The 144,179-nt window shown below is 34.3% G+C and overlaps 4 protein-coding genes across 5 annotated transcripts; all 4 read left to right on the top strand.

The window, feature by feature from the left end:
* The first annotated feature begins 47,553 nt into the window (after positions 1 to 47,553).
* Positions 47,554 to 84,447, top strand: LOC134857058 (uncharacterized). Of its 2 annotated transcripts, none has more exons than XM_063873406.1 (14): positions 47,554 to 48,075; positions 50,864 to 51,759; positions 61,592 to 61,870; positions 70,101 to 70,262; positions 75,834 to 75,887; positions 77,057 to 77,195; positions 79,972 to 80,249; positions 80,504 to 80,782; positions 81,057 to 81,161; positions 81,931 to 82,142; positions 82,559 to 82,671; positions 83,075 to 83,234; positions 83,636 to 83,772; positions 84,266 to 84,447. In XM_063873406.1, the coding sequence occupies exons 2-14, from the start codon at positions 51,603 to 51,605 to the stop codon at positions 84,375 to 84,377; spliced, it is 2,187 nt and encodes a 728-aa protein (XP_063729476.1). In that variant the 5' UTR covers positions 47,554 to 48,075; positions 50,864 to 51,602; the 3' UTR covers positions 84,378 to 84,447. The 2 variants fall into 2 exon arrangements, with proteins under 2 accessions (XP_063729476.1, XP_063729475.1); XM_063873405.1 differs by having other exon boundaries at positions 50,413 to 51,759.
* A 20,135-nt stretch (positions 84,448 to 104,582) lies between these two features.
* LOC134857054 (DNA replication complex GINS protein PSF2-like) lies at positions 104,583 to 105,143 on the top strand. Its single transcript, XM_063873400.1, has one exon. The coding sequence runs from the start codon at positions 104,586 to 104,588 to the stop codon at positions 105,138 to 105,140; it is 555 nt and encodes a 184-aa protein (XP_063729470.1). The 5' UTR covers positions 104,583 to 104,585; the 3' UTR covers positions 105,141 to 105,143.
* Positions 105,144 to 105,247: 104 nt separating this feature from the next.
* On the top strand, positions 105,248 to 112,462 carry LOC134857053 (UDP-GlcNAc:betaGal beta-1,3-N-acetylglucosaminyltransferase-like protein 1). The gene is made up of 3 exons (XM_063873399.1): positions 105,248 to 105,657; positions 109,589 to 109,933; positions 112,005 to 112,462. The coding sequence occupies exons 1-3, from the start codon at positions 105,256 to 105,258 to the stop codon at positions 112,302 to 112,304; spliced, it is 1,047 nt and encodes a 348-aa protein (XP_063729469.1). The 5' UTR covers positions 105,248 to 105,255; the 3' UTR covers positions 112,305 to 112,462.
* A 177-nt stretch (positions 112,463 to 112,639) lies between these two features.
* On the top strand, positions 112,640 to 122,121 carry LOC134853866 (U3 small nucleolar RNA-associated protein 4 homolog). The gene is made up of 4 exons (XM_063869819.1): positions 112,640 to 112,792; positions 119,486 to 119,698; positions 120,026 to 120,312; positions 120,618 to 122,121. The coding sequence occupies exons 1-4, from the start codon at positions 112,643 to 112,645 to the stop codon at positions 122,098 to 122,100; spliced, it is 2,133 nt and encodes a 710-aa protein (XP_063725889.1). The 5' UTR covers positions 112,640 to 112,642; the 3' UTR covers positions 122,101 to 122,121.
* Positions 122,122 to 144,179: the final 22,058 nt, after the last annotated feature.

Genomic DNA, 144,179 nt, shown 5'->3' with positions numbered 1-144,179 from the left:
AGTTTGGTTTAGTATATAATTCCTTTCCAACCGGGTTAAAGGAAAGTTTGAAACTTGTTATCGTGTGTTAGAGTTGTTGAGTGTGAAAACTTGAAACTTAAAATCATTATTTAAACAATTCTTCGTGGGCGAGCTGTACGAAATTGGATAGAATTCCTGTGCGAGTGAATGAAAATATCAAAAGGTTAGTACTGCATTTTCATTTTATTAATTTATTTCATAGAATTTCAATTTTACTGCTAGTTTTGGGGGAAATTTAAAGTTATAAATTTTCATCATAATTAAATTAACTGCTTTATGGGGAAATAATTTATAAATTAATTTACTACATTTGGTATGAATTTTATCAGATTATCTTGTGTAAAATATTAATGAAGTTTAGAAGAATTTTAACAAGTTTATTTTTTATTTTTCTTTTCTGTTTTTTGCAGATGATTGTGGTATGAAGACTAAAAATGTAAAAGAAACATGAGTAAAGAATGGTTAGTACTAATTTAAATAAATTAGTTAAGAATATTTTTAAATTATACTTACCTGTTAACTGTCTGGGAAAAAGCCGTGGGGAAAAATGTTGTGTATTATGTCCGAATTTGTTAGTAATTTTGCTAGTATGCGAATGATGTTTTTAGTTTGGAGCAGTGGCCAAAGCAATTGAAGTGCTTTAATGGTTTTTAATTCTTCGGTGCCTACTGCCAACTCATAAGGTGTATTTTGAATGAGGTTATATATTTTGTGATTATATTTAGTATTGTGAATAAGTTCTAATATTGGGATTTCTATAGGTTGGATAAATTCATGTGGGATAAGGAAGGGTCTGGATTCTTCGGCATTAAAGGTCTTCGTGATGGGACAAAATATATACATTTGTGTTACTGGGTCATAATTGCGGAGGATGCCGTGGATGTTAGTGTCCTTGATGCAATAGGTGAAATTAAGAAAAAATGGTGAAGTGTGTTCGAGTTAAGAAACTGAAAACGATGGTGTGGTTGTCTTGATGAAGTATTTAAATCAATATGATTTCGTATGAAGCGATAGTATGTATATGTATGAGTCTGTTTAGTGCGTAACGTAATGTCGTGTGAACAGTGAAAATCGCGTTCATGTGGTGCAAGGAAGTGAAAGGTTAGTGAAAATAACTGAAATTTTTCTTTAAAACTTTCGTAAGCTTGAATATCAGTTAGTGCTTCAGAAATGATGTGACCATATTTTCTATCAAAAACATTAAGTGTGAATACATATGACGTTTTGATTAAGAATTTTTCTGTTAGTTGTGGGTTAGCGAAGCGGTCGTCATCTAGAAATTGGTCTTGATTAGTTCGGATGATATTATGGTCGTAATATTTTATTGTAAATTCGTTAGCTCGGGGTGCAGTGAATGTTTTTAGTGATTTTTTATATCCTATATAAGTAAATTGTCTAGGTGTTAGTGTTGCGGTGAGTCTATATAGCATATCTTTATTCTTTTCTATATCGTTATGAGTACTAGATAGTGGCAGGCAAAGGGGACTAGTAAAATGGTAATATGCTGTCCAGTGAAGTGTCGGCATTAAAATATGTTCATCTACAAAACTACGTGTGTCGTTAGTGTCGTTAGGTGTGTTTAAAGTATATTGTGGGAATGAGGGTAAGGTGATTGCTAGGAAATCTTTCGTGTTGGTGTGGTGTGGATGATTAATATATTCGCAGGCTGTTCCTGGTTTGGTCGGGAATGGATGGTTCGGGAATTTTCTTTTAAAAGTGCGATAAGCTCGTTGAGTGCTATTTGATGATTCGGTGGATGTGGATGATTGTGCTAATGATGCAGTGTAAGCTGAGGAGGGTGTAGGAGTAGCTGGGTTTGAGGATTCTATTGTGGATGAAATTTGATTTATATTGAGGGTGTTAGGGTGTATTAGCTGTTGTTGTAGGGTGATAAAATTATCGAGTTCCTGGGAGATTTGGGGGGTATCTGGAGAATTATTAGATGATCGGTCGGAATGAAATGGAGAATAGGTTGGGGTTACTTGCGAAGCATAAGAAGGAGTGGAAACGGATGGGAGTGGATTATTTGGTGGGATCGGTTGAAAAGGGGGTTTTGAAAAAAGTGAGGAGTTGGTTTGAAAATTACAAGTTTGCGTAAATTTTGGTCAATTGATTGTCTTTGTATAGTGTCCATTTGTGTTATTAATTCTTGGAATTGTTGTGTTCTAATGGGGTGTTGGATATCTGATTTTGAATATATTCCAATTGATTGTAAATCAATATTTGGATTACGAGCAATAGCTCTGATGCTTTCGGGTGAAAATTTTTTGAGTGATTGCATTAACGTGGGGTATGGAGTAAGTAGGTAGTATTTGTCTTCATCAGAGTTTAATTGTACGACATTGTGGCTATTTCTGACCCACATGGGACTGCGGTATCCCAAAAAAATTTTCGTCTTGAAAGTGTGTCAACAAAATGTACATATTTTTATTGAATATGGGGATTCTTTTATAACAACGTTTATCTTCGAAGACATATAATGGTGATACTTTTTTGGTGCAAGTATAAAACCATAAAATGTTTCCTTCGTAGTCTAGAAAGTTTGATCTATTTCCTGATAATAAATATCCTGCGTAGGGTGTTTTTAACACTGCTAGTGCGAGTGATTGTAGGATTTGTGTCCTTTCTAATTCGCATAGTTGGTGAAGTGTTTCTAATTCGGAGAGTGACATTTTTAAAAAAAATTCGACTAATCGTGTAGTCTAACTTCATATCTAAGTGGATATCGTAGTGGATATTATTAAAATAAGTATTTGAAACTTGTGATCAATGTACTTTCTTTTCGGAAAATGTTGTTGTAAATTTATATCCTGCAACTGTTGTTGCTCGGGCTTTTGAATACAGTGTCGCTATTACATTTGTAGTTTCTATAGCTTGTGGTTCCGTTTCGCATTGTGATACTTGATTTATTGCATATTTGTGTAGTGTTTTTTGTTCATTTTCTTCACAATCGTAGTGTGTTACAAATATTCCTGGGGTCCTGTGCGGGGAGAAGGATTTGTGTTCTGATCGGAAAATAGTAGAAAAAAGATTTGTTGAAGTATCAATATTTTTAGATTATACATGTGTATGATAATCCTGAGTATGGGTTATAAAATGTGATGTAACCAATTGTCTTTTTGGTATATCTGTCGTATTTATATATTACTTCAGTTGTTATATATGGTGCTGGTAGCGATTGAGCTGTTAAATTGGGTGGGTTTAATGGGTAAGGATGTTGAGCAATGTTGTTAAGTTTAACCGTGATTTCAAACTTTAATTGTAGACTATTTTGTTGGAGTATTTGGATGTTATGGTCACGAATGTTTTCGTGGATGTCTTGTCTATTTTGTAGTCTATGGAGTGCCCAATTGTGGAGTCAGTTACTTTCTGGATGTTGTCCAAATAATGGTGGGGGTGCTGTGAACGTCTTCCAATCTAATCTTAAAGGGATATTTGTTGATGATTGTTCTCCATATCTAGCGTCGAGGTTATTTGGAAAATTTAGGGGGAAAGGCGTCGGTGAAATCTGGCTTATTGATGGTGTTGATGGTAGTGATAATGTTTCTGGTAGTGATGATGATGTTGTTGTATCGGTAGAAATGGATCATTGGATCATTGGATCATTTATTAAATTGGGTTCACCTTGTGTGAATGATTGTGTTGTCCAATATGGTAGTCGTGATGTTTGGTTTGGGGGGTTAAAGGGATTTTCACGTATTTGTTCAGATGTTGGTGTTGAACCTAAGTAATCTGAGGGTAGGCTTGAGGTGCTACGTTGTGAAAGAACCGTAGGGGCTTCTGGTAATATACCAATTGGGTTTTCTGGAGTACTTTGTGATGGGGATTGGGGTATATCAAAATGAACTCGGGGGGTTTGAAAATTTCTATTTCGTCGTGGATGTATAATTTGTCTATTTATTTCAATTGTATTTTGGTTTTGACTAATTTTTCCTATTCTGCTTAATTCTTGTGGTAATGTTGGGTACAAGTTATATGTTGGTTCACTTAGGGGTGCCTGTCGCTGAACTGGTTCTAATGGTTCAGATAAGCGAGCGTGTCGTTCTTCAAAAGTGTATGGGTTATCTTGGAAAGAAATTCGTGTGGATGTTTGGGGGTTTTGGGTAGTTGTAGGTATTATCGGGTTTTCTTGGGATGATGTCGGTGAAGACTGACTGTGTGATTGTTGGTTAGCAATTTTTGAAGGTTGTCTGATTGATTTTTCTTAGTGAAAAAATTTATGTTTATCGTAGTATTCTTCAAGGAAAAGAATTAAAACGAAACTATGGTGGTATAAAAAAATATTGCAAAAAATGATCAAAATTATTATAAAAGCTTCAAAAGTATCAAAGATAAATATGAATAAAAGTTTAAGTATTGTTAAAAAATTTATGAAAATGTTGAAAATTGTGTTGACTGATCGAGAGAAAAGCATTTAGGAAATGGCTTCTTGGTCGAATATTTTTTGTTGTTTGGGTAATTTTCAAGTGTGGTAGAATTATTTATTGATTTTTTGACAAGTGGGTTGAGTTTTGTGAAAAATTGTTGGGGGCGAATTTTATGGTGTGCGGGAGGTCTTCTTTGCTTTATTTTTATTTGTCAGGTGATCTGGGGTATTTTTGAGATTTTTGTACTTTAGGCTAAATTAATATGGTCGTATTTTTACTTTAGGCTAATTTATCATTTTTGGTTGGGGGGTTTTTGAGGTCTTAGTTGGGAAAATATTGTTGATCTTTGCGTTATTAGATAAGGGAGGGTTATGATATTATGGTGGTATTTATTTTAGTTGTCAAGTTTGAGTGGTTTGCTTATTTTTGACCTGGAGGTTGTAAAGTTATAGTTAAAGATATGCCTGGAGTTTAATATCTTTCGTCTAATTGGTTTGTGTTATAGTTATAGAAGGTGACGGATTGAATGAATCCTATTGGCTAATTTTGAACTAGAATCTCTGCGTGTTTGTCAGCATGTTATTTTGAAAAATGAAAGTTCAAAATGTTTCAGAGGTGCAAAGATTATTAATTTTAAAATTAAAGCTGTTTTTGAAATTCAACTTTCCTTAATATTTTAGATTGTGGGATGAATGTTTTGTAGTTTTTACGTGGTTGATTTCTAAGTCGTGATGACTCTCTATGTTTTGATTTCTCGACTTGTTCTTGGGGTATAATTTTTTCTGTCATTCTTCTATTTTTTCTTTCTTTTTGAGGTATATTTTGATCTAGCTTTTTTGTATTGTTTTTGGTTGTAGTTGATTTTTTATTTTGTTTTTCGAGGTGAATGTCATTTTGTTCTTTTACCTCATTTTCCGTATGTGGGTGATTTTGAATAATTTTTAAACTTGTGAAAGAATATAATTGAATTAATTCGCGTAGTGCGTATTCTTTTGGGTAGTAAGGCAATAGATTGTTCCGATGTTGAACAATTTCTTTTTGGCCTGAATCGGTGATTTTATATGTTACGTCAGTGGGTTTGGCAATTATTTGGTATGGTCCTTTGCGAAGGGGTTGTAATTTTTTAGAAGTTCCTTTTTGTGTATTAAAATTAGGTATTAAGACAAATGTTCCAATTTATAAATCTGGGGCTGGTGTAAAGCGTGAATTATTTTGTTCGTTAATGTTTTGCCTTTGTAACAATTTTTTTGTTATTCTTTGGTAAATTTCATTGTGTTTTTTATCTCTATTTAAAATCCATTCGGTGTGTGTACCGGAGGTTAATTTAAGGATTTGTGGGTGATGAAAATGATCTTCATCATGCGTGTGTAAAAGTAGGTTATAACAAACTGAGTCTTTATTTGGTTGGCAATGACCTTGTGCATTTTTATGAGAGTTTGCTGTAAACTTAATTGGTTTACGTGGCTTTTGATTAAATACCATTTCGTATGGTGACATTCCTAGAGTTGTTGTAATTTGTGAAATATATGCTAAGGGAAACAATTTTACATTTGGTGACCATTCTGTGTATCTTGTATCATTTCCGTTTATGATACATCTAAGATATTCTTGTAGTGAACGGTTCATACCTTCGACTAAACCGTTTGTTCAAGGTGCATGAGATGTACGCGGTTTGTGTTTGATGTTATAAAAGTGACATAGTGTGATGATTTCATTATTTATGAATTCTGTACCGTTGGCTGTAACTAAGATTTCGGGTAATCCGAATTTAGCTATCCAGTGTTCATAAAGTGTTGTGTAAGCATAATAAGCGTTACAAGGTGGTACTGGGTTGAGTGCTACATAATGTGTAAATGCATCAACAATTACCATGATGTAGGAGTTTCCTTCAGAGGATGGTGAAATTGGTCCTTTTGTATCGAATGAAGTACGATGGTTAAAATATAAACTTTGTCCTTTAAAATCTTGTTTTTGTGCTATTTGTTTTTGATTTGGATAAGGTTTTTTTAGCTGACATTTTATACAATCATTGCATAGTACTTTTATCCAAATTGGTGCATTTGGGAAATAAAAATTTTGTGTAAAATTTGAATATGTTTTCTCTGATCCAGAGTTTCCTGCAGTGTTTTGTGTATGTGAAATGTTAAAAGCTATTAGAATCATATCATACTTAAAGGGAGACAGGGAACTGTAGAATCATTTAATTGATATTCTAGAAGGTCTGTGTTTTCATTAATTGTTGTATTATTAAATTTTCGGAAATATCGGAGGAGTGTTTTATTTCCTAAAATTGTGGTATCTGTCTTTACGGGCTTAGTTTTGTATTTGTGCCATGATTTTAGTTGTCTAATTACTGGGTCAAGATTTTGATATTGTTTCAAGATTTCAATTGTAATTTTATCTGTTGGAGGGAGAAAAAAATTTTCAATTTCTAATTTAGATAGGGGAATTGTGTCAAGTGGGTCATGGAGGTCAAAGACTTGATTTATTGTGTATTTTGAATCATTTGTTTGTGGTCCTGATAAATTTATTTTATCAATTAAATTTTTTTTTTCAATTAACGGAAAAAGGTCTTTTTTATGCGAGTGGTGTTTTATTCTTTTTTGTTGGGTGTTATTTTTTTATCCATTGTGAGTATGGAATTGGTTTGAAAGTTGATGTTCCTAGTGGATTAACTTCGTAGTGATTATTTTGGCAATCTAAGTAAAGTGGGAAATGTTTTAGGTTGTTTATTTGTGATTGTTCAATGTCAGTTTTTACTGCATATTTGCATTCTAGTCGGGGTGATGTTTCGTCTTTTGCAAGGTAAAATTTTTGGGTATTTCAACTGTAGTTTTTCGTGTAAATAATTCAGGTGGTGTATTTCGACTTAATGTATCGGGTAATGCAAGATTCTTTCCAGCTGTCCAAATTGTATGTAAGTTTGGAAATTTCATTAGAATTAATTGAAATCTATAAACTCGTTGATTGGGATTTGACTTTTGTGTAAAGATAAAAATGATTGGTTTATGATCTGTGAATTGAACTGTTGGATGTTTTGATCCAAGTATCAGAAATACATATTCTGTAAGTGTATAAATTATAGGTGTACATTCTCTCATTAGAGTTGAGAATCGTAGCTCTGCTTGAGTGAATAATCGGAAATTTGCTGATATAAGGTTCATTTTATTTGTACCACTATGTGATTGTAGTAATGCTGCGCCGATGCCAAAATTTGAAGCATTGCACATTGCATAGAATGGTTGATTTAGATCTGGAATTGTATTTGAAATTTGTTCAGTTAAAAGTTTTTTATTTTCTTCAAATCGTGTTTGATGTTCAGTGGTCCATTCAAAATTATTTTGTTGTCTGAGGATATTATAGAACGGTCTTAAATGAAATTGCATTTTTTAAACGTACTTGCTTAAGAAATTTAACGTTCCAAGGAATTCTTGGATTTTCTTTTCGTTTGTTGGTGGTTGAAGTTTTTGAAAAGCATCAATGCGTGATTTTAATGGAGTTATTGTGTTTCTTTCTATATTAGGTCCTAAAAATTTAACTTGTTAAAAAAAAGTGTGATTTATCGGGGGCGGCCTTCAGATTTTCGTTCTGAAGTATTTTATGATAGTGTTCTAAAACTGTAAATATTTCTTTTTTTGTCTGTGATTGCATAAAAACATCGTCTAAATAGGTGATTGCGTTTTTCTTGAGTATTAGTGGTCTAAAAATTTTGCTCATAAAAGCTGGAAAATGCTGCTGGTCCTATGGAAATTCCATAGAATAGGCGGTTGAATTCATATTGTTGATTTCCAATAACAAATTGTGTTAAACGTCGTGATTGTTCATCTAGTGGCATTTGATTGTATGCACTATTCATATCTGCGGTTGTAAAGTATTTTCCGTTTATTTTTGTTAAAATAACTTGTATTGGTTCAATAGGCCAATTGCATTTCGATTCGTCTATTAGTGAATTGAGGTATCTAGCGTCTAAAACTATTTTTAATGATTCTCCTTTTGCTAGGATGATAACAGGGTTAAAAACTGTGGTAACTTTTGGTTGTTCTTCTTTATTTACTGGTGAGATAAATTTGTATTGTTCTAAAATATCAAGTAATCTGTTTACTTTGTCATGTAAAAGAATTGGTACTTTACTACCTCTTTGTTTTTTGAAAACTGCGTCAGGTTTTAACGGGAGATGTAGTGATGAACTGATTTTCCCAACATCAAAATTTGATGTTGCGTAGACTGTTGAATATTTTAGTAGTTGTTTTGCTAGTTTGTCAAATTCGATTTGTGTAATTTGTGAGTGTTCAATGTTAAACATCGTTAAAAATTGTTGTTGTTTTTTTGTGTAATTTGTTATATTGAATGTTGGTTCAAAATATAGTGTTTTTGTGAAATAATCTGTGTTCTCTTTTCGTTGCTTATTATGTTATTTATGGATATTTCTTCGTTAAGAATTGTGGATTGGCAAATATCTAATAATTGGAGTATATTATTTACGCGGTATGCTATTTCATGTATGGGTGAGATTGTAGCGTTTGTTTCGCAATATCCTAAAAGTCCTAAGGGTAATGTTACTTGATACGGTGTATTGTTATACACGTGTAGCGAAATGATGTCGGAATTCGCGTTTTTCAAATATTTTATAGATGAAATCGTGATTTTGAAAAACTTGTGAATAGGTTTAAATTCAAAGTCTGACATAAAAAGTTGTTGTTTATTTTGACTTTTATCATACTGGTGAACTTGTTTTATTGAAAAGTTATATATATTTCCTGATAGTGGATTCAGGTGTTTCCGTTGTTGGTTATAAATTGGATAAAATTTTGAGAAGAATGGTGGTTGTTTATTTAATCTTTGAAAAAAAATGTTAGAGCTGTATTTTTTGTTTTTGTGTACTTATCTTTGAACAGTATTTTACTATTCAAGATGTTGATTGTTGGTATATATTTTGATATAAATGGTATGCCAATGATATTGTGTTTAAAATCACTAATATGAAATATTTGTTTAAATGGTTTATTTAGAATTTTATTTTGTTCCATTGTTCTTGTGGGGAGAAGGAATAATTGGATTTTTCCATAATTTACTAATGTTGATCCTTGTGCTGTTGCTAGTTTACTAGAGGTTGCAAGAGGCGTTAATTTTGGATGTAATATTTTGATTTCATTCCATGTGGGAATATTAATTATGTTTGATTCTGCTCCTGAATCAATTAAAAAATCAATTTCAAGATCTGTTGGTTGAAATTCTTTGTTTCTTGGACTTTCTAAGAGAATTGGTATTGTCCAAATTTTTCTCTGGGTTGTTCTTTTTGTATATTTTGATAAATATGATTTGTGTTTAATTATTTTGTTTTGTCTTTTTCATCGGGTTTATTTACCGTGTTAATTTCGTTTATTTCTTGTGCAGTTTGTGTAGTATCGATGGGTTCAAAATAAAAATTGTGAAGGAGTTCCAATTGATTTTTATATAAATGTGATGTAAAAGGTTGTTCATATATGATAGGTTCGTAGTCGTTTTCGACTGTTATCATATTTACGGAGATGGTATTTTCTGTATCACTTTCTGTATCTGATGATCGACAGTTTATTTGATTTAGTTGTAGTTCGTTACTTCCTGTGTCATCAATACCTGGGGGGTCTGATGTTGTTTCTTCATTTGACTGTACTTGATTAATATGTCTTTGATGTTTTGGTGTACTACTTCTGTATCGATGTTTAGAATTATTATAATGGTTATTATTCCTATGTGGTGACTGGGAATAATTTCTATATTGATTATTATAACTTGAATCTCGATTTTGTGAATTATTCCGTGATCTGTTTTGATAATTTTCATTTGATCTGTGATAGTTTGATCTATTATATGAGTTATGTTTTGATCGATTGTTCGGGTAATTCTGATTTCGATTGTTCGAATAACTTCTATTTCGATTATGTGAATAGTTTCTATTTCTGTTGTATGATGAGTTTCGTGATTGATTATTGGAATAGTGTTTATTTCTTGGGTTTGATTGGGAACTGGATTTAGAAACAAATTGTGTTGCATTGGAATTTGATCTCGAATAGTTATTTCGACTATTTGATCGATTATAATTATTTTGTGAAGAATTCTGTGTATTTCTTCTTTCTGGTGATCTTCCTCTATAACTTGAGTTATATGGTGATTGATTCCTTGTGTAATTGGTGTTGTTCGGAAGTGGTTTTCCTGAACTGTTGTTACTATATATATTTGTGTTTGGTAGATTTTGATCTTTTTTCATGTAATGATAGAACGATTTATTTGGTTCTTTATGCTTTTGAGGTTTGTTTTGGTTATCTTGTTGTTTTTGTCTTTATTCGGAAATACTATGTCCGTATCGTCGGCAATAATTACACCATTTTTTGAAAGATGGTTTGCCTTTAAAATTTGGGTGTTTTTCATAAATATTTAGTATTTCAGTGATTTTTTCAACTAGGTCTGTATCTGATTCCTGTATGTTATTTACATGTGTAGTGTTTGTTTCAATTCGATTAACATATTGTAGTTTTAGATTTTCTGTTTCTTCAAGTTTCATTGTGATTTCCGCTTGCTCTAGTTTGTCTACTAGTTTTCGAAAATCTAAATCTGGCTCTCGAATTGAGGAAGGATGAGATGCTCTCTTTTTTATTGCTATTTTCCTTAATTGAGGTGTTAAGGTCATCATTAAAGTTTCTGTCATTTTTGTGTTTTTATAGTCATGTGTGTTCAGTGAATATGCTTTTCGAACTAGTGTTTCGATACGTACTGCTAATTGTTTGATGGTTTCATTTGGTAATCTGCGAATTTCATTACATAAAACACTTTGGTGTTGTTTATTTCTTTCGGAGTCAAACATTTTTGAAAATTCTTGTGTAAATCTTTTCCAGTCTGATTTTATTTCTATAGGTATTAATGAAAACCATTTTGAGCTGCGCCATCTAAGGTTGTTTGTATCAATGCTGTGCGTCTATGTATCCAATTTTGATGTAATGGCGTATTAATTGGTTCAGGTCCTATATTTAAAATTAAATTTGCTGTTTCTGCATTTAAATAATTTTCTACAGAATATTCAGGATCAGTTCCTGTAAATACCATCAGTGGTTTATTTGATGTTATTGATGATCCACCCATGAGGTATGGATTCATTCTCATCTGTAGTGATTCTGCGGCGTTTGGCATTTGCGAAAAATTTGAAAGTTGATTTTTTGTTATTTCGTGTTGCTGAAGATAATATGGAAGTGTTATTTCATTTTGCATTTGAGTTGGTTGATACGAGTGCATAGTCATTGGGTTTTGTGGTTAAATCTGTTGAAAAGATTGTGTATTAGTTGGATTTGGCATATGTATTGGTTGTTGATTTCGTGTATCTGTTGGGTTTGGAGAAAAAATTCTATTATATGTTTGAGGTCGTCGCGATCCTTGTGTGCGATATTCTGGGGTATATGGTGCAAAAATGTCTGGTTGTAAATAATCATCATCAGATGATAAATAATCCGTATGATGAGGTGCTTGCTTTTTATTTGTATTTTGTTGAAAGAATGGGTAATTTTCACTATGATCCTGTGGAGGATGTGAATAAGTTCGAAAATTTACTGAGTTGGTTGTTGTCATTGGGTTATCCCAATAGTGAGAACATACATGATTATTATTTTTTCGTGGGGGGTAGTTTGTTTTTGACGAATGTGCATAATTATAATTGTGTTCTGCAAAAGTGTTTCTTGTGAACGTTTTTCGTGGTTTTGATGATACTGTCATGGGTCTATATGTTTGATAATCCATATGTGAATATTTCGGAGCAACCGAAGGTTTAACGGTTGATTGTAAGGTTACTTGTGCCAGTGAAGTGTTTGTATTTCTCGGTGTTGTTAAATTTGGATGTATTGGTGAAATACTTTGTTGTGTAGTTGTTGCTGTTTGGACAATTTCTTCATTTATGAAGTGTGATGGTGTTTGAATATCTTGTTGTGTAAGATTTCTAATTCCATTAAGGTTTTCATTGTGCAAGACGGTCGAATTTAAACTGTTATTTCGTGTATCAGGTAAAAATGTATTGTAGTTTAATGGTGTTGCATCAATGGTTAGTGGTACTACTTTTACATAATCTCTGTGGTAAGATATTGTACTTTTTGCTTGACTTGAGATAGATTGTGGGATATTTATAAATGTAGGATGAGACCATTCAGGGTCCCAAACGTAGTCTGATTGTTCTGTAATGGCAGTATCATCATTTGGATTTTGAGGTCTGAAATTTTTTCTTGCTTGTGAAATTAAGTCTAAATTATGTGTGAAATAATCTTTTAAAAACCATGCCAAAATTTTTTGTAAGTCATGTTTTGTGTGTTGTGAAACATCGTCTTTAGTGAATGTTTCTTTGATTATATGTAGAAAAAGTGAAAATAATGTGATTTCATGTCGTAATTTTGTATGTTTGGATGTTTCAGTTGGTGAGATACTTTGAAATTCTGTTTTTCCTAATATAGAAATATAGGTATATATTATTGCAAAAACTTTGTTAGTGAATATAGAGTTTGCTCTTTGTGAATTATGATATTGTATGCTTTTGATATATTCTAAGAATACTTTTGAAAATTCTAATTCAAGATCTTTCAAATAATGTTCAATAATTTGTCTTTTGATTTTTACATCTAGGAATTCTGCTTTGCATGGACTGATTCCGGGTTCAAACAAATTTACGAGTAAATTCTTGCAAAAATCATGTTGCCCTCCATTATCGGGTGCATCTATGAGGAAGGGGTAAACCTCTTCGTCATCTGGACTATCGTCACTTTGAGTGTGGCTCATTTTTTCGTTTGTTGACTGTTAATATATAACTATCGATGTGTCTAATTGGTTGATTCCATTTATACAAGTGTACTGGTTTGTGTTTGTATTGCTTTTTTATTCTTCTTTTTCCTCTTTTTGATGAATTTGAAGTTGTTTCTGAATCGGAAAAATATAATTGATCGTGAATGGGACAATTTTTGTCAATTGATTCTTTTAATTTGTAGAGTTCATCTAAATTGCTGGCTTCTGATTCTGAAAATGCGTTTCTATTTTTTGAAAATCTTTTTCGTTTGATTTGTCTTTGTTTGTTTATAATTTTTCTTTTTATTATTTGTCGTTTTGTTCTAATGTATCCAACTGTTTGTGTATGAGGTGTGATGACAAGATCGTATTTTTTGTTATCTATCTCACAGTTGTGTAAAACGATTGTTTGTTTATTTCCTAGATTTTTGAATGACATAAGGTTTAGGATGAGGGATGCAAAAATTTGTTAGGTATTTCTATTTTCTTAGACTGTTAGTCCTTACGATTTTTTGGTTAGCTTAACCTGGGTCTTTTAATTTAGGGTTGGAGAGAAAGGTATATCGATTCCGAAGAATGATTTTTTACTTTCTCGTGGCTAGTCTAAGCTACGGTGTTAACTTACTTAATCTTACTTAGGGGTAGTGATTGTGTTCAAGGGTTGGAGAATAGTAAATCGATCCACAAGGTTCAGGTATAATTAGAACGCAAGTAGTTCGTCAGATACTATTTTAAACTTACTAAGTCTAAGATCTATCCTGGGTCTGGTAAGAGGAGGGTTCAAGTGAAGGATGAATAACCGAAGTTTTTCACTGTTTATCCTAATTTGAATGGTTAGTTTTATTTAAAAATTTCTATTAGTCTTGGGTCTTTTGGAAGGGTTGGATAGTGAATCGACGTTTGAGGTCGTTAGACACTTGTTAAGTGGGTGGGGGAGAACAAAATTGTTCTTTTTGATCCAAGGATAGGCCTTGATGATCAGGTTTTAAATTTAGTGAAATAGAAAATTTATTGAGATCCAAGGATAAGCCTTGATGATCTAATTTTAAAATTAAGTGAATTTAAGTTTAATTTGTATTAAATTTAATTAAGAAAAAGATTTAGTTTTTTAATGATATTAGTGAGTTTATGATTGCTGTTATGTTTAGGTGATGAAGCTAGGACAACAGATGATTTTATGATTACTAACAATTTATTGTCATGCTACTAATTTTTATTTTCATTTTCAATAAATATTTTTCAAACATGTTTTATATAAGACTGCAGAAATTAAGAAAGCGATCTGAGATCTTTTTATCAATCGTTATTGTATATTAATAATTTTGTTTAGCGCCTAAAATGATCAAGAAGTTGACTTCAAAATTTTATGTTTGCAGGTGAAAATCTAAATTCATTGCCAATAAGATTCTAAATATAAAAGTTTGTGTTGGCTTTTGCCGTACGACCATAAAACTATTTGGTAAGTTTCTACTTTGTCGTATGTCGTCTCTTGTTCGAGGTCTTCTTCTAATTCCGGGTAGTTCTATTATTGTTCGGAATATCGGCTCTGATCTATTGAGTCGTAGAGACATTTCGATTAAATTATTATTGTATAACATTTTGAAAATGTTTTGTCTAAATTCTAATCTATTTTTGGTTAATTCTAAGCTATTAAGGTCTTATTCGAGCCTCACTGGTCGCACCAGATGAGTTAGGACCGATGTGGTTAACTCATAGAGTAATTTCGGATAGGGTACACCGTCTGCTCGTCACGCTATCTTATTTTCGGCCGTATAGATTCGTGCAACTTCTTAGTCTAATACCGATCCTAATCTTACTCTTATACTTTCTAGTCTCAGGGTGTTTAACTAGTCTCTGCTAGGCTCAATAGATCTAGGGTATACTGGTTTGTTGCGGCTGCTGAAGTTCTCTTGGAGAGACAACTAATTTCTAAGTTAAATTCAAATCTCTCTGGTGCTGAAATTACAAGTAATTTCAGCACTTACAAATAAGTGGGTTGTTAGTTAGATGGATCATGATTGGTTAATATTAAATACTTTACAGTGGTAAAATATCTAATTTATCCAATCATAAAATATAGTTTAGATCAGGTTCCACAAATTACACAGAAAAAAAACTAGATAATCTACCCCAAAAAACATGACGTAGAGTTTCACAGGAATCTCTTTAACTATCCCGGGCGTACCTAGTAACGCATTGCCCCCCCCCTATAGTGAACTAACTCAACAGTTAAGCTTGTGTGAATGTTGCACCTAGAAATGAATCTCCCCCCTTTTTGCAGGCACCAACCTAACCCGGGTCAAAATTGATCCCCAATTTTGTCTCTTTTTTCCATGGAGTTTGCTGAATTAGCCCAATTTTTAGAAACAAAAACGAGCTGAACGAGCATTTTTTTTTTTGGCAAAAGGAGCTGAATGAGTCCAGTTTAAACAAATTGGACCCAATTTTTGGTCTTTGGTCCTAACTTCTCAGTATGAGATTGAGTGAGTTCATTTTTTTTTTAAAAAAGGGGACGAATGAGACCAAAGTTGGGCAAAGTGGACTGATTCAGTTTCCTAATTTTAGTTTGAACTGACAGACATAATCAAACAGAATTTCTAACGATTGGTAGAAAAAAGGAGGCACAAAGAACGAACTTGGATCCTGAGTGAGTCGGTTCGATTCACTCGCTGAAATTGATTGTCGAAAGCAGGCTGAATGAGCTCAGTTGTGGTCCCCGATTTGCCATCTGGTAAACTACAAATAAGCCCAATTTACTACTTATTTACAATTTACTACTCTTTTGTTCCGTTCTAACTACTGGACCAATTGTACTAACTTGGCTCATTCAGCTCCTTTTCATGGAATGTTTTGTACAAACGTTTCGACCAGGGAAACAGAAGATACCTGAGAAGTTTTATGTTCAACAATTAGACCTCGCTTCTTAGGTGAACTGTAAGCAAAATGCTTTAGGGGTGTGATATTGGCCAGAATTTAGTTTTTAGCAAACAGACTGACTTCAATTTTATTTTAAATCATAATCATTCTGGGAAGACTCAAAAGTTTTGGGAAATTTAATTCCCCGCTAGTTACAAATAATTTGAATAGGTTTTGAAATATACCATTATTTCAACGATCAGCATAATTCAGAGATGGAATTTGAACAAAGAAAATTTTCAAATGACTCATTATATTGTAAAATTTCAGCATTGTTAAAAAATATACAATAATTGAAACGTGGATATAAAGTTCGATTTAAAAAAGGGTTGGTGACTTTTTCATTTTTTGTAGTTTTACTTTTTTATTTATTACTTTTCTGTTATTGAGTTTTTGAAGTTTGAATTATTTGAGATCAGATGATCCAAAAAAATTCTGCATCGCAAAGATTGATGCAATAAACAATCTGATTCGAAACAATCATTGTATGGATCATAGTCATTTTTTTCCAGGATTTATAAAACTTCAAGAATACCAATTCTATAAAACAAAGGTTTATAGCCCTAAAAATAAATTTTTGTATTTTTGTCAATATAACCCACTGTACGAATATATCAAGTTATATTGGATTCTTCGAGAGGATATTGATGTAAAATAACCTTACATTGAATTTTATTGATTATAAAATAACCTTAAAACCATCTCACTTACTGTTGCTATGTATTACGTTCCAACTTTTGAATTTCAAATTACATATTGTATATTTTTATTGTCTCGATTTTTGTTCCAATTTTCATAGTGAAAATAACGGAATATTTTGCTCGGTGTGGTTTTTTTCTTCAAACAAATTTCGAATTTTTAACTAGCCGTTTTTGACGTAGTTTTTTTTATATCATTCAAAAAATATTGATGTCCTGAGCTTAATATCAAAAAGATATTGCACCTCTGATTGTTTTTCTCAAAATTATGGAGGTTTGAAAGATTGCCATTTTGGCCAATTTGCGAAAATTGACGAGCGCTATATTTCATGCTATTATGCGTAAGAGGATATTTAATCCGTCTTAGAAACCGTTCCAGATTGGTTGAAGGAAGCTTATTGGCCCTAACTGATTTGTTGCTAGGAGCAAAATCTATCACTTTGTATTATAGATGCAGTGTGTTGGGATAATTTAAAAAAATCTTAATTTTCTCAAAAATCACAAAAAAAATTGAAACTTTAAATTTATTTATTTACATCAAATGTTTTCATGTTATTACTGCTCCATAGACCTTAAAAGGCAGTCGGAACATTTAGAGATTCGCCCTGATATGAGCAATCTTGTTTCTATTTCAATTCAGTTTAAAACTCCACTCAAATTTTTAACCACCATGGCTCTCCTCACATTTTGCTTACCCCCCAGAAATTGGCGCGGTAGTTTGTTGATAAATTGTCTGGAAATTGGGTGAACTTGAGGTGGAGAAATGTCGAGGTTGTTAATCGCGGGGATGTGAGTAGTCTTTTTTCTGAAATAATATATATATATAAATTCAAAACGATGCGATCTTTATTTCAAGTTTGGGTAAAACCGGTTTAAACAAAAATAAGTTAATTGTCTCAATTCAAGACTAGTTAAATGTCGAAGATTTTTGTCCCGCTATATTTTGTCCCGAGATGGTTGAACTTGTACCGAGAAAAATTGGGTAGCAAAATATCATCTTCATCCTCTATGAATGCCTTTACGCTCGCTCTTGATATGATTACACAATCCGCAAGAATTTGACAATTTTTTTTTTCTTCGTTCTCAAATGGCGTCTATATAGAGTTTCAAAAGTCGAAATACTCGTTTTCAAATTATTCGAGATTGTATTGTCCAGCCTAAACTCTGGTTGAAAACCTAAAAAGAACCTGGAAGAGACTTTACGAGAAAATATGGTTAACTTCTGCCCAGACATTTAGAGCTTCGCCCTGATTCGAGCAATCTTGTTTCCAAATTCAGTTTAAAACTCCACTCAAATTTTCAACCACCATCGCTCTCCTCACATTTTGCCTACAACCCAGAAATTGGCGCGGTAGTTTGTTGATAAATTATCTGGAAATTGGGTGATCGTGAGGTGGAGAAAGGTCGAGGTCGAGGTCGAGGTCGTTAATCGCGGGGATGTGAGTAGTTTTATTCTAAAATAATCAATGATAATGAATTATAACGACAAAAATGATCAATTTGTATATCAAATACCAAAGATTTTTTTGGCCTCAGAAACCTATTTTAATAGGTTATGATAAATGTTACTTAGATGCGGGGTAAAACCCCAAAAGCTTGAGAAGTTTTTTGTGATGATGTGAGAGAGAAATTAGCAAACTATTAAAATCAATCTTAAAGAAAAAAATTATATGAGTTTACCTAATCTGTTGAAGCGTAAAAAATTGGTTCAGAAGCGGTTCTAGTTATATTGTCTCAAGGTGTAAGTATTGATAACTCGCATGATTTTAATCATTACTATCCATAAATAGGATGCTCTATATGTCGAATGTGTTCCTGTGAACAGCAACAATGAAAACACATGAGCAAAAAAGTAATTTATTCTAAGACATATTTTGTTTTAAGTATATTTTCCCGCTGATAACTACATTTTGGACAAACTTTCACTTACATGGATCTCAGTAAAAGCTTTTTAACAAATCTCTTGCCTTGGAGTAATCCTAATCTGAGTTGCCCAGATTGGAAACTTGAAATGAATAACACTAATAACCTTCTGAGATCTTTCGAAACATGAAGAGCCGACAGCTTGGCTGGCTGTTTTTATTGAGAGAGCACTCTCAGAAAATTAAATCAATAGGGCTGCAGATGGAAACAACCCCGCAGAAATTGATGGGACGAATTTCTTCCTCGGCCAATGTAGAGTGCAATAAGCATGGAGTTGACGATTCTTGTTTTGCTAAAAAATATATATCAGCGAGATGATGATCAATGAGATCCACGCTGTAGTGGGACACTACTGCAGACCTAGAGATCATGCGGTTGGTGCTGAACGAGCTAATTTCCTATCAAGAGTTCAGAATCCACGAGAATTTGACGACAGCTTTCTTGGTAGACTTCATGAAGCTGTACGGCTTTATCAGTTTTGCGAACTCAAAAACACTACTCATGCGGAAGAAGAAACATCTCGGGATTAAAATAAGCAGACTCAAAATTCAAATAAATTGAGGCAAGTAGAAATAAATCAGGCATAACTCTAAGTTAAAGTTCATCTCGGGATTAAAATAAGCAGACTCAAAATTCAAATAAATTCAGGCAAGTAGAAATAAATCAGGCATAACTCTAACTGATTTCAAAAACTTTTTTTATAGTTTAGCAATCAAGCACAGCATTTGAAGCAATTAATTTTGAAGAAGAGAATAATGGCACACAATTATAAATCAACCATCAGAAAATCAGGAAATTTTTTTAAAAAAAGCCTTTAATGGTTTAAAATCCGAATGTCCAAATTGCGGGGGAAAACTGCACAGAGATAGGCCTTGTCCTTCAACGGGTAACAATGTAACCCCATCAGGTAAGAAAGGACATTTTGCTATAACGTGTAGATGTAGGTTAAGCAACAACATTACAGGTGATAGTAGGATTAAGAAGAGAGTAAACCGTCATGCTGATTGGGTCAGTTCTCAAAGGAGGAACTAAAAAACTTTGAAAACACAACAAAAGTAGGCATATTTTAGCCATATAACTCTGAGGTTCATCGGCATGGCTGCAACATGGAAATTGTCTTCAATGATGGCGTTCAGGTGAAAATGCCAGCATGGTCAAGCATCTGAGAGAGGCTTGGAAGAACTATTTTAGAGGAACATAAACTCTACGTGAAAGAAACGTTTGTGACCTGACATGGAATGATCGAGTCTAATCAAAGCTGTTTCTGCCAGTTGTGCGATCGAACAAAGTTTTTGGACACTTTGGATGCGATCTCTTACCAAACCAGTTCTCGATGCATGGGCTCTCAGGAACTATGCTGATAGTCAAAGGATGCAAGGCCTAGGCGATACTGAAGCCTAGAAATCAACACCTTTTCGGCAAAGCGCGCATCATTCCATTGCCCATGCAAGAAGTAGAAAAAGCAAAGTTACAGGACATGGTCAGACAGGGAATTCCCGAGCCTGTGCAGCCCCAAAGAGTTACCAATACATCACCAGTCGTGTGGCAGAGAAAAAAACGGCTTCAAGATTTGTGCCGACAACAAAATTCATCTACATCACGAAGTAAGGGAAGAAGACTACCCATTAAGCGACATGGAGACAATTTGGCTCAAATTTCACGGAGCCATGATCTTCGAAAAATTGAATTTTCAGACGCTTTTTATCAAATTGAAATTGATGATGAGGCAGAAAAATGTGCTCAATCAAAAACAAAAAGGGGCTGTTCAAGTTATGTCGACTACTTCAAGGATTGAAGAACTCTTCATTGACCTTTCAAAACTGCATCGAAAACTCACTAAAGGAATCAAAGGCGCAATCAACTTCTAAGACGGCGTATTTGTCAACGAAACCTCACTCGAGCATTACGAAAAGCGTTTAACGGCAGTCAACGGTAGACTCAGAGAAAAAAAATTTACCATCAACTAGACCAAATCAAACTCGAAAACGCTCACAGCTGACTAGTTTTCCAATTTTTCAGTTTCATTTGATAAAATCAGGCTTGATGATCGGTTTATTGAACTATTAGTTGCATCAAGATACCCGAGAATCACAAAGAACTTCGGTCATTTTATGAACCGGTAAGATTTTGCGGTCAAACGATTCCGAAATTTTCCACCGTGAAGCTTAAGCTCAATGACTTACTGAGTCAAGACTTCGAATGGACAGGCCAACCCATAGTATCAAAGAAGAAGAACTCTGCTCAAAACAAGTCATCCAACCATACTCCCAGGAAAAGGAATTGTCTGTGACCACCGGTGCTTCAGAGCTGGCTATTGGCAATGTTCTCCTGCAAAAAGGGCATCCAGTGATCCACGTTTCAGGGAATTGTCATCGACATTCCTTATCTCAACTATTTCAACATAGAACGAAAAGTTTTGGCAACCCGGTTTGTGTTCAACCGACTGAAACAGTTCTTCCGTAGCGCGAGTTAACGCTACAATCAGATCACAAACCCCAACAGTACTTCTTTGCGCCAGACCGGAAGATACCGAGAACATCATCGGCTAGAATAATCAGATGGGCTTTGCGCTGATGATATTCGACAAAAAGTTGCAATATGTGCCACGAGAGCAGATATACAGGCGGAAACTCTGAGCAGAATGCGTTTCGTCATAGAGACACAAGAAGAGGAGAAAACCTGTTTCTTTCAGAATGATATCTTCTTCGTATACACGCATACAAGCAAGCTAGACGACATCTAAACCGATCTTCAATGGAATCGAGTATTTCAAGACGTCTTCAAGCGCATACAAAGCAGTGATTGGAAACAACAGCTAGAAGCTGAATCACATTTCAAAAACAACTGAAACAATGACAACACGAGAAGGCGTCATCTTCAGGGGCATTGTACCTTTCATACTTCATACTGCCGAGATTCAGTAGAAAAATTGTGGACGACGCCCACAAGACGCATCCAGGCAGACAAAGAACAGAAACGGCGCTGAGATGGTTGCTCGGCGGTATGACATGTCATATGACGTGGAGCGAGTTGTCTCAGGTTGACAGATTTGTCAAAAGGACAAAACATTGCTTGGGAAAAGAGTTTCCAAGTGGCCAGAAGCAGACGCATGGGAACAAACCTATATGGAGTGAGCGCACATACAAAAGCAAGGGAACATTTTGGTTGTTGTTGGCGCAGGAGTGGCTAGATCGAAGCATTCCCGACGAATGAAAGAACTACTTTAACTGTCAAGAAAGGTTTGTCAGTAGTCTTTGCAAGATTTGGAGTATCTCTAGCAGCGGACGTGAATTTGTTAGCTATGGTTTCAACGCATGTTGCAAGTCTCAGGAAACTCATGAAGTGGAACCAACGATTTACCGCCCAAGAGCAAATGAATTGGCAGAGAGAGCAGTCCAGACAATTAACAAACAAGTGATTCCATTTTTTGCTGTTGTCATTTGAGTTTAACCATCTCTCACAATGTTTCAACCATGATATATTTTCTCATTATTTTAATCAATTTTATCCATGAATGCAATGCTATATATGTCAAAATTATGAAGAAAAATGGGAGTACGTGAATAAAAAATTTATTTACCCCAAGTGACATATCTTGTTTTATATAGATATATTTTTCCCACTAATAATAAATTTTAATATTGAGTAAATTTTACGTAAATTTCACTAACATCGATCTCAATATAAAATCTTCATAACAAATCCCTTGCCCTACAGCAATCCGCAACATAATAATTGAAAATGATGTTTGAACTTTAGTTTTTGATTATTATAATTTTACATTGCCGAAAAATAAGCTAGAAATGTTTTCCTTTTCAAAAAAGAGAAAAAATCACATCAACCATGTCATCGAGTTAAACAAATTTAAACCATAGGTAAACTAGATTCAATTTTGATCGATCAGTTTATATCATAGGTCGAGTGAATTGCATTCGAGCAGGAATAGAAGAAAATTTTTTTAAACCTTTTTGTACGTTCTCGAGTGTCGTCTTCAGCGCCCAAAGCTTTTTGTCTGTTTATTTTTTTTCATCCATTTAAACTTGACATATGCACGTATTCTCTGTTTAAGACCTGACATAGGTGTTATTTTATGCCTAAATTAAAGCCTAGACAGGATATTTTCTAACGAATTTTAAGTACTTAAGGCTTAGAGAAAAAAACAAGGAGTTCTGTAGTGGCCAGCTCTGTAGTTAAACACAACCATCGGGTTAGGCCTCTAACTGGCAAACTATAACAAAACACCATTTCTAGTTATTTCAACAATGAGGTTAATTTGCACAACACAGTCTTGCAAACTAATCAATAAAATGCACTCCTTCTCTCAAAATTGTATTTATATTCAAATATTGACATGGAAGCGCTTTTAGACAACTTTGAAGGTTAGTCAATCAAAAATAGCTGGGGCAAAACCACCCTTTGGAAAATTTTTGCGAACAGAATTGAGGGCTTGCACACTTTCCCCTCTTATCCTGAGTATATTTTCTAAGATTATGTCTCTATTGGCGTAATTCTCAAATTTCATATACTTTTTTTTGAAATTTCATTGAAAAAAATTTCGAGAGATAAACAATTCGAGTGAAAAACAATTGAGTGGTCAATTCAAATTTTGATTGAATTTTCAATTGGTAAAAGTTTCAGAATTCTAATCAATAGCATTAGTTTGCTGTTATTTATTAGTTTCTCGCGATCAATTTTTTCCGACATAGTTTTTGCTCAACTTTTTTTGGAAGCAATTAATTCCGCAGTTGATGGAAAGCGTGAAAACTTGAAATTTATACTATTGGTGAAAATTTTCATTGTGCCATTTGGGAATTATGCCAATTGTGATGTTAACTTTTCTTAAAAAGGAAATCCAATAATTATAATTATTTTTGCTCAAAACCTTTTGGTAAGTGTTTCAAAAGAATTGTGTTTTATCATACCTACATTACCAAAAAATATTTAAACTCAAACCAAAAAAAGCAAATTTGCTCAAGAAATTGTAGATTCATCCCTTAGATGCGAGTAGGAAATACAAAAAAGTAGTTTCTCAATCAATTTTGAACATTTTGCTTATAAATTACTGCCTTTAGAGTGGTTTGTTCGTAATGTGTTGAAATGTTTGCTCCTTTTTTGTTTCTGAACGCATTTTTTTGCACGATGAAGTTTCAAGGCTCCTTCAAAAAGTCTCTTGTGACCTTGAAATGCATAGTTGGCGAAAAAAACAATGTGAACAACTCTTGAACTGGGTTGGATAGTTGGAAGATTTACTTTGGGGTATAAAAGAATGAGCAGACCCGTTCAATTTGAATAAAAGCCCCCACTGTTGGCCATAAAGTGGCTTCCGCTAATTGGGTCTATATGTCATTGATTATATACCTTCCCACTTCATTTGAGAAACCCTATGTTTGTTCAGCTTTGTTCACCAACTGGGAATAAAATTCTCTTCTCATTTCCGCCTGAAAACATTTTATACCCTCCGACTATTTGGCGAAACAGAAGGAGTTGTAATAGACTCCCAAATTTTATTGTTTGTTTTCCATTACGAAATGCCATTCAGCCAGTAAATTATAACTAGAATGTTCTAACCTTAGATCTCGTTCCTTGTTATTATGATTTTCGCTTGATTTATTATTACCAGTCAGGAAACTTTATTGAAGCTATTTAAACTAAAAATAAGAGGCGGCATAATTTCATCTCTAAATCAAAGTAAGATTTTTTAACACTGGTTATGCACAATTGCGTTTTCATATTTGGCTTATGGAATAAAGTTTCAGTTGAACTTTTTTTTGCCTTACTATGATTTTTCAAAAGTGCTGTGATTTTTTAAGAAGTGTTTTGCTTTAGCAGTTAATTGCCTGATAATCGAAACAGAGAAGTTTGTGTTGTGTGTTCTTGGCCAAAAAACTGTCCTGAGCATGAAGTTTGAGTAGAGTTTTTTTTCAAATTATATTTTCATTTGAGGACAAATTGTAACAGAAAATTTTCTGCAGAGTGAAGCACTTAGCATAGTGGTAAGACATTTACTGTAAGATTGATAGATCGTGTATTCGGTCCCCTTCCATGGTGGTGATAGGGTGTGAAGACGTGTTCTCATTTGACCTCTAGCTTCCTAGCCTCAAGTCTGCCTCACCGTTCTAATTTTGGCGGCAATATTCGTATCACGTGGAAGATCTACACGTAAAAATTTGGCCCTGAGTCGCAAAAAAAATCATGCAACAAAATAATTCAGTCTGGAATGTGAGGAAATCATAGTAACTGATTGTGCTTAGACAGGAAGGAGGGACAGCCTTTTATATATCGTCTGTAAATCGCAGAAAGCAAAATTGTTCTTAACCAGCGACAGGCGACAATTCGTTTCAGGGGAAAATTCTTAAAAGACAACTTTTCATAATAAGCAAGTTTTGTTATATAATTAGTAGCAAAAAGTTCGGACAGACAAGATTATTTAAAATGAGCAATCACTGCTTTTCGCCGCTTTTTTGCATGCAAAAACTGAAGCCGAACAACCTTGAAATTTTTGTCAGACCAAATTCGAAATGCGAGATCGTCGATTACCCGATGATTATGATAGCCTAATTTTTAAATACTGCGATCAACAACCAGATTGTACTATAAAACAGTTCGACGCTTCGGATGCAATTGCCCGCCGTGGTTATAGGTTTTGAGCGAAACTCGGATCTACTTAACAATCTCCACCCCCCTTACTGTATCTACTAAAGAATCTCCACCCCTGTAAATCCGAATTTTGCTGCATTTTGATTGGTCGAAAGTACGCTGCAAGTAATCTTATTAGCAATCTCCGCCCTTTTCTTGAAAGAGGAGATTGTTAATTAGATCCCGAAACTCTGCTTTATGAACTTTCGACGTTATGTTCATTTCAGTTTTAATTTCCGTTGATGTCTAGACGGTTGCTCTTTTAAATTAATTTTGTCTGTCCGAACTTTTTGCAACTCTCTATATATAATGTATAAATTGAAATTACAAAATTGATATAAGTAAAATAGTAAACAACTGTTAATATATCTAGAGGCAACCTTTTATATTAGCAAATAATTATAACAAAGAAAACCACCCACCCTGTCATAAAAATCAGTTCCTTATACTCCAGACTACGTTTTTTTGTTGAGAAAAGTTCTATTTTTTCAATTCATGGCTGTCCTAGCGTCAAAAACTTTCACGTGGTACCATATCTAATGCCAAAAGTGGTCCGGCTGCTGTGGAATTATTTGAAACTAGAGGTCAATGGAGAGCTCTTCCTTGCATCAATTGCCATGACATGGGATCGGTATAACAACCTGATGCTCTCGAAGTTAACGCCTTTGTTCAAAATATTTGGTATTAAGACTAGATTGATAACAGCCAACGGGTGTTAACTTAATTTTATGCGACTATTAATTAGATGCCGTGAATTGTGTAACGGGCGATAGTTTGAAACGTTTATTCATAACAGGCAATAAATCGTAAATTGCGACAATTCGTAAACGGCGATAGCTGATAAATCTCTAATCATTGCTTGCTGGGTTTATTGATTGATTTTTTTAACATTCCTTTTAGATAATTTTACTACGTTCGGATAAAAATTCAAATTTTAAGGATTGTTTTAGAGGTCAGTGCAAAACAAAAAAGCTTCAAACTATCTTTTGAAGATTTCAACAATTTTAGGACAATGAAAACTCAGACAAACATTTTAAAACTGCTGAAAAAATTTTGAATGTGTTTGGATTATTTTCAGGTACCCTTTCAATTTTTTTCTTTGTTCATTGAAACATTTTCAGTTGTGGTTATGATAAAAGCGCTTCAAACAAAAGTTTTAACTTAATATTAGGAAAAAAGAAAGTTGCGTAGCGAACAACTAATGGCAATTGTAAGAATAACTAGAGGCGAATTTTCTATATAGCCGACATTTTTTTTAAAATAAGATTTTTTCGATTCTGTCGAAAGATATTCACACGTTATAACAATATTCAATCAACTTATTTTATATGCTTCCATTCCAGAATACGTAATCTTTGTTGAGCAAAGCTCTTTTTTGATCTCATGGCCGGTTGTTGCGTCTAGGTTTTTGACGTGGTACCAGTATTGCAGCCGAGATCAATCAGGCTGTGGCACAGTCCTCTGGCATAGAAATTACGATTTTTAGGTTTCAGGGGATGAAATGAACGATTTTTTGTAACAAAAAACTAAACAAAGTTTAAGGCGTCATGTGACCATTTAAGTAAAGGGCGTCACAGAAGTGTTGATAATGCCAAAAAATTCCCACCTAAACAACAAAAATATTTGAAGCTTAAAAGTACCCGTTGAAAAACTGAGGATCTAAGCTAGGCCCTCATTCAATTTCTATCTAAAAAAGAATACAGAGAACTGTTCAGCTACGAAGTAAAATCTGTCAAAGATTTCTGCAATTTTGTCAAATAAATAGCAGAATTTTTTTGTCAGTTTCTGTCTGAGAGCTGAAAAATGTGTTTAGTTCTTATTTACGTGAAAATAAACCAACCTATAAGATGGCCTAGCTTATATCCATAAATTTCTAACGAGTACTTTTAGGTTTAAAATTTCAATTTGCTTCTCCCTTTTACGGGAACTGGTTGAAACTAAGAACACTTCTTAAACGTCCTCTCTTGAAGTGGTCGAATTGCGCGATAAAACATATTTTTACGGTTGTTTAGGCAACTATAGTTTTTCATCCCTCATGTGTCAAAGTTTCACAGTGAATCTTTATCAGTTGTAGAGAAAATGGCACAAACGTGAGAAAGTTTTTTGTTCATTTCATCGCTTGATAACAAAAAATTGAAACGTTTTCGTCCCGTGGCTGTGAAATCACTAAACACTAGAGATCAAGTCAGAGCTCGTCCTTGCAGACTCACTATCATTGTCATGACATGGCATCGGTATTAAAATCAGATGCTCTGGAAGTGACCGCCGAACCACTATCCTACGCGACTCTGTTGGAAATAATTAGTCTTAAGCAGGGTTGATAACAGCCAACGTATGTTAATATTTAAGTGCAAATTTTGTGTAGAGGTTGTGATTTCTAACGGGCGATAGCTTCGAACTTTTGAACATATCGCTATTCCCAACACGCAATATAACATAAAAAGCGACAACTCGTAACCGGCGATAGCTGACCATTTTTCCTAAAGCTAATTTTGAAATTAATAATACAGTAATATTAGTTTAAAAAATCATAAGATGTCTTTTATGACATATGTTATGACCCACAAAAAATAACAAATCAGGGATTGGCTACCCAGGTTTACCAATCTACAAAAGCTTCCTCCATCCTAAAATTTCTTTGACAAGTTTTAAAAACAGAATTCAAAACAGGTTTGATGGTGACTTTTATTGATAGTTATTTGAAAAAAATGCCACTCAATTCTTGCTGGGTACTGATTGATAATCATTTCCTGACTTTCTTTTCAGTGTTCCTCTTTTACAATTTTCTTAAATTCAGAAAAATATTTTAAGTAAACAATTCATTTAACGGTGAGTGCTTTAAAAAAGGCATCAAAAGTTTTTTTTGAAATGCTTTTAACAAATTGAATCTGTTTTAATTAATAAAGAAAAAAATCAGCTTAAGAAAAATTGCAATTTCTTTATTTTGTTTTCTGGATTTTTTTTTAGTTATGGTTATATTATATGCGTTTCAAACAAAAGTCTTAAGATGAAAGTAAAACTGGTATTTAAAAAATGTTTTGTAGCAAACAAATAATGGATATTGATAATATATTTGGAAAGGAGTTTATTAATCGCCGAAAATTAAAATGAAATATTGATAAAAATTTGGTTTTTAATTAGAGTTTTATTAGAAAAAATTACGACGTTTTCTTGGAAATTTTTTGTTTGAAGTTATTATGTACTCAAAAACTAAAGGTTATTTTGGGGAAAAATAAATAACAATTTTGATCGTCAGATATAATTGTTAGTAAGGACTTGACACCTTGGTTTTTTTTCTTTTTCGTTAAAAATGGTACTCAGTACCAGACCAGTATAAAAATAAAACCTTTCAAAAAGTTTATCAAGAGTTGCCTTCATTTGGTCAAAATAGGATCTATACTGTGATTTAGGAGAGATCGGAAAATCAATTTGGTCGACCTCTAAAAAATTTCAGAAAGTGGTTTTAGCATGTATACAAAATCAGGTTTGCCTGACTTAAGTATTATAATTGCTTGATAATAGGCTGACTGCCTATTAACCAAGCGGTTATTTCGTATGAAAATGAGACGGTTTCTGGGTGCTTTTTTGATATTTTGATTTTTGTCTAAAAATACTTTTTTGTTTTATTGTTTATAGCCATAGATTCAGTTCCTGAAAAACCTTATTTAATCTATCTGTAAAACATAAGTTTATGCAGTTGTGGTGAAGAATCTTTAATTTTCTCTAACTTTAACATAGTGTACTCTATATTTCCCTGAAGCTCAATTAAAAATCTGAACAAAATAAGCAATTAAAATAACTTGTTGCTTAAAAGTGTAGATAGGAACCATGATAATTGTTTTTATCTGTAATCAAATAGTTCTCGTTTACTCTACTGATAGATTGCACATTTAAAGATGGTTGTTTTCCACTTCTGTTTGGTCAAAAAAAACCAACAACGAAGGATAAACAGTTTCTGCAGGAATCAAAAAAAAATATTTGGACAAAGTTGTTTTGAGAAAAGAACTTTTTTAATTATTTTGAAAAAAAAATCACGAAAAAAAGATAAAATTAGGAAATTTCATAAAAAGAATTGTAATTATGGCCAAACTAGCGTGAAAATTGTAGTAGAATTAACCTTGTGAGACCTATTTTTTGTCAAACGTCACCTAAGGTAGTTTGATTATCGAAAAAAAATCAGACTTGTTTTCTCGAAACTGAGAGTGTTTTTTGTTTTGAATGTCCTTTACCTAAAAAATCAATAGAGGATACCACGCTTGAGTAGCGACAGTTTACTATGAAAAAATTGAATTGACTGCAAAAAACTGACCCTATTACTCAGTTCTCTTTTTTTTCCACGCAAGCCAACGAAATAACAAAATATGAACTTAGTAATCAATTTCATGATGATTTACCAAAAAAAAATGAAATTTGATTGCAACTCAAATGCAGCAATGGAGGATTATTTTTCCTCAAAGAAATTTCGGAGCAAGCACAGAGAAACTCGAATCAAGTTAAGAAGAACCACTTATAGAAATTTTTTAATTACACATTAGATATAACCATTTAAAAGTTTTTTTGCGCTGTTAATAGAAAATATAGCATAGGGACTTTTGAAAAAGAGCAAAAAATTGTTGCTAAACCTCTAAAGTTTCCAAGTTTTGTTGGTCTATTTTTTATGGCGCCATATACCAATAAATGCTCAACAATTAATTACCACTTTTTTTAAGTGTTTCATGTGAAACGAAATGAAGCTTGATGTTTTCACGTTAATTTCGGAAAAAAAAGAAAAAATGTTGTTGCAAAACCTCCAAAGTAACCGGTTATCCATTTTCAAGTGTGTCATTAAAATGTTTTTGCTGCGCTAGCTCGAAAACAAAAAAGTTGGATTACTTAGGACTGGACTGTCGGAAAATATCCATTTCTATGCATTGTTTGTTTGGATGGAATTAAATGAGGATTATAACCCAATTCTTCTATTGCACCTAACTATCTTGAAAATTATGACAAAACCAACACAGCTCTAATCAATCATTTACACTTGCTAAAATCTAATTATTTCTCTTGTTTTCAACAGTTTGATTTGAAATTGCAGCTTTAAGATACTAATAGATTCATGTAATCTTTTACCCTAAATTTAAAATTATCCAAAACTGATAGTTCACTCAAATGGTTGCTAAAAATCCCGGTTGAAATCGCTGGTTGAAGGTTGTATGTAGATCATGAATGATATTAAAGCCAATTCAATGTGATTCAAATAGTTTTTCGCTATTTTCATCAACTAAATTGAGAAATTGAGCGTTATTGTTCCGACTATTTAAAAAATGTGGAGTGACTTTGTATTCATGTGTGTTTTTGTTTTTTTTCTGCTTTTTTCTTTAACTTTTGATTTTCTCTCAAAACTAGCTAACCACAAATAATAATCGGAGGGAGTTGATTGAATTATATATCATATTAAAGCCCTTACGGTCGTGACTCGAACAAGTTGTAAAAATTTCAAACAATTTTCCCATTGTTGGGAAAAACCGGTTTGAAATTTTTTGTTTTCGTCTTAATTCGAGCAAGTAAAGCGAGCGAGCGAGCAAGCTTACAATACTTTAATTTAATGGCTTAAAAGCTTACAATAACTACGTTTAAAACATAAACAACTACTTTTACTCGAGTAACGTTTGTTTTTCGAGCGTTCTAGCGTCTTTTTGGTATCAAAATTATCATAAATTTAAAATACTGCAAAATTTGAAAATGTTTTTTTTTTGTTTTCAAGTCTTTTTTTAGAGAAAAATTATTTTTCAAATTGCTTGCTTTACTACAATTTTCGAATATGCCCAATTTTTGAATATGCCTAGTTTTTTTTGTTCAGCTCATTTTAACAGACCACGCCGAAAAAAAAATTATTTGAAAAAACTTTTTTATGCTCTTTATTAAGTCTGTGGTTGGAACATTCTGTACTACTTGCACAGCAACCAGCTATCCTTGTTTTACTATTGATTTTGATTGAAGAAAAGTAAATTCTCCACAACACAAATTATTGGCTGCTGCGCAACTAACTGAGGAATATTTCGAAATCACCAAACCATGCTTTTGCCTTTGATTGAAACTCCATTTTTGTAGGTCTTTTTGGCATAGTTTTTCTTATATCTAGAGATAGGCATGAGTTCTGCAACGAGTAGATTACATCAGTCATTCATCTTAATTGTATTTGCTTCTCGAAAAAAAAATTGACAATTCAATGTTGATTCTTAATATTCAGAGAAAACAATGGAAAATAAAAATGCAATCACTTAGCTGAAATTACTTAAAATTCAAAAATAAAATTGACTACACGCAAAATTTGACACACCTTCTAGTTGCTAAAATTAAAATTATTACTGCATCAGTCTAAGAAAAAGCCGTGTCTCAAACGAACAAAAACCTTCTTGTAAAACAAAATATCAAAACCAAAAACTGCCTGAAAGTTTGCATAAAATATTTTTGTATAACTGCATATCATTTTTTTAAGAGAAAAAAATTTTTTTTTATTATTTTAACATCCATATTCAATTTTGAAACCAATGTATAGGCTTTTGTTGATTCAATGTTGATTTGTCGGTTAAATTCATCCTACGGAGATTAGCGGGCACATTTTGGCGCCCCACAAGGGACCGTTACTCTATTAACGAGGGGAGCCACGAAGCCGGTCCAGCAACACAAGAGATACGATTAATATTCGAGTCAAATAGCAGAGAACTCAGTGAACAGCGGATAAAATTGACTGCGTTTGATGGCATCCCGGTGATTTTATTTGACGAAGGTAAACAAATACGAATCTCTTCCCAGAATTCTCTGTCAGCGACCATAGAGAAATTCCATTCCCTGCACCCCACAATACAAAGTGTTCAAATTTCATAAACAGACGAGTGAGGACAGCGTTGTTCGATTCCAGTCGATAGCAATCACGAACGATATTATATCAGCCGATATAAATCACGAGCACCAAAATGGCGATGACAGCTAAGCTGGTTTAGGGAGCTGCTCAATTCCTCGCCCAACTTCAATGCAGCTATTGTTCACAAGAAAAGCGACTACCGCAGTCTGAGCTTTGAAACTGAGGCCTACATACAGTTATCTGGAATTGCTTGAACGGAGATCTTTTTTTTCTACAGGTATCCTGAATTGAGGAAACGGAGGCCTTTAAACAGGTGTCGTGTATTGAAAGTCGGTTTCTGCAGCTGCCGAATCAAAGCCAGATTTTTGGTCGTGTAAAGGGTTAAACAAAAGTACTGCCAATGACTGAAGTCCACCGGTGACCGCCCAATCTCCACCAAAACTGTAAAAAGGTTCCAAAACTTTTTCAAAAACCGTTCCATTCGTGCTATAAAATTATATACGATGTACTATATGCTAAAAAAAATTTCACCAAGCTAGCAACCGGTAATTTTTCTTAATACCCAAAATTTTTGGACAGTTCTGTTGAACTGAAATAACTTACAATCGATATTTAGTCAACTTACTTGGCATTTTTTCTCGATACCAAATTTTTTTTGGATATTTGTGAACAGAATATTAATCCATGAAATCGCATCAAAGACAAGGAGTACTAGACTAGTTTTTTGGATTGGTTTACGACTCGAACCTGCTGACCAAAATTGTCCGAAAAATTTTGGGAAAAAAGTAAAAAATTGCCAAAAATTCCTCAAAACGTCCCCATAATTCTGCAAAACTGTGCTGTAACTTGACACCAACCTTATGGTAAGTGGCCTGGTAGCGAAATATCAGGCAAATTAAGTTGATTTTTTTCATCCTCAGGTTTTTTCCGCGTGTGTTGTTGGAACTTAACCAATTTGCCTGATCCCCCACCCACATTGGTGAAACTGAAGGCCAGTACGCTTCAAGTAAATCTAAGCCGTTTCAGCCCGTCCGATTATTGACTTCGTAGCGCGACACTAATGTTAAGTGGTCAGGTACGGTGATATTAAGTGAGTTAAGTTGAATTCTTTCATCCTCAGGTTTACTCCGTGTGCGTTGTTGGAGTTCAACCGACCTACTTAATTTCCCCACCCCATTGGTACTTCAGCGTAACGTAGCCGTCTCATAGGTCTCTTAAGTGTATGGTATTCATTCTAGGAGCTAGTTCCTTGGATCACGCGCTCCGTATACTATCCGCACCGTCTCAAAAGCGCGTTAAAGAGACTTGTTTCACAAAGCCCGGTTTAAGCTTTAACTTTAACGCCAGGGATTCGCAGAAAACTATCCAATACTTTCTGCACCACTTTTTGTCGAATCGGAAAGATTTAGTTATTTGGCATGACGCCATAAATAACTCCATTAGTAAGCACCGCAGTAACAACAACCGTAGTTTGAGTACTGATCAACTTAAGAGGCTTCTTTTGAGATACAAGGAGAATATTACCGCTATTGTATACTGTCGCCGCAACGGTACGAGCAATATAGAAAAAGAATTGAAAAAGACAGGTATTCTCGTTCTTAACGTAGTTGAGGATTTTATCTCAAAGCGAAAGGCCAAAGACCAAATATTTATCGAAAAGTATAAAGAGCTGCACCAGCACCCTTCCCTTGAGTTGAAGACTCTGTTGTTACTTAGACGATACAGTGCTGACCTAAATACACTGAAAGCTAAGAAGAAGCGGAATCGATTGTCGCCTAAAAATTGTAGAGCGATTCACAACAGACTTAAAGCGTTAAAACTTCAAGTTACTCCCCCTTGTAAGTTATTGATGTATTAGAGTATTCTTTGGATTTACTTGAGTGAAAAAAAAAAAGTATTTCTGAGAGTCATTTATTTCCGAAATTATTAAGCATGGAGGTTAAATTTCAAAAAAAAATTAAGAAGTTGTTTGAGAAGTGTAGCAATCTCAAAAACGAACTTTATAAATGCCATGAAATAATTTTAGAATAAATAGAGAGTCAGATTCGTTGCTCAAAAAATGATCCTATATTGAAAAATGTAGGAACTATATGGAACCAGAGGTCGAGATAAATAATGAGTTGATTGATATGGCTGCAAAAAGTGCCAATCCCGACGAATTGATACTGGCACAGGATATGTGGCTTCATAAATTGACTCAAAGCAACGATAAAGTTTTACAGGAAGCTATCACATATAAAACAAGTTTTGAGGCAGTAACAGAGCCGGACAACATAGATAGCAGCTCAAAAGTTTCTCATCATTCTGAAAAAAGTGAAAAACCCCAGTCGCATAAAACAGATACCCGCTCTAAGGTGTCACACCGAAGCAGCCGACATCATCAACCGGGTTCTCAGAAATCTAGTCGTTATACCGCCGCTCCGTCGAAAACACTTTCTGAGAAAAAGCTCGACTTAATGATTTTAAAGAAACAACAAGAGGAACTTGAGAGGCAGGCAAAGTTATCATTAAGACTGAAAAAGCAGCAAAAACGTAGCCGTCTCATAGGTCTCTTAAGTGTATGGTATTCATTCTAGGAGCTAGTTCCTTGGATCACGCGCTCCGTATACTATCCGCACCGTCTCAAAAGCGCGTTAAAGAGACTTGTTTCACAAAGCCCGGTTTAAGCTTTAACTTTAACGCCAGGGATTCGCAGAAAACTATCCAATACTTTCTGCACCACTTTTTGTCGAATCGGAAAGATTTAGTTATTTGGCATGACGCCATAAATAACTCCATTAGTAAGCACCGCAAAAACAACAACCGTAGTTTGAGTACTGATCAACTTAAGAGCCTTCTTTTGAGATACAAGGAGAAAATTACCGCTAATGTATACTGTCGCCGCAACGGTACGAGCAATATAGAAAAAGAATTGAAAAAGACAGGTATTCTCGTTCTTAACGTAGTTGAGGATTTTATCTCAAAGCGAAAGGCCAAAGACCAAATATTTATCGAAAAGTATAAAGAGCTGCACCAGCCCCCTTCCCTTGAGTTGAAGACTCTGTTGTTACTTAGACGATACAGTGCTGACCTAAATACACTGAAAGCTAAGAAGAAGCGGAATCGATTGTCGCCTAAAAATCGTAGAGCGATTCACAACAGACTTAAAGCGTTAAAACTTCAAGTTACTCCCCCTTGTAAGTTATTGATGTATTAGAGTATTCTTTGGATTTACTTGAGTGAAAAAAAAAGTATTTCTGAGAGTCATTTATTTCCGAAATTATTAAGCATGGAGGTTAAATTTCAAAAAAAATTAAGAAGTTGTTTGAGAAGTGTAGCAATCTCAAAAACGAACTTTATAAATGCCATGAAATAATTTTAGAATAAATAGAGAGTCAGATTCGTTGCTCAAAAAATGATCCTATATTGAAAAATGTAGGAACTATATAGAACCAGAGGTCGAGATAAATAATGAGTTGATTGATATGGCTGCAAAAAGTGCCAATCCCGACGAATTGATACTGGCACAGGATATGTGGCTTCATAAATTGACTCAAAGCAACGATAAAGTTTTACAGGAAGCTATCACATATAAAACAAGTTTTGAGGCAGTAACAGAGCCGGACAACATAGATAGCAGCTCAAAAGTTTCTTATCATTCTGAAAAAAGTGAAAAACCCCAGTCGCATAAAACAGATACCCGCTCTAAGGTGTCACACCGAAGCAGCCGACATCATCAACCGGGTTCTCAGAAATCTAGTCGTTATACCGCCGCTCCGTCGAAAACACTTTCTGAGAAAAAGCTCGACTTAATGATTTTAAAGAAACAACAAGAGGAACTTGAGAGGCAGGCAAAGTTATCATTAAGACTGAAAAAGCAGCAAAAACGTAGCCGTCTCATAGGTCTCTTAAGTGTATGGTATTCATTCTAGGAGCTAGTTCCTTGGATCACGCGCTCCGTATACTATCCGCACCGTCTCAAACGCGCGTTAAAGAGACTTGTTTCACAAAGCCCGGTTTAAGCTTTAACTTTAACGCCAGGGATTCGCAGAAAACTATCCAATACTTTCTGCACCACTTTTTGTCGAATCGGAAAGATTTAGTTATTTGGCATGACGCCATAAATAACTCCATTAGTAAGCACCGCAAAAACAACAACCGTAGTTTGAGTACTGATCAACTTAAGAGCCTTCTTTTGAGATACAAGGAGAAAATTACCGCTAATGTATACTGTCGCCGCAACGGTACGAGCAATATAGAAAAAGAATTGAAAAAGACAGGTATTCTCGTTCTTAACGTAGTTGAGGATTTTATCTCAAAGCGAAAGGCCAAAGACCAAATATTTATCGAAAAGTATAAAGAGCTGCACCAGCCCCCTTCCCTTGAGTTGAAGACTCTGTTGTTACTTAGACGATACAGTGCTGACCTAAATACACTGAAAGCTAAGAAGAAGCGGAATCGATTGTCGCCTAAAAATCGTAGAGCGATTCACAACAGACTTAAAGCGTTAAAACTTCAAGTTACTCCCCCTTGTAAGTTATTGATGTATTAGAGTATTCTTTGGATTTACTTGAGTGAAAAAAAAAAGTATTTCTGAGAGTCATTTATTTCCGAAATTATTAAGCATGGAGGTTAAATTTCAAAAAAAAATTAAGAAGTTGTTTGAGAAGTGTAGCAATCTCAAAAACGAACTTTATAAATGCCATGAAATAATTTTAGAATAAATAGAGAGTCAGATTCGTTGCTCAAAAAATGATCCTATATTGAAAAATGTAGGAACTATATAGAACCAGAGGTCGAGATAAATAATGAGTTGATTGATATGGCTGCAAAAAGTGCCAATCCCGACGAATTGATACTGGCACAGGATATGTGGCTTCATAAATTGACTCAAAGCAACGATAAAGTTTTACAGGAAGCTATCACATATAAAACAAGTTTTGAGGCAGTAACAGAGCCGGACAACATAGATAGCAGCTCAAACGTTTCTCATCATTCTGAAAAAAGTGAAAAACCCCAGTCGCATAAAACAGATACCCGCTCTAAGGTGTCACACCGAAGCAGCCGACATCATCAACCGGGTTCTCAGAAATCTAGTCGTTATACCGCCGCTCCGTCGAAAACACTTTCTGAGAAAAAGCTCGACTTAATGATTTTAAAGAAACAACAAGAGGAACTTGAGAGGCAGGCAAAGTTATCATTAAGACTGAAAAAGCAGCAAAAACGTAGCCGTCTCATAGGTCTCTTAAGTGTATGGTATTCATTCTAGGAGCTAGTTCCTTGGATCACGCGCTCCGTATACTATCCGCACCGTCTCAAAAGCGCGTTAAAGAGACTTGTTTCACAAAGCCCGGTTTAAGCTTTAACTTTAACGCCAGGGATTCGCAGAAAACTATCCAATACTTTCTGCACCACTTTTTGTCGAATCAGAAAGATTTAGTTATTTGGCATGACGCCATAAATAACTCCATTAGTAAGCACCGCAAAAACAACAACCGTAGTTTGAGTACTGATCAACTTAAGAGCCTTCTTTTGAGATACAAGGAGAAAATTACCGCTAATGTATACTGTCGCCGCAACGGTACGAGCAATATAGAAAAAGAATTGAAAAAGACAGGTATTCTCGTTCTTAACGTAGTTGAGGATTTTATCTCAAAGCGAAAGGCCAAAGACCAAATATTTATCGAAAAGTATAAAGAGCTGCACCAGCCCCCTTCCCTTGAGTTGAAGACTCTGTTGTTACTTAGACGATACAGTGCTGACCTAAATACACTGAAAGCTAAGAAGAAGCGGAATCGATTGTCGCCTAAAAATCGTAGAGCGATTCACAACAGACTTAAAGCGTTAAAACTTCAAGTTACTCCCCCTTGTAAGTTATTGATGTATTAGAGTATTCTGTGGATTTACTTGAGTGAAAAAAAAAGTATTTCTGAGAGTCATTTATTTCCGAAATTATTAAGCATGAAAGTTAAATTTCAAAAAAAAATTAAGAAGTTGTTTGAGAAGTGTAGCAATCTCAAAAACGAACTTTATAAATGCCATGAAATAATTTTAGAATACATAGAGAGTCAGAGTCGTTGCTCAAAAATGATCCTATATTGAAAAATGTAGGAACTATATAGAACAAGCGGTCGAGATAAATAATGAGTTGATTGATATGGCTGCAAAAAGTGCCAATCCCGACGAATTGATACGGGCACAGGATATGTGGCTTCATAAATTGACTCAAAGCAACGATAAAGTTTTACAGGAAGCTATCACATATAAAACAAGTTTTGAGGCAGTAACAGAGCCGGACAACATAGATAGCAGCTCAAACGTTTCTCATCATTCTGAAAAAAGTGAAAAACCCCAGTCGCATAAAACAGATACCCGCTCTAAGGTGTCACACCGAAGCAGCCGACATCATCAACCGGGTTCTCAGAAATCTAGTCGTTATACCGCCGCTCCGTCGAAAACACTTTCTGAGAAAAAGCTCGACTTAATGATTTTAAAGAAACAACAAGAGGAACTTGAGAGGCAGGCAAAGGTATCATTAAGACTGAAAAATCAGCAAAACAAGATGAAACAATATGTTTTAGAACAACAAAGCAGTTTAGAGTTGGAAGAATTGGCTGAAGAACACAGGAAAAAACTGGCAGAAATTGAGTTGAAAGGGCTTGAGTTAGAAGATGAGTTGTCGGAAATCAGCAAGAATGCTGAGGAAAGTGGTTTAACTCGAATCTCTCCACAACTAGCAGTAGACGAAAAGGATAGTACGCGTCACTGGGTCGAATCTGTCGACCACAATCAGCCTGATGCTGTTGTAGTTCCCAATCAAGAGCAGCACGTACGTTCAACAGCTCCTGAGGCAACTTATCCTGCATCAACAAATTACTTGGTCTCATCAAGTTTTACAGGAGTGAATAATGGCCAGGCAGCTTCTAGTGATCCGGGATTGTACTACAGTAACCACATTCACGGACAACAACATAATTTGTCGAATTTGGCTCGATCGCAGGTTTCCGTTAACAATCCAGTAGGGTTACAGCAGGTCATGCAACCTGTTTCCAATAATTTGCCCCAGCAAATTTTTTGTCCACTCATCCGGTGCTAGGCAATCCAAACACAGGTTAAGTAGTCCCGGTAACTTCTGAAAACTATTTTGCTCCGCCAACATCTGCAGAAGTTCCTTCTGGTGTAGCACCTTTTGTTCCTGCATCAACAGCAATTAATCAGGTTTCTTTAAGTCATCACACTACAGAATCAGTAGTAGCTGGCTACCAAGCACCTGTAATCCCATCACAACAACATATGGGTGTTCCCGTTAGTAGTTATAACTTTTCAAGTGACCACTATAAACCTTATAGTAATTTGTGGAGACCAGCTGTTGCTGCCCCTTTAATGTCAGCTGAACAACACTACATTCCTTCGACAACTGTTTTTTCCGCAGTAACTCCAATTGTTCCTACGAATAATTTTGTTCCATACACAAGTGGAGGGACGGTGTTCTTTGCACAGCCTGAAATTTCTTTACATGCTAATCAACCGTTCGTTCCTGATTGTCACGGTAACTCTTCGAGTTACACAGAGCCAACTCCCGGTAATTCACCTGGTGCAGACGTCGAGCGTCCCCTTTCGACACGAGAGTTGGTTAATATACTCATGCACAGCCGAAAAGATCACCTCCCTGAGTGGAAGCTGACCCAGCTCGATGGCAACCCACTTAATTGGCATGAGTGGTTTGGGCAGTTCATATCGACGGTCGATTCAGCGTACCTCAGTGACGATGAAAAGCTTACCTATCTGAAAACGCTCGTAGTGGGTAAAGCAAAATCCGCAATCGCTGAGTATAGCTATAGCGGAGTACTATATAAAGACGCATTAGCAACTCTTCAAAGAAAGTTCGGGCAGCCGCATGCTGTAGTGGGGGCTCATCTAGATAAATTGAGTAATTTTCCGCCGCTGAAAATGCATAACTCGGAAAATGTATTGGATTTTCCTCTGCAATTTCTGGACTTGTTGCCGTATTCAAGTCTCTGTCTTTTAACGACGACCTGAAAAGTGTTAACTTACTGAATCAAGCTGTGAGTAAGCTTCCCCCGAACCTTAAGGAGGCATGGTCGATGCAAACCGTAAGAGGCCAATGGCATAGACCAACTCTGCTAGATTTCAGCGAATGGCTTAAAGAAAAGGCGGAGGGTCATGAGAGGCTAAAAACGATCAATTCTAAGGCTAAGTCTGAAGAACCAGCAAAGCAAAAAGTAGGTACGAAAGTGTTTGCTAGTAACGCAAATGTAAGTAATAAGACAAAGGAAAAACCAAAGTACCCTCCATGTTCTGTATGTAAAGGTCAACACGCTCTTTGGAATTGCGCCGTATTCAAAGAGAAAAACTCTACGCAGCGAGCGAAACATGTAGCCGAACAAAAACTTTGCTTTGCGTGTTTACAGAGCAATCACAGTTTTCGTAATTGTAGCAAGGCCAGAAAGTGCCCCAAGCCAAATTGTGAAAGCACGCACAACGTACTCTTACATGGAGCGGAGAAAATGTTTCCTCCTAAGGATGCTAAAAGTTCCCCGGCGTCAGGTAACGCAAACACTAAACATGTATCGACTAACGCTGCCGTCGGCGATATTCATAGCCAGGAGTCAACTAAAGGCCTCCTGCCAGTTGCATCACTCGCCGTCTCTTCGGATGCGACAATTACTAATGCCCTAGCTCTTTGCGATAGTGCTTCAACGCACTCATGGGTATCCGCCGATCTCGTAAAACGTCTCCATTTGGTTGGAACTCCCGTTAACCTCACCATAAATGGATTCAATTCCACGAGCGTGATGAAAACTCATCAAGTAAGTTTTCAAGTTTCCGCCGAAACGAATAATAGTGATTTTTCGTTTTCTTTTCGAGCTTATGTTAAGGATCATATTCGCATTGGATCGGATAGCATAAGTATTCCTGAATTACAGGAAAAATACCCGCAGTTGGCTCCGATGAAACCTATACATTATAAGTATGAGGAAGTCGAAATAATTATTGGACAGGATTTCTACCATGCCATAAGACCCGTCGAGTACCTTCTGGGGGAGGACTCTATTTCACCGTGCGCCGTACGCCTTCCGATAGGTTGGGTTTTAAGTGGTCCGTTACCGCCGTCCTTTAAGTCGAACTCGTCTTGCTTTAAGTGTGTTGTCGAAGACATGTCTCTTGCGGACCAAATTAAAACTTGGTATGAGTTGGAGTCATATGGAGCCTTCAAGCTGGTAGATGCCCGTTCCGCCGCCGACAAACGCGCTTTGTCCGTTTTGAAAAATGACACCTTTCACGATGGTGAGAGGTTCATTGTACCAATGCTTTGGAACGATAAGGAAAGTACTTTACCGAATAACTATTTTTCCTCCTTAGCTCAATTAAAGTCTTTGGAAAAGAGCCTAGATAAGGCTCCGTCGCTCCGTGGAAAAAATGCCGAAACAATAAGAGAAGATATACAAAAAGGATATGTCATAACCGTTAAGGCACACGATCCCAAATCACGAACCGATCGTGAGTGGTATCTCCCGCATCACCCGGTGTTGAACCCGAATAAACCCGGTAAGGTGCGCCGAGTCCTCAATGGGGCATCGAACGGTCATGGCGCTTCCTTGAACAAATCTCTGTTGGTTGGCCCGGATCTCCTTCAAAACCTCATTTTTGTACTTTTAAGATTCCGTCAGCATAAATACGCCGTTTCAGCTGACAGTGAAGGGATGTTTTTACAGGTTGGAGTCTGTGAAGAAGATCAACCTTCTCTTCGTTTTTTGTGGCGGGAGGACCCCACATCAAGTGTGGTAGTTCACCAATATACGCGTCACATTGTTGGTGCTCGTGACTCGCCGACTTGTGCGAATTTTGCTTTGCAGAAGACTGCATCGGATAATCAAGCTGAGTACCCTGAAGCTGCTTTGGCTGTTGTCCAGAAATTTTATATGGATGATTATCTGGATTCTTTTCAAAACAGGGATGACGCCTTGAAATTAGGTAGGGATTTAATCTAAAATTTGTCAGCAACGTGCCCGACGTAACAACCGCTCTTGATCTGGACAACCGTGAGTCCAATTCCTCTGTTAAAGATATTTGTGCGAGTCCAGACCAGTCGTCGCATGTTCTCGGTCTTAAGTGGGATCACGTAAAAGATACCTTAGTCGTTAGTAGAGGGGTTGATCGTCCACTAGACAAAGCAATCACTCAGCGTACCGTGTTGAGTTTTGTTTCCTCTGTTTTTGATCCAATTGGGTTAGTGGCTCCGTAAACCGTGAAGGCTTGCCTCCTTTTAAAAGATATCTGGCGAATCAGTGGCCAAAATTGGGACGATGATCTGCCGGAGGAAATCAAAAAGCAATTCCTTAAGTGGCACTCAGGTCTTCATTTGTTAGGTTCTCTGACAATACCTCGCAGCTATTTCACTGAACCTTTCGACCGAATAGAACTTCACATGTTCGGTGATAGTTCGCAGGATGTTTTCTGTGCCGTCGCTTTGCTTCTTGCGCGACTTGTTAGCTCCCATCAGACCGAATTAGCCTTTGTGTTTGGCAAAGCCCGCGTCGCGCCTATGAAAGCACTTTCTATTCCAAAGTTAGAGCTTCAAGTGGCTCTTCTTGCAACCCGCTTAAAAGAAGAAATTTTGAAAGGTCTCACTTTCAAAGTTACGGATATTTTCATGTGGACAGATTGTACCACTGTTCTCCAGTGGCTTCACTCTTGTAGTAAACTACCCGTTTTTGTTGGTAATCGCACTGGTGAGATTCTGGAGTCTACCACCACTGATCAGTGGCATTACATACTTAGCGGTGATAACCCAGCTGATACCGGTACACGAGGGATTTCTTCGGAAGCCCTCAAGGAAAGCAGCTGGGTTAATGGCCCTAGTATTTTGAGAACAACTGATTGGCCGTTCAACCCCGGTACAAGGGTTATTGATAAAATAATACTCAAAGGACCATCATGTGATATCGACATTTGTCTGGAAAATTCGTCAAATTTTGTCGTCGATGTTTTGACAGAAAAAAATCTTCCCTTCGGAAAATGGGAGAGATTCAATTCAATTGTAACATGCAAACGCGCAGTAGCATTTTTGTTAAGATGGCTGCCATCCCATAAACATTTCCGGTCGAGTATATTAGAAATTACAGACCCGTCTGAAATGGATATTGCTGAACAGAAGTTCATTTACCTGTCCCAGGGTGAAACATTCCCTAGTGAGCTAAAACTACTAAGATCCGGTAAAGTCATCACGAGGAATAGTCGGATCGCCAAGTATTCGCCGTTCATTGGACCATCTGGCATCCTTCGCTCGACTGGGCGCATCAGCCGCTTGGTTAATTCCGATTTCGATAGCAAGCATCCGATTATACTTGATGCACGTCACGCGGTTGTTCGGTTATTGGTTCAGCATTTGCACGTTAGGAATTTCCATCAAGGCTTGGATTACATACGTGCGGTGGTTAATTTGAAGTACGTTGTGTTAAATTTGCGATGGTTGCTGCGAAGCATTGAAAATACTTGCGTTGTGTGCCGAAAACGCAAAGCGCAAACCGTAACTCATATGATGGCTGATCTGCCCATTGAAAGGCTGGGTTACAAGCAACCTCCTTTCTCTAACACAGGTGTCGACTACTTTGGGCCGTTCCTAGTTCCAATCCGGAGAAGTACGGAAAAGAGGTGGGGTTTTTTGTTCACCTGTCTCACCACTAGAGCGGTGCACATTGAAGTGGTCCCCTCGCTCGACACAAGCTCTTGTGTGATGGGCGTGGAGAGGTTTATTGCACGTCGCGGTACTCCGACTACCATCATGTCTGACAACGGCACGAACTTTGTTGGCGCTCAGAAAGAGCTCTTAGCTTGCATTGAGAGTTGGAACAAGCTCGCTCCCGCTGTTTTTGTTCAGAAAGGGATCAAGTGGAAATTCAATCCACCCAGTGCACCGCACCATGGTGGCTCCTGGGAGCGATTAGTTCGGAGTGTCAAGCGCGTTTTGTATGACATCTTAGGCAACAGAAGAGTAACTGAGGAGGTGCTAAGAACCACGCTGTGCCTTGTTGAGCAATCACTCAACGCTAGACCGATAACAGTCGTTAGTTCCGATCCGCTAGATCTAGAAGCGTTGACCTCGAATCATTTTATCCTTGGTCAACATGCAGCGAGTTTTCCATCGCTAAGTTTCGAAGAAAGCTTCGACCATAAGAAGCGGTTCGCCAGAGCGCAATCATACGCTAACGCAATATGGACTCGGTGGATGCGGGAATACGTTCCTTCCCTCAATAGGAGGGCAAAGTGGCACAACCAGTCAGACGTTAAGTTGAAAGCCGGCGACTTGGTTTGGGTCATAGAGCCTGACACTCCACGTGGACATTATCCACTCGCACGTATCTTAAGACTGCACTATGGCAAGGACGGATGCGCGAGATCCGCCGACATAAAGACCGTTACGAGTGAACTGACCCGCCCGACCGTAAAGCTCGCTCCCGTTCTTCCTTGTTTAGGGGTGGAGGATGTTGCAGCGCAAATGTAAATGTGCGAGAGTATAAATGCATATAAAGTTGAACCAAAATGTAACAACCATAAGCACAGTTGGCCGAGTGGCCTAAACTAACGCCGATTATATTTGTGACATAACAGTTGACGTAGGTTTGAGTCCCCCACCTGCCCATGTATTAATATACTAAAAAAGGGGGTTATTTCCTATTTTAACTGTTTTGTTGATTCTAATTTGGTTCAGCCTTGATTAAGGCTGACCGCTAAAAAAGAGCAATTTGTCTCAAGGACATTACCGACCGGTTCTTGTGGCTAGCTTGCGCTAATTTGTTATTGAAGCGCTAAATTTGATGAATTTATGAACTCGTTATACAGCAAATTTTGGGATAAAATTATCAATATTGCCTTTGAATTTTGTATTACCGAGAATACGAATTCATTGTTGATTTGTCGGTTAAATTCATCCTACGGAGATTAGCGGGCACAATTCTGAAACACAACTTTTGCGATATTTATTCTACTGAATTCTAAAAAATTTTGTCACCATCATTTTTTTGAATAAAGTGCTGTTGTGAATGAGCTGTGTATTTTGATCCACCTTCAATTAACAAAGAAGAAATTCAAAGACATATTCAGCAAGAAAATTTTACAAACCATTTCGATGAGTTTTTGATCTGACTTTCAAAGAAGGAAACAGCATTTTTGATCGGCTTCACCAGGCCAATTAGATATTTTCCTACAAGCCATTTTTATGGTTCAGCTAGCCGTTTGTTTTTGATGGAGTTTTTCTTAATATCATCTGAAAGGCTTGGATGTCTATAGCTCAATTTTAATAAAAGATTTCAGTTGTTATCATTTTTGTCAAGTTATTGGGGTTTCGTAAAGGCTGCCAAATAGGCCAATTTGGGATAATTACCGCGCAATTTAATTCGTGTTATTCACGCATAAGTCGAATTCTTATCCATCTTAGAAAATGTTCCAAATCGAACTGAGGCTTGTAACTAGGTATATATGCAAAATATATCAGTTTTTTTATTACATAGCGTCAGGCGGATGGTTTTTAAAACAAACTGTAGCGAAAACTTTTTTTTATTTGACCAATTTTTTTAAACCAAACAACTCTGCAGAGACATTAAAGGGCAATGGGAACTTCTCAGGTCTCACACTGATACGAGAAGTTTTATGGGCGATTTAAGCATGTTGACCAAATAACTCGTAGGTAAAACTTCATTGGGTTTATATTCAAGCTTCTGTGTTTCTAAAGTATTTAGTGAAGAAACGTAGGTAACTTCATTGTTTTTTCATGTTTTTCAAAGAAAAACAAGACAACTTGTTTTTTTTTTCATCTCTTTAGTTTAAAAAATGCCTTTTTGCTCATTGGATGTACAGTTATCTTTTTTTTGCAAATCAACTGGCGCAAGCATAACGCGAGCAAAAAACTGTGAATGATCTAATCAATTTAATTGAAGGTTGCTTTTTGTGTCGACCAACCAACCGGCTTCAGTGGGAAAGCGTAGGAGTTTAGATTAGTTTTTCCTACAGTAAATCAGAATCTCCTAAGTACTCTAGCCGAATATGGGGACTTCTATCGAATTAAATTCCTTTCAGTCAGATTTGAAAAGTTAAAAAGATATTTCAAAAAAATGAGCACTTTGTATCGAGAGAGACTGGTCGGAATATATATTTTCTAGAGTGACTTCCAGGCAGATTTAACAGCTTTTCAGTCCCTCAATCACAACTTGTATTTTTGTTTTAACTGTTCATATAATATTCCTTTTGCTTTTTTTTGCTCTTTCTTTCGATCCACTACTGCCATTCAAAAAAATGGCACATATTTCAAACAAATTCGATAAAAAATATTTTGTATATAAAATTAAATTTTACTTTACGCATTTTGAAATCTGAATTCAAACAACAAGTTTTTTGTCATACTTTTCACTACAAAAAAGTATGTAAGTAGCATATAATTTTTTTAAACTAAGAAACTTTATGATAAGCACTTTTTATACTCTTTAAAATTGCATGACAAGCATTTTTTTCCAGAACTGAAAATACAAAAAAAATCACGTCCAAAAACGCGTTAGCCAATTATTTTCTAAGAAAGGAAAACCCAGAGTGTAACTTGCGGTTACCACGCAAATAAACTGCATTTGGTGATATTCACCGTATAAATCATTGTAAAGCTTTCACACAGAAATATAGAGAAAAACCTTTGGATATGGCTAAAAAGTTTCTACGTAGAAAAACTCAGTGGTTGAAAAAGTTGACTATTTTCTAAAGGCATAGTTTTATCTTAATAAATAAAAACAAAAGACTAGTAGCTATCATACAATGATATTAACAAAAAACACTCAAGTGTTTACTTGAGCACAGAAGCGAGTTTGCTATCAAAAACTTTTTTACCTCAGTTTTTTTATTTAGAAAAAACGCATATCATATAATTTCCTTATAAGAAAATTATATGACAAGCTTTTTGGTGTTCAAAAAAAATTTTTTGGTGCCAAAATTCCCACATGAAACAAAAATTGTATGAATTGTATGATAGGCATTTTTTGTATGTAAGTCACCCGGGTGGCTACTCTATAATAATCATGATAATTGCTATAGTAATCAAAACTTGCTTCATTGTCTTAAATAATAAAATTTCCTTAACAACGTCTGGTCGATTTTTGGCTCCGGGGGGTCTGAGTCAGCAGAGACATATACCTCTTGGGGTCGAGGAGATTATTTCAGGAACTCGTTAGTTGCTATCTGTGGTAAGTACTGCTGCAGATTTATTCATTTATAAATGTATAGCCGGAATATTTTAGCCGCTCATATTTTAATATAATATCTTATGTTCTTGTTTTGCACCAGACTGGTTATAGACATATTCCAGCCTATGGGAATTAAGAACAAAGTCCGCAATTTTTGACTCTGAATTTATTGTATATTTTATGGAATGGAAATTACGCAAAGGTGGATCTAAGTCAGTGTTATACTAGCCTCCTTTCTTTTCATGTTCGCATACTTGTGATTATTATTATTACTATCCGTCTCTCAGTCTTTTTAGTGGTGCATTTTTTCAGCAAGAGCTTTCTCAATTTCAATAGAAATCATTAATCCAATATTTTCATTTTTATCCAAATATTATTTAATTTCCTATCTTAGAAAAAATTCGAAAAAATGTTCAGAGTTAATTTAAAATTGCAGATTCAAAAATTTCAAGTTTCCATATTTCAAAGTACTTGAAACCCTCAAAAAAATTTATTTTTAAATTAATTTGCTTGCAGAATCATCACACTTTTATGAATGGATTACATTAATTTAAAACTTGTAATGTGAATTGTTTTATATTATTTTTCAGATTGTTTACTCGAAGTGTTCACCTGTCGGCAAGATAATTAGCAATTTCAATTCAGTGGACCTTTGAGTGAGTTTTGAATTGAATTGAATAGCCAGTTTGTTCGCGAGTAAATTTTTAAGTGGTCTGAAATTCAACTCGATTTAGTGTTGATTTCTGTAGCTTTTTAAAATCGAGAGTCTTCAGCAAAAATTAATTGTTGTTGACAGAGCCATAAATCTGAAGCATATATCAGAAACACGCTCAAGTACTGAAGTAACTTTTTGAGCGAGTTTTTTTAAATTAACTTCTTTAAAATTTTTCAAATTAATTTATACAACAAAATTTGTCAGTTTTTTTCATTTTAAGCAAAAAACGCAATTTCAATTTGTGAGTTCAACTGCTTCAGTTAAGATGAAAGAACCAATCAAAAATAGGTGACTCAAATTCTGCTTGATTTGATTCATATCTGGATTGCTTGCAGATAAAAATAAAACTTTTCATTCATATACATCCACAGCGCGCCGCAAAACTCTTTCATCTAATAGCGGGAAATCCAAAAAAGTATGAACCGAATTACTGATGAATATAAATGCCCTTGACAAAAAAGCTGTTCAGCTTGGTTTCTTGATATTTAACCCAAAAACGTGAAAAAACAAAAGAAAACAAATTTTTACCAATTAAACCACTAAGTATGAATCAGTTTTCACGTTTCTTCGTTAGTAAATTGAGGAAAACAAAACTATATTATACAAATAATAAAAATCAATACCTTATTTGGCTAGCCTTAATTTAACCCCAAATATCTAGAGTCAGACAGAAACTCAGGGAAACCGAATTAGGTTTTTCGGATAGAAGCTTCATGCTGACTTAAACAACTGCTTCTTTTAGATTGTTCAGGTCAACAAGCCTCGAAGTCCAGATACCGTTTACTGTTGCGTTCTAATTTTTCTTGATAACAATTAAACTACTAGCATCATGAATTTTTTTTTATTTTTGACAAATTCTCGAAAATGAAAACTCGCAAATTTTGAAAATTTTGGTCTGCACACAAAACTTCTAGATCTATCACTGCTATAAGTTTTGTTCTAGCCTATTAAGGAAACAAAGCACGAGCCCTCTAATCTTCTGGGAGAAAACAAGGCCGGGTTGTTGTTGGTAAACTTGGGTATTCCGCTTTTATAGCGCTGCACGCAATTTCCCGTTTCCTCTCAAACTGTTTCGACCGTGAAGTTTTCCCTCTAACTTTTGTACAAAACTGGGTCGTGCTCGTGATATTGATACTTCCAGATCCCAATTTCTGGAGGGAAGGAATGGCATTTTGGAATGCCAACTGGGTTACGGCTAGCCCAAAATTAGCTGGAAAACAGCAGGAAAATCAATATCTTATGCAAAACACTTTCGCGCCCTAACAAATTACAGACGCCAACCAGCGAAACGACTCTGTGGTGTTTGGCTGGAAGCGAGAGGCGGATATAGCGGAAAAGTACCATTATTTTGTGGTTTTGTTTTTATATACAATATTGTTATTAGCTTGGTAAGCGAAGAAATCAATGTGCAATAAAAGCATTCGGTAATACGAGCGACCAGAAGGCCGAACTTGCTTTGCTCCGCAAATCTAAAAAATGGTAAATAAATAAAAAAACAGAATTAGCTTCATCGCAAACTTTCCCAAATTAAAATATTTTGGGTTCTTTTGAGCAGCTCAAAATATCAAAATAAAAAATGAACACTAAATGTCAGAAAATATTTTGAAAGTATCTTGTCAAAAGAGGCGGGTGATATAGAAGGATTCAATTTTTGTCGTCGAGAAAATTCGGCTTTTTAAAATTTTTGCCCAATAAATTTTCACAATTTTTTCTGCTTGATTGAGCCGAAAGTTGAATGGATTTTAATATATGCAGGCGGTTGCCTCTCGCTAAACTAATTTCTGCTTTTTTAAACTCGAGGTCTGGTTGTTAAGATAGAGACCTATATAAAAACAACTTAGATTTGCAGTCGAACCAACTTGTGCGTTCTTCGAAACGTTGCCGAAGTACTTTACATAATAAAACCAGTCTCAAACAAGTTTGAATTTTATAGTGATTGTGATTAACACAGCCATAAAAAAGTGATAAACGCGATATAACAGCGTGCGTTTGTTATATGATATTATAAATCGCAACTAACCGTCACTTTTAAATCAAGTTAAAACTTAACACGCACAGAGCAAATCACCGCCCAGTTAATTATTATACAACTTGGCACCTGTATTTGAAAAATATTTGGAGTAGCACATTTTTGAAAAAAATATATTTTCGTTTTTGGTTTTTGATTCCTTTTGGAAACTTCAACGTCAATTATTTTGTGATAGTTTTTCCGTTTCAATTAAGATGTGATTTAAAAAGCAAATCAATTCAATTCAAATTCATTTCTATCTATCACTAGACGTTATTTTTGTGATATTCGACTCCATTCAACCCTCGATTATAATACTTTTGGGATATTTATTCTGGGTATTTATAACCTTCAGATCTTTTGGCACCTTAGAATAAATTACTTCATAACTTTCATTTTCGATTGAAGACTATTGCTACAAATCAAACCAATTCCGAAATTTATAGATCGGTTATCGTTCATTTGTTGACTGAAACCTTCAGTTCGTCGAAATTTTCCAATTTCTGATCTTAAATTCACTTTTGATTGATTTATTATTGAAAATTAACCAAATTATTTCTTCTGATTAAAATATAAAACTTCTGCTAACTTCTTATTTTTGGTAATACATCTCGCAAGGAATTGGCAATCATATTTAATTTGACGCAGGTTTTGAGTTCTGAGAGGTTAGGGGCTCTCGAATGTTCTAGTTCTGTTTAGTTAGTCTGCTTATTCTGTTTAGGTGTTTATTGTTGCTTAAACAGAACGATTAAACTGCCTTATCGCTCTCCAAACAAACTTCTCGACACATTCTTTAGGATTTGGACCCCATTTCTGAAATTATACTCCAATTTTACCTTCGATCTTTTATGGCCCAGACAATGCCTACAATACTTGCACCTATTCTGTCCAACCAATACAGCACTGCAGACATTAAATAGACCAGAAACCCTAAAATTAATCGCCCTTGTTCGAGACCAAGCTTCTAGTATTTACCGCTTTTCAACCCAATCACAATTCACAATCACCCCCCCCCCCCCTCACTCTTCTGTGAAAGGTGATAAAAGCGGTGCTTTTGCCACATCCACTATCTTATCTTCATCCTCTATTTTATTGTTTGTTAGTAAACTCCCCGGTTTAGTATCGACTAGTTAGTACTTCAGTACCGCCAAAGCTTGCTTGCAGTTCTGCTTAATGACGAAAAGAATACCAATAAAGCAAAAATCTGTTCCTGATTTCCTTTGAAGAAAAAAAACGGAATCAATAATTACCAACCCATTGAAGATTTATTTACTGTGTTATTTAGAAGCACTTTCCAAGATATATTTCCAAATTGGCTGAAAAAGCAATCTGAAATTAATTTTGAAAAATTTTGAAAAAATTCAAGTTTTATATTAGTTGTTTCGATTTCTTAATTTGTTAATTTATTTATTTATCATCGTTATTTCCTTTGTTACGATTAATTAATTAATAGTGCCACGATGGCTGGCAAGAATGTCAAAGTATGGACCTTGGCGGTGTTCATGATGGCCATGACTATGGTCCCCACAGGTCACAGTATGGCTAGTGGTGATGTCCACTCGGACGGGTACTTGGGAGAACTATACATGTGGGTGCTGGACACCGAGAAACTAGTCGGTAAGTGCGGTGGCATTGGAATATTAACGGGGGTGGAGTTCTAATGGGGGGGGGGGGAGGTGTAATATTAACGGGGGGGGGGGGGGGGGTGGATTCAAAAGTGCAAAAGTACAAGTGTACCAAAAACGAGTAAGTGTTTTAGTTTGCCGCAAATCAGCCATTTCTGGGATAATTCAGCTTCGTTTCATTTGTAGTATAGTTTCATTGAGGTTTGTTTGAGACTTGCAACGTAAATTGGCAGATAGGTATGTTAATTTGCTGTAATAAACATTTTACGTGCAAAAAATTAGAATGCCAATACAGTGGTGTCGCTATTCCTTTTGATTGGTTTGGCAAGCAATTACAGAAGTTTTTTTTGCTTCTTTTAATAGGTGTTCAATTTTTAAAGCGGAATAATTTCTTCATTTTTCGTAAGACTTTTTTTGAAATGATTTAATTATATATATATAATAATCATAATAAGGATCATAATAATAATCATAATAATAACAAGACTGCTTGTATATCAGGGCAAAGCCCTGAATGTTCCGACTGTCGCTTAATTCATATCGAATAGTTTTTGGGGAAAAAAATATTAAAAACCTAAACATTTTGGACAATATCAATGTGTAAAATAGTTTGCCACGCATAAATAATTCGCGTTACGCTCTCAGCATTATGAATAAACTCTTCAAAGTGCGCATAATTTAGTCCAAAAAATGGCCAATTGGGCAAATTTCAAACCCCCAGAACTTAAAAAAATAATTGGAGGTTAAATGTCTTTTTGAATTTTATTTCAAGAAGTCGGTATCTTCAATGGGGTATAAAAAATTTGTTGAAAACTATTACATGGTTCGGCAAAAATTGACTGAATCAAAAAATCACACCGAGCATAAATATTCCGTTTTCTGCAAAAATCGGAACAATAATAATCATAATCATAATCAAAATCATAATCATAATAATCATAATAATTATAATAACCATAATAATATTCATCTTAAAAATCATTATAATCATAATTATGGTCCATTTGAAATAGGTTTCTGGGAAGAGAGCGTTAATTTAACTACACCTTGAATTTTATAGTTATAATTTCAAAATAGCACAAAAAACACAGTTTGTGGCAAGTAAAAATAAATTACAGATAACTAACTTGAAAAAATATTCGAAGACAAAAAATTAAAAGAAGAAATATTTGGTTTAAATTTCACTAGCTTAGCTCAAAATAAATTTCCCTCTTCCGTCTTTCCGAAGATTGTGTAGGCACAGTCTTCACATGCGCTAAAACTTACCAATTAGATACATTCTTTCAATTTCAATTATTGTTTGAGTAGTTTCTTTTTTTTCGGACTAATTTCCGAAAAAATATGTTTGCTCCGACGGGGAGTTGATCCCTAGTTGTTCATAAGTCCCATCTGGTGCCCACACCGCTTTATTCACTTAACGCGTGTCTATCTAAACTGCTCGTTTTACAATTTGATCCTGAAAGAGTAATGAGTATCATTTAAGCTTTGCTAATTATCCCGCACTACAAGATCATTCCAAACTGAATTGAGACAAGCTAATTGGTCTCATTAAAATTCCATGCACGACAGATGTATATGTCGAGGCAGAATCTTTGGGAAGCGGGGGTCCTGGCTTCTATGTATCACGATAGGCAATAGTAATCCGGCCAACGCCTTGTGTATTGAGATAGGGAATAAAATTTTCCAGGTATAAAAGTAGGTTGTAGGTTCCGCAATGTATTATGATACAAGGTTTGAGAAGATAAATTTCGTATGGTAAGATTCATTTTTTATAGTTTGATAGCCTACAGCCTACAACCTATCGCAAAACATAGATGGTAAAATATATTTCTTTTTTTAATACTTAGAGGTGCTGACCGTGTTAGTGTAGCCTATTTTCAATCACGGAGGTCAGGAAACCCTTCCCCCTGAACAATTTAGCCCCGAATTATACAACTTACGACTCCAGTTTCATTTCATAAATTTTGATAGTATCAGTCTATATTTCAGAGTTTTTGAATGTTTCATATATCAAAAACTATTTGAGACCAGTTAAAGGGCAGTTGGAACTTTCAGGGAACTGTCCTGGTACGAGCAATTTTTTAGTTTTTTTGAACCTATAAGCCATTTTTGGCAATAATTTAGCAACAATTTTCATCAATAAATTGCTTTCAGTGATCAATTTCGTTTTCGATATTTTGGAATCAGTGTGATTCGAAAAGAAAAATTTACTAGCTCTGCTATAAAAAAACACAGTTTATCTTGAGTTGTTTGTTTAAGCATTGTTTTTTTTTTGATTGAACAATTCCTTCTCTGTATCATTTCTGTTATCATTTTTTCTTGCAAAGATGAACGTTGTTGGAGCTTTTTGTGATACACTTGCAAAATAACCGGCTACTCTTTTTCAAATTTGTTCATCAAACTAATTTTGTGGCGCTAGCTCAAATAGAAAACGGTTGGATTACTTATACCTGGACCGGCGGAAAATATCTATTTCTGTGCATTGTTTGTTTGGATGAAATTAAATGAGGATTATAACCCAGTTTTTTTTATTTCACCAAACGGTCTTTGAAATTCTGAGAAAACCAAAACAGCTCTCATCAATCAATTACACCTGCTAAAAATTAATTCATTCACTAGTTTTTAAGTGTTTGATTTGGAATTTGAGCTTTCAGAAAGCAAAAGATTCATGAAATCTTATATCTTAAATTTGTAACTATCGAATAATGAGACCCAAAATTTGGTTCCCAGCTTTTGAGAGGCTGGTGGGATATTTTCAATCATGGTTTTTCTTCTAGCGGCTTCAAAGACAGTTAAAAAAAGCTCTCTATTTTTATCAACTAAAATGAGCCCTATTTCAACTTGAATCATATGGAAATCTTGACCTGATAGCATTACCTATTTAAGCTGATTTTCAGGGTAATTTCAATCAATTCCTAAGACTTGGTTGCATTTTCAGAGAATTAGGATTCACTTGACTTTTAGCTTAATTTGAATATTTCCTGCGCATGATTTGGTTTTACGAGGCTGAAGTTATAATATAATAAGCGAATACAGGGGGGAAAAGGGTCAATTAATTGATTATTCGAAATTTAAACGACTGTCAGGTCAAAAACAGCGCATTTTTGGCAGAAGGAACAAATAGCAGAAAACTACTTTAGCCAAATAGAATTCAGTATTCAAAAATGAAAATAAAACACGTGACAATTCGTGACTAATACTTTTGATTGGTTTGTAATTTGCTGTGATTCAGCCCTTCGAATCTTTTTAAACCCCCCACCCCCTGGTATAAACGAAATTTACCAACCCTCTACAAAGTACTAATTTAACACGAGTTTTGTAAGTAACAACTAACAAATTTCCCCCCTCTTTTTGCAATAGGAGCGGGGGGGGGGGGGGTAGTAAGTAAGAACTGGCCCTTTCTTCCATTCGGTTCGTCTTCCATAAGAATATTCCCTTCCAAAAAAGTTGAGGAAAAGAAACGGAAAAAGGAGGAGGAGCAATAACGGTTTTGTTCCATTAGAGGTGGAAGGAAATATTGAGGATGGGTTTTCATTTGCTTGCTGTCGTTAAAACTGAACTCCCCTGTTTGACAGACAGCCCAGCAATGCTTTAAATGCTGATAAAAACAATGGGGGGAGGCTTGTCGATATAGTTAATAAAGCCTTTAATGTCAATAAGCCGAAAACAAATGTGTTTCCAGACAGTTTTTTTGTTCATTATTAAAAAGTGAAGAAAAGTTTTAAAGATTTTTTTTCGCAACATTAATATTTTATTTTGAAGATCCCCTCCCCTTCCCTTTACAAAAAGGGAAACTCTTTACAAGGTATGCACAAAATCTTTTATGCTTATCAGTTGAATTTGTTCTTTATTGGGCTGGAAATTTTATAATATCTACCATTTAGGGGTTAATAATTATTAAACTCCATTATGCTTGGTAGTCGTCGCTGCTATTCGATATGATGGCTTGGTGGATTTAGCTATTGAGTTAAACCTTAATGATTTTTTTTGGGGGGGGGCTTAGTGATGTATTGACACAGTGAAAGGAAGGCGGGAATTGTAATCAGCCTCCCTCCCTGCCTCTTTCAATCTATACAACTGCAATTGATCGATTGGATTTGAAGTGAGGTTGTGGAATTTGAATTTGATCCAAATTGAATTGTATCAAATTGTGGTCACGATATAATTGTACTGCTGCTGCACCATGTCGTTTGACAATTAGGTTAACCGCCAGAATTCTTTTTAGAAGAAGGACTTAGATAGATTTATGCAAAATTGCCTGCTTTTTCCCTGGGATCCAAATTTAACAGAGTTCATCGACCGAACTATGCATAGAGGAATAAGCTGACCTTTTATTCAATAAAAACAAATCGATGATCATAAAATATTTAAGCTAACCTCCCTAGAAATTAACCAAATCGCCGCCCATAAAAATGGACTTTTGCTTCTTTTGAGCTATTTTTTTTAATCCTAAAAACGTTTTTGGCGTCAAAAAAACTTTCCTATAAAAGTTTTTTTTATTACTTTTTGACCGGAGCGCGTTTTGCTTAAACCTTCCAAAAGTTTCTACAAATGGGACAGACGCTACCTTGTTATAGTTTTCTGATAACTATGATATCTGGGATATTTCACTTTTTCAAAAGAGCTCAGCGAAGCCAGTTTTGCAGTCGTAAAAAAGTCAAAAATTCTAAATCCCTCCCATATGAACATAATTCTGCCCCAACCTAGTAATTTAAAAAATTATTGTGATTTTATTACCCTAAAATTCGATAATTTAACACAGTAATCCTCGCAAATACGCAGGACTATTAATCTTAGAAAACCAGAAAAACATCAATAATTCTGGCTAATTGGCCTTCTGGAATGAAATTCTGCGTTTCGAGGTGTTTGTTTGGATCTATTCCGACAGCTTTTGAATCCTCTGCCCTTGTCAAACGAATCCAAATTAAAGGACCCGTCTAATAAATTTACAAGTCGCTGGATTTTCCGAGTTCTTAACAGGCTTCTTGTTAAGGTTTTCACAGGTTTAGTCGAAGAATAAAAATAATCATTCTGATATTGTTTTGGATTTGAGCGAGCAGTCGTAAATTTGCAAACTGCAATTCGCGACTAGGTGAAATTAAAATTGATTTTATAGGCGGGGTGGAGTTTATGGCTATGGTCTTGTCTTAGTACTTAGACTGCTGGGAGCTTAAAGCACCTGTTTTGCAGAATTGTTACGCAGAACCATGAAACGATAGCGCAGCCAACTATCGAATCATACTGGCCAAAAAGCAAATACTACTATTTCGCCTTGGATCTCAATATCGATGGCAACATTTCGTTGGGATTTATTTACCAGCAAGATTCTAGAAAAATGTATATACAGACATTTGAGATTGACTTAATGAAGATAATATATGTTGATTATTTTAACTCTAGGAAGAGAATTGAAATAAAATTAAGGTGTTTTTGAATTTTTCAATTCATTTTAATGTTGTACCAATTTGGAAAAAAAATTGTGTGCACAACTGCCGAAATAATTCCTAATTTAAAGTCTTTCTGCTTATTGACGAATCAAGCTCTATGTGTAAAACCGCGGATATCGAAAAAGCCTGCCTGAAACCACCATTACTAGATCCCTGCAAAATTAAGTAGCCTAAACTTGCACTGAATAACTTTGTAGTTCCAATACAGAGTCTATTCTATTCTGATAGCAGAAAGACCATCTAACGATATAAAAGTTTTCATGCAATCGGAACCGTTTAAACTGTCCAAAACTCTTTTGTTTAATTGCCACGGTATCTTTAAGATTTCGGAAAACTGAATTCTGGTTGGTTAATTTAACATTCTGCTATTCGGTACTTCTGTCAAGGTCCGAAGTGGCTCTGGATCCGCAATATAATGAGGGAGGGGTTGAAAGTAGACTAGCTTTCCCTAATTGGGGATTCTTCTTGTGAACAAAAACAAGTTCACCTGAAACAGTTTTATGACTGTAACATTTGATTTACGATTTGCGCACGGAACAAAACTTCAAATCCCAAATCTCAAAAGTCTATAACAGTTTTGATCTTTCCATGCCCAGACTGGCTTTCAAATTAAACCCGGCTGGCGTAATTTAGCCCCCCCCCCCCCCACACACACACACAGACCATAAGCCATAAGCCTCACGGCAACGATTTTACCCTCTGTAAATTAGAGCTGGGAGGGTCTTACAAGGGTGGTTGGATTCTGGGAAAACAAAAAGGGACCCTAAAATAATCCTTAGCAGGGTAAAAACCTCAAAATCAAAGATAATGATTATTTGTTCACGTGTTTGCTTATAGAAAGTGTTCTGCAATTTTTGGGAAAGTTAGTGAAAGTTAATGAGCTTTGTAGCAATGAAAGCAAATAGAGTTTGTTTAACTTGAGAGTGTCTTAACTTTAAACCCGCCCAATAATTGTCAATTAAACCCTTATGCTTCGCTGGTCACGAGATATTTATAATTATAGTGTTCTTTTATGAAGGTATTTTCATGCTAGAGCTGAAGTTTCGGACTCTCATATCATAAATTTACGAGCTTATTTGGATTTTTTTTCTCAAATTTAGTAGTCAAAGGAAGGATTTTTTGAAATAAATCGAAATTTGTAACATTCTTTTTTTTTTGCGTTGCGCATGTTTTTTTTGCGATTCTTTCAATGAATCAAACTTTACTCGACTATTACTTGATATTTCTTGAGTATTAAAAAAAGGGAACTTTTATTCGATTTATGTACCTATTTTTTTCAAGATTCTTTAATTAACTCCATCTTTTGTCTGACTTTTCTACAATTAATTTATACAATTCTGCCTCCTCGGGCTTTAAGTGTCAAACAAAATAAGAATTTGTGAAGTGGGAAAAGGCGGCTACAGATCAATCGAACATGACTCATCCAAAAAAAGAGCTGACCCAAATTGGGGAATTGAGTTGGGCAAAGGTGGGGTTATAGGGCGGGGAAATTGAGTTTAATCACATCTTGCGGGGGAATACAATTACACTTGGGGGTTTAATTACTCAGTGTGGCTGCAGCTTGTTACACTTAAATAGTAGCTGGATATCAATTGGGGAAGGAGCTGTTGATATAGCAGGAATCGATAAAAACAAAGGATAGTGAAGAATTTATTATGAAAATACATGCACACTTAGAAAAACATATTTTAAAAAAAAACATTTTAAAAGCTCGTAAAAATCAATAGTTACACTACACTGTAAAATTGTGGGGGGGGGGGGGGGGGTTCTGGGGGAGGGGAGGGGTAAAAGAATTGATGTAGTTTCTCACCAACAATCTTTCCTCTGAGAGGAGTTGACATTATTGGAACGAACTTTGAGCTCAGGAAACCCCCACGCCTGAGCTACGAGTGAGCTACTAATGATGATATCAAATACAATTTAATAACAACAAAACTACTCGTATCAGGGCGAAGCCCTGAAAGTTCCGACTGCCTTTTAAGGTTTATGGGGCAGTAATAACATTAAAAAGTTAAATAATAAAAAAAATGAAATTTTTTTTTTTGAAATTTGAATTTTTTTATGAAAATCATCCCCCCCACACGCCTTATGAAGTACAAAAGGACAGATTTCGCTCCTTGTAACAAATTTATTATGGCAAATAAGCTTTTTTCTAACCAATTTGGAACGATTTCTAAGACGGATTAACTCTCCGCTTACGCGTTAATAGCGCGAAATATATCGCGCGTTAATTGTCCCAAATTGGCCAAAGTGCCAATCTTTAAACCCCCATAACTTTACGAAAAATAATCACAGGTGAAATATTTTTTCAAATTTAAGCTCAGAACAACAATGGCTTTCGAATGATATAAAAAAATTCCGTCAAAAATGGCTAGTTAAAAAGTCGAAATTTGTCTGAAGAAGAAAAAACCCACCCCGAGCACAAATACTCCGTTACTTTCGTATCGAAAGTCGGAGCAATTACTTTCGTATCGAAAGTCTGAACAATAATGATGTGAGTTTAACCAGTCTTTACAAAGCTCAAGAGTAAAATATAAAATTGAGTCTCAGATTCCCTTTTTAGTCGCATTAAATTCTCTTTTTTTGTTAATTCTGAACAAGTCTGAAACAAAAACAAGACTGCTCGTATCAGGGCGAAGCCCTGAATGTTCCGACTGCCTTTTAACGTTTATGGAGCAGCAGTAACAAAGAACAAAATCTATCTTTTTGTACTTTATATGGCGTGTGGGGGGATGATTTTCATAAAAAGTTTCAAATTTTAGAGAAAAAAAATTTTCATTTTGTTTTATTTCATTTAATTTTTTATGTTTGTAACAAATCAATTATGGCAAATAAGCTTCGTTCAACCAATTTGGAACGATTTATAAGACGGATTAAATCTCCGCTTACGCGTTAATAGCGCGAACTATATCGCGCGTTAATTGTCCCAAATTGGTCAAAATGGCCAAAAAGGCAATCTTTAAACCCTCATAACTTTACGAAAAATAATCACAGGTGAAATATTTTTTCAAATTTAAGCTCAGAACAACAATGGCTTTCGAATGATATAAAAAAAATTCCGTCAAAAATGGCTAGTTAAAAAGTCGAAATTTGTCTGAAGAAAAAAAAAACCCACCCCGAGCACAAATATTCCGTTACTTTCGTATCGAAAGTCGGAACAACAACTGAATTTTTTTTTTTTGCATTTTATTGATTAGTTTTGCTTTAAACGAAATTCAAAAACGGATGGAAATTTTTGAAGGGACATATACTTTCAACTTATTTGGTTCTACGTTAACCAGTTTCACCAAATAAGTTTCCTTAAAAAATATTGTATCCTCACTTAAATACCTGCCCTTTCCGCAAAAATTTCAGTTAAGCCAATTCTGAAACTGTTTAAACACTTTCATGTGAAGAAGTTGTATAGTGTATAGGTACCACAGGGGGTGATATCGCTTTCAACGTTCCTTTGGTCTCTAACCTCGGTAACAAATCTTTTATCATTGACGACTCTTTTTTGATGCTTGTACGCTCGATGTTTGTGCAAATTGTTCCCAGTTTTTGCTTTATAATAGTTTTTGTTTTGTCACAGCAAGGATGTTGTAGAACTTTCAATGGAATTCAGGCACTTGTTGTCATCAAGGCATATTAAGCAATTTTTCATTTATGTTTCTATTGTCTTTCGATATTATTGATACTGCAGCTTGAACTCGTTAGCAAAGATTATCAACATTACTCGTTTCAGGCCTATTTAGACATCAATGTCTGATCACGGGTGTTCTTTCATCAGTTGTTGAAAACAAAAAGATTTCAACAAAAAAGAAAAAAATACATTTTCGAAGAAAGTGATTAAGTGATTCATCTCAGTGATCACTTGTTTGAGGTATTATATTTTTTTGGATGGGGGCATCAAGTTTCATTCCAAATCTCAACTCATTGCAGAAGAAAGTTGCTAGATCGAATCCCCCCCCCCCCCACCCAGATATAAATTTTGTTTTTGCGGTCTAACTGATTCTACAAGGTTGTATATGACGACAAAATGTGTTTGTATTTGGATATTTTTCCGCCTGCCAAATTATATGAAAATGGGAGAATGTGAACAAAAGTTGAAAAATTATTTTGAAAATACAGGCCGATGGGAAAGTCACAGTTTAAGAGCCACTAAATTTTTAAACACTCTTTACGCTCAAATCATGACAAGTTTTGAAAAATGGAGCTGAGTTGAAAATTTTTGGTTGACAAATTACCTTCGGTTTCTACTCGAACTATTTTCTTAAATAATTATTCTTAAATAACTTTACAGGTCAAGATGTTTCTGAAGGTTTCTATTGGTAACTCTTGACCAAATTTCAGCCTATATTTTTGACCAAAATAGTTTGCTTTATTTTGTTGTCTTAGGCTACACAGCCAGTTTTCCTTACATCCGGAGCGGCAAGATCCAGAAACAAGCAGTGTCTCATGTATTCGATGTGGACAACGACGTCAATAGCTCCCGATTCCTCCTCAGTTCTCAGAGTGACGTCATTGTGTTCAACATCAGTGCACGAATCTTTCCCAAAGTGGACGGGGTCATTGACCCCAAGATATACTTCCAGGGTAGCCAGGCGGAGAAGACTTCGCCAGATGGAAATGAAATCACGATCAAAGGAAATTTGGGTGTGAAAGGCTTCAACAAAAGTTAGTTTCATGTTTTAAATCGAGAGGTCGCTTTTGTTTTTATTACTACTTCACAAAAACTTTGTACAAAAAAGCCCAGAAGATTTAGACTATAATTATCTGCAAAAAAAATGATATTTTTCAGATTTAGTGTTTGCAATTTTTGTATTCGTTTCGCTGCATGGAAAGCGTCAACTACAATAAATAGTTTTTTTTTACAGTTTAATCAACAGTTTTTTTTGCTCTAAAAGCTAGTAGATGGCTTTATTTGTTCTAAATTGGACTAATAAACTTCGTCAGAAAACGGTTTGAAAACTCGAAGAAAACAATTTTTTATCAGTTCTAACTATCGGCTAATTCAAATTTCAAATGGATGTAATATGACATATCACTCGACCCTATATGATGTTTATTTGTGCTAAACAATTTAACTTGGAAAAAAATTGGATTTCACTAAAACGCAACCGAATGCAAAGTTTTTCCCCTATTGAGTGGGCTTAGAAAAAATCGACAAAAAAAACTTGCTAAGAGCTTTAACAGAATTAATATGGTGTAATATAATTTTCACCCAACATTTGACCAAAAGTATCACCCCCTAAAACGAATTTTTTTTCTACAGTTTTTTAGTCAATCAAAAATACATCAAAACTACCAGTTCAATTACGAAGTGCAAACCTATTTTGGAGTGAGCCTCGTCTATATCCCAACAAGAATGGTAGATTTTTCTCAATTTTATAAAGTAAAATTAGTTTTCACTTGATTCCGAAAAAGAACTTGCCAGCAATCGTTTATAGCCTGATAGCCATTCTGTCTAAAAGTTTTTGGAGAATGAAACCGCAAAATTTTGTAAGTTATTACCTTCTTAAGCTTTGTTGGGCAATTGAGGCTCACTTTGATAAAACTTTGTTCAGCAATTGAATCGGTAGTTTTGACGTAATTTTTCCAGCTTTCGAACCCCAAGCACATATACTCCCCACTTTCTTCGAAAGCTAGAAAAATTATGTCAAATGGGCTTGGGGTGATTTTTTCATTCATACTATTTTTGGCAATTTGGGGGTTCGTTTCCTGCTGCTACGTTTTGCCTGCTCTGCACGCACACTACTATGTTAGCGCGACTGTCTGTTCAGGCTAAAACAAGTATTTATAAGCTACTCATTTACTTTTATCCTGAAAGTGAAACACATTTTGTTTAAGCGGGGCGAATTGACCTGTTTTGCAAAGTTGTTCCAAATTGAATTGTATTTTTTTAATTAATTTTTTTTACGACCCGAATTTCAAAACTTAAAAATTGATCTTATCAGTCAGCCTAAAAATAGTTAAAGGGCAGTCGGAACACTCAGGGCTTTACCTTAATTCGAGCAGTCTTGTTATTAATTAACTCAAAACATGAAAGTAAATATTTATTTGGGTAAAAATTTGGGTAATATGTATCCATTTTTAGCAGAAGAATCCTTTGTTTGTTCTAGTAAAGACGCATTCTAAATTTAAGGGTTGCTATTGTACACTATTTTTGTCCAGCATTTTGAACATTTTTTAGAGAGCTTGGGGATCTACCTAACAATATTTTTCCTATGATATCTACTAAAAACTTTCCACCCTTCTAAACAGAACTGTAAATTATCTTTAGAGCGTTCTTTTGAGAGTTTTTATTTTGCTGCATTCTGATTGGTTTAAAATTAGATTAATAAAATCTACTTAACAATCTCCCTCCTTACTTGAATTTTTATTTAAATCTGAGCTTGGAAAACTAATTTGATTAATTTAAAAAATTAATCAAATTTTCAATTTTATTTTGATAATCCAACCTTGCAGAAATGATAGATCGGCGCGTGGTCAAAAACAAAAAGAAATGTTTTCTTAAAATTTAAAAGCTCTTCCAAATTATTTAGGGTAAAAATTAATGCATGCAAAAGAATTTTCGGTTGCTGTGCAAAATCAGAGAAAGTTTTGGCCTTAACAAAGCTGGTCTACGATTTTTCCGAGGGGAGGGGGAGAGGATTTTTAAAAAAGAATTCTAAAATTTTGCCGATTTTTTTTTTAGATTGAACAAATTGATTTCATAATTTCATAAAGTTTTAGTGTTTAAGCTAATCTTGCAATTATTGCTAATTCGCTTATCATCTGACAATTATCGTTGATTTTTTTCAGCTAGCACTGCAATTTTCTGCATTTTTATCTAGTTCTTCTAGGTTTTTTTGAAATGTTTGATCATGGAAACATGTTCTATCTTCTTTTATTCATTTTCAGTACAAACATCTGGTGTTTCTTTTGAACTCTTGACGTTTTTACTTCTCTCCCTATTTTTTTCCACATCATCAGTCAAACTGAAAATAAGGCGGAGGCTCTAATTTCTACTCAGATTTTTTTCGTTTCAGTATTTACATTTAATTTATGCAATGAAGTGTCATTTTTATTGATTTATTTGAAAAACAAAGCGGGCGGCAAATCCGAAATTTTTTTTGATTGATTGCAGGAAATACATTTCTAAGCACCGATCAAAAATCGTTAAATAATTAAGTGTTCTAAAATTTCAAGGTGAAAAAAGAACAATTTTTTGTATTAAAAAACTGAAGTACTTCAAAAAGATCTCTTTTTGAAGTTTTCGTTTTGTAATTTTATTGAAAATGTTGGGAATTTTTGAGAGGAAAATAGCTCAGGGGATTTGCTAATAACTTCTGGTTTCTTAATTTTAAGTTTGTATTTGCTCTTTATTATGTAATTATATGTTTTGCGTTTCACCTTGGCAATAAGTTCCAACTTCGTGTGGACTAATTTGTATCAAAAATTTATTTTTGTCATCAAACCAACATTTGCGATCAGAAAAATGAACATTTTTTTTTGAACAAACAATCCTCATTGGCAAAATCTGTTTGACAACACATAAATTATGCAATCTTGGAGTTATTCAAGTATGCAGAAGCAAAATTTGGAACCAAATGTGGCTGTGAAGCCGGGAGGCGGCATAGATTGTTCATCGGCAAAGATCAAAGGACCTTCTGTTTTCATTCAGTACCATTTGTGTGTACATTTTTCCAAGTCGGCAGGGAGGTGGCGCCTATTTTATTAAATCCTCCCATTTGCACACTCAAAACAATGCGCCGTTCATTTCCTATGTAGACCTCAATTCTATAAAAACGGTATTGGCTTAATGAGAATGACTGATTAACTCAGATTTAAGACCATAATTACATGGACCATCCCTGAACTAGATATCATGCCTTCGCTTTAAGGGTTTGCTAATCTACAGAGGATAAAGAAATATATTTAATCGTGTTCAGATTTAATGAATTTGAACTGGTCTGAATGAATTCGAGGCGGTTCTTGTCTATGGCAATAAAACCTGACCCTAGGGCCAACCCATAAGAATCAGATAAGAAATAGGGTCTAGGAGTCTGGTTATTACAATAGGATCACTCGTGGGTATAGTTCAAGGGAGGGGCCAGCAGAAATATCAATTCGGAGAGACAATAAGCTTTATTTGGTACTATCGAAAGAAAATCGGCCTACCTTATTTGGAGCTCTCCCAAATTATTCAGAAAAAATTTTAATGCATGCAAAAGAGTTGCCAATTACTGTGCGAAGATCACAGAAAGTTTCGGCCACAGTGGCGCGGATCTAAGATTTTTTTCGAGGGGGGGGGGCGGATTTTCAAAAAAATCTGAAATTTTGCTGACTTTAATTTAGCTTATTCAAATGATTTTCTGAGCTCTTCCAAACAACGATACGGACCCTATTTGGACTAAATTTTTCCCCGCTGCTGGCATTTTTTTGAAAAAAGTCCAAAGAGGCGTTTATAGGCACTTTTTGGAATATTTTGACTGATATATTGCATTATCGGAGCCCGTTTTCCCTCAAAATTAATATATGTTGACGCCAAAGGCGAATTTTGCAAGAATTGGGGGCGACTGACTGCAGTTATCTCTGCAAAATAAACAACAAGAACGAGCACCCGTTTTTTATCAAAAAAAGAAAAAAAGAAATAATTTTTCAAAACCGTTTCAGAAAATTTTGCACTTTTTCTTTTGAGTAAAACCGAACTTATGCTTTCGTTTTTTGTGCCAGAAACTAAATATTATCAGCGTTTTGCGTCGCTTAATCGCTTCAAGTTGAAAGTATTGGCAAAATAATCAAATAGATTTTTTTCGACCCCGAGAAAACTTGTTAATGTCGATTGACTCGCAATTGCAAACAGTTTTTTTTTGAAAAACTAAAACAAGCGATGACTACGTTTCACCGCATTTTCCGTGTTCAAACACAACGTTGAACCAACCCGAAAGACGGCAAATGATCATTACGAAGCCAAATTGTGTATTTTTTGAATTGCAAGCGGATTCGGCAACAAGTATGTTCTTTTCGATCTTTTTTTTTGTTCTCTTGTTCTTTTTGATTGTTCCGACAACATTTAACAAGCTTTAAGACTTGTCTCTGGACTCCAGAGACCAGCACACAATAATTGTGCACTTATCCAGTGCACATATTGGCTTTGTAATGATCTTCCCCATTTTCACTGGTCGGAACCACAAAATAGGATGTAGCGCTTATAATTTTGCTGGCAATTTTAGTTTTTAGTTAATCTTTTAATTCTTGTTTTTTTTTAAATTTAAAATTTGTTTCAGTCGCACCCTCATTAGTGCTACCAAAAAATGATAAAAAATATTTTTTGTAATATGAAAAATAAAAAATATATATCGCGTTTTTTAATACCCGTGTTTAGCTGAAATTCTGTAAGATGATTTATTAGCATATGTGATATCTGAAAATTTATTTGTTTTAGGTTGAAATTCATTTTTTTTATATAGATGAAAATTTTCAAATCCTTAGATGTTTTTCTGTTGTGGTTATTTAGTTTTTCTCTCTGTGTTTTAAATATATATTTTTTTGAAGGATAGGGCCTAATAACTCTTTGTCTTGTCCTTGCTGCATTCTAAATAAATCAACAGATTCCGATCACTGCCATATTTTTTTAACAAAGAATTTAATTTGAAAGTGAGAATTTGATTTTTTAAGCGCAATAGAACGAAGCTCAGAATGCTCAGAATGTTCCAAACATAGTCTTAAAAAATTTCAGCAAATTTGGGCAAAAATTTTAGAATATCAATTTATTTTTGGTAGCTTAGGCCAAAAATTGACATTCAAAATGAGTTTCGCCAATCATAAACGCTCCGGACATCAATTTCAGATGAAATTCAACAAGCGTTCCGAAAAATTAATTTATTTAAACTTGATGAAGATTTAAAAAATGTTTTTATTACAAAAATTAGTATAAATGCTTACATTGTTCAACCTAGATTTTTGTCAAAAAGTCATTCAACGATTGTCATTCAAAAAGTCGACATACTAAAAGTAGTTGAGTAAAAAAAAATGTTCCGCTTCTTTTTTTTGGTTCTTCAAATTTTCAAATTCTTCAAAAATTATGGGTTTCTATATTCGCTAAAAATTTATTAGACCTGCCAATTGTGATCTGAGAAATTGTTTTGTTTCAGCTTTTAATGATTCTGCGATTTTGCACTTCGAAGTTTTATATAAAAGAAATCTGTTATGTTTAAGTGTTCATTTTTGTTTTTTATTTTGCAAAACAACTGTTATTAATCAAAGTCATTCGCATGAAACAATATTTTAGTGTTATTTTTTATTCATTTTGCAAAGATAATTTTACAGAGCATATATCTGCTGTCTGAACATTCTGATCATTTTGCAAATAAACTAATTGAAAGTGCTGATTATAAACTTTTTTTATCTGAATCTTATTTTATCGAAATTAAGTTTTCCTTGGTAAGAATTATTTTATGAGTGCGTTTCATCTTTAAAAATATAGACCAAAAAAGCGTTCACGTAATGGAATGTGTTTTTTTAAGAGTCAAGGTGCATCAATATTTTAACTAAGAAAGTTGTATTGAACAAAAACGTTATTGTTTAATGAACGCTCCTTTGACCCTTTCATTCAAAAAAAAATGCCAGCTGAAAAAGTTCAGATTGCAATGCTGATAAAACACGGAAATTGAAGGAAAAAAACGCTTTGCATCTCTGAAATTTAGGAAGATGAAGTGCATCAAAGTGTACTTCAAATTGACATCTAGTATGCTCTAAATTCATCTCGAGTTGATCATTAAAGCAAATGAGCTGCCTTTTTTACGCAAAACAACCATCTATTTCTAGCAACATTTTAATCCTTAATATTTTACGTTCATGCTAATTGTATATATTTTTTAAATTTTAAGTGTAAAGAAAATTTAGGCTTTTAGTACAAACAAGGGTTTGAAGCTGAGCAAAAAACAACACACTTTTTTGCGAAGAAAGCTATGTAAGAAAAGAAAAACATCGTTCGTTTTCTGAGCTTCTTAAATATTTACCCTAGCCATAATCTTAAAGTTAAAAAGCAAGTATATCAGGGGTACATTGAGTACCTTTTTTACAGATTGGGGGGATTCTGAATATAAACTTTTTTATCTGAAACTTTTTTTATCGAAATAAAGTTTTCCTTGGTATTAATTTTTTATGAGTGCGTTTCATCTTTATAAATATAGATCAAAAAGCGTTCACGTATTGGAATGTGTTTTTTTAAGAGTCAAGGTGCATCAATATTTTAACTAAGAAAGTTGTATTGAACAAAAAAGTTATTTTTTAATGAACGCTCCTTTGACCCTTTCTTTCAAAAAAAAATTGCCAGCTGAAAAAGTTCAGATTGCAATGCTGATAAAACACGGAAATTGAAGGAAAAAAGCGCTTTGCATCTCTGAAATTTAGGAAGATGAAGTGCATCAAAGCGTTCTTCAAATTGACATCTAGTATGCTCTAAATTCATCTCGAGTTGATCATTAAAGCAAATTAGCTGCCTTTTTTTACGCAAAACAACCATCTATTTCTAGCAACATTTTCATCGTTAAAATTTTACGTTCATGCTGATATATTTTTTTAATTTTTAAATGTAAAGAAAACTTAGGCTTTTAGTTCAAACAAGGTTTTGAAGCTGAGCGAAAAACAACACACTTTTTTGCGCAGAAAGCTATGTATGAAAAGAAAAACATTGTTCGTTCTCTCAGCTTCTTAAATATTTACCCTAGCCATAATCTTAAAGTTAAAAAGCAAGTATATCAGGGGTACATTGAGTACCTTTTTTACAGATTGGGGGGAGATCTGAATATAAACTTTTTTATCTGAATCTTTTTTTATCGAAATAAAGTTTTCCTTGGTATTAATTATTTTATGAGTGCGTTTCATCTTTAAAAATATAGATCAAAAAGCGTTCACGTATTGGAATGTGTTTTTTTAAGAGTCAAGGTGCATCAATTTTTTATCTAAGAAAGTTGTATTGAACAAAAAAGTTATTTTTTAATGAACGCTCCTTTGACCCTTTCTTTCAAAAAAAAATTGCCAGCTGAAAAAGTTCTGATTGCAATGCTGATAAAACACGGAAACTGAAGAAAAAAACGCTTTGCATCTCCGAAATTTAGGAAGATGAAGTGCATCAAAACGTACTTCAAATTGACATCTAGTATGATATAAGTTCATCTCGAATTGATCATTAAAGCAAATTAGTTGCTTTAATTTACGCAAAGCAACCATCTATTTATGGCAAATTGTTTCTCCTTAACATGTTACGTTCATGCTATTTTTTTTAAAATTTTAAAATGTACAGAAAACTTAGGTTTTCAGTACAAACAAGGTATTGAAGATGAACAAAAAACAACACACTTTTTTGCGCAGAAAGCTATGTATGAAATGAACTACATCGTTCGTTTTCTGAGCTTTTTAACTATTTCCCCTGGGCATAATGTAAAAGTTAAAGCAAGTATATCAGGGGTACATTGAGTAAATTACTTACAGATTGGGGGGGGGGGGGGGGGGGGAGGGTTCGCCATTGATTCTTTATAAGGGTGGCTATTATTTACTTATTTCCTAGCTACCATAATTGGGGGGAGGGGGGCGGGTTGTTTACAGAGATAATTTTTTCGATCAAATTGAAATATTTTAGGCTTTCGGGTCTTTTTACTTATTTAGCCCAAAATATTGTAACATCCCCGCATTAATAATTTAACGCGAGAATTCAATATTGTTTTTTTTTGCAATTCCTTTTGTTTCAACCACCCAGGTACATGCACTAATATTTCTGGGTCTTGTTTCGAGAATTAGGATATTTAGGCTTATTAAATAAAAAGACCTGCTTAAGCGGAAGTTCTATACGTATTCTATGTCTATATCAATTTTGACCTCTACTGATTGACCTTTGACAGTTGACCTCTTCTGTTTTCAGCTGTTGACATAGTGGCCACGTGTGACCCGAATAAGCAGCTCAACCAGAACACTACGATGCGAATACGGATGACCTTCACGTTCCAAGTGATCAGCGGTTCTAAGTCCAACCCCCCTGTGCAAGTGGTGGTGAACAGACGCAAGAAGTGCTTCCTGTCCGCCGGTACGTCCCCGGGTTATAATGCAACTCTTATAAGTTATAACGCAACTCTTATAAGTTTTAATTGAGCTATAATTTCTTATAAGAACCTTTGATCTTTTAAATAAGTTACATACCTACAAAACTCAAACCATCAAACCAGCTGGAACTCAAAATTTTATAATATTTTTACAAGAATTTGAAAATATTTTGAATTCTTCTGACTTGATCAAACAATATTTTTATCATCTTCCATCGTCTTCTGTTTCTCTTTCTTTTTTGACTCCCGGGTTTTTTTATAATTGAAAATAAAACATTTTTGGAACTGAAAAAAAAAGTAAAATTAAAGTTATGAAAACTGTTGTTTAGCATCCCATTTTTGGTTTATTTTCTAAGAAGACTCCAAAGTAACGTTTATTTGATGTCTTAAATTTCATTAAATGCAAGTTATTGTTCCGACTTTCTCGGATATTTGTGCTCGGAGTGGTTTTTTCTTCAGACAAAATTTGAATTTTTCACTGGCCATTTTTGACGGGATTTTTAAACATCATTCAAAAGGTATTGTTGTCCTGAGCTTAATTTTGAAAATATATTTCACCTGTGATCAATTTTCTTAGCGAAAGTAACCGAATATTTGTGCTCGAGGTAGTTTTTTTTCTTCAAAAAATTCGACTTTTTAACTAGCCATTTTTGACGGAATTATTTTTTACTGATCAAAAGGTATTAACATCTATTATTTACTTATTTCCTAGCTACCATAATTGGGGGGAGGGGGGGTTGTTTACAGAGATAATATTTTCGATCAAATTGAAATGTTTTAGGCTTTTGGGTCTTTTTACTTATTTAGTCCAAAATATTGTAACATCCCCGCATTACTAATTTAACACGACAATTCAACATTGTTTTTTTTGCAATTCCTTTTGTTTCAACCACCCAGGTACATGCACTAATAATTCTGTGTCTTGTTTCGAGAATTAGGATATTTAGGCTTATTAAATAAAAAGACCTGCTTAAGCGGAAGTTCTATACGTATTCTATGTCTATATAACCTTGAGCTTAGTATCCAAACAATATTTTCACCTGTGATCATTTTTCGTAAAATTATGGGGGTTTACAAATTGCCGTTTTGGCCATTTTGAGACAATTAACGCGCGATATATTTCGCGCTATAATCGCGTAAGCGGAGATTTAAACTGTCTTAGAAATTGTTCCAAAATGGTTGAAGGAAGATTATTTGCCAGAATTGATATGTTACTACGAGCGAAATGTATTTTTTTGTAGTTTATATGGCGTGTCATATTAAAAAAAACTTTCATTTTCTTTTTACATTTAAGTTTTTTCATGTTATTAATGCTCCATAGATCTTAAAAGACGAGCTGTCTTGTTTCTTTTAAAATTTCATTTCACCTTGAATGATTCTCTAGGCGTCATCCTGATGACACACTTACTAAAAATTTTCTGTAAAATCTCCTAAAACTACTGAGTAAACAGTCACCTAAAATTAGACTGGCAAAAATTTGTGGAGAATTTGTTAAATTTTAAATTACTTTTCTTGAAACATTTTTTTTTCGATTTTCATATTAACTCTTACAATTTCACCTACCCCCACCAAGTTTTTTTACAAAGCGAACTTTTTTAGCTGTTTTTTTTTTACTGTTTTTTTTTTGAAATCTGGTATCCATACTTAATTGGCCTTTATTTTTGCTTGTGAAATTTGCTTTTGAAATCAACGATTCACGTACAAAATTTGTGTTTCTCTGTGTTGCAGAGAGTATTTTAGAGCGTCATAGGGGCCCCGCATTTAAATGAATTATATGAAAATTCTATTTCTCAGACAAAAAAAATCTAATGAAATTATCATAATCGAAGTGGTTTTTACCTAGTTAACTTTGCACATAGTAGTTCGATTTATCTTTGGATAAGGTCATATAACGTACACAGAAAATTTGGTAAAAGCATTTGAAAAATATTGTTGCCTCGAGCTCAGTTATACCAAAACCTTACCTGTCATCATTTTTGTAAAATTATGCGTGTTTGAAAATTGCTAATTGACCAATTTGGGACAAGTACGCCACATATTGCGTTTTTATACACGCGTAAAATGGCAGATTTAATTGTTCTAGGTGAGTTGAGACAAAAAGTTTGGTCATCTATTAGGATATGAGACGCTAAAAACACCCCTTTGTACTTAACATATCGTGTGGGGGTATAAGAAGAAGAAAAAAATTGTCTCGATTATTTTATCAATTTTTCAACCCTAAACTTTTTGATTGGCCCAAAGGTGCAGTAGGAACATTTAGGGTTTCGGTCTGATATACGGGGGCAGCCTTGTTCATTTTCAGGCTAAGACTTGAAAATTTAAAGAAGTCAATGACCGATCATAAAACTGAAAGATCGAATATCAGCCTCTATTTGGTCATTAAACAAGTGTCTACAGCTACAAAAAACCGGGGGTGTATAAAACCGGGGCTGCATGAAACCAAATTGAAGGACTTTATTCCGAACAAAATATTCCTTTTTTTGTTTTTTGTTTTGTCTTTTTTCAATTTTTTTTCACTGAATTTGATATGTAGCTTCATAGCAGAAACAATTACAGTTTGAAAAATGCAAAACTATTTAAAATTATTTTGTCCCTTATTTTTTGAATGATTTTTTGATTATCGTAGATCAAAGAATCGCCATTTGTTGAATATCAAAAAGTTTTGCTTTATTATTACTTATGTTGAGTTAAGCATTGAGCTCATCAATCAAAAATGGGGTCTGCAAATACCGAGAAAACTTTTTTCATTGAATTGAAACACTATAGTCCATTCAATTATTATAGTTTTTACGCCATTAGTTTTTGGCGCGCCAACCCTTAAAATTTTTTTATGAGCATCAATTTACACTAAAGATAAAGAGCGATCACGCGTCGAAAAATCAAATTTTTAGCCAAAATTTTTCGAAAATTCCCTTTAATTTTCTGGTTATTTTTCCAATTATGGGAGTTTATAGGGTTTTAGGGTAGCTTGAAAATTAAATTAAGTCAACCTAAACAGTCAATTATAAGAAGGATGTATTTCTCCTGCTAATTTTTGTAAAGAGCTGTTGAATTGGACGAGATAAGACTAGAATGTGTGATAATAATAGCTAAATTTATAATAGCTTTTAGAATTCGAATCACGGCCAAAAAGGCTTTAATATGATCTGAGCCTTCCTTGGGGTAGACAAAATTGGCTGGAAAAAATTTTGAAAAATGAACCGTAATCTATAGTTGCTTTCCACTCTTCGAGATTGGTCGGAACAAAAACCACCAGAAACCTAAGTTTTTGTTTCGATTTCTAAATTTAAGAAATTATTTGTATTACGGTCAAGCTTAACGCTGATTCAATACTTCTTTTTAATTTGCAGCTCTTTCAATATTTAAGTTCTCTTTGAATCTTTTCTATTGGCGAAAACTGTCTTCAAACCAAAAACTCAAATCCTTTAGTTTGGCTCTGGGATTTTGTTTCTGAAATTTTTCCTCTAAAATGTAATTGTTAAATATCACCTAATCCATCCCCTACACATTTGTAGTACACATTTTTGGTTAGATAAAAACACGATTGTTGTATGTCAAACAACATAAAAAAACCCGAGATTTCTGAGCAATAAATTCTAGGTTGTCATATCTGTAAGAAAAGCTTCTATATGAATTGAAAATTCATCAAAAACAAAAAATGGCGTTGAAAAAATACACTTTCACGAATCTGGAACACGCTCCACTGGAAAATTCAGGCGCTTCAAATCAATTTGAATTTATATTGATCGGATTACAATGAAAAGTCCTGGCACAAAACAATAAGTTCACAAATAAAATAGTCAACATTTCTACTAATGGTGGACAATTAGACAGAAGATATTTAAATATCTAGGTGTTAAATCGTTTGAATGTACTCCTTTTTGAACCATTGACTCAGAAAGAAACCGATCCCATTAAACTAAAATCGATTGTTTCACAATTTTATGTTAATATGTTGAACTTTCTTAATTGTTTTGAAAACGGCTTTTAACGGTTTTTTAAAGACACCATTGATTGTTTTATTGTTTTGTTTACATTGAAGTTACTTTTTTTGGAACTAAAATGCATTACAAAAATCAAAACTAATTGAAATTGTTTTGGTTCCGAGGGATTCGCGAGTCGCCGTAAAAAAAACCTGTTAAGATTTGACCCCCTTTCACATCTGCTAACTGACACACATAATTTTCGTCTTTTTAACTATTGTCACAAACCATCTTTTTTCCTTGGAAATTTCATTTTCGGTTTATTTTGTTTCGCTTTCGTTATTGCTGCACTCGATTTAAGTTCCATTTTTACTTTAAGCGTACAAATTTTAGTTCCGTAGAAACAGACGTTGATATCTTTATGAAGGGAGCGTCGGTTAAGAGACACTTCAATTTTAATCACTTTAGAGGTTTGCCCAAATTTTGATCCCATGATACCGTCATGGTACATGATATTTTGCCATACATTTTAAATTGCATTATCCCGTATTTATCAATTGTTGAATTCAACAAGGAATTGTTTTACCAAAAATTCGAATACTGTAAGCCATAGTCCGGCCATAAAGCATTTGCGGCCCATAAGGTGCCAGTAATCTTGTTTCTGTTTTCCTGGCTTTATGCCCACAGGCCTGGCTTTGACGTGAAAAGATATTAAGCCAGCTTTTAAGCAACCGGCTACATTTAAATTGTCTCTGGACTCTGAATCTTGAAAATTTTACTTTTACTGAAGCAGTTTTTTTTCGTTGTCTGCTGTAAAATCTTTCCTTACATAAAATTTTTCTTTACATAATTCTCTAATTTGACAATTCGATAGTTCTATTTTTTTAATTAAATTTGGGACTGCTTTATTGACTATTAGCAAACACAGCGAATGAAACCAGTATTAAAACTATTCTAAAATAGATTTAATTCATTTTAGAAAAAAATCTGTTTACTTTTTCACATAAGCGCATTTATTGATAAAAAAAACGAGGCTAAGAATCGATTTTAAGTCCCTTCTTTTTAATCTGGCAGGTGAACTTGCCCCACTTAGTCTGTATAAATTTTCACCTGTAGTCGAGGTCAATAGATTTTTAAATTTCCCCTTCATAGCCCCGAGGGACAGTTGCGGTTTATTCACGCAGCAGAATTTGGGCTCCTAACTTTGAGCAAATTTTATTAACGGGTTTATACCCACAATTAGGGAGCAAGGACCTAGTTGCACCTACAAGAACATTGCAGTTTATTGACATTCGCTGAAAACTTACCCAGTTTTATATAAATTGATCTTAGTTTTGTCAACTTATCTGATTTGTATTACAGAATTGCATCTTCTTTGCGTTTTTGAATCCTTACTTGTCGCGGAGATTTACAAAAAATTTGAGTGATGTGTTATTTAAGAAATTTATTGATGACAAATTCTTTTTTGATTGCAGTTTATGCAACTGGTTCGTATTAGACTTTTTTATGCATATTTGTTATAATGCATTTTTACAATAGTTTTAAAATCAGAGCTTGAATTTTGTTCTAAATTTGTGATGTAATAATTTTTTATCAATCATCGTTGGTTTAAAATTCTTGTCTGTATTTTAGGCAAAAACGAAGAATTTCTCTCTGGCAAGAACGCATCTCAAATATCTGACTTACGTAAGTCCATGTCAAACTTTGAAAACCGGTTTTGGCCAGTTATGGCTTTTTTGCCTCTGGGCAGTTTGCAAAGATAGTTTTAAATTACTGAAGAGTCAGTCGCCTTTGCAAATACTTCAGTCTAGATCCTCCGAATTTTTCGTCTCTAAATACCAGCTATGCCGTGAAGCGACACTTCGTAATAGTCGACAATTCGTAACAGGCGACAATTCGTTACAGGCGACAATTCGTAACAGTCGACAATTCGTAACAGTCGACAATTCGTAACAGGCGACAATTCGTAACAGGCGACAATTCGTAACAGGCGACAATTCGTAACAGTCGACAACTCGTAACAGTCGACAATTCGTAACAGGCGACAATTCGTAACAGGCGACAATTCGTAACAGGCGACAAGTCGTAACAGGCGACAATTCGTAACAGGCGACAATTCGTAACAGTCGACACTTCGTAACAGGCGACAATTCGTAACAGGCGACAATTCGTAACATGCGACAATTCGTAACAGGCGACCATTCGTAACAAGCGACAATTCGCAACAGGCGACAATTCGTTACAGGCGACAATTCGTAACAGTCGACAATTCGTAACAGTCGACAATTCGTAACAGGCGACAATTCGTAACAGGCGACAATTCGTAACAAGCGACAATTCGTAACAGGCGACAATTCGTAACAGTCGACACTTCGTAACAGTCGACAATTCGTAACAGGCGACAATTCGTAACAGGCGACAATTCGTAATAAGCGACAATTCGTAACAGTAGATTAAGCGCGGAACACTGATTTACGCGGAATATTCCTCTCGTGCCGGATGTAAGCGCAGCCGAGCGAAGCACCACCCCCTTTTAGGTTGCAGAATGGGTCTGCCTAATTGATTTTTCGAGCTCTTTTAAAACACTACAAAGACCCTATTTTGACAAATGTTTGTGCGTCGCAGGCAAGTGTTTAAAAAAACACAGGCCAAAAATGTCGTATTTAGCATTTTTTTATAGCTTTTGACCGAAAAATAGCATTTTTTTGGCACGCATTCCCCCTCAAAATTAGGATATAATGGCGCCTTTAGAAAAACTTCAGGGTCGGTCGGCCGAAAATGGGTCAAATTTCAAATTTTTGACGGAAAAAATATGATTGATGAGAATATACGTAATGGCTGTTTCGGTGTTTTAGCCCTGGGTTGGAACCCTCTAGAGCCAAGCAGCAGCAGTAGCATCTTCTTCGTCTCCGTCGGTATATCTCTAGGGGTCATCTTCATCATCTGTGGGGTGGTCGTGTTCTACCATTTCACCACATTCAAACCACAGCAGAGGTCAGTACGCGGAGGTCAAGGGGGGGGGGGGTTGGTTCGAGTGTAAATAAACCAGCCAAAGTACAAGCCAACCGAAAATGCGCAGAGTATATAAGCTAAAATGTACTGCTTCAGTCGAAAATTTCCATCATATGAAGGAAATTTGCATAAATTTCGTGACTGTTACACAATTGTTACATAACTATAATATAACACTTACGTATTTTCGGCTGGTTGTTATTTCGGCTGGCTTATAGTTCGGTTGGTTTATATACCACCGTCATTTTCACTCTAATAGTGTAGCAATTCGAACATTTGCAGAATGCAGATTTTTGCACTTTTGCAGAAGGAAATAGCGTCCTCTCCGTGATCTGATATAGTGATGAGACAGTTTGAGCGGTACTCTGTTTTTATTTTAAAATCTTCACGGATTTTTCAAAAAAGAGCTTTAATGCTTTTCTGGTACGAAGTCTTATGTGCTGAAGTCGAGTAAAATTTTCGAAAAGACAAAAAAGATTGGAAGAAGACTGCAAAAATACAAGCAAAGTATTAATTTGGACCACTCCAAACTTATAGGGCCTTAATTTTTATGTCACAATCGGGCTAATACGAGTTGCCTTATTTGTGTTCCCAATATACAAACTGGCAATGAAAACAGCTCTAGGTTATCGGTTGAAATTGTTCTTTACTAGTTGTCGGCTACAAAATGTCGCAATCCTATCGATACTACGTTTTCAAAAAATTGGATACTTTTTGAAAACCTAGAAAGTTCTCTTAATTTAAGAACGTAACTTGAAAATTTTTCAATGTTTTTCAAAAAAAAATCATTTTTTCCTTATATTTATGTACTGTTTCAATCAAACTTTCAACTAATTTTTTCACCAATGCTCTTTTACCAAATTTCACCAGAATTCTTGAATTTAAGGATCTGCAAAACTGTATAAATAATTAATTCTACTATCAAAATTGATAAACAACTAAGTTTGTCAGGAGGTCTCGTTCAACGACAATTGTTCCTGCAAAAAAAAATCAAATTCTTTTTTTGCGTATTTAATGACATTTTGTCTTCACGAGATAAGCAAGTGCTTTTGAAAACATTTGAAAACATTAATTGTTTGAATGTATATTGTTTCGTTTCAATAAACTGTTAATATTGCATTAAAATAAGTCATTATCGATATCAATACGCAAAAAAAAAACAGCAAAAATTATAATGGTTAGTTTCTCTCAAACACTGGATGATTAATAGAAGGTTTCAAAATTTCCTAATTCGGTCTGATATAGAAAAAAGACTGCTCGCATTTAGGCGAAGCCTCGATTGTACCGACTGCTCCTCTAAGTTCAAGGAATATATTATATTTTATGAAATTTAAAAAAAATGGATAAAATTTTTAAAAATTAAATTTAATATTGAATTTTTTTCAGATCTTTTTTGACAATTTTCGTCTAACACGCTATGTGAAGTAAAAAAAAATGTTGTGATTGGCGTCTGGAAACGTACTAAAAGTTCCAAATAGTTTACCTCAAATCAAAATGGACTAGTTTCTGAGCAGGATTATATCGCCGCTATCGCGTTATTCGAGCAAAAAAAAAGTAGCTTGAATTTTACCAAATTAGCCAAGTTGTCCATTTGAAACCATTGCAACTTTATGAAAAACGATCACGGATAAAATTTGAGCCCAGGAAGTCATTAACTCTTAGAATATTTAAAAGACTTCACTCAAAAGTGGCTCGTTAAAAAATAGAATTTTGTGTGAAGAACAACCACCCGAGTACAAATATTCTATCGCTTTCTTCGAAAGTCGGAACAATTACTAATTTTTCAGTCATGCAAACGTGTAGTAAGTTAGTAGCCTCAAAATTAAAAATTCGATTGACAACATTGAAGTCAATTGTTTTTTTCCAAATTTCAATTTCAACCGCACTAAGTTATCATAAAAGTTTTTGTAACGGTGAAAAAATTGACGAAATCAAAATCATACCTCATTAATTTGGCTAATCTTGAATGCTTTATTAGAGTCCTTCTATATTTTTAGCCAGTCAGATTTGATTATAGTACTTGAAGGTGTTCCGGCTTGAATTTGCCATTTAATTTTATGGGGTAGATTTTTCACCTGGTACATTGAGGGGGGAGATTGTTCGCCTACTTTAACTTCAGGCAAAGTTTCAAGGTTCAAATCGTTACACGCGACTTTCTATCAATAGCTTAAATATAAGGGTGGTGTTTTCGTATAAAATAAGACCTTTGCTTTGATGGTGATTACTACTTTTTGACCCCGGTAATAATTAAGTCAAATTTGTTCAAAACTAGCAAATCTTTGATTTGTTGCACTGATAATATTCATGGTGGTAAAGTCCAATCTAAATTTGTACTTTTGTTGGTTAATGCTCATTTGATAGCATTATTCCCAGACAGATTTATTTGCTCTTTTATTCAGACATTAAGTATAGTTAGCAATCCTAAAGCTAAACTTTTCAGCTTTAATCTTGATCTTTAATGCGATCAAAACTATTTTGGAATTCGTTAACTATTTTAAGCTATATAATATAAAATGGAGCGTTTCTAAATCAAAGACAACTTTAAACTTAAAAATCCAAAGTTCAGAGCATAATAGTTAACTTATATAAAAATTATTTTCTGTTATGCGTCTCCAACTAACATGTTCAAATGCTTCTTAGACCAAACCAAACCTGTCTAAGAGCTATATAACGAACTAAATTTTAGCGGTCTAAATTTTAGATAGCTTTGATTTTTTAAACAATTTTTCAACTGTCTTGAATTTTTTTGTCGTTTCAGGAAGAACCAATTCTATTCTGAGTTGCCATTCTCCGACCCGAACAACGCATACACAGCCCATGGTCACGTGCCCATGTTCATGCCCAAGGGGGGACTGAGTCCAGCAGGACCCGCAGTAGTGGGGGGACCAGTTAGCTACACTGCCAGTACAGGGTTAAACACAACTGGCTCAGTTCACTTGTTCCCCGGTGGGTCTAACATGTCTGCAGTTGACTCACCGTCGCCGTTTTTGAATCAGTCCAAAATCAGCGATGCTTCTGCCATGTCTAATTCGAGAAGTAAGTCATCTTTTTCAAATTTTTCTATCTCATTGTGACTTGCTGTTGCAGGTTTTTTTTCTTTAAAACTACCCGTTTTTCCATTTATTTTAAATAGTTTTTCGGTTTGGTTCCGTCGGAAATTCTCGGAAATTTAATAGTGTTGAGTTTCTAAATATGTTTGAGCCCCTGCTGTGCCTCTGATATAATTTTGGATATAATTTTTAAAATTCTGTCCTACGTTAGTTATGTGAAATCTTTTTCATCTTCTGTAGTCGTGGACCCCGCTTTCAACTTTGTTCATGCCTCTTACAACGCGCCTCAAGGTCAAGTGTGCTGCTATGCGGCCGCAACACAGCTCCACCCGCAACACAGCCGCAGTGCCGGAAGTCCAGCGGCAACACCGACCGACCTCCAGAAGACAGAATTGAGTGGCAATAGTGCAGACAGTGGTCTGGATATGACTGGCCAACCGGGCGGTGTTTTCGCTTTGAAGTTCTCCGACATTGAAGTGGCTAAGGAGTTGGTGACGATCCACGAAATACTTCAAGAAGGTAAGAATTGTTTGCTAAACTTTAGTTAGTATAGTTACTTAGAAAATAAGAATTGTGTCTTAACTTATTGAGAAGTTTGACGATGACTTATAGAAAAAAACCTTCAACTGAAAATCTGAGCATTTGATGTTGAATATGCTTGCATTTTTTCAAATATTAAGAACAGGTCAATTTGTTACTCGGAATAACCAGAAAGAGACAAATTATTTGTTTGAAAATAAAACAATTAAAATGTTCAAAAGTTATTGAATTAGTTTGGTTGATTGGTGTTCAGGTACATTTGGAAGATTGTGCCGGGGCTTCGTGACAATTCCCCGTGGACCAGATAGCAGTCCGGATACTCCAGCTGAAAGAGAAGTCTACATGAAAACAGTTGCAGGTCAGACATCTTTTTCTTTTTTTTTGCATTGAAAAAAAAACGTTATTTTTCTCCTTTTCTGTAAAATAAGGTTAATAACTTAAATTAAATATGTGCACCAAGAAAAACTGACGTAAAATAAGATTTTTTTAAAGCTTGAAAGTTTTGTCGAGTTACGAGCAAATATTTAAACAGTAATTTTTTGCTACCGTTAGAACTTAAATAGATACATTAGTAAAACCTGAAGACGTAGGGGAAGGGGAAGGGGGGAGGGGCAGACGCCTCCTTCAGGGATTCGACCCCCTGTCGACCTAAATGGGTCCCCTTTTGTAGTATTTTGAGATATCAATTTTTAGATGACTGACCCTAAAAATTTTAAAAGGCGCCGATCTATACTAATTTTGATGGGGGAGCGCGCGCCAAAAAAACGCAATTTTTCGGTCAAAATTTTCCAAAAAGTGCCTAAAAACGCGTTGTTTGGCCTGTTTTTTCAAAATGGCGCAGAAAATTTGGTCAAAATGGGTCCTTATAGTGATTTGAGAGAGCTCAGAAAATCAGTTGGTTGACCTAAAAAAACCAAGGTCGACAAAATTTTCGATTTTTTTTGAAAATCCGCCCACCCTCGAGAAAATCCTAGACCCGCCCCTGACTGACGAAACAAAAAAATTTCAAAATGACTGCAAAATGTTTTCGAATCAAATAAATTCAAGTACGTTGAGGTTTCCTTTTTTATGCTTATTTATTTTCAGGTCGTCAAAAAAAAATTTTAAATACTTTTGCTTTTCTTCAGCAAATTCTTCAACCGCCCAGATTGACATGATGTTGCGAGAGGGGGGCAAGTTCCGCCGTGTGAACAACAAGTACGTGCTGTCTCTAGCGGGCGTGGTCACCCCCAACTATGTCTCAAACAATTCTGTCATCTCCCCTCCCATGCTACTATACCCTTACTCGGAAAACGGAAACCTCAAACTGTTCCTGAAGCAGCTGCGAGAAAACCACCAGGTAAGTAATTTTCCTCCTTGGGGAGGGGGGCTGAAAAATTATTCCTGCGAGCGTGGGAGAAGGTTGAAAGAAATAGCAAAGCATACTCAATACAATTGTTTTGAGCCTTTCATATGAAATGAAAGGTTTTGGCAAAAAAAATTGCATTTTTGCAAAAATCGATCATTCTCAAGAATTAATATATGCCGACCCAAAACTGATGGTGTTTTTTTGAACTCTGAGTGAAGATCAATTGAAAACAAAAAACTGTTGTTAAAAAGTACTTACGAACCATACTTTTTTAAATGAAATTATAAGTTTACAGTTTAGTTCGGCTTGGGAGAATACCAATAAGGCATCAGCCTGTCGTGTGGCATCTTCATGAGCAAAACCTGTTCGTCTACTATTTTAAACTCAGATCATTCTTTGTTCTCTAGCCCCTGACTACTAAGGAGGTGCTAGGCATGGCTGTTCACATTGGCAAGGCAGTGCAGTATCTTCAGGAGAAGAAGAAGATGGTAGTGGCTGATTTGGCCACCAGAAACTGCGTGTAAGTTAGAAACCACACAAACACTAAAATCAAAAGAGAAATTGTTTAGTCAGTAATTGGAAGAGTGTAGTTCCATGATTCTAAATACTACTCAAATAGACTGAAATTGTTTTCTTTACTTTCGTGGAAAACAAGTTTGGCTTTTCTGCCTTCTACAAAAAAAGGAAAAAAAACAGTCAAATTGCAGTCATTTGTACTAAAAACACCCAAACACTCGATAAAAAAAAACTCTTACTTCCTGTGGATTTGCAATATTTCTCATTATTAGGCTGGCACACAATTGAATCTGTTTTTATTAAAATTAGACAGCATTAATAAATCTTTCTATTATATCTTACTTTTAACCCATCTGATATTTCACTCCTTCAATTTATGCTCACTCCATCTAAGCTGTTTCTTCCAGGGTGGACGGGAGACTGGGTGTGAAGATAACGGACAGTGCTCTGGCTAGAGACGTGTTCCCCTCCGACTACCATTGTCTGGGGGATGAGTTGAACAGACCTGTCAAGTGGTTGAGTCCAGAGGCACTCCTCACCTACTCCTCCGAAGCCCCCGGCGATGTGGTAGGTGCCAATCTGTTGTCCATTCACTCAAAATAAAAGACAAAAGCGGACCCTCGGGGGAGGCATGGGGGACTCTAGTTGCCCACTCCCACAAACTCAAGTTTGGTTGCCAAATCTTTCGAAAGTGTTCCCGTTTTGGTACTATTATATGAAACTCATTTTTGGTTTGATCATTTTTTAACTTCAAAATTTTTCTAAAGGCGCAATTTTTTGGTGAGAACGTTCCAAAAAATGCACTTCAGCATTTTTTAATGCGTTTCTTTTCAAATTCGTCTGCGGAGCAAAATGTATTGGCAAAATAAGGTCTTTTTGAGCCGAGAAAATTAAATTGGTCGACGCATAAAAAAGAATAATCTGCGTTTGAAAGTAAAAATATTAACTTTTTTGTTGTTGTTGTGTAGTGGTCGTTCGGAGTGGTGGTTTGGGAACTGTTGACGTTCGCCCAGCAGCCCTACCTGGACACAGACCCCTTCGAGATGCTCAACTTCCTCCGAAGTGGGGAGCGACTCCTGCAGCCTCTCAACTGTCCCGACGAACTGTGAGTCATCAGCTATGAGTCACTCTGTATAGTTAACGTCAACGCAGTAATATGATATAATGATAATGTGGGTACTGCGAATCGCAGAGGAGCTATCAGTAGGCCTTAACAGTCCTGTCGAGGATAGTTTATTTGTAATATTACTCACCCTTAGGCTGGAACACAATTGAATTTGTTTTTATTAAAATTAGACAGCATTAATAAATCAGAAATTAATAAATCAGAAAAAAAAACATAATATTGTTTTAAATTAGCGAGCGTTTTTTAACTGTAATCAAAAGGACTTATATCGTAAAAAGACATCAAAAACTTAAATTATGTTTTTTTTAAGAATAAAAAGTTCATTTCAAAATCAAAACGAAAAAAATTTTGAAGAACTCATTATGATGATGTTTAAGTCCATCTCTTGATGTTATTCAAAACTGAGACTCAAAGAAACTTACAATTAGAGTCATGTCACAAGAAGGGACTTATGGAAATTTTCCTGTTGTAGGTACCACTTGATGGAATCCTGCTGGACTTGGGACTCGGAGGAGCGCCCGAAGATCCACAAAGTGGTCTCATATTTGACAGACTTCAACAAGACTCTCGGAGCCTATATTTAAAATAAAAAAAAAACAATCTCTCGTTTCAGTTCAGTTCTGACGAAACTCGATTTGCGATTGCATAGTTATTAAATAGAAATAAATTTTTGTTTGCAACTTATGTTTTCTGGAAACAGCAATATATCAAAAAATGATATGCAAAGTAAGAAAAAAAAACAACAACGTATACAAAGTATGCGGAAAACATCCAAAAAGTAGAACAAAATAAAGTGCAAACCTCAAAATTGACGCGCTGGAAGTCAAAAAAGATCAAAAAAGACAAGGAATACGGTATTGCAGCACATCACAGCGATACCTTTTTCCCATTTACATGGATTTCTTCTGGTTGTTTTCCTGGCATGAAACTACAACCGTGGATCATTGCGGGTCTGATCTCTGCAAAGTTTGATTCCGTAAGGGCATTATCGATCGATAAGTGGCGTCTAAATGTTTTTTCGGTAGTTTTTTTTAATTGCCCAAATTTTAGATAAGTGAACAATTTTGAGTTCTTAAGTTTTTGCAAACCCTTAGAATGAGCCGAGTTGTAAAACAATCAAGGTCTTGGATAATCAATTAGGACAATCATTGCGGGCTTTTTGGTCACTTTTTGAAAAGATCGGTACAAAATAAAAATTCCTGGCAGGTTTTCTTGATCACGTCTGTGTCAAATATATGAAAATTACTCAGGTTTGGAGACATGGTTTAGTTAGCAAAAAATGGTTAAGAAAATCTGAAGGTCTCTTGAAACTTTGGAGAGAAGAATGCTGAAATCAGTCCCATAAATTTGACCGAAAATTTTGAAAAAAAAATACCAGAAACTTTTGCCTAAAATAACTTTGTTAAAAACTCGAATTATCAAAACAATGGATTCATAGCTTGAAGACGAAATTAAGTTAGTTTTATCAATAAGTATCAAGACGAAAGGAAGTGGTTTTGACAAATTTATCCCTGTTATTCCGAATTTCGAAGAAAGTAACTGAGTATTTGTGCTTGCGTGGTTATTTTCTCCAGACGAAAATCGACTTTTTAACTAGCCAATTTTGACGGATTTTTTTCTCTATTCTCTAAATAGGAATTGTTGTTCTGAGATAATTAACAAGATCCTTCACCTCAAATTAATCTTTGCAAACTTGTGGGTATTTAACGATTGCCAACTTGACCAAATTAGGACAATTAACGCTCAATATAATTAGCGCTAATAATTACCGCTAAATAAGTAAAAAGTCGAAATTTATCTGGAAAAACAAACCACCCCATGCTCAAATTTTCCGTCACTTTCTTCAAAAGTCGGAACAACAACTTGCATGAACAATTAAATGCTTCTTTAAAAAAACAAAATAATGCCGAACATTAAAAAAAAAATTTCCATTGCCATTAAGCAACGTGAAAACAATTTTTGAGGTCATTTTCTTTTTCTTTTCGTTAAATTCCAAATGAGATTTGCCGAGGTTTTAGAATGAAAACTTGGTTGTTTGAACAATAAGTAAATTGTTTTAGAGTTGAATAATTAGTTGTTTGAATCACTTTATTGCTTGGTTTTGAATAAATACTTGGTTTCGAATAATTACTCTTAATAGGAAGTTTATTCTGAATGAACATGACTTTTGAGTTGAATAAAGTTTATCTAGCAAACAGTTTGACACCAGAAGAGAATAACCACGCTCTGCATGGTATTAAGTATAGTTTAGCATAATGACCTCGATTAGTATAATTAACATCAATCTGCAGTGAGACTGCAAAAGAACAAGTAAATAACGAGGTACCGAAGGTCGCCTCACGACATTCCCCGCGGGAGAAAAATTTTGAGATACAACCCAAAATTAGAGAGATACTAAAAACTGAATCCAAACGAACAAATGATTGATAGCCCCCCTATCCCTCAAAAATGCTGAGCAGTTGGCAAGAAAGACACATGAAAACATGAAAGAGTTTGAATAAGTTTTAGAGTTTGAACAAAGTCAATCCTTTCCAGTAGCATCTTTTGCATGATTGAGAGGGGGAGAAGTCGCTGTTGAAGGTCCAGGTGAGGAACGATCCCAAATAAGAGGTTTTCGAGGTGAGGACGAGGATACCTTCATCGTTTCGGAGGTCAAATTTGGGTCCTCCTCAACTGATTTGACAGAATGCCTCAACGGATCGCCAAAAAACTGAGTGGGCTTCTTGCTACGATAGGACGTCCGGACTGACTCGGCATCGTCAACCACTGGTTGAGCAGGTAGAGAAAGCGAAGGGTAGGAGGAGGGCAGTTTTGATGTCTTCGAATGAGAGGGAAGAACGAGACCCTGTGGCGACATCATGTCCGGTGAAGAGGGAGTAAATCCAGAACGGGTGGGATAAGCGTCAGGAAAATCCGTAAGGTGAGCGGTCGAAGGAGAGGCAGCACAACGTGAAGTCCGCGGTTGAGGCGAAGTTAACGAACTGTTAAGGCGTTCTGTAGAGTCGGTTGGTAACGAACTCGTAAGCTTCGTTGAAGTGTGGGGCTGCGATGTAGAGTTAGACTGAGGAGCAAATCTGACCGGAGGTGAGTCACCCTGAAGCCTCTGATGTTTAATGATAGGAGAGGAATCTTTAACCACTTGCAGACCACCGTTAGATCCAACTGAGCTTTCGCTGGAAGAGTCGACTCTGAGGTCCACCATCGGAGTAGAGAGGGTTGGGTTGTTTGGCCGCTGATCTAGTATAGACCGTGTAGCGGGCCTTTTAGCAGTATCCCGAGAGGCAGAAGTAGCGCTCGAAGTTTGAAGTCGATCACCTAGAGTGTTGGGAGCAACTGAAACGGTAGACCGATAATTAGGTTTGAGGCAGATGTGATTTTTCCGGTAAACTTTCCCAGTGTCGGTAACGGTAACATAAGTACGATCCGTGACACGAACAATCTTAAATTTAGTCAGTTTATAAAGAGGTTTACCTGATTGACGGTCGATAACTTTCCTAAAGACCTTAACTCGACTAGGATCAGACATCAGAAGGTTTTGTAATTTACTTGTGTTCGACAGACGACGAGGTTGCACAGCTGGTGCACGCCTAGAGCTAACTTGTGCCCCCCGAGGTGTAAGTATAGTCGGGAAGCGTAGGATTGAGTCCTGACTTAAGGGAATGAGCGAGGTCCGAATGCCGGATTTCTAATTCCTTGAGGACCATTTTCCCCCATCTGGTGGAAGATTGCGTTTAAATTGCGACCATCTATTCGCCGCCCGAGCGAGTTCCGCCAACGTCTTGTAGGATTCGCTATCTGTCACATTTCCGTCCAGCGAGAACAGAGGTTTGAAGCGAGGACGGACTGCTGGACTTGTACTGCCGCGAGGAACAACTTTTGCCCTGTCCCTGCTGTAATCTTGACTGGCAATCTGGTCTGGCGTAAGGAGGTTGCGCTCCAAATCCTTGGGCAGATTTAACAACATTTCTACGAGCCTGAGACCATTCAAAATTAGGTTTAAGACCAAAGTGCAATTCAAAAGGTGATTTCTTAAGCACCGCATGATTACTATTGCGAATATCCTCGAGTATTTATTGGATCATTTCCATAAGATTTTTGAAATTAGGATCGAGTTTTGTCATACCCAGTTTTCTCTTGATTGTCTGAATCGTTCGTTCAACCAAACCACTGCCTCTATAATCTCCGACCGGCGAAAAGACATGTTTAATACCTCTACTAGAGCAAAACTCTTGCACCAAATTATTTTTAAAACCTGAGCCGTGATCCGTCCTGATAGAGTGAGGTAGCCCATGGATACGAATGTAAGAATCAAGGAAATTAGTAACCTTCTTAACCCCAGTAGTTTTAGAAATAAGAACTGAAGGAAACTTAGAGAATCGATCGATGGCTACCAAAAGAATGATCTTAGCCCCTTTATCATCAAGTATAGGACCAGCAAAATCTAGTTGTAATTCCTGATTAGGTCCAAACAAAACAGGCAAAGGTTGCGCTTTATTAAAAATTGACGCGGGTTTAGGATTCTTACCAAACAAGGTGCATTCCCGGCATTTCTCGCACCTATCAATGATCTGACGGTTCATGAATGGCCACCAGAGGTACTCAGAGGCCGCCATCATGGCCTCTTGTCCTGGATGAGATCGGTGGAGACGAGTGAGCACTGCTTGTCGAAGAGGTTCAGGTATGGCCAATTTATTGTCAATAACTACACAGTTATTAGCCACAGCTGCTTTAGGCCACAATTGGGCCATATACTAACCAAGTTTGTTGAATGATGTGATGTCCTTATTTATGATGGCTCGTTTCATAGGGCCAAGAAAACGATCCTCCTCCGTCAACTCCGCCAGAAGGTCTGCATCGAAGAGGCCAGGTAGTCCCACGGTTTCCTTTTTTGATGAGCTTGGATAAGCGGCACTATCGCATCGCCTCCAGTAATTGGGTGTGACCATCTTTTCGAACTGTAGTCCTTGTGGCAACAAAACGGGTTTTAGCGGCCCGTTCACGAGCTCGATTTCGTTGGCGTATTTGATCCAACCGAGAGATGCGGTTCAGTTGACGAGATCGTATTGGTGGCCTTGGACTAGGTCGGCAAAAATTCGGAGAGTTTATCGGAAAAGACTCCACAAATGTCAGTAGATCTGCCTGCTCGGCAGTTGAGTTAAGTATCGTCTGAGGGTCAGGTTGAGTGATAGTAGCGTTCAAGTCAAAAGTAGTAGGTCCAGGAGTAGTTTGTGTAGTGTCAGGCGGTTGTGTCATGTTAAAAAAATTTTTGATTTATGAATAGAGAAGCTGAGTTTAGATGACTGTTTTGTAGAGATTCAGGTCGGAGACAGTGAATTTTTGAGACACCAACTGGTCTGCAATAATCAATTTGCATACCAGTTTCTGATTGGTTGAATTCGTGAGAGCATGATTCGACGCCCTCTTTTGGCAAATAACACAAACAATCCATTTGCATACTACGATATGATTGGTTGAAACATTGAGTAACGCTAGTATCGCCCCCAACCGGCGAGTGACATAAATAACTAGTTTCATTATGCCGTGACACAAATTGAGCACCCTCTTGCGGAGGCATACATTTTTGATCCTTCACCGGGGAGACATTATAAGAGTTAATAAAAGAGAGGGCCTTATGGAAAGCCTCAATAGATTTAACTACGAAAAGTTCATCATATTTCGAGGGCTCAGGAGCTGGAAATGTAGGATAACGTGATAAATAATCGACTATCCCCAGCGTGACCCCTGGGACGTGAGTGACTTCAAAATCAAAAGGTAACAAACAATCTGCCCAACGAGCAAGGCGAGACTGATATGATTTCTTATTATAATTTTCATTTAATGCTGATATAATAGCTTTATGATCGGTCAACACTTGAAAGCGTGTACCTAACAGATAAGTACGGAAATGTTCACAAGCCCAATCGATTGCCAATAACTCCAATTCATTTGTACTATATTTAACCTCCGCATTGTTAAGCAAACGCGAAGCAAAAGCAGTTGGGGCCCAAACCCCAGGTTCAACTTCTTGTTCGAGGCAAGCTCCTAAAGCATTATGACTCGCATCGCATTTAACCCTCGAACCCTTCGACGAATCAAAGTGATAAAGACTTGGGATTTTTGCAATCATAATGATTATGTCGTTAAAGGCAAATCAGGTATAAACCTTTGCAAATGGTTTAACGTGCCCATAAAAGAACGAAGGTGCTTTAATGTTCTCGGTGGTTTTAGTGCTTGTATGGCTTCGATTTTTGAGAATTTAGGAGAGTAACCGTCTTCATTAATGTCATATCCAAGCCAAGTTAGTTGGTTAACAGAGAAACCGCACTTACTCAGTTTGAGAGCCCATCCTTCCTCATCAAGTCTATGCATGACCTTTTCGACCAGTTCGTTATGATCCTGAACATCTCCTTTAGTGACTATCAGAATGTCGTCAAGGTAACAAATAACACCTTCTAATCCTTGTAAGGTACAATCCATTGCCTTCTGGAACTCGGTAGGCATGTAAGTCAACCCATAAAATCCTGTGTTGAATCGGTACGTCCCCGTCGCCTCACCACACAGAATATTGAAATTACAGTGACTGCTAGTGAGTGATGACAATGGCAACTGACTAAACGCGTACTTCAAATACAATGACGTGAACCATCCCTTTCCAGGAATATTTCTAGTTATGATTTGTGCCGCGGAATCAATAAGTTCATGAAAGTTCGGCATCTGGTACTTGTTTTTCAGATCTGAGCATTCATCGGCTTAGCATTAAGGGCCAGTTTAATAGAGCCATCTTTCTTTGCGCTTAGCAAAACTGGTGCTATGAAGAAATCGGTCGTACACTTGTCCAACTTTTCAATATGCCCTTGCTCCACCAGAAGTCTTATCTCGTTCGCGACCCTATCTTGAATATGAATCGGAATTTTACGTCCTTTAATTTGGCGTGGCACCAATGGGAACTTGAAGTTAGTGTAGACTTTATGATGTTTAGATCGTCCCAAATGACTGAACACATGGGCGTATTTCTTTGCAAAGAATGAACTCCAGTAGTCTGATATCGGATCCGACGGATTACACTCCAGCGACTGAACCAATGCAGCTTTCAACTGTGTAGTAGCAACACCCAGTTTCTCCTGCAAGTTCAAACCAAGGAAATTACGAGCTCTGTTCTCCGAAATGAGGAACTGAGCGTTTTCCACCATCCAGCCACTTGAAGAAATTGGGAATTGGATCGACCCAAGTAGACAAATGGGCTGCTTATTATAGTCCACATACAAGGTATCAACAGGGTAACGTGCGATATCGCGAAACTCAATTGATGGATTTTGTTGTAGAAGTAAATCACAGGTACGTTTATTCAGAAACGAGACTGGGCTTCCTGTGTCGACAGTCGAATAGAAAAAACTACGACCTGAGCGCAACTGGATACTTAGGCTCCGAGATTTCCCTTCGCTTGATTTGAGGGTTTCTATACTATTAATCATCACAGCGGCGGATTCCAGCTGCATCACCCCATATTATGGCTCACTATCTTGATCGACATCTATAAAATTACAATCCATAGATGGGCCCGAAGTGTCCTCATTTTCTTGAACTAGATTTACACGTCGTTTCGACGAATTGCAACATTTCGCGAAGTGACCCCGTTTTCGACAGAGGTTACATGTTACTTCCCGAGCTGGGCAAGGTTACCACAAAAGTAACATGATTTGTTTGTTTGATTGTTTTGTGACGCTTGTCGATGACTTTGGTTTTGAGGATAATTCAGTTTCCCTCTAGATGATTGAATGGAGAAAGTAGGTTCTTGTTTAATCTTGATACCATTTGAGTGTTGATTATGAGGAAGTAACTTTTGGAATTGAGCAGATGTACTTGCCCCTTTTTCACACTCAAGCGGGAGCTTGTAGGTGCCATCAAGATAAGCCTTAGCATTGATAAGTTGTTGTTGAACATCATTGTCTCGAATTCGACCAATAAAAAGGTCCTTCAGAGTCTCGCTTTCTTGATCATGTGGCCAATTACAAAGAGCCACTTGGGCGCTGAGACGAGCGTAAAATGACGGAAATCGTCATTTTTAAGCATGAAAACCGTGTTATACAGTTTGATACATTCCACCGTATATTCCAGTTCAATCTTGAATAATGTTTCACAGCCATTATGAAATTCTCGAAAAGGAATAGTACTGATGTCCGTGTGAGGAAATGAGTCAGCGAATCGTCTCCTACCTTCATTCCCCAGGGCAAAGAACAAACGAGACTTCATACGGGCTTCAGCTTTGTGATAGAACCAATTCTGATTGATCCGAGGGCCTTTTCTCCTCCTCTCGATGTTTAATTCGTTAATTCGACGGATCGCTGCTTGATCTCTTTGTCGTCTGGCGTCCGCCGCTCCAGCGTCCTCATCATCAGCAATTGATTCGGGTCTCGGAGGAGGTTCATCAATGACCTCAGTGGGTTCAGTTAGAAGATCGTGAGGATTGATATTATCCTTCAGGCCAGCGGCCAAGAAAAATTGACCAATCCAAGCTTCCCACAGGAAGCTTTCGCCCAGAAAGGGGGAATGCCTAACAGGTCAGTCCTCTCTTCGTTCACAGGAACTGCTGGCTGCGCCATGAGATTTGCCGAGGTTTTAGAATGAAAACTTGGTTGTTTGAACAATAAGTAAATTGTTTTAGAGTTGAATAATTAGTTGCTTGAATCACTTTATTGCTTGGTTTTGAATAAATACTTGGTTTCGAATAATTACTCTTAAAAGGAAGTTTATCCTGAATGAACATGACTTTTGAATTGAATAAAGTTTATCTAGCAAACAGTTTGATATCAGTAGAGAATGACCACGCTCTGTATGGTATTAAGTATAGTTTAGCACAATGACCTCGGTTAGTATAATTAACATCAATCTGCAGTGAGACTGCAAAAGAACAAGTAAATAACGAGGTACCGAAGGTCGCCTCACGACAACCACCCCATGCTCAAATATTCCGTCCTTTTCTTCAAAAGTGGGAACAACAACTTGCAATGAACAATTAAAGGCTTCTTTAAAATAACAGTATAATGCCGAAGATTAAAAAAAAAACAAATTTTTCAATTGCCATTAAGCGTGAAGACAATTTTTGAGGTCGTTTTCTTTTTTTTGTCGTTAAATTTCAAATTGTCAGCAAAAGTTTTTAAAAAATTCACTCTCAATTTTCCTTAAAACTAAATTCAGATTTGTGGGTTGTTTTCTGTTTTTATTATTGAAAATGTTTACGGTGCAAAAATGTGAACATTTTTTGGTTGAAAGTGGAATTTTGCTTTTATACTTCCCTGTGGAATAAATAAATAACCTGTTCAGTTTTTTTCTAATTGGATTGGTTTTATGAAAAATTTTGAACCAGAAACGATTCTTGAAAACCAAAACTGACCTCAAAATTCAGAAACAGTCCTAAATTTACTGAATTCCCGAAGAATAAAAATAAATTACCTCTTGACCCAGTTTTCACTCAATTTGGCAACTTCGAGAAAAATACGCCAATCATAATCAATTCATGATATTTAAAGAGATTTAACGTTTTCTATTTAAAGCTACCTCGATCGCACTCTTTCTACTCGTCAATATTTTAAACATAAAAAGAAAGATGGTGCCTACTGCAGTGCAAGCAAGCTAACATAGGTACCGCCATTAAAATTAGAAGCGAATATCGCGACTGAAAATTTGAACAAAAGAACGAGGTTTTCATGCAAAAACGGAATGAATTTTTTTTCGGGAAACCGGGAATAAGTTTTTAGGCAGCAAATTGATTTTTCGTCTTCTTGACACGCCATCCGCTAGGATAATCAAAATGAGCGAAAAAGATTTCGGAACCAGTTTGCAGAGAAAAAGTTATCAAGCAGATTTCAAGCAGATCACAGAAACTGAAAATTTAAACTTGCTATCAAATTTGTTGACAAGGCTTGTTTTTGCTTTTTTTTTAAATGGGATGACGGTTTTTCCTGCAATCAGTTCGTTAAACAAATTTTTACGGATTCCACACGAAGTGTTTCAACGACTCGGTTTTCTATCAAAAACAGTACAAGTAGTCGAGTTCTGACCACAATTCAAAAAAAAAAATTTGTTTTGAATGTTTTTACACTAAACTTGTGCATTTAGGCAGTTTTAAAACAATTGATTAAAGAAAATGATCAACAATCAAATACAAGTGTCAGAAACATTAAATCACTATTCGCAAAGTTCATTCAGAATCAAACAACTACCAAACAACTGAAACAATAACTGTTTAATAAATTGCTTTCTTATTTCTTAGGTATTTGCTTAAATTTTCGATGATTTTTTATTTTTTTTTTTAATTTGAAAATTTTGTCAATAATTGTCGATCTGACATGTCAATAAACATTTTAAAAATTTTATAGCCGTTTTCAAAAATAGACTGCTAATTAAGGAGTAATTCACAGTGTTTGTTCTGGTTGTCAAGCGTTAGCATCTTACAAGTGATATCTGATAATCTATAAAAACTAGGTTTTATTCAGACTTAACGCTATCTGTACTACATTCCTTCTTACGATAAACATTGAGCGTCTTGGTGGACAATTTGAGCGTTTGACCCACACAAGTATAGCGCTACACTCCTTTTAAGTCAGCTTACAATACCACTTTGAACTTCATTTTACGTTCCGATAGAGCCTTCACAGACTGCAAGCTTATTTTAGGTTTCAGATTATTAAAAAACACTTGTGCTCGTTTTATTTGATGCACTTTGGTTGTCAGCAATTGAGATGAATAGCCTTCATATTCTAAAACTAGAACGGGAGGGGAAGTGTGTCCTTCTGCAGTTTTTGTTACTTCCCATTTAGTCAAAAAATCGTTATTTTTTTCCTATTTTTTGTCGTCTTTAATGATCTGAATTTTACCCTATCTGACTGTTTCTGAGGCTATTGAATTTCATCCAGTGTTTTTACCCATTACCCAAACATTTAGGCAAAAAATGGTTATTTTTTTCCTATTTTTTGTCGTCTTTAATTATCTGAATTTTACCCTATCTGACTGTTTCTGAGGCTATTGAATTTCATCCAGTGTTTTTACCCATTACCCAAACATTTAGGCAAAAAATCGTTATTTTTTCCTATTTTTTTGTCGTCTTTAATGTCGTGACATTTTCATAAGTTTCGGTGTATTTTGTACGTTGCGTGTAGAGAAACTTAGGTTCCCCAGCCACAGTTGTTACAGCAACTTTTTCATCCCGTAAAGGAACCTCAAATGCACAACTAATGGATCTCTTTCAATTTGTATTAAATCGGCATTCCAAAACCAGATCATTTCGAAATGTAAGCGTATTGAACGTCAATTAAGTTTCCACATTTTATTTGACACTAACTCAATCAAGATTATTACGAGACTAGTTTGGCAAGAAACTTTTTATGATTGGGCGACAATTTGTAACAAGCGACGATTCGTAACAGGCGACAATTCATAACTTTCTAAAAGACGAATATTCGTAACAAGCGACGATTCGTAACAAGCGACAAATCGTATCAATGTTTTGTTTGATGTTTAACAATTTAAATAGTTAATCGAAAGCTTAATTAACAGAAAAAGAAAAGAAAAGTCTGAAATCACAAATAAAACAAGTCCCTGTATTATATTTTTATGTTCTGATAGTTTTTCAATATCTCAGACAACCTTAACTGCGCTTTTTCGTGATAGTTGGGTGTGTACAGCAAATTCCAATCTGGAAAACACGATGCGAACCTTCCACTGAATTGCTCGGCCTTGGCTTTTGAATTCCGCGCACTCAAATTGATTACAGAGATCTGGGGGAAGGAAGCTGATTGGAGTTTTGTGCGAGACACTGCAATACTCCATTTCTTATCAAAAAATTCCAAATATGGATGATTGGAGAATTTTCGCCCAATTGATCGTTCAAGTGTTTGAGCCCCAGCTCCAGGTCACCTCAAAGGATAAGTGCCAGCGCAATAAATGATTTCATTAGAAGTCGCAGTGTTTCGTCGGATCTGTAAAGAGGAGCCAAGCCGAGCTCCTGCTTTTTTTTCCAAGTAGCTTGCTCAAATTGGAAAAAGCAGCCTTTGATAATGGCACTTGGGAAGTCTGAATGAAAGGCATTGATCGACGCTTTTTCGAAATCGAGCAGAATTTTTGAGGGCTCCAGGCAGGGGTTTAACTGTTTCAGCTCATCAAAAGTTCGCAGATATTGCTCTTCCGTTTTTCTGTCAAAAAACGTCTATCATTGGAACTGTTCGTTCGTTTACTACAGCATGTACGGCGAATACTGAATTAAAAAGCGTGGGGCAAGATTTAAAAGTTCAATCAGCATGCCAAGCTGTGTTGTTGCTTTTCAAGACATCTAAGTTTTCTTCGTAGAAAAAATTAACATGCGGTCATCATCATCAGACCCAGAGTCATAGACTAAAAAGTATCCCACTGACTAAGAGGGTCAGCTGAATTGATATTGCAATGTCTTTTGAAGTAGCTGCCGCTTTTTCGATGAAACTTTGTCGCTGAACCATTCGGGCTTTTGATTTATACTTGGGCAAATTTGCCACCATCTCCGTGGGGCGTCCCCAGTAAACTTTGCATAAATAGCTCAAGGCGGTTCAAAGTGGATTTGGTTTTCCTTTGATAGCACGTTTGACTAAATAAAAATGATTTGTAGTTTTTGGGGTAAACTTCAATTCTCCTCCAGAAAAATACAGGCATGCTTGGAAAACTAAAGTTTATTTAAGCGTTATTTTGTTTTGGTTAAAAAGATATCCCACTACTCCCAACAGAAACGCACGCTCTCTATTCATGCTTGTTTTCAATTTTTTAACAATCCGGTACATGCACGTGCATAAAATTTTTATTAAAAATGAGCCATCAAAAGTTATAACAGACGATGTGCAGGGACATTTACAGCATCGCCATGTGGTCTGGACAGTAAATTTCCGCTTGCAGCGTTCACAGATGGTGTGTTCTAGAAGAATTAAAGGACGAGCGTTAATGGATAAAATTGATAGACAAACGATTGAATTCCAACAAGAATTGTAGAAGAATGATCAAAATCAATGTCAGAAAGCCCATGCTTATAGTGCTAATAGTTTCAAAACACTTTTTATGATAACCAGACTAAAATTAATTCAAAACTTTGATGAACCAAAGTTTAACTAGGAGTTAAATTCATTGCCCCACCTGTTTTTTTGATTGATTAACAACTGAGAAACAGAGTTTTAATCCCCCACGACAATTGCAATTAATAATTTCAACGTTATTTTCAATCCCCATATCAGCGATTATTTTTCGAATCGTCGCTTGTTACGAATTGTCGCCCATCAAAAATACGAATCGTCGTTTGTTACGAATTGTCGACTGATACAACTCGTCGCCTGTTACGAATTGTCGCCTCACGATTCTTTATACACCCTTGGATTTTTTTTTACTTACTCAGCATCACAAATGAAAAAAAAATTATTGTCTTTGTCAATTCTGGAAACGTAGCTGGTTTTTGACAATGTGCTAGTTTTGCTTTGTGACATCTATACGACGTCTAGTTATGCCTTGTAGGTTTTGCACACAAACCAAAGTAAATTGGCAGTTATCTCGTAACTTTCCCTCAATTATTGTGACATAAGACCAAAGGGTACAAAAATGCAGTTTCGCAATCGAATTTTTATCGATCAGAGAAAAGAACATCTAATCGGGAAAATTGATGGTTTTAATAGATTAGCGACGTTATTTGAATGATTGGACTAATCGGTAAGGGTTCGTTTTGACTGACATGCTATTTTTTAAAATTTCCATTTGGACATGAACGACACGTAACCTTTTATTGTTTCGCACACACTGAAACGGCGAAGACACAACAACAATAGTCGCAGTGGAAACAACTACGAGAAAACGACAACGGATTGATATTGTCATTGGAAATTGTCAAGAACCATTCCGAGTTGTAACGATTGTGCTGCTACAATCGTTACAACGTAGAACCCGAGAAAAAGGAAGGGTGTTGAGACCTCAAACTGTTTTATATAAACTTTTAGCTTCCTGTTCATGCCCTGAGTTGAATTTAATTAGCACCCAGATTCATTTTCAGAGAATGAGAAGCTAGGAGTGAGGGAAACGGTTGATGCATCTTTGATGGAGATGATGATTTTTATCTACTGAACAAAAACAATAGTAATATAATAAATAGTAGTAACCCTGTTTTTAGGATTGACCTCGTGGTCTGCGGATACTGAGACTCAGCCATGAACTCACTATTTTTGCATATAATTAAGTTAATTTGAGCGTTCTGGTCGAAGCCGGAAAGCAGTAACGTTTTGTCGACCCGATGTTACGAAAACCACCAAAACAACTGCCTGTGGCAGAGACGGTGAAAAGCATGTAGAGCTGTGTTTAGACGCTAGCCAGTCGTTTTAGAACCTAGCTTTATTTTCCGTCGATATGTACATCAGGGCGAATGTTACATAGATGTTTTTATGGCACTCCTGAGTGTTATTCTTTTTTAACATCTTGACCGGCAGAACCGTTAACGAGCACTCCGCGCTGAGCGGATGCTCAAAACAACGCCCTAACCACCGGGGCGGAAGGGTAGTTCGGAAAGCGGAAGCCTTCAGGATTCCCGTGAATAGCTTTTTAACCTAGTTAAGACCGAAAATTCACACACCAGGAAGGGTGGGGGGATTCGCGTTCCCGTCATTTCCTGAGTGGTACGTGACCAAAAACACTTAAAGATATATAAGACACCAAACAAAAAGTAGTAGAGTACCTGAGAAAAACAAAAACATAAAAAATATCCGTAAAAACCAAAAAACAGTAAAAAAGTATAAAATCAGTAGAAATCATTCCCCCAGACGGGATATGATCCGACCCTCCGGTTTGTTGTTGTTAGATATATTGTTGTTACAGGCATTTATATCAGTCAGGATCGTTACGATCAATTTTGTGGACCGTTTGTGGTGCTTGTAATGTTGGGTTATTTGAGTATGTAACATTCGCCCGGAAGATACATATCGACGGAAAATAAAACTAAGTCCTAAGACGACTCGCTAACGCCTAATTAGAGCTTTATATGCTTTTCACCGTCTCTACCAAGCCAGTACTTTTCGGTGGTCTTTTCTAAAATCGGGTCGACAAAAACGTTACTGCTTTCGGCTTCGGTCAAAACACTCAAATTAACTTAATTACATGCAGAAATAGTGAGCTCATGGCTGGGTCTCAGTATCCCCAGACCACGAGGTCACTCCTAAAAATAGGGCTACTACTATTTATTATATTACTATTTTTTTTGTTCAGTAGATAAAAATCATCATCTCCATCGAAGATGGATCAACCCTTTCCCCCAACTCCTAGCTTCTCATCCTTATCAAAATGAATCTAGTTGTTAATTAAATTCAAATCAGGACATGACAAGAAGCTAAAAGTTTATAGAAAAGGATAAAAGTTTCAGTCCCGAAACCCTTCCGGATTCTTGAATCCACTGAATCAAGTATGTTAATCTTGATTTCTCCGTAATCCGGAAGGCTGTCTTCCACCCTTCACCGTTGTTCGCAACGGCGTTGCAACTATTGTAGCGACACAATAGTTGCAACTCGGAGTGTTCTCTGTTAACTTCGTGATTCGTTGCCGTTTCTTAATCACTATCTTCGTCCTTCTCGCAATCGCAGCTAATGTTGTTCTGTTTTTCTTTTACTTCTTTGCCAAAATGGCCGTTTCTGACGTTTCTCAGAAATGTTACGTCATCACTTCGAAAATTTAAAATTTTAAAATACGGGAATATCCTGACCTTCACCGTTCTGCTAATCAACCGAATAACGTCGGTAATCCTTCAAAATCATTAACTCGGAAGGTTCACTGCTAAAAATTCGAAATCTACAGAGATTGCATTTTGTCCATTCTGGTCGAATGTCACAGTATTTAAGCACGTTAATGCTAATTTGCGCTCAATCCAGAAGGGTCTCGGGATTAAAAAAGAAGATAATGTATAAAATTACACCTAAATTGGCCAAATAGTTCGACTTTTTTCAAAAAAGAAAAAACAATGGATTCACCCGTAAGGCAACATCAGAGGCAGCGTGGAAATGAGAGCACCAGTCCAGTAATGTCAAGGGAGGTTTTAGACCTAGCTAACAAAAATATCATGATTATGACATAAGAAGCGGCGATCAGTAATCAGCTTGAAATTTGCAACAAATATTATAGTTTCGAAATAAAAATTACTTCTCAATGCAATCAGAGTTTTAATCCCCCACGAAAATTGCAATTAACAATTTCAACGTTATTTTTAATTCCCCATATCAGCAATTGAAGGCTACGAATCGTCGCTTGTTACGATTTGTCGCCCGTCAAAAAATACGAATCGTCGTTTGTTACGAGTTGTCGCCTGATACAACTCGTCGCCTGTTACGAATTGTCGCCTCACGATTCTTTATACAACCTTGGAATTTTTTTTACTTACTCAGCATCACAAATGAAAAAAAAATCATTGTCTTTGTCAATTCTGGAAACGTAGCTGGTTTTTGACAATGTGCTAGTTTTGCTTTGTGACATTTATAAGACGTCTAGTTATGCCTTGCATGTCTTGCATACAAACCAAAATAAATTGGCATTTATCTCGTAATTTTCCCTCAATTATCTCGTAACTTTTCCTACTTTCGTCCGAATGTGACTTCGTTATTTTCTGTTAAGTTTTGAGCTTGATTTACTTCGAAGTAAAATGAATAAGGCTAAGTCTAATAAGAAGAAAATAAGCAGCATGATAGGATATGCTAGAATTTACTTTACAAACAACAGTCTCTCTGCAGTACCAACCGATAAAGGGGTTGAGCTTCGTGTTTTAAAAAGTGCCCAATATGCATTCAAACTGCTAGAATTATTACAGTCGATCAAATTCAAAATATTTGATAACACTAATGATTCAGTGTTGTTACATTTCGAAAAACACAATTACGAGGGCTGTCGAGTCTTATAAGGGCAGCTACATAAATGGACAACCATACAGCAAATTGACGTCAACATGTAAACAAGCATGCTCGTTTGTACGGTTTAGTAATAATTTACAAGGAAGTCATACCACTGCTCCAATTTCTATCTCTACAGATTTCAGTCCAAGTCTTGAACAAATAACAGGCTAAGTTTTTGCAAACCTGGAAAAAAGGAAAAGACGCACTTGAACTTATTGAGACTATAAAACTGGAATCCAATGAGACCACCATGTGTTTAAATGTGTTAATAATTTACACGACTGTTTTTATCAATGATGCAATCGACAAAGCAACAAAAAAATTCATGAGCGAGAAAAATTTGAATACATCGCTACAATAAGCTGTAGGCCAAGTTCACAATAAGTATAATGACTGAGGGTTTGGATATGGAAGCTTCTTTTGAAGTCAAACTTAAGAATGAAAGAGTAGGAACTTGTGTTCAAGAAAAAAATCCCTGAATTTCCATGATAACCGCAGATTTAAATCGTGTCTGTCCAGACTTTAGGAAAAAAGTAGTGAAAAGGAAAAAAGAGATGTAAAATTTTTTAAATTGGTTCAATCAAAATGTAGTAAGCTTCGAGCAAATAATTGTATAAAATTTTTAAAGTGTGTCTGGTCCTGCTCGTCTTGTTTTTAGATTTTGAGCTTCACGCAATCAGAAGAAGAAGATATTGGAAGGCGTAAATCATCGATTTTTTAGATGCACCGTTTTTTTGAATAAAACTGTTGAGACCATGAATGCAGAAGAAATTCATTTAAATAAAGGTAAACAACCGCTCAGACAAGAATTATCATGAAGATGGTCATGATTCTAAAGACCTGAAACCCATGTTGGATTTGCAGTACAGAAGGCTTGCAAGTCAGAATTTCTCAAATTAGGTGGAAAATGTTATGAAAACGACAGTTTTATCCAACACCAAAAAGCAGAAAACCTGCCTACCTTGAAGTCTTTTTTTTTGCGTTTATTAAATTCAAACTTGTTTCAAGGTTTCCTTTTGTGGATACAATTACACCTAAATTGGCCAAATAGTTCGAACTTTTTCAAAAAAGAAAAAACAATGGATTCACCCGTAAGGCAACATCAGAGGCAGCGTTGAAATGAGAGCACCAGTCCAGTAATGTCAAGGGAGGTTTTAGACCTAGCTAACAACAATATCATGATTATGACATAAGAAGCTGCGATCAGTAATCAGCTGGAAATTAGCAACAAATATTATAGGTTCAAAATAAAAATTTCGGCTCAATGCAAAAAAATGAAAAACATGAAATAAAAATTTGACAAGTTCCAATATCGGAAAGTAAGATAAATTGAAACTTGGAGTTCAATAAAACCAAACAATTAAGTAACAGAATGTCTCAGGATTATAAGTTGGAGTATATAATCATCATGCAATTTTGGTGAAATTTTAAGTTTGGTAATATTTGATTGGTTGGTTTTATGAAATTGTGTAGAGCCGAATGACGTAGAAAATTTTGTGATCTTCATTTGGTGGGTATTTACTTGTAACAAATTGAAAAAATAGTCTCATTATCAAATTAAATAATCGTGTTAGTATCAAAATTAACCAATTGGCCGATGATTAGCTGACTGTTTCAAGTTTTTGGCTTAAGGTTCTGCGGCAATAAACAGCACTATTTATTGTATCAAATCCTAACTTCAGTTGGCAAGCTTGCAACCACTTGACGTCCGATGTATACCAAGGTTCAACTGTACCCAAATGAAAAATCGGTCCCATTTGTATCAAATTTTTTAAGTCAATCCTTGATGGAACCAATTGTGAGCTAACGAATTATTATATATTTTTTCTTCTGTTCAAACAGCAGAAAACTAAACAGCGGAATAGTGTACATCGGGTTGCGGACTTGCCAACAAAGAGTAGGAATTTATACGAAAACTAGAGCCAGTTATCGACGCGAAGACTTTTCATTGCCGCGAAGTCTGGCCTCATCTTCAGCGGAACCTTGTTTCTTAGTCTATTCAAAATTGTGAACGTTTTTGGCCAATTTTGGCAACAAATACGTCGGGGAAGGCTTAAGTCTTGCGTTCGACTCTGACCACGAATTGTAATTTTTTCAAATAGGAATTATTCTGTGTCAAATATAAATATCGGCCAATTATTTGTCTGTTATCTGATGTCGGCATAATAGTCTTATCTTGGAAATTTTTTCTACTTAAGCTTCTTCATTAATTTTTATTGAAGCTATTAGTGTTTGATTTGCTCCTATTATCTTTATTTTTTTTTCATTGACTTGCTTAAGAAAATTCTTCGGCCCAAATTATTTCGGCCTTTTTTACTCGGCTTTTTGACCTATTTTGGTCGTTTCAAGGGAAACTCAATTTAAACACTCCTCTCCGCTTTCGAAATGATTGTATGTTTAACGCTCGTTTGTTAAAACTCAATTTTCTTTTCGTTTTGGATTTTTTTAAGTCTTAATTTTTCTCAAAAAACTTCTTTTGGTTTTTAACAAAAATGGTATCATTTGAAAGACCACCTTCTTCTTTGTCTGCCGGCGTACTCCTCCAGGGTCTCTTTACACTTGACCCCTCTGTCTATCGCCTTTACCATATTATGAATTTTCTAATTTTCTTGAAAATTACCCCTCTCAAATCTGAGTTTTCAGCTTCATTTAATAAAACAGTTTTGAAAAGCTATTCTGCATTAGCGGCTATGTTCCAGTTTTTTTGCACATAAATATATGGCCCTCGGAATAGTAAAATCTTTGATTTTTGACCGGTTTTGATTTTTATTGACTTATCTCGAAGACTCACCTCTCAAGGTTGATATTCTGGGTTCAATGGAGATAAACGGTTTTCAGAAGCTCTCCTGCGTTAGCGACCAAACTTGTTTTCTCACAAAATGGTATCGCCCAGGAAAAAGTCAACTTTTTAAAGGTTGACTTTTATCGAGAACCTTCCCAAATCTGAGGTTTTGGGTTCTATCGATTTTACAGGTTGCTCGAATTACTGAAGCTGCTTCGCTTTATTTTCACCATAAAGCTATGATTATCTGAAATATCGAATTTTTCATTGGTGACCGTTTTTTTGGACTTTTCTCGCTAACTCTCATGTCAAATCTGATTTAGGTGTAATCGAAGCAACAGGTTGTCGAAAGCCGCATACCTGTATAACTGGCTATGCCCTGTTTGTTTAAGAAAAAAGTAATGGCCTTCAAGTCAGTCAAATTTTTAGAAACTTATTGACTTTACGCGAAACTTATTGACTTTACGTGTTCAACTGAGAAACCCGGTTTTGGGAATCTTCTCTGCTTAAACTGCCACCACCTGCCTTTTGCAGAAAAATGTATGGATTTTGGAAAGTTGTTTGACAGTTTTTTTAGAAGTTTTCCCAGTTTTTAGAAACTTGACCAAAATTTTGATTCTAGTTCTTGCAACGTCTAATTATTTTTCGACTTGTTTTTTTTTATGTTTGTGTTGTATCGCAAATGTTGCGAAGCTCCGCTTAGCATCTGTGTAATGAATTTAGCTCATTGAATTCGGATCGTCCTGCGCTGAGGTAGGTAGCATTCATCCTTGTGTCGTCAATATATGGTTGGTTTTAGCAGAAACGCGAGGATTTTACTGGGGCGATTTTGCGGCGCCTGTTTTTTTGTTCTTTTAATCCATCGCTCGTCGAGTTCACCGGGTCCATTTTTTCTGGAGTTTTTGAACATTCAATTTTAATCATTTTTATCAATCACAGTCCGAAAAAATGCATGACAATTTGAAGTAAAAATCAAGAAATCGCTGAAAAAGATAGCGTTGGACATCCTGTGACAACTTGCAAAAGTACTTGGCCATAATTTTTGCAACGAAACCATTTTATATATATATATACTTATATATTATAGATTGATGGAAACTTTAGATAGACTGCATCCTTCCGAACTTGAATTCTTGGCTGAAGATTCCCTTATAACGGTGGTTCCCAAGTTAAACCAAGAGCAGTTGTTTCTTATCGTGGGAGACTTTGGTCCTTTCTCAGCTGGTCTGCCTTGTGATGTACCTCTTTGGCTTGCGGTTCATCTATCGAAAAAGAGACTATGTGAAATACGTCCCCCTGCGTGGCTCAATTCTGAAAAATTGGCCGAATGGAAGCAACTGGAGGTGGACTCACCTGATATTTTTCAACCAATGCTTTGTTCAAACTACATGGAAGTGTCTCATTTATTATTAACTCATGCTCTAGATAGCATTCCTCACGCTGACCAAGTGCGAACTTTAATAAAAGATATTTGGGACATCCGAACCTCCAAACTAAGAAGCAGTATAGATAAGTTTATTAAGGACAAGGAAACGTTTGCCGGTTTGAACAACTTGTCTGTGATGGAAATCAACTTTATTAGACCTCTACTTGTAAACACGTTGGATAACATGAATGCTATACGCTTTGCTGAGCAGGCTGAATAATTTTTACTCGTTTGTTTTAATAGATTGTTTTTTGTTTGTTTCGAGCTTGCTGGTGAATATATTATTTTAATGGTTAGTTTTGAGCCTATTTGATGAAGTACTCAATTTTCCTCAGATGATTGAACATGTTGCAGTAATTATTCCAGTGTTCAACGGTGAAAAATGGCTGGAAGAGTGCTTACAATCAGTTGCCGACCAATCTATCCTTAAAATCAACTATGTTAAGCTTTCAGTCTCAGTTTACAACGATGCGTCTGCTGATAATTCAAAACAAGTTCTGGATTGTTGGCGTCTAAAGTTTGAAAATCTGTCGATCGACTTCATAGTAACAGACAACTGCGATGCTCCTGGAGGAGTTGGCTTTGCAAGAAACAGGGCTATTGATGTAGTTTTAGCAAAGAATGAATCCATCGAATATTTCTGTTTTCTTGACTGCGACGACGTTATGAAGCCTCAAAGAATTGAAAAACAGCTGGAAATGTGCAGATTGAACCAAAATGCAATAATTGGAAGTCAAGTAATTTCCTGTTTTTTTTTAAATTGCACAAGTAGCTTGTATGAATGTCTTTAACTATATCCCCCTGGGGTACCTAGTAGTGAATATCCCCCCCTATAAAGGAATAAATCAACGGTTAAGCTAGTGAGAATTTTATACCCTGTAACGAAACTCCCCCTTTTGCAAAAGAATGATATAGTTAAAGATATCCGCTCGTATATAACATTTTCAAACCGACCACACCTTTTCTGTATTCGAGACAAGGTTTTTTTTACTAGATCGATTTTTTATCCGACGAAAGTAATTTCGTCAGTTAGAATATTAACATCAACGCGGCAATATAATAGAAAATAATCCAGTTAATCCAGGTTTTTTTAGTAGAAAGTGCCGTATAAGCAGGTACTAGACATTTCCCAGAAAATAACTTCTCTTAAAGTCACTTCTTGGTAATGACCTTCTTGCTCGTATTCGGTTAGATGATAAATCAGCTAACCAGCTCAGATTTTATCTTATTTGCACGTAAAATTAACCGGTGCCTAAAATCAGGTTTTTTTTTGTAAAATAGTTTTTTTTTGGAGAGTTTTTCCTATATTGCAGCCGAAGTACGACTATTTTTGGATTTTTTTTTTCAATTAAAGAATATTAGCGTGTAACGCGCCTCCGGTGCTTTGAATTTTTAACAACTCAAAAAACCGCTTATCTTGGAAATAAGATCTGTATCCTTTCAGTGTACTCTGACAGCACCCAATTACAGGGTTGGTAATTTCAAATTTTTGAATTTTTTTATTCAAATGTTGAAAAACAATAAAGTTTTGTGCAGTTCTTTAAAAATTTTAAAATTAATCAAGTAACGTCGCATCCCGGAAACTAAAATTCTTTGAAAAATTTTAAAACGAATTAAGAAACGTCACATCTCGGACACTAAAAGCAATTGAGCAGTCGCATTTGTACGCAAAATTTGCAACTCCTGAGAGTACTCTGACAGCCCCAATCCAATATACAGCGTTAAGAATTTCAATTTTTTAAAAAAAGGTTAAATTCAAGTTTTCTGAAATTTTTTTGAAAAAATCACAAAAAGTCATGTCGGAAAAAATATTAAGAACTGAACAGTCATATTGAAGGCCGAACTCGCAATACCTGGGGAATCTTGACAGCATCCCACTATTGGGTTGCTAATTTCAACTTGTTGAAGTATACACTGGAAAATGGAAAAAAAATCTTGACCATTGCAATATACGATATAGCTGAAACGTGAAAAAATTCTTTTGTTAAACATGCAAAATTAATGCATTGAAAAAGCTTAAACATGGCGAAATAGTGAATCCCGCATTTAAATATATAATAGATTATCCTCAGTTTTAATTTTTTTCTTCACTTTTTTTTGTGTTTAAATATATTAAAAGCTTATTTTATTGGGGTAAATGGCCGAAGTATCAGAAGTTTTGAAAATTGATTTTTTATGATTATTAAATTAAACGATTATTTTTGCTTTTAAAAGTTTTTTTTTAGCTCTGATTAGACGTGGGTTATATTGTGAAAGCTATTCAAAAAATTTTTCATTAGTTGATTCATTCAAAACACGTCCAGAAAGACAATCACCTGCGTTAAATAAGTATTCACAGAACTGTAACTAAACCGGCAAAATTTGGGTAGCTCATGTTTTTTTTGTAAATTTTTTCTTTCAAATTTATGGTGGCGGGGTATTAGTGTATTGCCTGTGTGGTTACGCTGATGGGTCGCCTCCAATCGATAATTTCATTCGTCCTGCCGTTATTTGTCCTCCTCGCGACAGCATTGCCTGCCCGTTTGACCGCATTAATAGGCAGCTGAGCCGATTGTACATGGCGTTTTTCATTTCCGGTGTGCTGGTCGCTGTTAGCATGGCCACGCAAGATTCCAGGCGGTCTAGAAATGCCATGGCCTGATGACATGCTTCCGATAAGTAAGAGTTCGGTTATTGAAATTTTTTCGGGCATCTAACAGAAAATCTGGAAAGTTGTCTGGTCAAGTTAGTTCTCAGCTACCAAAAATAATCATCAAGTGAGATCAGTGATATATGATTAGCCCTTTCAGTCGTGATTTGATCGAACTTCAAAAAGGTTCCAAATTCCGAGAGCAACAAATGGTTTGAATTTGTTGGTTTTGTCTAATTTCAGCGAATGAAGTGAGAGAGCAGGCTAAAAAAAAAGCTTATAACTCAAATAAATCTTTGAAAGTTAAGTTTACTCCAGTAAAGTTAGTTTACGAAGTTTCTTTTGGCGCCTTCTTGGGATTAACTTGAAACAAAAATCATAAATATTTCCGCAATTGAATTTTTAATTACTATATGTGTTAAGGAAAACTGTTGTCAAATGTACCTATTTGCGCACGTGACTAGGACCTGATTGTTTTCAAACTTAAAGTTGTTTGTTTCAAAGTAAATGTAATCCTATTGTTTGTCTGCTTATAATTTGTTAACTTAGTTGCCACAGATAGCGCTGAAAGCAATTTTTACTCTTATTGAAAGTGTTTGGTTTATATTGGAAATTGGTAAATCTACTGTTCCTTCGCTTCAAAGGGTTTCTTTTTTGTTTGGTTGGCTTACTCATCTAATTTCGCGTAGTTTGAAGAGATGAAGGTTTTCATCTTATAAAAAAGCGTAACTATTTTAAGTTAAAAATATCTCTTGGAACATTTGGTTTCGACTTTAACGGGACGTTACCGAGGTGGTTTTGGCATAACTGACGCTGGATGAATGCTGAATTTTTTTCTCAAAATAAACATCATTCGAGATAAATGAATGAAGTTTTCGTAGTTGTTTTTTGTTCGATTTACTTTCTTTCTGCTGGCTTGCTACGCTTTGTTTTGTAAGTGTCTTGTAAGTGGCACGAAGCTTCGCGTCGATGTAAAATCGATGTAACTGGGCTGATTCTATAGCTTTCCAGAATTATTGAAAGTTCATTTTTAAAATATTTGATTTTGAATGTTGATTTTGAGCTGGCTTTTCATTAAAAAAATGGTTCCGTCTCATCGTATCTGCTCAAGAATTCTCGGTTTTGTTACCGCTTTGTAGGTTTTGTTTCTGATTTTCATTCAGTTTTTAAGAGTCTATGAACGTAGTTCAGCCTCTTATATAGGTCGTGATGATTCTTTTTTTTCGGGTCTTAAAATGCTCAGAAGGTTTTTTTGGGTCTTAACAGGTTGCAGAAGTGCATTCATCTATATTAATGTACTTTTGAATGCTTCTTAGTTCATATGCATTATTTGAGTGCAATTCAATTTCATCTGCTAAAAGTTAGGCAAGTTATGCTCTCCAATTAGAAAAGTGTAAAAATCAAGAAAAACGTAATCGACTTCTAGTTTCGAGAGGAATTTAATTTTCAGATTTCCCAGCGAAATAATAAGCAAACTTATTGATCCAGTTTTCTCAAATTGCGTCTTTTATCATCAAAAAAGTTTCAATCGTAAATTAATTTATAAATTAAGAGCTTCAGTGAAGTAGCCTCGAGAAATTCCAAGAGCAAAATTTGCGGCTCTCATTTATATTAGTCGATTGTTTTGTCATGCTGTGTGTGTCAAATTGCATGCAGTGCCAAGCTTTGGTTCGCCTCTGTTAGTTAAATTGCTCCCGGTCCAACTCCCTACATTCACCTTTGGGTCTTTTTTCCGCGGGGGAGAGAGATTTCATCTTGAGATGCGGATGACACTGGGACCTTGAGGTGCGGATGACACTGGGACCCCTTCAACCGTGACCGAAGCAGGATTCGAACCCACGACTTTTGTGTTAAAGGCCGTGCGTCTTAACCAATCGGGCGCGTTTACCGCAGTTTTGTATCGCAAAAAGTGCGAAGCTCTGCTTCGCCTCTGTGTAATTGATGCGCAGCCTGTTTAAACTATGAGCGAAACTTAACACCTTGAAAGGATAACAGTCAGATGCGAGCAACACTTAAGATTATATTTATTTTCCTTTTAGTTTATTCGAAACGACGCGGCCACAGTTCGCTTCACTGACTGGTGTAATAATCTATCTGGTAGTCTTCTGGAAACCCAGATATACACTTCGCATGGGCCGACTGTGGCTATGCCTACTTGGTTTATCCACAGATCGAAACTTCAGAAGTTTTCAGAGGAGGGAACGGGAACACCGGAAGACTTGTTGTTTTTCTATAAGCACCTGAGAAATGGAGGCAAAGTTAAAAGAGTGGACGAGAAATTGGTGTTTTATCGATATCATCCCTCAAATACGACATTTTCGATCAAATCTGAGACAATTTGGAATGTCAAATTGCACTTCTTTATTGAAGATGTCCTGGAGAAGGTACTAACTTTGATTATTTTGAAAATATTCATGATTGTCGGAAATAAGGGCAGAATTGTCGACCACAATTTTTTTTTAAAGAAAACATTTAAAGTGAAAATTTTTTACTTAACAGTCTTTTAGTTATAAGTTTTTCCTCGATAATTGTGCATTGTTTTCTATTTTTCTCTGTTTTGTTGATTTCTCTCATTACAATTGCGATTAGCTCGCGTTATAAAATTGGAAAATAGACTTTTTTTGGGTTATTTGGCCGGCTTACTTTGCTAGATCCTGTTATTGGAAGCAATTTGGCCCTCTTAGTGTGGGTGTAGCGTGCACGCTTGGGAAGACTAAAGTCATGGGTTCGATTCCGCTCAGGACTGGTTTTTTTCGCAGACAGATTTTTTTTTGCGTGGCAAAAAACTTTGTCTGACTATTGTTTGTCGCTTATTTTGTCTGCTTAGTTGCCATAGCTTGAAATTTGTTTATGATTTAAGCTCTTTTCACTGTCATTCAAGACCCTTCAATTTTGCAAAAGTTTTTGCATACGTTTCCTTCGCCTCGAATGATTTTGTCAGTGAGCGTTTAGGAATAAAAAGCGTTAGAGAATGACTAGATTGTACTTACTTTTGTAGAGTTTTGGAGCTTTTTGGAAAATATGGACAATGTAGCTGTTATTTTTTCACAGACAATGTGTTAAGCTCTAGTTCTTGTATATATTTTTGTATCGCTAGTGATGCGAAGTTCGGCTCCGCCTCTGTGTTGAAAACTCAAAATGGTCATTGCATTTTTTTTCGTTTCTCAAGTATCTCATTAAAACTCAAACTTCAGATTTTTTGTCAGCTTAATTGCTATAGCACGGAATTCACACATGGTTCAAGCATTCTTTTATAATTGAAAATCCTCTCAATCTACTTCGATTTTTGCAAGTAATTGCTTTCCAAGACTTTTTTTTTGAGCTTTTTCATATTTTAAGTTACAATTTTGTAATTTTGCATCCTTGTTTCCTTCAGAGGGAAGAAAAAATGCGTTTAAATGTTCCGATTTTACTCCTTCACAATTTTTTTTTTCGCCTGGCTTAAGTCGCGTTTCTGAATCATAAAGATTAAGAATAGAGAAAGCCTCAGTGGAGGATTCGACCCCCTGCCGAGCCAAAGGGTACCACCTTTGGTACTTTTAAAGAAATCCATTTTTGGACGACGGACCCTAAAATTTTCTAAAGGCCAATACTAATTTTGAGGAGCGTGCGCTAAAAAAAGGCAATTTCTTTGCTTCTGTGTAAAATTTCATACCAAGTAATTATCAGCGGATTTTAATTCGCCCTAACATGGATGCAGTTTGTTTTTGTGGGAGTGTTGACAGTTGGAATTGGTGGCAAATAAGTTGTAAGAATTCATTTAATCAGACTCGCAGTATCGAGAACTTCTAAAGCAAAGCTTGATTTTTGGGTGCCAATCAGTCGATAGCAGTTTAGTTCAATAATTATCAGTATAGCTTGGCATTTGCTGTAGGAAAAATAGTCGATTTTTAGACTGCTATGAATATTTGACTGCTACCAATTTTTGCCCATTATCGATATGTTGTAGTAGGTGTAGTCTATTTTTTTTTCTACGACGAGCTGGGTGGTTTGAACTATACCTACAAAAACTTCGTATTTTCTCCCCAGTTGCGAATTTAGGATAATTATTATTTAGTTTTCTATTCACGTGGAGCTTAAATGGCCTAATAGTACCTCTCAGAAATCATTCGAACTTAAATTGACTACTTGTCCGAACACTTGGTTCTTTTTCCTTTTTGGGATGTGTTTAATTTTGAAATTAAATTTAAATTAATGCGGTTCATGTATTAATGACTCGAAGAATGACAGGAAATCTCGCAATCAAAGAATGAACTTATTTGAAAGGGTTTCCGGCCCAGTTGAGGTCGCCAACCGATTGAAACATTCTGAGGCTGTTCTTAAAATATATATGAAATTTCAAAAAATCGAAGAATTTAAATGTCAGACAAGAAACAAAACGGTGGCCGGATAGTTATGTGGTTTTTGCAAAACCAGTAGTTTTTCTTAGTTACTGTACATATGCTCTAACTTTAGCTGGACAAGTTCTCAATTTGGGGTGCTGGCAAACTTGGCAAGCAGTTGTTCAGGTCACTTCCCGAAAGTATTCGCCACAAGGTCACTCAGTTCTTTGATGTAGACCAATCGAAACTGAAACATGGATTTGTGAATCTGCCCTACCTGCCAGATGAAAAATCAAAATGGGTCCCTATTGAACATGTTGACTCTTTGAAGAGTCCATTTGTTATTTGTCTCAAACTTAACTTGTTGGGCTTCGAAGAAATTCTGGCTAAATTTCAGTTTCTGGAAGGGGTCGATTACTGGATTTTCAATTAACCCTATTTAAGAATAAATTCAACAGTTTCGAGTATACTAGTTTCCAGAAATGAATGGTCAATAATTGTCAAAAGTAACGAAGTTTTGTCGCGCTTTGATAATATAGAGAGTGTTCTAATCTAGTTGTTAATTTTTTGCTAGATATTTACAATCCAGCTCATAAGTAGGCTGAAATAAATTAAAGCCCAGTACTAATAGCCTCTCAGCGTAAAGGTTTTGTCGAAACTGAGCTGCCTTGAAATCTTGGTATTGTCAAGTAACGAGAAAAAGTTTCGACTCACTGATTCTTAAAGAGTCATAGTTCCGATTTCGAGTCTTAAATTTATTTCAGATTTCTGATGAAATTGAAGACGAGTGTCGTGTCTTTTGATGCGCATGTTCCCCCTGGCGTGAAATGTCTGCAGTACTCTAAGATGACCAAGAAGATGTACTCTGTTCACGTGGATAACTCAGTTGTCAAATGGGACGCATCTTTTGCATTTGTAACTGTAAGTTTTTGCTCCGATCGCCGAATTTTGTTTCGCTATGGTAACTATCGAGAACTGCGAAAAGTATCTAGAGATTAGTTAAACTGAAGAATATTCCAATTTTGAATAATTTTTGCATGAAAAAGCTCGTAGATAAGACAGTTTGTTTTAAGGGCACCTAAAATTTAAAATTTGAATGCAAAATTTCTTCAATATCACAAATTGCTCTCTGCGATTGAATTTGTCTATCCGAAATTTTTGCAAATGCAATGAAGACACTCGTAAAGGTCGTGTTGATTTTTTCGTGTTGAGTCTGGTCTTCTGTGAGGAAGGCAAATTACGATCTTCAATAACAAAAGCATAAATGGCGCGAAAAAAGTGTCAGTCAGAAATTGATCTTGAAATTCACAGAGATCTAACTCTCATTTTCTATGAAATTTGCAACCAAGAATTTTTTCAAAAAACAAGTAAGTGTTTTTTTTTCATTTCCGTTGCGTTCATGGACATTTTCGAACTGTCTGTTGGTTATGTTTCATATTAATTTTAAGAGTAATGAACGTACTGAAGACTGAACGTATTTTGTTTTTTTTTTAAAGAAAAAGTCTGAAAATATTGATGCACTTAGGTATGCACTTTTTGAGTTTAATTGAAATTCATCTGCTGAAAGTGACGTGAATAGCACTCTCCAATTGCGAACGTGGAAATGGCGCGAAAAAACTTGAACGATTTTTAGTTTTGAAAGTGGAATCTATCTATCTATCTATCTATCTATATATCTATATATCTATCTATTTATCTATCTATCTATTATTTAATTGAGACATGTTTAAGAAGTTTCTATGTCGATATGTTTAAAAAGTCCCTATGTTGACATTTTTTTTGCAAGTTTAACGAAAGAATTTTTGCACGTTTAAGCTACATCGTATAGTGTAATGCTCAAGAAATTTCACTTGGCACATGTGTGAAAAATTGCTGTGTTGGTCTGTTTAATGATTAAAACAATGCAAGGGTTGAAAGGCTAAGTTAAGTTGACGTTTTAAAATCTGTTGGAGCGTGAAAGCTTTAACTCTACGTTTTTCCTACATTCGCAACGTAAAATATCAACATTTTTATTTCATAATTTAATAAAGTAAATTTTATTTTCTCAACCCTATAATGGTGTGCTGTCAGGGTACACTCAATGGTTGCAAATCTAGTGTCCAAGTGTGCCTGCTCAAATACTCATGGTTTTCCAGATATGGCGTTTTTTTATGAATTTTTCATTTCTTTTTCAAATACTTAGATATAAAAAACTAACCGAACTTTAATTTCTCAATCCTATAGTGAGGTGCAATCAGGCTACACTCATGAGATAAAAAAAACTATCCGAACTTAAATTTCTCAACCCTATAGTGAGGTGGAATCAGGGTACACTCAGGGGTTGCAAATCTAGTGTCCAAGTGTGACTGCTTAAGTACTTATGGTTTTCGAGGTATGGCGTTTTATGATTTTTTTTTAATTTCTTTTTCAAAAATTTAGAATAAAAAAACTAACCGAACTTGAAATTCTCAACCCTATAGTGGAGTGCAGCTGGGGTACATACATTAGCTGGAATACTGGTATCGAAGTATAACTGCTCAATTTTTTTTGGTTTCAAGATATGGTGTTTTTTTTTGATTTTTTCATTTTTTTTAAAACACTTACATGAAAAAAGTGAACGTTTTTGAAATTCTCAACCTTCTAGTGGGATGCTTTCTGAGTACATCCATTGGTTGCTATCTGGCGTCCAAGTACGACTGCTCTAATCTTTTTGGTTTTCGAGACAAAGCGTTTTTTTGATATTTCCAGTTTTTTTTTTCAAAAAACGTAAGTAACCGAAATTAAGTTTCTCAACCCTGTAATGTGCGGCTGTCAGGGTACCATGAAGGATTGCAAATCTGGCGTCTAAATATGTTTGCGTCATATATTAAAAAAATTAACCAAACTTGAAAGTCTCAACGCTATAATTTGATTATATAAGGGTACGCTCAGGAGATGCAAATCTGGCATCTAAGTTTGTCTGCTGAAATCCTTTTGCTTTTCGAGATAATGCGTTTTTTATCAAATTTTTTTTAAACCCTAAGTCGCAATTAAAAGTGTTACTTTTGCAGGCTTTTTTGAATGAGTAGGGTGCAAAGCATTGGCAGTTTTAGTGACTATTGTTTGTAAATTATCAATGGCCCTTGGGGCAGATGTTTAAACTTGAAATACCGAATCTGTAGGTCGCAGGTGCGAATTCGTCACATTCGCAATGGTTAACTAATTAGAGGCTTCTTTCTATTTTTCCTATTTTTCTTTTTAGACCTGCTTTCTGTCGTTTTCTACTTAAATTTCTCAACCCTATAGTGAGGTGGAATCAGGGTACACTCAGGGGTTGCAAATCTAGTGTCCAAGTGTGACTGCTTAAGTACTTATGGTTTTCGAGGTATGGCGTTTTATGATTTTCTTTAAATTTCTTTTTCAAAAATTTAGAATAAAAAAACTAACCGAACTTGAAATTCTCAACCCTATAGTGGAGTGCAGCTGGGGTACATACATTAGCTGGAATACTGGTATCGAAGTATAACTGCTCAATTTTTTTTGGTTTCAAGATATGGTGTTTTTTTTTGATTTTTTCATTTTTTTTAAAACACTTACATGAAAAAAGTGAACGTTTTTGAAATTCTCAACCTTCTAGTGGGATGCTTTCTGAGTACATCCATGGGTTGCTATCTGGCGTCCAAGTACGACTGCTCTAATCTTTTTGGTTTTCGAGACAAAGCTATTTTTTGATATTTCCAGTTTTTTTTTCAAAAAACGTAAGTAACCGAAATTAAGTTTCTCAACCCTGTAATGTGCGGCTGTCAGGGTACCATGAAGGATTGCAAATCTGGCGTCTAAATATGTTTGCGTCATATATTAAAAAAATTAACCAAACTTGAAAGTCTCAACGCTATAATTTGATTATATAAGGGTACGCTCAGGAGATGCAAATCTGGCATCTAAGTTTGTCTGCTGAAATCCTTTTGCTTTTCGAGATAATGCGTTTTTTATCAAATTTTTTTAAATTTATTTTTCAAAAATTTAGATATAAAAAACTAATCGAATTTGAATTTCTCAGCCCTATACTGGGGTGCTATCAGGGTACATTCAGGGGTTGTAAATCTGGCGTCCAAGTATGACTGCTCAAATCCTTTTGATTATCGATAAATTGCGTTTTTTATGATTTTTTTTTCATTTCAAAAAAAAAAATTAGGTATAAAAAAACTAACCGAACTTGACTTTCTCAACTCTATAGTAGGTTGCTGTCAGAATACATTCAGGGGTTGCAAATCTGGTCTCCAAGTTTGACTGCTCAAATCCTTTTTTTTTGTTCGAGATATGGCGTTTTTATGATTTTTTTCATTTTTTTTCAAGAAACTTAGATATAAAAAAAACCAAGCGAAGTTGAATTTCTCAAGCCTATAGTGGGTTGCTGTCAGGGTACATTCAGGGGTTGCGAATCTGGCGTCCAAGTTCGACTGCTCGAATCCTTTTGTTTTTACGAGAAATTTGGTATTTCTGTTTTCTGAAGAATTGGCTTTGTAGCACCGGAGGTGCGATTGACGCGCTAGTTTATTTTTAAGATTTCCCAGCTGATAAAAAACATTACCTTTTGATCCAGTTTTCTCAAGTTGGGTTCATGTTATCAAAAGAGCTCCAATAATAAATTGTTCTAGAAATTCTAACGGCATCTTTTTCCTTGAAATTCAAATTCGAGATTTTTTTAAAAGAAAGTAAGTGTTTTTTTTGTTTACTTGCGTTCATTACTCTTTTCCAATCTTCGATTGGCTATGTTTGTGTGTTCGGAACCGACTATGCTACTTGTAAAGCAGTTGCTTTAGGTCTTAAATTTATGGCATGTATAAAATGATATTGCTGCGGGTTTTTGCACATGCGGAGCGTAGGGTGATAGTACGATGCAACTTTTTTTTAAACCCTAAGTCGCAATTAAAAGTGTTACTTTTGCAGGCATTTTTGAATGAGTAGGGTGCAAAGCATTGGCAGTTTTAGTGACTATTGTTTGTAAATTATCAATGGCCCTTGGGGCAGATGTTTAAACTTGAAACACCGAATCTGTAGGTCGCAGGTGCGAATTCGTCACATTCGCAATGGTTAACTAATTAGAGGCTTCTTTCTATTTTTCCTATTTTTCTTTTTAGACCTGCTTTCTGTCGTTTTCTCGCTGGTGTTTGCGAAGCGCAGCTTCGTGTCTGTCTTCAAAATATGAAGTAAGCGCAAAGTTACTTACTTGAGTGATAGGAAAAAACAATCAGCTCAAATTTTAATCGAGTTGTCTGAATTATCAAATTCTTGTTAAACAACGACACTGAAGCAATTCTTTCCAGAAAACTCTGTCGTCAAGTCAACTCTGCAATTTTTAATCACGTTTGATGCAAGTTTCAACACTAGCGGGCTTGCGAGCGTTAAGTGTATTAGTACGAACCTTTTTTTCTCTAAGTAAAAGTGTTCATTTTCGCAAATAAAAGTGTTCATTGAAAGTTTTCACTGATATGGAAATTTCACTGTAGCATTGGAAATTGCATACCATCTGTTCACTGCTTTGTTTTTGGCTATTTTTTGTCATCAATTAAGCGTCCGTGGCTGAGTGTTTAGTGCGTGAGACTGGAAATTTCTAGGTCGCAGAGTAGGTCTCAGGTTCGATTCCGAGACGTAGCCGATTTTTTTTTACTTATTTGATTCTTACTTCTACCTTTTTTTGGACTTTATAGAGCTGCTTTTTGTCGTGTTCTCGCTAGTGTTTGCGAAGCGCGGCTTGGCCACTGTTGAATTTTTTTGTATATTACCAACTCCGATTTGACATAATTTTAGTTTCTTTTGTGGCCTTTTTATGTAATTGGCTTGCTAGATTTCGACTCATTAAGCGGTTTTGTGGCCTCATTTTACCTCATTTTTGAGCGAACATTTTTATGCGTGTGGGATTTTTTTTCAGATCAACAGGTGTCTGCTCAAGTATTTCAGCTTTGTCATCAAATCCTCAGTTTTTCAAAACTGGCAAACATCTTACAAATGTTTTTCTCATCTATTATATATTTAAATGCGGGCTTCACTATCTCGCCATGTTTAAGCATTTTCAACGTATTATTTTTGCGTGCTTAAGCTATATCGTATATTGCAATGGTTAAGAATTTGTTTCGATTTTCTAATTTGATTTTAGTGGATATTTTACCTAGTTTAAATTAAGCAGCCCAATATCGAATTAGGGGTTGCAAATTTGGCCTCCAATTTTGAATGCCAGAATCATTTTAGTTAACGAGATAAGACAATTTTTAAGACTTTTTCAAAAATTTTCAGAAATTTCAAATAACAAAATGATTTAAAAAACTCGAAGCTCCCAACCCTGTAGTTGGGTGCTATCGGAGTACTCTAAGGAGTTACAAATCTTGCCTCCAAATATGACTGTTCAAATCCTTGTAGTTTTCCAGATATGAAGTTTTTTGTGAATTTTTCAAAAATTTTCAGAAAACTTAAGTTATTATTATTCTTTAAAAATCTGAAATTCCCAATCCTTTAGTTAGGTCCTGTCAGAGTACTCTCAAGGATTGCGAATCTTGCCTCCAAATATGACTGCTCAATTCTTTGTAGTTTTCGAGATGTGACGTTTTTTGTGATTTTTTCAAAATTTGAATTTCCCAACTCTATAGTTCGGTGTTGTCAGGGTACTCTAAGGAGTTGCAAATCTTGCCACATGCGACTGCTAAACGCGACTGCTCAAATGCTTTTAGTTTCCGAGATGTGAAGTTTTTCGATTTTTTCAAAATTTCTCTAGGAACTTATCTACAAAGAAATTCAAAAAAATTTAAACTACTAACTTGATGAAGATACAATCTTATTGTCAGCGTACACCCAGGCGTCTCAAATCTTGCCTCTTAAAATGAATACTCAAATACTTTTAGTTTCCGAGATCAGACGTTTTTTCAATTTTTTTCGGGAAACTTAGGTTTAAAAAAATTCACAACATTTTGGATTCCTAACCCTATAGTAAATATCAGTGGTTGCAAATATGGCTTCCAAATAACCCTCAGTGGTTTCAAATATGGCTTCCAAATTTCTCCAAAGGCCCTTTGAGTTTTTGAGATGACGCTTTTAAAATGGGAATTTAAAAAAATTCAAAAGTTCGAAATTACCAACCCTGTAATTGGGTGCAGTCAGAGTACACTAAAAGTCTGCAGATGTTGTTTCCAATATATGCGGTTTTTCATGAGTTTTCGAAAAATTTCGAAGCACTGAAGGTGCGTTAATTGCTAGTTGATATTTATAGACAATTCGAGACATATGGAAACTGTGGTTTTTGAGCTTTTTTCTATGCTATGTTTGTATTGTATCTTAAGTCTGTGCTATAGTTAAACTTCGGCTAATAATTGTAAAAAGCTTTGCTTTTTTGTAAATCCTCGCAAACTATCCTTGGGTTTTGAAATTTTTGTTCAAAATTTGGAATACATTCTTTTCGATTTGATATTGGCGTCTTAGCAGGTGATTTTTATCTTTGAAAATTGAACAAAATGTTTTTCGTATATCACTTAAAGTACATCAAGAAATGTTCGATAATGTTCATCGAAGTTATCGTATCTGACTTATGTTTAACCCCGAATAATGTGTTGAGCTTGAAACTGAACTGAAATGACATTGACGGTGTTGTTGTTGGTGTTGTTTCAGGAAGTGTTCATACCTCCAAGTGAGGACGAGCTCCTATGTGCCATGCTGTACAATAACGAGATAAGTGCAGATATTACTGATGAAGATAATACAGTCGATGACACAGTTCTCATTGGAAGCTCCTCCGGGCGTATTCATGTCTGCAATTTCAATGAGATGAAGTTAGTTGAAGTCGAACAGACCTTTGGAGGAGCAGTAATTGCATTCAAACAGGTAATTTATTTTGAGAAATTATATATTAGCTTTGGGTAATTGAAATGAATAACGGCTTAGTCTATTTGAATCCTTGTAAATACGTATGCGGTCTCGGACCAATGCTCCTCCCCCCGCCACGAACGACCAAATACGTTTTCCTCGTAAGCCATTAATTTTACAAGAAATGTATTCATAATGCGAGAATCAGTTTGACTCGCTATAAATAGCAAATGGAGGATGATAAGAAGAGCCCAGACTGAAAATAAAGACAACCAAAAAAATCTTTGGAGTCTGAAACAAAGTCTGGCTTTAAATCTGGTAAAAAGGATCAAATTTCTATTTTAGTGCGTGAAAAACATGCTAGCAGTTATCACACAAGACAAGCTCCTTCGCATATACACGATGAAGCAAGAAGAAAACGATCTTAATGGAAATAAACGGCAATCAATTTCTCTAACGCTTCTGACGACAGTAAAAGGCAGTAAACAGAGTCCTGAGGCTCTGTGTTGTATTGATAGTATAAACAAGTGTATTGTTGTGGGGTCTGTGAATGTCCTGGTGATGGTGACTTGGAAAAAATTGTCTCAGATTTCAAACAATGAATGCAGTATTGATTTCTTCACTGTGCCGAAGTAAGTTCGCAAGAGCATAATTGTATCATTCCAGTAGAAAGTTCACAACAGCATAGCAGAGATTCATGTGATCACTTAAGTGACATATAGGGCAATGAATTTATGTAATCAGATAGCATTTAAAAGTCAGAAATTATATATATTAACTTCAAAAAAAATCAAAATGTACCTCTTAACAAAAAATCCTTGATGAGAATAGAATGTATTCGTATCTCGTTTTTTTTTCTTGGATAAGAAGTATATCTCATAAACAAAGTGCAACTCTTCTTTTGAAAAGTTTAGCGTACTAATAATCTAATGCTTAGGGATGTTGCATCTTCTAAGACGCCAAAATCAAGTCGGCAAGGATCTATATACAATCAAGGAGGTCACGCCGACGTCTCAATTAGATCAATTTTACTCCTAGACGAAGTAACATGCGTGACAGGCGACAACGTTGGACGATTAATGTGGTGGGACCTAAGCACTGGAACTGTAATGCAAACTATCAAATCACACCAAGCATCTGTGACGTCATTGGTTTCAGACAGAACTGGTCGAATTTTGGCATCTGGAGTGGATCCCTACATTGTAACACTCAGACTTACCGAGGATGAAATTTGGGCCCAATCGGAGATTCTAAAATCTGTCCAATCAGAAGTGACATCTATGATTTCTGTTCCGAATAGGGAAGATGTGGATCTAAATAGTTTGGTCATTGGAACCAAAGCACCATATGTGTACGTCTGGAACTTTCACCCGGACAGATGTGATAGTTTTGTAACTTTTACACCTCATTATAACGGAAAGGTGGCAAATAGTGAAAGAAAGGTTCTGATTTCGAAGCCGAACTCAGTTTTCCTTCATAGTCTGGGCGATGTTTCTGACGACTCTTCAGAAAAACCGGGAATACCTTTGAAACTCGAAAGTGCTTGCGAGAAATTAATTGAACTTACCTTACCGGAAGGCCATGTTTTGATTAGTAGTGACATTTCAAATGATGCGAAGTGGCTTTGTTATGCTTCCTGTAAATCAGGTGTCTATTTTCTGAAACTTTTCCAAATTGCTAACTCGAAAGATCTTCAAAATGTACCACTGAAAACACGCTTCTCAACACCGGTGAAATCTTTAATGTTTGCCAGAGGCAATACAAGTTTGACATGTGTGTTTTCAAATGGTTCAGTACTTAACTACAACCTCAAAGAAGGAGGTCAGCCCGAAAGAGTTCAGCTTAAGTGTCAAAATGTTATCAGATGTGAATATTCGTTCGTTCATGATATTTTTGCTGTAATTTGTGGTCAGAAAGAGATCCGAATATTCAGCGCAAGAAATTTTGAACTGATTTGCGAGTTACCCGTTAGAGATGCTTTCCCGGCCGCTGTCACGTTTGCTAATGATGATAATCAGACTTCATTATTCGTGCAATATTCGGATTTCATGCATTTTGAGTTCGATTTCCAGGAAAAGCGGTACAAAAAGTGGTGTAAGAAAGTTCAAGCCACGGAGTTGAAGCAAATGGTCTCTCCCTCCATTGGAAGTACAATATTGACATTTGAAGACAGTTCACTGAAAGTTATTTCAACGTCTCAGAGTAAATTAAATGTGATTACCCCGAACAATTTGAAACGTAGCAAAGATGATGACGATTTGAAAAAGTCGAATAAGTGGATACAGTCTCTTAACAATTTCAAGGTCATCAGAAACTGTTGTAAATTGAGTGAGAATGAAATTGTGTTGTTTGTCTTGCCTGTGAGTGAAATCAACAACGTTTTGCCTGCGGGTTTCACTCGAAAGGCTTTTGGAACTTGAATTCAAAAAGATCTTCTAGTATTATTAATTCTTTCTGTTGATAAACAATGAGAGGAACGTAGAGAGGGAAGACAGTACGGATTAGCATGTTCGTCGAATAGCCGGCCTTTTAAGCATTGTAATGAATTTCTGCGCCACTTCAAAATTCTTTCGCTCAATTTCGTGAACAGGTTTTTTCTAATTGTAGTTCTAATTGTGCTTTTCCTAAAACTTTAATGGTGTTTATAGTTAATTGTTATATAACTACTATATTTGTTAGTATTTTTTCTTTCATTAGCCTAGGTTGGTCGGGTTGGGCTCGTCCGTCTCCAGGCTAAGGAACTTCGCAACTTCCACCGGCCTAAGCCACAGGTCTGCGGGAGTGAGTGGGGAGGGATTCTTGGGGCAGTTGAAAAGGTGGCAACTAGTGTGGGGTGCTAGGTGACAGTCCGGGCATAGTGGGTAAACTTTGTTGCCTAGTCGGGAGAGGTATGTTTTTAAAAGCTGACTGTAACCAGACCGGAGTTGGGAGAGTTTACAGCGAGTAGTGCTGGGGAGAGATTTTTCTTTGGGTCCAGACGACGCCGCCTTCAAGTGGTGGACCCGACATCCTGGCTTGCCAGGTTGCAAATGGCGTCAAGAAGCTCAGAAGTCTTTATTTATAGTTGCACTTTTTCGCAGGTTTTAAGAGTCGATGAACGTACTTCAGACTGCTAAATAGGTCGTGATTATTTTTTTTCTTCAGGAAAAGTCTAGAAATTTGTTCAGGCTCAAATTTAATTTTTCGCGCTTAAACTTCTGATTTTTTTTGTAAGTTCATTTCGTTGACTCTGCTTAAAGAAATCCTACTCCACCATCGAACAGCCAAAGTGTAGAGGTCACAAAAAACGTGATCGACTTCCAGTTTCGAAAATAGAATTTAATTAGCAGATTTCCCAGCGTAATGAAATTTTTAGCTATCGTTCCAGTTTTCTCAAATTGTGTTAATTTTATCAAAAAAGGGCCCATCATAAATTGTTTCAGTAACTTAAAAAGCCGTAGGTGCAATTATTTTTTTTCTTGGAAACTGGAAAGTTGGGATTTTTCAAATTGATAGTCACTTTTTTCCGTTTACTTGCGTTCATTGACTATTTTCCAACTGTCAGTTGGCTATGTTTTCTTCTTGTTTAAAAGATTAGTGTATTTGTTTTCTGAGTTTTGTCGCCTCATGACTTGCGTTTCTGTGGTGAAGTTCGATTATTGTGCATTTGTGTGTCTTCGGAGGCTGGGGTTCAATACTAGGGCCTGTCCTTTTCACTTTGTTTTAACGATTTATTTGTTTAACAGGCACAGTTGAGAATAATAATTTTTATATACTAAACAAAATAAAGATTTACTTGAGGAACTGATTGAGTTATAAAAATGGATTAATGCTCATAAAATGACATTGAACACACTAAAATTCAAATCATGATAAAAAGCCGTTTTTCAAAACATTGCGAGGCAGTAATGAAGAAGCCAAAAAAGTTTATCTCAACTTTGTACTTCAAGGAATATTCTTAACCCAAAAACTGTTGATGAATACCTTCAAAATTTTCTATCAGCCGATCTATTCTGCAAACAAAACTACTCTGCTCAACTTGCAATAACGACAACGTTTTTTGCGCTATCTCAAAAGAACAAATTCGAAGAAGTTAGAACAGATAGAAGAAAAAAAAATTGCTCATCTTCGAATTACATGTTAACTTTAAAGTAAAAATTGTAAGATCTCAGCACACAAGCGTTTGCGTTATTGGTTTCATTTCTAAACGTGAAATAGAAAAGTCTTCAGTTTAATAAAAACAGAATGAAAATCTGAAGTAAAGTTCGCTTAACAGCAACAAACAAAATTTATTAATTAGAGATAAAATACTCTTTAACGTTTGCCAAATTTGAGTGTTTCTAAATGTGATAGTTTTTCAAAAAGTTTTCGAATTTTTAAGTTGGTTCTTTTGTTCTAAGTTTTACTGTCATTAAGTGTCGATGAACGTAGTCTCTTAAGACTCTTATATAGGTCTTGATATTGTTTTGGTTCGTGTTTCAGGAAAGCCATAAAATTTATTCACGCTCAAATTTGATTTGTCTCAATTTTCTTCTATTCAGTTTATTTTGTTTGCTAGAGGAAAGACAAAGTGAATTAAATAGCAAACTGTAAAGAAACTAAAAAACGTGATTGACTCCTTATTTCAAAGAACAAGTCGGAAAAAATCACTGAAAGCAAGGAAACAAGAAAACTTGTAATTTGTTTCCTTGCTTTCATTGATTTGTTCCAACTGGTTAGAAAGATTTCAGCATTTGATATTTCGGCTAAGCCAACTCGTGGTGCATTGTTTACTTTTGCGAAATCAAGTGTTTCATAATCTGGAACTAGACTTTTCCCCGCAAACAAGTTTTCTTACAAGAAAATGAATTTTCTTTACTTTTGAACCCTATTAATTTCCAAGTTCCTTTCCCATTGACCTGGAAGAAACGCGGTTGCTTTTGCATCCTAAAATCTGTGGTTCGAGTTCTGCAGCAGGTTATATTCTGTGTTAATGAAATTGAAGTTTTTTTCGGTAAAAATTGAATTGTCGGACTTTCGGTTCTCGGCTGAAGTTTTGTCGGCTTAGGTGCCACTATGAATTTTTCTTATGATGTACGCAAGTAACATGATAGTTGCAAGTGTTGATCATTGAAGTTTCAGGTGGGATTCGACTTTAAAGATTTTTAAAATTATTTTTTTTTCCGGCTCAACTTCCGTTGCTGTTTCCGTTGCTAATTTAATATTCAAATGTCTGGCATATTTGCCTAGAATGAACATCTATCGAGACATACGAAAATTCAAAATTTGGTAAACCTAGTTTTTAATATTTTTCGTGTTTTCTTGACTTCTTTTTAATGTTTGTGTTTTAATGCAAATCATACGATGCTCCGCTCCGCTCCGCCTCTCTTAAGTTTTTTCAAGTTTTTTTTTAAAAAAATCGGCTCAACTTGTGCCTGTTCAAAGATTGACGGCTTGGTTTCCGCTCCGTAAGTTTTATTCCTTTTCTAGTTTAATATCCAATCAACTTGCTCGCATGCTTACCTAGAATTTTATATTTTTATAATTTTTTGAAGTTCTTGATTTTTCTCGAAATTTACCCTCCGAAATCTGAATTTTGGGTTGAATCTTAAGAACGGATTGTGGGAAGCTGCCCTGCTCCTGTCTCAGTTTGTTTGCACACAAATTTATGACACGCTTTTAGTTTCCTCAAACTACCCAGCTAGTTTTCAGGTAAAGTGTTCAATCGTAAAACACAGTCTTGGGAAACCTCTGCTTTAGCGGCTACGACCTATTTTTTTTGCAGAAAAAAGGTATGGATTTCGGAAAATCATGTTTTTGAACTTTTGACCGTTTTTTACATTTCGGCTTTTCTTAGAATTTATCCTATCAAGTCTGAGGTGAAGGGTTTAATCGAATGAAAAGTTTGCAAAAAGTTTTCCTGTAGAAGTAAAGACTCGTTAATTTTTGTAAGATAAATATTGTCTCTGGGATTTGAGAAATAACTAAGGTTTCGGACAAAGTTTAGTTTTTGAAATTTAATTAACCATTTCATCATACATCAGTAGACCAAATTCCGAAAATATCAAACATGTATCTCCAACTTTAGTGGGGAAACAATTTATCTTTTCTCGATACCTAAAAATTTTCGTTCATCTGAATTTTTTTGAACAGTTATCATTTTTTTCGACTGTGTTGAAGAGAGAAAACAGATATTTATGCCTGATTATGCTTCAGGGTTTATCCGAAACGTGAAAACTTCAATTTTGAAAAGTTTTTTTTTTGGTTCAACGGGGGTCTAGCCAAATTTTGCCTGTTTATAGTTAACGCTTTGTAAGTTTTGTTTCAATGCTGAGGTAAAACTGTAATTGTAGTTGTCACTGCCTTCTGATACATGGAATTCAAATTATAATTGACACTCGTACTGAATTTAAAAACTTGCCAACTCTGATTTTGTATAATTTCTTTTTAGTTTTGATTTTTTTTTGGCTTAAACGGCGAAATGTTTTTCAGGACTAATGGGGCGTGAAACGTTATTTCAACAACATTGTATCAACATTTTTGACAAAATTTAGTTTCCGTTCCAAATGGTGTCTAACCACTAGCCAAATTTTTTGGTCTGAATTGCTGCTTCGTACAGGATTTTTTGAATACCTTTTCAGTACTTCTGAATGTGTGTCTTGACATGTTTAAAACTAACATCATGGGGAAATAGTAGGTCTATTTTTTTAATTTAGTTCATCGACATAGTGTCTTCAATCTGCAATGCTGTTTCTGTTGTAACGCAGGTCTTGAAAAGCTCTGCTTCTCCTCTGTATAATTAAAAGTATTTTTTGATGATTTTCTTAAAGTAGTGGGTAAATCTAAAGCAGAGATTAGTGTATTTCTTTTTGGTAAACCACGGCAAGCCTTGACCTGAAAACTTACTCCTATCTTTCCGTATGCTAGCTCAGAAGAGGCTCTTATGATATCCTATTTTTGAATAAACTATTTCATGAGCTCCTTATTTACTCAAACGAGGTTAAGAAAAGTTTCATGCGCGAAACCAATCCGCCTGAGTTATATTATCTAGGACTGTTAAGTAACCACACGTACTAGCATCATTAAGGGTACTTTGTGCTCAGTCACTATGACTTAATCTAATTCGCATTAGTTTTTTGAACCCTTGCGAACAGCAAGGGTATTGCAATCGGGCACTAGACTTCTTTTCGCGTAAACAACTTTGTCCACAGTTTTGCAAGCAGTATAAGCGACATGCATGCAGTATATTCGTCCTATTTGCGCTGATTTATCTATTATTCCCACTGTGCATCTTTATTAGTGTTTTTCCAACAAATCGCAGCTCATAATTGTTAAATAATATTTCTTTGGTATATTTTGATTTTTCGACTTCGTCGCTTTCTGTTTTTTTTGTCGGCTTAGATTTCGCTTTGTTTTTGCAAGCAACCACGTTTATTTGAAAGTTATTTGTGGAGGCTAGAAGGCTAAATAACTCAAAATAGTAAATTTACAACGTAAATTTTTTGATTAATTTTTCGACCAAATTTATCTCGTTTATTTCAATACCTTTTTTCCAATAAATTAGTAACAGTTTCTTTCAATTATTTAATACTTTTATTTCATTCTTAGAAGGTTTTTAGATAGTTCATGGTTTTTTAGTATTAGAAAAACAATTAGCGAATTTTTCTGTTATAAATTTTTTGTAGATTTAATTTTCAGTTTAATTTTGGATTTATGGTTTCTAATTTTTTTCTTGTAAAAATGCGTGGAGTTAGAAAAACCTAAATTTCGAAAAAAAAGTCAAAAATTTCCAGAATGATTTTTTTTGCAATTCTGAGATGATGACTGTTTTGTCTACGAAGATTGGCGAATATCGTACAATATTAAACAGTTTGGCTTTTCCGACTGAAATTTTTATGAATGTTAAAAGTTGTCTAACGTTTTCTGGAAGTTGTTTTTTTGTGACAATTTTTCAACTTTCGCAGTATTTTTCTTTGGTTTTTCCAATTTCGTTTTTTGATTTTAATCATAGTTTATAGTAAGCAACAGATAGGGCTTTTTCTTGTCCTCGTGTTTGCCTGTAGGACATGCAGAATGTTTGGCTGTATGATTTTATGCAAAGTTTTTGAATTCAATCAGGAATTTTCAGATCATTTAACAGACTTTTTTTCTCATCGTTTCCATCTAGTTGTTATGAGAGAGAAATGGATGTGGTGCGAAGCTCAGCTTCGCCTCTGTGTTAACTTTTTTCAAATAAAAAAAAGAATTTGGCTGATGATGTTTTATCGGCTTAGTCAACTAATTTTGTGTACTTGTAGGGTACAAATTGCATTTTATACTTAAAAAAACAAGTCAGGTTTTGTTATGACAATAGTTTATGGTCTATAAATTGTTTAAGGTCAATAATTTGTTATGGCAATAGTTTTTGTTGTCGGCTCAATGGGCTTCTACTCACGTATTGTCGGCATAGTGGCTACTCGCTAAATAGTAAAAGCTTAATGTTGGTGGTTGTTTTTGGAGTGTTTTAATAAAATTGGAGTGTTTTAATAACTTTTCATTTCCCATTTTTTTTTAAAAATAACTAGATCGAAATAAAAAAATTATTTGAGAAAATTAGGAAATGAAAAATTCAATTTTATTAAAAACCAACCACCAACATTAAGCTTTAACTTTGGTTTGAAGTCTGTAACAACCCAACCATTCAAGGATTCACGAAATATATAGCATTCTTTGTCAAAAATGAAAAACAGACTGCACTAGAATCCGGACTGCAGGATGTTCACCTTATATACTAAGCATGAACTAGTCAAGGACTCTAATTAGACATAGAGGCGAGGCCAAGCTTCGCGTCACTTGCGATACAACGAAAGCGTAGCACTGGAAGCTAGCGAATAGAAAATGTAACATAAATAAGTAGATCGAAATAAAAAAATTATTTTTTATATTCGTGAATCCTTGAATGGTTGTTTGAGATTTCAAACCAAAGAGTTATCAGTTTATATTGTAAAAAAAAGATTTTAGGCTACTAGACTACAAAATAAATAGATAAACAAGTTTTCAGTCCTTGAGCCCTTCTAAATCTTTCAGCCCTTCGAACAAAACTCTTCTCACAAATCGCGAGCTGGAAAAGATGCGTTTTAGGAGTTACCTTTTTGACCCGACTTTCGGAAAAAAAATTGCCCGATTTCAATTCTGGTGAAATTCCAAGTGAGATTTATCGTATTCGCTATAGTACCAACAAAAATTGAAAAAAGAGTGTTAATGATTTGAGGTTTGATTCGTTTTGTCCGGATATTTTAAATCAGTTCTGTTAAGAAGCGGAACGAGGCAAAAAAGCGCTCAATCTAAGTATGAGGTTTGAGTGTAAACTTTTAGCTTGTGCTTTCCTTCCTGTTCGGTAATTGATTTGTAGATTCAAGAATTAATATTAAAGTAGATCTTTTTATTGATTTGAGACAAGTCTCAAGTAGACTTCACTGTCATTATGCACTTCACTGGTATTTGACTTCCGCGTTCGACTATTTTTTGTAAATTTTTTTCGTTGTTTTAAAAAAACAACAATTCGATTCGTCATAAATTCGTTTTATTTATTTGAGACAAGTCTCAAATAGACTTTACTGTCACAGTTCACTTCACTGGTATTTGAGTTCCGCGTTCAACTAATTTAATTTTTTTATTTTATTTGTTGGTTTAATAAAACAATAATTCAAAAAATTCGTCATAAATTCGTTTTATTTATTTGAGACAAGTCTCAAGTAGACTTTACTGTCACAGTTCATTTCACTGGTATTTGTGTTCCGTGTTTAACTAATTTAATTTTTTTTATTTGTTTGTTTAATAAAACAATAATTCAAAAAATTCGTCATAAATTCGTTTTATTTATTTCAGACAAGTCTCAAGTAGATTTTACTGTCATTATTCACTTCACTGGTATTTGAGTTCCGTGTTCGACTAATTTAATTTTTTTTTAGTTCATAGTTGGTTTAATAAAGTTTATGGTTGGTTTAATAAAACAATAATTCAAAAAATTCGTCATAAATTCGTTATTTGAGACAAGTCTCAAGTAGACTTTACTGTCACAGTTCACTTCACTGGTATTTGAGTTCCGTGTTCAACTAATTTAATTTTTTTATTTTATTTGTTGGTTTAATTAAACAATAATTCAAAAAATTCGTCATAAATTCGTTTTATTTATTTGAGACAAGTCTCAAGTAGACTTTACTGTCACAGTTCATTTCACTGGTATTTGTGTTCCGTGTTTAACTAATTTAATTTTTTTTATTTGTTTGCTTAATAAAACAATAATTCAAAAAATTCATCATAAATTCGTTTTTATTTATTTGAGACAAGTCTCAAGTAGATTTTACTGTCATTATTCACTCCACTGGTATTTGAGTTCCGTGTTCGACTAATTTAATTTTTTTGTTTTATTTGTTGGTTTAATAAAACAATAATTCAAAAAATTCGTCATAAATTCGTTTTATTTATTTGAGACAAGTCTCAAGTAGACTTTACTGTCACAGTTCATTTCACTGGTATTTGTGTTCCGTGTTTAACTAATTTAATTTTTTTTATTTGTTTGTTTAATAAAACAATAATTCAAAAAATTCGTCATAAATTCGTTTTATTTATTTCAGACAAGTCTCAAGTAGATTTTACTGTCATTATTCACTTCACTGGTATTTGAGTTCCGTGTTCGACTAATTTAATTTTTTTTTAGTTTATAGTTGGTTTAATAAAGTTTATAGTTGGTTTAATAAAACAATAATTCAAAAAATTCGTCATAAATTCGTTATTTGAGACAAGTCTCAAGTAGACTTTACTGTCACAGTTCACTTCACTGGTATTTGAGTTCCGTGTTAAACTAATTTAATTTTTTTTAATTTGTTGGTTGAATAAAACAATAATTCCAAAAATTCGTCATAAATTCCTTTTATTTATTTGAGACAAGTCTCAAGTAGATTTTACTGTCATTATTCACTTCACTGGTATTTGAGTTCCGTTTTTAACTAATTTTTTTTTGTTGGCTTAATAAAACAATAATTCAAAAAATTCGTCATAAATTCGTTATTTGAGACAAGTCTCAAGTAGATTTTACTGTCATTATTCACTCCACTGGTATTTGAGTTCTGTGTTTAACTAATTTAATTTTTTTGAATTTGTTAGTTGAATAAAACAATAATTCAAAAAATTGTCATAAATTCCTTTTATTTATTTGAGACAAGTCTCAAGTAGATTTTACTGTCATTATTCACTTCACTGGTATTTGAGTTCCGTTTTTAACTAATTTTTTTTTTATTTGTTGGCTTAATAAAACAATAATTCAAAAAATTCATCATAAATTCGTTTTATTTATTTGAGACAAGTCTCCTGTAGATTTTACTGTCATTATTCACTTCACTGGTATTTGAGTTCCGTTTTTAACTAATTTTTTTTTATTTGTTGGCTTAATAAAACAATAATTCAAAAAATTCATCATAAATTCGTTTTATTTATTTGAGACAAGTCTCAAGTAGATTTTACTGTCATTATTCACTCCACTGGTATTTGAGTTCCGTGTTCGACTAATTTATTTTTTTTAGTTTATTTGTTGGTTTAATAAAACAATAATTCAAAAAATTCATCATAAGTTCGTTTTATTTATTTGAGACAAGTCTCAAGTAGATTTTACTGTCATTATTCACTCCACTGGTATTTGAGTTCCGTGTTCAACTAATTTAATTTTTTTATTTAATTTGTTGGTTTAATAAAACAATAATTCAAAAAATTCGTCATAAATTCGTTATTTGAGACAAGTCTCAAGTAGACTTTACTGTCACAGTTCACTTCACTGGTATTTGAGTTCCGTGTTTAACTAATTTAATTTTTTTTAATTTGTTGGTTGAATAAAACAATAATTCAAAAAATTCGTCATAAATTCCTTTTATTTATTTGAGACAAGTCTCAAGTAGATTTTACTGTCATTATTCACTTCACTGGTATTTGAGTTCCGTTTTTAACTAATTTTTTTTTAATTTGTTGGCTTAATAAAACAATAATTCAAAAAATTCATCATAAATTCGTTTTATTTATTTGAGACAAGTCTCAAGTAGATTTTACTGTCATTATTCACTCCACTGGTATTTGAGATCCGTGGTCGACTAATTTATTTTTTTAGTTTATTTGTTGGTTTAATAAAACAATAATTTAAAAAATTCGTCATGAATTCGTTTTATTTATTTGAGACAAGTCTCAAGTAGATTTTACTGTCATTATTCACTCCACTGGTATTTGAGTTCTGTGTTTAACTAATTTAATTTTTTTGAATTTGTTAGTTGAATAAAACAATAATTCAAAAAATTGTCATAAATTCCTTTTATTTATTTGAGACAAGTCTCAAGTAGATTTTACTGTCATTATTCACTTCACTGGTATTTGAGTTCCGTTTTTAACTAATTTTTTTTTATTTGTTGGCTTAATAAAACAATAATTCAAAAAATTCATCATAAATTCGTTTTATTTATTTGAGACAAGTCTCCTGTAGATTTTACTGTCATTATTCACTTCACTGGTATTTGAGTTCCGTTTTTAACTAATTTTTTTTTATTTGTTGGCTTAATAAAACAATAATTCAAAAAATTCATCATAAATTCGTTTTATTTATTTGAGACAAGTCTCAAGTAGATTTTACTGTCATTATTCACTCCACTGGTATTTGAGTTCCGTGTTCGACTAATTTAATTTTTTTAGTTTATTTGTTGGTTTAATAAAACAATAATTCAAAAAATTCATCATAAATTCGTTTTATTTATTTGAGACAAGTCTCAAGTAGATTTTACTGTCATTATTCACTCCACTGGTATTTGAGTTCCGTGTTCAACTAATTTAATTTTTTTATTTAATTTGTTGGTTTAATAAAACAATAATTCAAAAAATTCGTCATAAATTCGTTATTTGAGACAAGTCTCAAGTAGACTTTACTGTCACAGTTCACTTCACTGGTACTTGAGTTCCGTGTTTAACTAATTTAATTTTTTTTAATTTGTTGGTTGAATAAAACAATAATTCAAAAAATTCGTCATAAATTCCTTTTATTTATTTGAGAAAAGTCTCAAGTAGATTTTACTGTCATTATTCACTTCACTGGTATTTGAGTCCGTTTTTAACTAATTTTTTTTTATTTGTTGGCTTAATAAAACAATAATTCAAAAAATTCATCATAAATTCGTTTTTATTTATTTGAGACAAGTCTCAAGTAGATTTTACTGTCATTATTCACTCCACTGGTATTTGAGTTCCGTGTTCGACTAATTTAATTTTTTTAGTTCATTTGTTGGTTTAATTAAACAATAATTCAAAAAATTCGTCATAAATTCGTTTTATTTATTTGAGACAAGTCTCAAGTAGATTTTACTTGTCATTATTCATTTCACTGGTATTTGAGTTCCGTGTTTAACTAATTTAATTTTTTTATTTTATTTGTTGGTTTAATAAAACAATAATTCAAAAAATTCGTCATAAATTCGTTTTATTTATTTGAGACAAGTCTCAAGTAGACTTTACTGTCACAGTTCATTTCACTGGTTTTTGTGTTCCGTGTTTAACTAATTTAATTTTTTTTATTTGTTTGTTTAATAAAACAATAATTCAAAAAATTCGTCATAAATTCGTTTTATTTATTTGAGACAAGTCTCAAGTAGATTTTACTGTCATTATTCACTCCACTGGTATTTGAGTTCCGTGTTCGACTAATTTAATTTTTTTATTTTATTTGTTGGTTTAATGAAACAATAATTCAAAAAATTCGTCATAAATTCGTTTTATTTATTTGAGACAAGTCTCAAGTAGACTTTACTGTCACAGTTCATTTCACTGGTATTTGTGTTCCGTGTTTAACTAATTTAATTTTTTTTATTTGTTTGTTTAATAAAACAATAATTCAAAAAATTCGTCATAAATTCGTTATATTTATTTCAGACAAGTCTCAAGTAGATTTTACTGTCATTATTCACTTCACTCGTATTTGAGTCCGTTTTTAACTAATTTTTTTTTATTTGTTGGCTTAATAAAACAATAATTCAAAAAATTCATCATAAATTCGTTTTTATTTATTTGAGACAAGTCTCAAGTAGATTTTACTGTCATTATTCACTCCACTGGTATTTGAGTTCTGTGTTTAACTAATTTAATTTTTTTGAATTTGTTAGTTGAATAAAACAATAATTCAAAAAATTGTCATAAATTCCTTTTATTTATTTGAGACAAGTCTCAAGTAGATTTTACTGTCATTATTCACTTCACTGGTATTTGAGTTCCGTTTTTAACTAATTTTTTTTTTATTTGTTGGCTTAATAAAACAATAATTCAAAAAATTCATCATAAATTCGTTTTATTTATTTGAGACAAGTCTCCTGTAGATTTTACTGTCATTATTCACTTCACTGGTATTTGAGTTCCGTTTTTAACTAATTTTTTTTTATTTGTTGGCTTAATAAAACAATAATTCAAAAAATTCATCATAAATTCGTTTTATTTATTTGAGACAAGTCTCAAGTAGATTTTACTGTCATTATTCACTCCACTGGTATTTGAGTTCCGTGTTCGACTAATTTATTTTTTTTAGTTTATTTGTTGGTTTAATAAAACAATAATTCAAAAAATTCATCATAAGTTCGTTTTATTTATTTGAGACAAGTCTCAAGTAGATTTTACTGTCATTATTCACTCCACTGGTATTTGAGTTCCGTGTTCAACTAATTTAATTTTTTTATTTAATTTGTTGGTTTAATAAAACAATAATTCAAAAAATTCGTCATAAATTCGTTATTTGAGACAAGTCTCAAGTAGACTTTACTGTCACAGTTCACTTCACTGGTATTTGAGTTCCGTGTTTAACTAATTTAATTTTTTTTAATTTGTTGGTTGAATAAAACAATAATTCAAAAAATTCGTCATAAATTCCTTTTATTTATTTGAGACAAGTCTCAAGTAGATTTTACTGTCATTATTCACTTCACTGGTATTTGAGTTCCGTTTTTAACTAATTTTTTTTTTATTTGTTGGCTTAATAAAACAATAATTCAAAAAATTCATCATAAATTCGTTTTATTTATTTGAGACAAGTCTCAAGTAGATTTTACTGTCATTATTCACTCCACTGGTATTTGAGATCCGTGTTCGACTAATTTATTTTTTTAGTTTATTTGTTGGTTTAATAAAACAATAATTTAAAAAATTCGTCATGAATTCGTTTTATTTATTTGAGACAAGTCTCAAGTAGATTTTACTGTCATTATTCACTCCACTGGTATTTGAGTTCTGTGTTTAACTAATTTAATTTTTTTGAATTTGTTAGTTGAATAAAACAATAATTCAAAAAATTGTCATAAATTCCTTTTATTTATTTGAGACAAGTCTCAAGTAGATTTTACTGTCATTATTCACTTCACTGGTATTTGAGTTCCGTTTTTAACTAATTTTTTTTTATTTGTTGGCTTAATAAAACAATAATTCAAAAAATTCATCATAAATTCGTTTTATTTATTTGAGACAAGTCTCCTGTAGATTTTACTGTCATTATTCACTTCACTGGTATTTGAGTTCCGTTTTTAACTAATTTTTTTTTATTTGTTGGCTTAATAAAACAATAATTCAAAAAATTCATCATAAATTCGTTTTATTTATTTGAGACAAGTCTCAAGTAGATTTTACTGTCATTATTCACTCCACTGGTATTTGAGTTCCGTGTTCGACTAATTTAATTTTTTTAGTTTATTTGTTGGTTTAATAAAACAATAATTCAAAAAATTCATCATAAATTCGTTTTTTTAATTTGAGACAAGTCTCAAGTAGATTTTACTGTCATTATTCACTCCACTGGTATTTGAGTTCCGTGTTCAACTAATTTAATTTTTTTATTTAATTTGTTGGTTTAATAAAACAATAATTCAAAAAATTCGTCATAAATTCGTTATTTGAGACAAGTCTCAAGTAGACTTTACTGTCACAGTTCACTTCACTGGTATTTGAGTTCCGTGTTTAACTAATTTAATTTTTTTTAATTTGTTGGTTGAATAAAACAATAATTCAAAAAATTCGTCATAAATTCCTTTTATTTATTTGAGAAAAGTCTCAAGTAGATTTTACTGTCATTATTTACTTCACTGGTATTTGAGTCCGTTTTTAACTATTTTTTTTTTATTTGTTGGCTTAATAAAACAATAATTCAAAAAATTCATCATAAATTCGTTTTTATTTATTTGAGACAAGTCTCAAGTAGATTTTACTGTCATTATTCACTCCACTGGTATTTGAGTTCCGTGTTCGACTAATTTAATTTTTTTAGTTCATTTGTTGGTTTAATTAAACAATAATTCAAAAAATTCGTCATAAATTCGTTTTATTTATTTGAGACAAGTCTCAAGTAGATTTTACTTGTCATTATTCATTTCACTGGTATTTGAGTTCCGTGTTTAACTAATTTAATTTTTTTATTTTATTTGTTGGTTTAATAAAACAATAATTCAAAAAATTCGTCATAAATTCGTTTTATTTATTTGAGACAAGTCTCAAGTAGACTTTACTGTCACAGTTCATTTCACTGGTTTTTGTGTTCCGTGTTTAACTAATTTAATTTTTTTTATTTGTTTGTTTAATAAAACAATAATTCAAAAAATTCGTCATAAATTCGTTTTATTTATTTGAGACAAGTCTCAAGTAGATTTTACTGTCATTATTCACTCCACTGGTATTTGAGTTCCGTGTTCGACTAATTTAATTTTTTTATTTTATTTGTTGGTTTAATAAAACAATAATTCAAAAAATTCGTCATAAATTCGTTTTATTTATTTGAGACAAGTCTCAAGTAGACTTTACTGTCACAGTTCATTTCACTGGTATTTGTGTTCCGTGTTTAACTAATTTAATTTTTTTTATTTGTTTGTTTAATAAAACAATAATTCAAAAAATTCGTCATAAATTCGTTATATTTATTTCAGACAAGTCTCAAGTAGATTTTACTGTCATTATTCACTTCACTGGTATTTGAGTTCCGTGTTCGACTAATTTAATTTTTTTTTAGTTTATAGTTGGTTTAATGAAGTTTATAGTTGGTTTAATAAAACAATAATTCAAAAAATTCGTCATAAATTCGTTATTTGAGACAAGTCTCAAGTAGACTTTACTGTCACAGTTCACTTCACTGGTATTTGAGTTCCGTGTTAAACTAATTTAATTTTTTTGAATTTGTTAGTTGAATAAAACAATAATTCAAAAAATTGTCATAAATTCCTTTTATTTATTTGAGACAAGTCTCAAGTAGATTTTACTGTCATTATTCACTTCATTGGTATTTGAGTTCCGTGTTCAACTAATTTAATTTTTTTATTTAATTTGTTGGTTTAATAAAACAATAATTCAAAAAATTCGTCATAAATTCGTTTTATTTATTTCAGACAAGTCTCAAGTAGATTTTACTGTCATTATTCACTTCACTGGCATTTGAGTTCCGTTTTTAACTAATTTTTTTTTATTTGTTGGCTTAATAAAACAATAATTCAAAAAATTCATCATAAATTCGTTTTTATTTATTTGAGACAAGTCTCAAGTAGATTTTACTGTCATTATTCACTCCACTGGTATTTGAGTTCCGTGTTTAACTAATTTAATTTTTTTATTTTATTTGTTGGTTTAATAAAACAATAATTCAAAAAATTCGTCATAAATTCGTTTTATTTATTTGAGACAAGTCTCAAGTAGACTTTACTGTCACAGTTCATTTCACTGGTATTTGTGTTCCGTGTTTAACTAATTTAATTTTTTTTATTTGTTTGTTTAATAAAACAATAATTCAAAAAATTCGTCATAAATTCGTTTTATTTATTTGAGACAAGTCTCAAGTAGATTTTACTGTCATTATTCACTCCACTGGTATTTGAGTTCCGTGTTCGACTAATTTAATTTTTTTATTTTATTTGTTGGTTTAATAAAACAATAATTCAAAAAATTCGTCATAAATTCGTTTTATTTATTTGAGACAAGTCTCAAGTAGACTTTACTGTCACAGTTCAAGTAGATTTTACTGTCATTATTCACTTCACTGGCATTTGAGTTCCGTTTTTAACTAATTTTTTTTTATTTGTTGGCTTAATAAAACAATAATTCAAAAAATTCATCATAAATTCGTTTTTATTTATTTGAGACAAGTCTCAAGTAGATTTTACTGTCATTATTCACTCCACTGGTATTTGAGTTCCGTGTTTAACTAATTTAATTTTTTTATTTTATTTGTTGGTTTAATAAAACAATAATTCAAAAAATTCGTCATAAATTCGTTTTATTTATTTGAGACAAGTCTCAAGTAGACTTTACTGTCACAGTTCATTTCACTGGTATTTGTGTTCCGTGTTTAACTAATTTAATTTTTTTTATTTGTTTGTTTAATAAAACAATAATTCAAAAAATTCGTCATAAATTCGTTTTATTTATTTGAGACAAGTCTCAAGTAGATTTTACTGTCATTATTCACTCCACTGGTATTTGAGTTCCGTGTTCGACTAATTTAATTTTTTTAGTTCATTTGTTGGTTTAATTAAACACTAATTCAAAAAATTCGTCATAAATTCGTTTTATTTATTTGAGACAAGTCTCAAGTAGATTTTACTTGTCATTATTCATTTCACTGGTATTTGAGTTCCGTGTTTAACTAATTTAATTTTTTTATTTTATTTGTTGGTTTAATAAAACAATAATTCAAAAAATTCGTCATAAATTCGTTTTATTTATTTGAGACAAGTCTCAAGTAGACTTTACTGTCACAGTTCATTTCACTGGTATTTGTGTTCCGTGTTTAACTAATTTAATTTTTTTTATTTGTTTGTTTAATAAAACAATAATTCAAAAAATTCGTCATAAATTCGTTTTATTTATTTGAGACAAGTCTCAAGTAGATTTTACTGTCATTATTCACTCCACTGGTATTTGAGTTCCGTGTTCGACTAATTTAATTTTTTTATTTTATTTGTTGGTTTAATAAAACAATAATTCAAAAAATTCGTCATAAATTCGTTTTATTTATTTGAGACAAGTCTCAAGTAGACTTTACTGTCACAGTTCATTTCACTGGTATTTGTGTTCCGTGTTTAACTAATTTAATTTTTTTTATTTGTTTGTTTAATAAAACAAGAATTCCAAAAATTCGTCATAAATTCGTTTTATTTATTTCAGACAAGTCTCAAGTAGATTTTACTGTCATTATTCACTTCACTGGTATTTGAGTTCCGTGTTCGACTAATTTAATTTTTTTTTAGTTTATAGTTGGTTTAATAAAGTTTATAGTTGTTTTAATAAAACAATAATTCAAAAAATTCGTCATAATTTCGTTATTTGAGACAAGTCTCAAGTAGACTTTACTGTCACAGTTCACTTCACTGGTATTTGAGTTCCGTGTTCAACTAATTTAATTTTTTTATTTTATTTGTTGGTTTAATTAAACAATAATTCAAAAAATTCGTCATAAATTCGTTTTATTTATTTGAGACAAGTCTCAAGTAGACTTTACTGTCACAGTTCATTTCACTGGTATTTGTGTTCCGTGTTTAACTAATTTAATTTTTTTTATTTGTTTGTTTAATAAAACAATAATTCAAAAAATTCATCATAAATTCGTTTTTATTTATTTGAGACAAGTCTCAAGTAGATTTTACTGTCATTATTCACTCCACTGGTATTTGAGTTCCTTGTTCGACTAATTTAATTTTTTTATTTTATTTAATGGTTTAATAAAACAATAATTCAAAAAATTCGTCATAAATTCGTTTTATTTATTTGAGACAAGTCTCAAGTAGACTTTACTGTCACAGTTCATTTCACTGGTATTTGTGTTCCGTGTTTAACTAATTTAATTTTTTTTATTTGTTTGTTTAATAAAACAATAATTCAAAAAATTCGTCATAAATTCGTTTTATTTATTTCAGACAAGTCTCAATTAGATTTTACTGTCATTATTCACTTCACTGGTATTTGAGTTCCGTGTTCCACTAATTTAATTTTTTTTTAGTTTATAGTTGGTTTAATAAAGTTTATAGTTGGTTTAATAAAACAATAATTCAAAAAATTCGTCATAAATTCGTTATTTGAGACAAGTCTCAAGTAGACTTTACTGTCACAGTTCACTTCACTGGTATTTGAGTTCCGTGTTAAACTAATTTAATTTTTTTAAATTTGTTGGTTGAATAAAACAATAAGTCCAAAAATTCGTCATAAATTCCTTTTATTTATTTGAGACAAGTCTCAAGTAGATTTTACTGTCATTATTCACTTCACTGGTATTTGAGTTCCGTTTTTAACTAATTTTTTTTTGTTGGCTTAATAAAACAATAATTCAAAAAATTCATCATAAATTCGTTTTATTTATTTGAGACAAGTCTCAAGTAGATTTTACTGTCATTATTCACTTCACTGGTATTTGAGTTCCGTGTTCGACTAATTTAATTTTTTTTTAGTTTATAGTTGGTTTAATAAAGTTTATAGTTGGTTTAATAAAACAATAATTCAAAAAATTCGTCATAAATTCGTTATTTGAGACAAGTCTCAAGTAGACTTTACTGTGACAGTTCACTTCACTGGTATTTGAGTTCCGTGTTAAACTAATTTAATTTTTTTTAATTTGTTGGTTGAATAAAACAATAATTCCAAAAATTCGTCATAAATTCCTTTTATTTATTTGAGACAAGTCTCAAGTAGATTTTACTGTCATTATTCACTTCACTGGTATTTGAGTTCCGTTTTTAACTAATTTTTTTTTGTTGGCTTAATAAAACAATAATTCAAAAAATTCATCATAAATTCGTTTTATTTATTTGAGACAAGTCTCAAGTAGATTTTACTGTCATTATTCACTCCACTGGTATTTGAGTTCCGTGTTCAACTAATTTAATTTTTTTATTTAATTTGTTGGTTTAATAAAACAATAATTCAAAAAATTCGTCATAAATTCGTTATTTGAGACAAGTCTCAAGTAGACTTTACTGTCACAGTTCACTTCACTGGTATTTGAGTTCCGTGTTTAACTAATTTCATTTTTTTAAATTTGTTGGTTGAATAAAACAATAATTCAAAAAATTCGTCATAAATTCCTTTTATTTATTTGAGACAAGTCTCAAGTAGATTTTACTGTCATTATTCACTTCACTGGTATTTGAGTCCGTTTTTAACTAATTTTTTTTTATTTGTTGGCTTAATAAAACAATAATTCAAAAAATTCATCATAAATTCGTTTTTATTTATTTGAGACAAGTCTCAAGTAGATTTTACTGTGATTATTCACTCCACTGGTATTTGAGTTCCGTGTTCGACTAATTTAATTTTTTTAGTTCATTTGTTGGTTTAATTAAACAATAATTCAAAAAATTCGTCATAAATTCGTTTTATTTATTTGAGACAAGTCTCAAGTAGATTTTACTTGTCATTATTCATTTCACTGGTATTTGAGTTCCGTGTTTAACTAATTTAATTTTTTTATTTTATTTGTTGGTTTAATAAAACAATAATTCAAAAAATTCGTCATAAATTCGTTTTATTTATTTGAGACAAGTCTCAAGTAGACTTTACTGTCACAGTTCATTTCACTGGTATTTGTGTTCCGTGTTTAACTAATTTAATTTTTTTTATTTGTTTGTTTAATAAAACAATAATTCAAAAAATTCGTCATAAATTCGTTTTATTTATTTGAGACAAGTCTCAAGTAGATTTTACTGTCATTATTCACTCCACTGGTATTTGAGTTCCGTGTTCGACTAATTTAATTTTTTTATTTTATTTGTTGGTTTAATAAAACAATAATTCAAAAAATTCGTCATAAATTCGTTTTATTTATTTGAGACAAGTCTCAAGTAGACTTTACTGTCACAGTTCATTTCACTGGTATTTGTGTTCCGTGTTTAACTAATTTAATTTTTTTTATTTGTTTGTTTAATAAAACAATAATTCAAAAAATTCGTCATAAATTCGTTTTATTTATTTCAGACAAGTCTCAAGGAGATTTTACTGTCATTATTCACTTCACTGGTATTTGAGTTCCGTGTTCGACTAATTTAATTTTTTTTTAGTTTATAGTTGGTTTAATAAAGTTTATAGTTGTTTTAATAAAACAATAATTCAAAAAATTCGTCATAAATTCGTTATTTGAGACAAGTCTCAAGTAAACTTTACTGTCACAGTTCACTTCACTGGTATTTGAGTTCCGTGTTCAACTAATTTAATTTTTTTATTTTATTTGTTGGTTTAATTAAACAATAATTCAAAAAATTCGTCATAACTTCGTTTTATTTATTTGAGACAAGTCTCAAGTAGACTTTACTGTCACAGTTCATTTCACTGGTATTTGTGTTCCGTGTTTAACTAATTTAATTTTTTTTATTTGTTTGTTTAATAAAACAATAATTCAAAAAATTCATCATAAATTCGTTTTTATTTATTTGAGACAAGTCTCAAGTAGATTTTACTGTCATTATTCACTCCACTGGTATTTGAGTTCCTTGTTCGACTAATTTAATTTTTTCATTTTATTTGTTGGTTTAATAAAACAATAATTCAAAAAATTCGTCATAAATTCGTTTTATTTATTTGAGACAAGTCTCAAGTAGACTTTACTGTCACAGTTCATTTCACTGGTATTTGTGTTCCGTGCTTAACTAATTTAATTTTTTTTATTTGTTTGTTTAATAAAACAATAATTCAAAAAATTCGTCATAAATTCGTTTTATTTATTTCAGACAAGTCTCAAGTAGATTTTACTGTCATTATTCACTTCACTGGTATTTGAGTTCCGTGTTCCACTAATTTAATTTTTTTTAGTTTATAGTTGGTTTAATAAAGTTTATAGTTGGTTTAATAAAACAATAATTCAAAAAATTCGTCATAAATTCGTTATTTGAGACAAGTCTCAAGTAGACTTTACTGTCACAGTTCACTTCACTGGTATTTGAGTTCCGTGTTCAACTAATTTAATTTTTTTTAATTTGTTGGTTGAATAAAACAATAATTCCAAAAATTCGTCATAAATTCCTTTTATTTAATTGAGACAAGTCTCAAGTAGATTTTACTGTCATTATTCACTTCACTGGTATTTGAGTTCCGTTTTTAACTAATTTTTTTTGTTGGCTTAATAAAACAATAATTCAAAAAATTCATCATAAATTCGTTTTATTTATTTGAGACAAGTCTCAAGTAGATTTTACTGTCATTATTCACTTCACTGGTATTTGAGTTCCGTGTTCGACTAATTTAATTTTTTTTTAGTTTATAGTTGGTTTAATAAAGTTAATAGTTGGTTTAATAAAACAATAATTCAAAAAATTCGTCATAAATTCGTTATTTGAGACAAGTCTCAAGTAGACTTTACTGTCACAGTTCACTTCACTGGTATTTGAGTTCCGTGTTAAACTAATTTAATTTTTTTTATTTGTTTGTTTAATAAAACAATAATTCAAAAAATTTGTCATAAATTCGTTTTATTTATTTCAGACAAGTCTCAAGTAGATTTTACTGTCATTATTCACTTCACTGGTATTTGAGTTCCGTGTTCGACTAATTTAATTTTTTTTTAGTTTATAGTTGGTTTAATGAAGTTTATAGTTGGTTTAATAAAACAATAATTCAAAAAATTCGTCATAAATTCGTTATTTGAGACAAGTCTCAAGTAGACTTTACTGTCACAGTTCACTTCACTGGTATTTGAGTTCCGTGTTAAACTAATTTAATTTTTTTGAATTTGTTAGTTGAATAAAACAATAATTCAAAAAATTGTCATAAATTCCTTTTATTTATTTGAGACAAGTCTCAAGTAGATTTTACTGTCATTATTCACTTCATTGGTATTTGAGTTCCGTGTTCAACTAATTTAATTTTTTTATTTAATTTGTTGGTTTAATAAAACAATAATTCAAAAAATTCGTCATAAATTCGTTTTATTTATTTCAGACAAGTCTCAAGTAGATTTTACTGTCATTATTCACTTCACTGGCATTTGAGTTCCCTTTTTAACTAATTTTTTTTAATTTGTTGGCTTAATAAAACAATAATTCAAAAAATTCATCATAAATTCGTTTTATTTATTTCAGACAAGTCTCAAGTAGATTTTACTGTCATTATTCACTTCACTGGTATTTGAGTTCCGTGTTCGACTAATTTAATTTTTTTTTTAGTTTATAGTTGGTTTAATAAAGTTTATAGTTGGTTTAATAAAACAATAATTCAAAAAATTCGTCATAAATTCGTTATTTGAAACAAGTCTCAAGTAGACTTTACTGTCACAGTTCACTTCACTGGTATTTGAGTTCCGTGTTCAACTAATTTAATTTTTTTATTTTATATGTTGGTTTAATTAAACAATAATTCAAAAAATTCGTCATAAATTCGTTTTATTTATTTGAGACAAGTCTCAAGTAGACTTTACTGTCACAGTTCATTTCACTGGTATTTGTGTTCCGTGTTTAACTAATTTAATTTTTTTTATTTGTTTGTTTAATAAAACAATAATTCAAAAAATTCGTCATAAATTCGTTTTATTTATTTCAGACAAGTC

This window comes from Symsagittifera roscoffensis, chromosome 1 (genome assembly GCF_963678635.1).
Source record: "Symsagittifera roscoffensis chromosome 1, txSymRosc1.1, whole genome shotgun sequence".
NCBI classification, from domain to species: domain Eukaryota; kingdom Metazoa; phylum Xenacoelomorpha; order Acoela; family Convolutidae; genus Symsagittifera; species Symsagittifera roscoffensis.
Note: the sequence above shows the minus strand (reverse complement) of the source record. Positions and strands in the feature narration are given on the sequence as shown.

Coding starts and splice junctions, on each gene's coding strand:
- LOC134857053 (XM_063873399.1), top strand. CDS start 105,256: ATGATTGAACATGTTGCAGTAATTATTCCAGTGTTCAACGGTGAAAAA. Junction 105,658..109,588: donor ATGCAATAATTGGAAGTCAA/GTAATTTCCTGT, acceptor TTTTCCTTTTAG/TTTATTCGAAACGACGCGGC. Junction 109,934..112,004: donor TTGAAGATGTCCTGGAGAAG/GTACTAACTTTG, acceptor CTCTAACTTTAG/CTGGACAAGTTCTCAATTTG.
- LOC134853866 (XM_063869819.1), top strand. CDS start 112,643: ATGAAATTGAAGACGAGTGTCGTGTCTTTTGATGCGCATGTTCCCCCT. Junction 112,793..119,485: donor CATCTTTTGCATTTGTAACT/GTAAGTTTTTGC, acceptor GTGTTGTTTCAG/GAAGTGTTCATACCTCCAAG. Junction 120,313..120,617: donor GATTTCTTCACTGTGCCGAA/GTAAGTTCGCAA, acceptor TCTAATGCTTAG/GGATGTTGCATCTTCTAAGA.
- LOC134857054 (XM_063873400.1), top strand. CDS start 104,586: ATGGAAACTTTAGATAGACTGCATCCTTCCGAACTTGAATTCTTGGCT.
- LOC134857058 (XM_063873406.1), top strand. CDS start 51,603: ATGGCTGGCAAGAATGTCAAAGTATGGACCTTGGCGGTGTTCATGATG. Junction 61,871..70,100: donor TGTGAAAGGCTTCAACAAAA/GTTAGTTTCATG, acceptor TTCTGTTTTCAG/CTGTTGACATAGTGGCCACG. Junction 80,250..80,503: donor TGCCATGTCTAATTCGAGAA/GTAAGTCATCTT, acceptor CATCTTCTGTAG/TCGTGGACCCCGCTTTCAAC.